The 120,660-nt window shown below is 29.9% G+C and overlaps 3 protein-coding genes and 1 long non-coding RNA gene across 5 annotated transcripts; all 4 read left to right on the plus strand.

The window, feature by feature from the left end:
• Positions 1 to 9,121: 9,121 nt before the first annotated feature.
• LOC121128407 (uncharacterized) lies at positions 9,122 to 9,496 on the plus strand. Its single transcript, XM_040723984.1, has one exon. It carries the CDS (start codon positions 9,122 to 9,124, stop codon positions 9,494 to 9,496), a length of 375 nt encoding a protein of 124 aa, XP_040579918.1.
• A 1,876-nt stretch (positions 9,497 to 11,372) lies between these two features.
• On the plus strand, positions 11,373 to 12,129 carry LOC121128453 (uncharacterized). Its single transcript, XR_011783338.1, has 2 exons — positions 11,373 to 11,733; positions 11,794 to 12,129. It is a non-coding gene; the product is annotated as an uncharacterized lncRNA (long non-coding RNA).
• Positions 12,130 to 18,311: 6,182 nt separating this feature from the next.
• LOC121127917 (uncharacterized) lies at positions 18,312 to 83,645 on the plus strand. Its single transcript, XM_040723496.2, has 8 exons — positions 18,312 to 18,515; positions 18,570 to 18,919; positions 41,583 to 42,035; positions 51,363 to 51,469; positions 54,225 to 54,342; positions 74,632 to 74,915; positions 82,577 to 82,727; positions 83,604 to 83,645. Exons 2-6 carry the CDS (start codon positions 18,824 to 18,826, stop codon positions 74,701 to 74,703), a joined length of 846 nt encoding a protein of 281 aa, XP_040579430.1. The 5' UTR covers positions 18,312 to 18,515; positions 18,570 to 18,823; the 3' UTR covers positions 74,704 to 74,915; positions 82,577 to 82,727; positions 83,604 to 83,645.
• A 10-nt stretch (positions 83,646 to 83,655) lies between these two features.
• On the plus strand, positions 83,656 to 104,633 carry LOC121127916 (uncharacterized). 2 transcript variants are annotated; one of them, XM_040723494.2, is made up of 9 exons: positions 83,656 to 84,888; positions 93,371 to 94,266; positions 94,637 to 95,947; positions 96,248 to 96,280; positions 100,202 to 100,332; positions 102,976 to 103,146; positions 103,203 to 103,301; positions 103,384 to 103,676; positions 103,835 to 104,633. In XM_040723494.2, exons 1-9 carry the CDS (start codon positions 84,737 to 84,739, stop codon positions 103,866 to 103,868), a joined length of 3,120 nt encoding a protein of 1,039 aa, XP_040579428.1. In that variant the 5' UTR covers positions 83,656 to 84,736; the 3' UTR covers positions 103,869 to 104,633. The 2 variants fall into 2 exon arrangements, with proteins under 2 accessions (XP_040579428.1, XP_040579429.1); XM_040723495.2 differs by lacking the exon at positions 96,248 to 96,280.
• The last annotated feature ends 16,027 nt before the right edge of the window (positions 104,634 to 120,660 follow it).

Below are 120,660 nucleotides of genomic sequence, written 5' to 3' on the forward strand. Positions count from 1 at the left end.
ATCAGAAATATCTCAGTAGTATATTTAATAAAACCATCAGACGAATTATTTATATTGATTAAGAAAGCCTGCAAAATTTTATGTATCTATTATTCAATCCGTTGAACATAAAAAATACTTTTAAATCCTTCAATGCCACAAAATCTCTTTGTTGAAAACTTCATTCATCACTTAAAAATGAATTTAATTGTTTGGTTGACCGTCAATGTGCAATGAGAATAGTCGTCCGTTGGAAAAAGTTAAAAAAAGGTTTATTTAAGTTATTTAATATCATGAGCAAAAATTTACTCAAGAGATTAATAATTTAATTCATGAAAACTGAAAGAGACATGCAAAAAACATAAAAAAAAAAAAAAAAAAAAACTACTTTGGATAAAGAAGATGATATCTGAGAAGAAATGAGCTTAATTTAGATTTGAAATATATACTTTTTTCACGATAATGGATGGTATTATTGATTAATAATTAATGAATTTAAGTCCGTAGCATAAGGTCTAGATGTAGAGTATTTTTCATAATGATAACTAATTTATATTTCATTTTATTAAAATGTAGATGAAGTGAGTGATATTCCAAATTATTTATACTAATACGTAGCTTTAGGAGTGGTCCCCACCATTGTTATATTTTGGTTTAAGTCGATGCATATATAGTAGTCCTTGGCTTAAGCTACACAGACTCGTTGTTAAAAATGAGTCTTCAGTTTATATTTAAGAAAAAATAAAATATTGTCTACACTATGGAAATATGAAATTGTATAACGATTTAATAACATATTTTTGATATATATTAGTATATGATTGATAGTAAACTGGATATTAGAGGAATATATTTTTGATAGAAACGTTAGGTTTAAGTTCTTTTATTTGTTGGTCCCATTTTCACATGAAAATACAAAGTAATAGTTCACTATTTTCCTTAATATGAATGAATAAAGACTATGTAAAATTTTTGACGCAACTTTTGTAACGAATATTATTCACGAAACCAAAGGTGTTTTTTTTAATATTTAGATTTGCTTAAAACACTAGAAAGCGAGAGGGGCTTTTTCTTATTGGTAATTCTTTGTTTCCCAAAACTGTCGTCATTATTATTTAATTCTTGAAGACTGAGCTTCTAAGTATAAAGTAATAACTACTGTGTGTGCTCATAAGAGAAACATTGAGGGTTTGCATGGTTCAAAAGAAATGTTTGAATATAACTTTTGGCTTTTTGTTGCACGTTTCCTCTTGTTGTAACATGTCTTCTCTTACCCTGTATCATGTCTCGTCCCGGTGTATCAAGTCTCCTCCTTTGCGTTAGTTTCGAAAAACACCAATAAGTTTTTAATAATTATTTTATTCTCTGTACATTAATTTCATATATCTATTAGAACGTAAAATATATTGACACCGATTTATGAATAAATAGGGTGTCGTGAAGGAGTACGTAGAAAAAAGGTATATTCTCGAGATAAGAGCAATTCGGTACTATAAGATAAAATGATTACGTACATATATAATAGGATAAAAGTAAGTACATTTATAAAACAAGAAAATCTAAAACCGGGATAATCATCCCACCCATCTAATCAGGGTAAAAAATAAAATACATAATATCAGCCTCCAATAAAGACTACTTTCAGGGGAGGAGTTGATTAAGATGTATTTTCCACACATCATCTTGACATTTGACACACCATAGAGTTGCTCCCAATGGTTTAACTAGAGTTCCCGGAACCCACTTTGGTTTCCCCCTTCCGGAACATCGGACACAAACTTTTATGTTAAGGAAGAATTTCTCTTGTCAGAGACACGGATGATTCTTGGAATTAGGCAACAATCCATGTAATGAACGCGTAAGTAAAAGTTTTGCATGTGTTTTTCCACATTCCAACAGTATTGTCCTATACTCAAATAGTAGCTCTTCAATTGACAATGATTGATTTTTTCGGAGGAGGTTCTTGACAACAACTACGACTTTCTCAGCCAGACCATTTGACTGAGGGTGATACGGAGGTAACAAAACTAAGGTTACCCCCATTCAGAGAATTTTGTCTTGAATCCCTCACTTGCAAATTGATAACAATTATCCGTGTGGACTTCCCGTGGAAATCCAAGGGGATAAAACCAATGAAATATTTGTCTTAATGCTGCTATGGTCGACGTGTCCTTCATTACTTTCGAGCTATTCTCCTTACCTGTAGAGCAAGAGTGAAATAAATTTTCTATGTCTATGTCAATTCTGGTCCATCTTAACTATTGCTCGGTGGTTGAGGTGCAGTTCACCAAAGAAGGTCTTTTGAAACATTAGACCTTCAGCCTGAGGCCTCAGAAAAGAAGGTCATTTCGTAATGAAAACTCATTCTTCTTATGGGTAAACGCCTTCTCAGTCTCATCATTCTCATTTCCAGTTCTGGCAGCTTCAATTGCTTTGAGTAGTTCCCTGTCCTTAGGGTCATTACCGAAGATAGACGACTCTTCTGTTTCTCACTATGAAAGGGATTGGACCATCAACATATCCGTGGGATCTTATTCTGGCATGACGTCGTAAACAGGAAGTCTTGAAAAAGCACCAGCCGTAAGATTATGCGTTCCCTTGATATGTTCTGTTGAATAGTCAAACACAGAGAGCAGCATAAGGTATCGAGACAAACTCGTAGATATAACTCCTGGCAACTCGTTTCCCGGGTTGAAAATGTATACCAGGGGTTTATGATTCGTTCGTATGTAAAAAGGACAACCCATCAGTTACCATTCCAACATCTTTAGGCCGTACACCATTCCTGTCGCTTCCTTATAAATCTGAGAGTAGTTGATTTAAGCTGCTGTCAGTTTCTTTCAAGCAAAAGCCACCGGACAATCCACTTTCCCAATAAATTGTGAAAGGACAGCCGCCAATTCATCAGATGAGACATCAGTGAAAAGTGTGAGTGGACATAAAGGATCATAATGTGTTAGGATGGGAGCATTAGCTAAAGCTTTTTTAGTTTTCTGAAAACTAACCTTGCACTTCTCTGACCAAGATAAAGTAAATAATCAAATAGCTAATACCAGAGGCGTCACTAGGAATTTTCAAGATGGGATGAGGAAAAATTTGGGGTGGCACATTAAGGTTAGTTCATAACAAGGAAGTGGTTCCATTCGTGAGGAGCAAGCAAATTTCAAGTATTCAGTATCTTTAAGATCTTCTTCATCCTCAAAATAAGGAGGGCAATAGAGGAAACCAGAAGGATATAATTTTTTTTCGTCAAAATGCTTTTAACACATGGTAGCATAAGAAAATTTGAACAAAAATTTAGTCCTCAATAATTTGCAAATGAACACTCCTCCCCATAAATAAGACCTTTTTCCACTGAATAAAGAAAGGCAAAATAAATTAAAATATGGGATATTCAATTTCGTAGCTTTTGGTAGTGGACCAACTGTGATCACTAATTAGTCATCAACAAAAATACAATTAAAAAATAATATATTTTGTCAGAAGACAATGAAAATATAATTTAATACGAAATAAAAGTTCATGGAAATTAATTTTTTGATTACAACATTTATTGAAAGGTGCTGTGAGAAACAAATTGTGCTTCTCATTGTTTCTATTTCGATTTGAATAAGATATTTAACACAAACTCGTAAAGACTTTTTAGATAAATTTTCATAGCTCAATAGTTTAGCCTCAATACCATTATTTAATTAAATATTCTGGATTATATTTTTGAGGCCTCTTTGAAGATATTTTGGTATATTTGAGTAGGCCCTTGAGGATCTATTAATTGTCCTCGGCTGTATATAGACACCTGTAACCTTCGGTGGAACCCAAATGTAATGTTTGGATGACTCCTTAGGAACCTATGAAACGTCGGTGGGTTTTTGAGCCTTTATATTGTTTTTCAACCACTGGCGGATCCCATTGTCTGGGGTATATTTATGGTTATTTGATGTAGTTCTTAGGGTTCTACGAAGTGTAGGCGGTGGATTTTGGACCCCAATAACGCCCTATGTCCCCTCGGGAGACTAATTGTCCGAGGTATAATGAGGGTTATTCAGAGTGGTACTCAGACGTCTACGAAGTGTCGGAGGTGTATTTTGAACCCCAATATTGATTTGCTGCTCCTATCGAAACCCTAATGTCTGGGGTATATTTATGGTTATTTGGCGGAGTTCTAAGGGGTCTACGAAGTGTAGGCGGTAAAAATGTATAAATGGAATTCAGAGATTAGTAATGGCTCTCAGGCAAATGAGGGAAAAAAATAAGTGAAAACAACAAAATTCATCAAGCTCAGAGAGGCAGGCTAAGGGTAGTAAAAAAAAATAAAACTATTTCCTTACTAAATTAACCCGAGGTAGAATAAGGAGTGATTACGAATGGAATTTTGTGTGTGAGAAATATAGAGTATGGTACGCCAGTGCAGTTACAACTAACTCAACATGGATAGTCTTCGAGGGGTGTTACAATATTGACCTTGAAAGATTTTGATGCTTATTATTTAGAAAGAGGGGAGGATGGTAATTTGGTCACAGTACCATTAAACTCAATATACATAATGGGCACTTACATACCGTCGATTGATACAAAGTTCTTAGCAAAAACTTAAGAGATATTAACTTAATACCACAAAAAGAAACTATAATTGTGGCGGGAGATTTTAATATGGCTGAAAAAAAAGTGTAGGGATTTCACATCCATATTGAGTTACAAAAACAGTGGGTATCTAAGTGAATGGGAAAATATAAACAAAATGATGGATATAGCAGATATAACGAATAACTAAAATACAACATTTGAAAGAGACAACGCAAAAAAACTCAACAAAAAGTTGAATAGATCACATTTATATATCAGAGCCAATGTTGCGATTAAATATATAAATGGATAGAATATCGTCAAACGGACTGTCGGACCATTTCTCTCTCCAAGCCATGTTTAAGGAGGAGAACTACACAAAGAAGCCTAATAGATAGAAGCTAAATAAGGAACTCTAAGAAGAAGATGATGTCCTAAGAAATCTGAAGAAAAGTGTAGAAATGATGGAACAGGACTTGGAAGCTGGATGGAATATAAGGATGCGTTTGTTGTTTTAGTAGTTTTCTAAACCAGTTAGAACGTCATTCTCTCTAGCACTGGGTACGTAGGCTGCTATATATAATAATGAAAATGCGAATATTTCTCTTTAAAAATGTTTTTATTGTTTTTCAAAATATTCTCCAGTATGATTTATAAACTTTTGCATGCGCTAAAACCAATTTTCCAAGCTCTTTTTCCAATCTGATTGAGACACCTCAAAACCATGGTTTTTAAACGCTTTAACAGCATCTTCTGGCGACGAAAATCATTGACCACGCATTTTTTTCTTGATGTGTGGGAATAAAATTAAGTCAAAGGGTGCCAAGTCAGAGATGTACGGCGAATGAACCATCAATTCGACGTTTTGGCAGGTCAAAAATACACTGGTTTGAGCCGATGTGTGAGAGCTCGCATTGTCATGGTGAACAATGATTCGTTTTCTCTAATTCGTTTGTGATGTACCACTCAATATTTACCGTTCTACGATGCTCAAGTGGAACAGTCGCCACATAACCAGTTTTGCCGAAGATACAAGTGACCGTTTGCTTCGAAGTACTTCTTCCATGAACAACTTTCGTTGGATTTGGGTCGTCTTCGAAGACCCACATGGCCGATTGTTGTTTTGTTTCGGGATCATACGTTTAGATCTATGATTTGTTACCTGTGACGACCTTATAAACGTTTTTTGAAGAACCGTGAACGTATTTTTCAACATTTCCTTGCACCAATCGACACGAGCCTTCTATTTAGTGATTGTCAAATTATGTGGGATCCAACGGGAACAAACCTTTTTTACGGCCAGTTGTACATGCAATATGGAATGTATACTGGTGGAAGAAATGCCCAACTATGCTTCTATCTCACGGTATGTCACATGACGATCTTACCTTACCACTTCATGCAAGGCATTAATATTTCCTGGCACAATGGCCATTTTTGGGCGATGTTCTCGGAATTCGTCTTTTAGCGAGCGTCGGTCACGATTGAATTCATTAAACTAGTTTTTCACAGTGTTATAGGATGGTGCTTTATCACCATACAAAGATTTAAGTTCATTATTGCACTCTTGTCGTGATAATCCACGTCGAAATTTGTGAAAAATGATCACACGAAAATGTTCACAACTTAATTCCATTTTTTGCCAAATTAATTTTTTTAAGTAACTGTAAACTACACAAATACGTACGCCAAAACATTCTGAGTACTATTATGCTGCAAAAATGTCAAACTTACCAAAAGAAATGTCAAATTGCACTGGCAACACTGAGTTTAGCCTAAGCCAGAAATATATGTAACAGCCTACATACTGGGAGTGGGGAATGATTTTTAATATGGGATTGACCATGAGATTGTATATTTAATGTACTGTTTATTGGAGTGTTATAATGTAATATAGTTTTGTAAATAATATAATAACCAGTTGCCATCAATATTGGATTGTTCTAAACATAACATGGCGCAGTGGGTAAGATTTGAAGATTGAGTTAACTGAAGAATTCAAGAATCCCTACGAAGGGTGAATTAGAAGAAGACAATTGAGGTTTGATAGAGAAGGTAAAAATGTTAGAAGGAAATCTAACATCGGTTGATGAAAATAAGAAGGATGATCTGAGAATAAGAATGATGATGATCCTGATGGAAGAGCAAAAGCGAGTTTGTGAAGATTCTATCAGAAGAGATGACCAGCACCGTGAAATGGTAGAAAGAATGTTTAAAGCATTTAATTGTAAAAATTCTGACAAAATAGAAGAAATACCTTTGGAGGAAGAAAGTGTCACAAAAATAAATTAAGAAATGAAAATTCTTTTAAAATCTCCACCTCAGCTTGAAAAAAAGATGGAATATAAAGGATTTGTAAATTGGAAGACTTTATGGGATAATGATGTGTTGGCTCATGGACTTGGAGATCAGAATGATACAAAGAAAAAGGCAGTTTTTAAATCATTGTGTTGTCCTGAAATGCTAGACAAGATAGAGCATGCCATGCCAATCGAAATGGATGGAGAAAATATTTTATAAGGGATCATGGATCTTATTGAAAATTACATAAAGTAGCAAATTAATGTAGCACTGGAACAGGTCAAGTTATTGGGAAAAAAGCAGAGTGAAAATGAGTGCTTTGATTCATTTTATAGGGGTTTATGTTGCCAAGCCAAAAATGCTGGATTAAGGGAGATGACATTTGAAGACTGGATATCAATACTAATTATAATTAGAATAAATAGTGAAGAAATAAAAAAAAATATCTTTGGTCAAAATCACATAAGTTTTCACTTTTAGAGGTTATATCCATTTGCCGTAGCGAAAAAAAGGGCAAAATTCAGGAAAAAGCTTGTGGAAGAAAATCAAGTTCGATATCAAGTTTAAAAACTAATAATACAAAGGAGCAGATAAGAGAAACTCAACGATGATCTTATTGTGGAAGAAAGTATCATAGAAATGGAGAAAAATATCCGAAGAAGAGACGAAGAAATACGGATTGCAATGATTAGAATGGGCCAATCAGAAAAAGAAGAGAAGATTAGTTTGATCCATTAGTATAAAATTTTCGTGAGGAGTCTTTAAAAGATCAATAGTATATCAACTTATTAAATGTAATTGAAAATAATGTCATTCGAGATGGAGTAAACCTTACACGAAAATTTTACCTGAATTTACCACTGAGGGAGCCTTGTTTTATATAAAAATCGTTTGATAATTCCACAAGTTAAATGGAAAGAGATTTTGGAAAAGCTTCATTATGTACATCATGGAATAGGACAGACAAAGATAATGAAAATGGAAATTCAAGAAATGGTACAGTCAAGTAGGAAATGTATAGAAAGGTTACCATCTTTACCACAGGAATAACTTTTGTGTGATCTGACTCCAATAAGACCGTTTGAAATTGCATCTGCTGACCTGTTTGAGAGTAAAGTGTTGTGGAAGATATTTTCGGAGAATGGAATTCCTACAAAGTTGAGGACGGATCTAGGTCCACAGTTTAATTCTAAGGAATTGAAGGAGTTTTTGTAGAGATGGAACAGAACATGCAGACCATCCTCTCCTCATTATCCTCAAAGTAACGACCACGCTGAAAGTATAGTCAAGTCAATGCAGGCACTTTTAAAAAAAGTAAATGGAAATGATTGCTCAGAAGAGGTTTTTCTTGGATTATTCGAGTTTAGAAATACCAGGAAGATTGATGGAAAATCACCTAATAAAATATTATTTGGTCATCAAATACAATCTAGCATTACACAACATTGGACAAGTTATGATACAATAGTCCCGACTCAATCAGTGGATGAGGAGAGACGTACAGAAAAGGAAATAAATTATTACAATTTAATTACAAGTGACTAACCTAAGTTAGATGTGGGAACTAATGTAATTGTACAAGATTATAGAATTAGAAGATGGTCAGAAGATGTAGGTGAAGTTCTAAAAAAGGAGTCAATAGAAGCTACCGGCTCCGATCAGAGTACGGGAAAATATTGTGGAGAAACCGGAAATTTTTGAGAGTGAAATATGGAGTCCGTGAACCTAAGAAGATGATTGACATTCCTAAATGCAAAGAATAACGAAGATCGCTGAGAGTTTAAAAGAATTTGAACTAAGAAGGGAGATGTTAGGGTTTAAAAAGTTTGCTAAACCAGTTAGAACGTCGCTCTCTCTAGCACTTGGTAGAAAGAGAGGAAAATATTTATTAATATGGGATTGGCCAAATTCCTGGGTGATTTATATAATGAATATTTTTTAGAAAATTAACCTGAACAAAGAGTAAAAAAGGGAGTCATAAGTCTTTTTCCTAAGAAAAGAAACTTAAAAAATAGAAAACTGGAGGCCGGTAACTCCATAAAAAATAATATAAAATTTAAGGTGGATGTCTTACGGCACGTATGAAACCAATAATGGAAGCTGTACTCCCAGATACTCTGTTTGGCTTTCTAAAGGGTAGGCAAACGGAAGATGTAATAATGTCTCTCCAATCAATTACTTAATGAATGCTCTAAATAGAGAACCCAAGGTTTTACTTTTCTCTTTTTGAATTTTAAAAAAGCTTTCAATTCTATAAAACATTCCTTTTTTTAGTGAGATGGAAAATAAAGGATTTCCACAATTACATTCCAAAGCAATTAAAAATATAATATTCAACCCAACATCAATAATTGATATCGAAGGAGACTCCAAGGTAGAATTGCAAAGAGGAATGCGTCAAGGGGATTCCATAAGTCCTAGTCTCTTTTCGTTGGCAGTGAGAACCCTACAAAGAAAAATGAGAACAGCATTAAAGGGAATGGTATTGGGAAACAGGAAGTTAATGAACCTGTTTTTTGCAGACGATTGGACGGTTATACTAAGAAGAGGCAAATCCGAGGAAGAAAGTGCTACCCTGGATACGCTCCTGAAAGAATATGGAAGAAAGTCGAGATTAGTAATCAAAGATGAAAAAGTTATTGACAAACTCTAAGGAAAAAATAAACAAAATTAGCAATAGTTATCTCGTTCAAAAAGCATTGATCCTTGGTAATGTGTTTTCAATGTATAACTGGAGATCCCAGAACATACATTGGATAGATGAGAGAATATCTCACTCAATAATAGAAATCCAGAAGCATAAGCTTGGGGTTTTAAAATGTTAGAATATGACAATAATATCAGGAATTCGATGCAACCCTTTTGACAAATTGAAGGCCCAAGATTGGAAAAGAAAGAGCATAACATTTGTTAGAACTCCTAAATCAATCAGTGATTGGAGACTCTTCTTACCAAGGGCTAAATCAAGGACCGCACGTTATTGATGTATTAAAGGAAATTTAATACTGAAATTGAAGGATAAATACTTGTTTAAATCAATAAATAACAAAACTATATGTTTAATCTTCCAGAATCCAGTAGCTCAAACTTAGGAATACAACGTTAAGAGACATTTTGAAACAAATCATGGTTAAAGGTATGGCAAGTACAACATAGAGGAGAAAATACAGCTTGCAGAAAAGGTGACCAAAAACTTACAAGGGCAGCAGCAAGTGTTTACCCAATCTTCTGCGGGTGGCATTGCCAATACTATAGTGAACCTTGAGATTGCAAAGATTCTCTCCAAACACCAAAAGCCATTTTCTGATGGTCAAATAGTAAGAGTGCTTACAGAAATATGCAGAAGTTATGTGCTGACAAATGCTAAAAAGTGTTTCAGATATATCTCTTTCACGCCGCACTATAGTCAGACGAGTAGAAAATATGGGCTCAGACATAGCATAACAATTAAAGATGAAGCTAAGTGATATTGAATGCTATTTACTTGTATTAGAGGACGATGTCACGAAGAAGACTCACATACTTATAAGTAATTTTTAAACTACCACTTTTACCACGGAATGTAGGCAGGGTCCCTAGAGGTTGAGTTAGACATAGATGAGATGGAGTGAAAGGCTCCCAATCTTGGGAATCAGATCTCAATAAAGTAAGTGGTAGTTGATTTATCGACTAATCTATGCCCGTCAATACAGTTTACATCTCGTCATATGTCGAGAGTACTCTTCCAAGAATAACCTTAAGAGGCTTCTTAACTGAGGAAATAAGTCACTATAGAATCCTCCTTGAAACTGGCTTCTTGGTGTGATGAAATTCCATTCAATAGAATGAGTGGAACAGAAGTGGAGTTCATTTTTCGTCCAATTTTGATCAAATCAAAATAATTCACAAGAAAAACAACACATGTATTGGAACATTGCATGAGATGCCATCTGAAACCTTGATTAGGGCAAAAAAAAAAAAAAAAAAAATGGGGCGGAAAATTTCCCTGTCGCACTCTGTTTTTCCACGGATCAAATCCATCTTTGGCAATTCTACTTGGGTGCTCCAACAAGATGGAGCAACTGCGTACACCACAAAGAAAACCTCAGGATTGGCTCTTTACCAACATGGACTTCTGACCACTGCAAAGCCCAGACCTAACCCCCTAGACTATTCCATCTATGCACCCGTGGGGTCCAAGCCCTGAAGAAGACACCACAATAGCACCGTACCTTGAATACCTCTATCAACCAGCCTTGGGACTCTATGAGCCCCGAGTACATCCAGAGGGTCTGCAGCAGCTTTCACCACCACCTGGGGCTCGCCATCAATTATAAAGGTGGATTAATAGTTAATAAACTTGTTTCCTAATTCACCCAGGATCCTGCCTTAGACTTTAATACATTGTGTGTTAAAATGGTAAGATAATAACGGTTGGCTCTGTACAAGGATTGAGAATGAAATCTTCACCCTCTTTGGGTAGCCCTAGAACAAAATATCATCGTTAAATCATTTTTTTAAATCCCACATTATGTACAAACAATCACATTCAGTTTGTTGCTTAGCAATAAAAACAACACAACAACAGAATGACCACCATGAAGCAAATAAGACAATAAAACCCCACCAAATTGTAAATCAACTCATTTGGAATTTTTCAGTCTATTTAGCGTATTCCTTTTCTTGGTTATAACAAAATGAATCAAGGTTTTACTAAGATATACTTTGAAACAGGAGCGGTGGGTATATCTGTTTACAAAACGTATGAAGCTATCACACTAATGGTGTGTGCAATCCTATGTCAGGATTCAACAAAATGCTTGTCCTTCAACTATAAAAGGAACGAGTGTGAATTGATTGATAAATACACCATTTATGACAATAGTACTAACATGATTTACATAAGAGAACGTAAGCGAACTTCAATAATGAGTTATTAATTATTATTAAATCATTTATATTTCTTTGAAGCCTGTGTTTATTGGAATCAGAATACAGAATCATCCTTAATCAATACAAAACAGACGATGACATTGGAACATTGTATATTAGAATGCAGAAATCATACAAATTGTAATCATGTTGTACTAAATCTTAGAAATAATATTTGCCACATGAAAGGAAGAATACATTCTTTTTCTGAAAATAATGATGTCATCACTGCAAAGCAATGTCTGGAAGTATTGAAGAAAGTTAGAAATGTAATTAAATTGATATGAACCATTTTGTATTCAACCATTGTTTTATGTAAACAAATACAAAAAGTTTGATGATTATTTTAATATGAAATACATTAAATTAATAATATTGGGGTATTTTATTTGAGCTACATTGTGATACGTTGCTAATTATATTTCTGACCTCAAAGAAACAATACGTTGCAAGCTGCATCTGTTGTATTCAATTGATAGCTTCGTATGTACAAGTATCGACTTTATAATAAAGTTTTATTATTTTCAAAAATTTGAATTTTTATAGCCAAAAAAAGCTATATCCGTTCCTAGAAAATGTTTATTGCGGCATTCAAAAGCAACACAAGCAGACATTTTCACACATAAAAGTTATTCTTATTAATAATCAATTACTTCCATTCTTTTAAAATAGGGTTTTAGAGATATGTTTACTTGAATTAGCTGAGGTTTCAGCTGTTGAATGTCCAGACTCTCCTTTTCTAAGACACTGCATTATACATAATATTAAGTTAAAACAAAACAGACATGCCTACATTCTTATTAATTATTAGTGATGTGTCACGAGCAAGACTCGTAAATTGAGAAAAACTCGAGTTTTATGAAGTAAACAAAAAAGACAAAAAAACTCGGCTCGTGTGTCTAAAATGTAAAATTTACTCGAAACTCATCAAAAATGATGTTTTTTGCACTTTTTTATTGGGAAAATTAAAGAATGCAAATCCCAAGACATATTTTTTATTTATTTGGATTCAAAAAGTTTCGTGTCCAGAAAATGAAAAAAAGCTGATTCTTCCGAGATTGATAAGAATTGCAATCGGATAATTAGTGGCGCGTGGACAAAACATCGTCTGTCAAAACGTGGAATGGACAAAATGTCGAATAGACTAAACATCGAATAGACAAAACGTCTACCAGTTAAAATGTAGACTGACAGAAGGTCGACCGTAGAATAATTCATACATTTCCCACCCAAAACATAGTTCAGAAGCACCATTCCTATATAAACTACCATAAGGGGCCCTCCCAATCCCCTTTATACATGTTAGGGCTATTTTCAGCCACCGCCATGTCTCGAAATGGGATGAAACATACTGCCACTATTTAAACAACCATTAAGAGCCCCTCACAATCCATGTACGTTTCAAATGTTTGAATTGTTTTCGGGTATGGTCTGGCCCCAAAATGCGATGAAACCCACTGCCACTATTAAAATTTATACCACCTCCATTTACACTCCGAAAGGGCCCCCGACATTTGAGGCTGTTTCGTATTTCATCTCATTTTGAGGCCGGCTGTACCCGAAATAGCCCCAATTTTCTAGGTATAAATGGGGGTTTGTAAGGGTCCCTTACTGTTTATTTAGGGTAAAAGTTGGTTAGAAGATGCAAGGGTACCAACGTATTTTATTCCTTTTTTTAATATAATCTCTTTCAACCAATCAAATTCGTTCTTTTTCAACGATTCCAACAACCCTAGTCATTAGACACTACCACGGCGTCATCGAGCTATAAAATACAAATTTATTTCAATTTTAGACCAAATATATAAAAAGGCCAAATCTAATTTTTCCTGGCCAAACTGATTAAAATACCTAATCTAGCAACCCTGTTAGAGTCTTAAAAATTACAAGATACCATCAAATACTTTTCAATGTTTGTACGTATTATGAGTGTTCTACTCGTTTTGATGATATTGCGACAATTTTGCTAAAAAATAATACTTGAAGTGAGAATGAGGATTGGGCCACACCTAAACATTAGGTGAGCCATAATGCCACCTGTGATACAAAGGTTGGACATCACTGTACTAGATAATCAAATTGCTTGCAATGAAATTGTATCTTAATCTAATCCTTAATGATCAAATTGCTTGCAATAAATTGTTTAATGTTCAAATTACCTACAATCATTTTACCTGCCAATGTAAATTAACGTAACATGACCACTCGACTAGTTCAAATTTTACCTTTTTTTAAAAACCTTTTAATATTGAACCTTTTCCCGTTCTCCAAGGTCTATAGAAACTAAACATTCCAGTCATTTGGATTTTGGACTGTGGCTTCCCCATGGACCTTAAAAATTTATTGTTGATGGCTCTAAAAAAAACGTGATTGTTTTTATTCTTTTGACTATAGATTTGAATGGGTATCAAAGCAAAGCCAATAAACAGTGCTTTAATTTGTATAAATATGTTATTAACCCTTTATCTGTGCCCATGGGTAAATTTTGCCCCAGATATTAAAAAAAAAATTTTTTTAATATTTTTTTCCCTGCCTTTGTAGTTTTTTCCTAAGTTATTATTATCAAAAAATAATAATAATATTATTACAAAAATTATATTTCTTCCTTGTCAAAGCTAATAATTCTATACTAAAAAACAATACAATGTAACACACTAGAAATACATTGATTTTTAATGGTTTGAGTTAGATTTCTTGAAATGAACGACATGAAATTTTTTTTTATGTGTATCATCAAAGATAAATAAAATGATCCTATAAAAAATCTTACATTTAAGTAAAATTTCAATTACTTATTTGAATCAAATATTGATAACAGCTCTCTTATACTATGTATCATTTCAAAGATAATATAATTTTCTAATAAAACCAATATAGCCCAACAGATTCGAATAGACATACTTTGAGTTATAATTTAATAACGCACAAAAGTTTGCTTAAAAAGTAGTATTTTTAATGAACACTTATGATAAAAAAAAAAAAAAAAAATCAAAGTCATACTCAGCCCAATCAAAGATATCCTCAAAAATCATTCCCATCTTTCAAGTATGTCGAATCATCAAACCTTTTAGGGGTCAACATATCCGTATTGATTCAGGCTCACACATTGGAAGAAAACTATAAAATAGTCATTTCCACCCTCGAAGGTGGGATTAGAGTATACAACTCCTTGATGCTATATAGGCTCAAGGGCTTAAAATATGGGACAAACTTATCCTCCCACATGTAATACATATTTTAGGATATGTATAGTTTGATCGGGGAATCAACGATCAAATCGTTTCAAAGAAAAATTCTTTTGTTTGAAGCTGCTGCATCAGGATATATATTTCAAAAAATAAGATGGTTGAGTAAAAAAAGTACTGGGGACTAGAATCGATAGACGTCAAATCTATGTGGAAATACTTAAATCTGAGCTGACTAAAGAGGTACATTAGGAGTCAATACTAATGACTCCTATGCTTTCACTATCTACAAGGGGGAAGTATTTCGCAACAGGATATTCGCAGGCCCAACAGAGCTCATTAACGTCATCGAAAAAGTAGGTTTTCATTGGGCAAAAAATATCAAGATAATGGGGTCAATATTTGGGACACTTCTTCCCCTAATGGGATCAAATGAAACCTTTAATTTCAACCCATGTTTCTGCTGGGGTAACTTTTTAAAGATTGCAATATTACTTCACTTTTGCAATATTCTAATTTTATTTTATAATGTTTCTATTTCATTTTACATATTTTGTTTCTGCTTTGTTTTAAGTTCAGTTTTTTTATTAGAGTACTGTTTGATTTTTATCTTTTAAGTGTTATGAACTTTAAATAATTAAAACATATATTTATAACAAAAAGAAACAAATAAACAAGACAATTTATCATAGACCAGTATATATTTTTTTGGGGATTATTTCAAAAAAAAAAAAACGGAAGAAAAAGTTAAAAAATCAGTTGATAAATAACAAGTATTTATCTTTATTGTATCACACAACCTTTCCTCAAAAATTAACAAAAAAAAAAGGCCCAAAATCAGTTGGGAGTTAGCCAATTCTTCCCAACTATGGAATCAATATAATATAATGTTTGAGTATTGATAACAGCTTAAGAGGAGCTAATTTTAGGTCAACTAATCAACATTCAGAACTCTGAGTAGAAGAAAAAAGCTGTTACATCTACAGTTGACAAGATACTGTATATTTTTGTGTTGGTTGAGGATATGCCGTGATAGGGACGTTTAATAAAATAATTTTATTATGAGTTTAAATATTTTGTTTTTGAAAATAAGTGAAGAAACTTAACTTAACTTTGAAGCAACATAATTTTTTTCTAAAGAAGGTATAGACTTGATTTTTAATCTTAAAACGTCAGTTTACATAGTTTATATGGTTAAAAAAAGGACGAAAATAAAGTAATTTTTTCCGTCCATGTCAAAGTCTTGAACCACTGTGATTGGCCCATGGTAACACCTACAACTGTTGATATTCATTCCTAATTTTCCATCAAAAACACATTTGGTACATTTAGCATGAGTTGTTAAAGGGATTAATAAATAGGACTAAATTTCATATTTCATTGTGGTTTAGTATGACAAAATATTTCTATTTTCGTCATTTGCAAGGAAATTTACGAATTAAGCATATAAAATATATTCGTAAATATAAGTTTTGAACAACATGAAAAAAATAGTACAAAATACAAAAAAAATGCATTTCGACGTGAATAAAAAAAAGTATATTCACTAACTCATGCAATAGCTTTTAATCATTTGATAGGGTAGGATTTCCAAGCAATATTTTTGGCGAAAAAAAATTATCAAAGTAAATCCTTATACATTAGATTTAAAAATTCCTATAAAGAGCTTTCAACAGAAACATGAATTGCGAAAATTGATGAATCATTATTTGTATATTCTATTACTTAATTAATTGTAGTATATGTATGCAATGAGAGCATAAAATAAGACTTCCATTATTTTTACTGAAATGCTACAAATATTCTCACCCTATTCCTTTATTATAATTCTTTTCAAATTATGTTAAAAGGAAGTTTTGATAAAATCTCTGTGGAGTGTAGGATTTTCAACTATATAAAGAATATAAGTAAATCCCATAATTTCATATTTGTTACTACTTGTTAAATTGGGGATACACACCCTTTTGCCATCACCCTCACAGATTTTGATAATTTTTGGTCAAGATGTCTATCCCATCAAAGAAACAAACTGCCCAAAATTTTAGACTTCTATAGGGTCAAGGGCCTATTTGGGAGTAACTCATAGTTTGGCTTCTTTCGAAAGACCTTCGAACTTGAGTAAACCATAACGCAATTTGGAAGAGAATATTTTTTTTTTTTTGCCTTTAAAATACTTTTTATAGTATGAACTCATATTTTATAAAAAATGACGTACCTCCAAAAAATAATATGAAAATATGATTGCAAGATATACAAAATGGTGCCCCAGCCATGCTTCAAAATTAATTTCCACTTTTTTGGTAAGAACGTTAACCTACTCATATTCTATATTAATTAGAAAAATATTAGAATAGTATCTCAATGGAATCAGCTTCATTCAGGCTTACAACTGAAAAGGGTAATAATAGCCATACTAATACATTTCGTCTTTTTATTTAAAAAATATGTTACTATAATAATATTTTTTTTATTAAATAAGGATAAATTGTTCGACCATTATGAGGAAAATAGTGTTGATTAAGTGGAATTTTGGTGAAACATTTTATAACAAAGCAAAAAAGATGGCAATGCATAATTTCAATACAAAGTAATTTTTTGAATAAAAAATCTGAAATGCTGTATGATTTATTTGTTGTAATTGGAGAATTTTTTATTTAAAATTACAGTTTTGTAATAATGGATGGATTTTGTTAAAGGTTTTTATTGGAAACACGTAGTTCCTGGGTGTATCGTCAGGAACTACGTGAATGTGGTTACAGAAAGCCATCATTCGTCAGATGATTCGTCGATGCTGTTAGTATAATACACGTTTAAAATTTAAAACCATTTTTATTTTCAGCCCATATTTAATAATATTTGACATATCTTGAAACGTAATACATTCTAAACTTGAGATCATTATATTTCTTATTGCATCTTTGAACACGCGAGGAAATCACTCACGTGATCCTTTGTATTATTGCTCCAACATTTTTACACCATTTTTTTTAATATTTTTTGAACCACATATTGCCCCACCCATAGAATCACTACAATAGATTAGAATTGATAGAACATGTTAAATATTTCTCATTGGATGCTATATTTTACTTATAGATTGTCAGTTCTATAATAAATGTTCTACCATTTAAATCTTTTTCAATAAAAAGCGGTTGTTTGAGCTATTATACAATAATTCAAAGTCATTTAAAGCCACATAAATTAGTTCCTACTTCAAGTTTTTTATTTATATTACAATACCTATGTGTAATAGGTATAATAACGTGACTAAATGTAATTTTTTCACGTAATTAATACGTTTGGTCATTTGATTTCTCTAAAATATGATACCTACATTTGAAATCCATTGATTATTTTTGATTGGGTAAGAATAGTTTCTACTTGACATTGTAAAAAAAAACAAAGGACGATATAGTTTCATAGAAGGAAGAGTAATAATAATAAAAAAAAGACAAAACCCAGGCTCTATGTAACTAAACATGTACTAATACTCTTATTATAGACTACTAACAACAAGCACCGAAAAACAAAGTATTTAATCACTTTTCTCATTCCAACGCCGACAAATAAGTATAGGTAAAAATATAATAATAAATACATAGTTACGATTTTTTCCTCTTTATTCCCCAGAGAGTAAGACATTGAAAGGCATACATTGAAGAAGGAGAAGTAAAACTCTTTTTTATAAGGCTACACGATATAATGGAATACGCACTTTGTTAAACCAACCAAAAAATATATATAGTATTATTATTAGTTTTAATTTAAGTGAGTTGATTATACTAAATAATCCTAAAAGTGATCTTCGTTCTAATAAAATTATCAATTTTGAACTTTGTGTGTGTATATATACACATATCATATCCCTTCTATCAAAGAATAGTATGCCAGCCGTAGAAGGAGAAGAAGATGGAGACGAAGGACTCAAAAGCGAAAAATCTTCCTCTTCTTCTTTGTCATCTGTGTCTCTTTTGGATCAGGTAACTGATTTCATTTCATTTTGTTTTTTAATCCACTTAATTATTTGTAATTTCAACAAAACCAGCTAATTATATGCTCAATCAGGAGTGCTGGAACGATCCATAAAGAGGATAAACTATTTAAAAAGATGTGACAAGTTGATGCCACTATAATAAAGCAAACTTTCCTTGATATTTTTTCCCCATTCCATGTTCTGGCCCTTATGGTCTCAGTGATCGACAAAGCCCTTATGATTAGTCACATTACAGAAATTATCTTTCAAATTTTCTAGAATCTTTTTCAGTATTTTTATATTTTATTTATTCATATATAGAACCTACATATCGTTTGTTCCATAGAAATCTGAACACTTACTAATTCAATTATTAATCAAGGTGAAGCATTGAAATTCATTCATATTTCGATATATTAAAGCATATATAATTAATTACAAAGCAAAACAAATCAGAACAGAACTCTCTAGCTTGCGTACAAGTTGAGAAAATCACTCTTGAATGTGATAGACACATTTCCAATTCCCCACTCCAAGCAGTTGGACATCTCCAGGACCACCGTCAGCAAGTCCGAAATATTGGAGAGGAAGAAGTGCTCTGTCAAAAAGGCTAAGCTGGATCCCGAGGATTTAAAGCCCAGGCAATAACCTCAAGTCCTTGACGGTCCATGCAAGAGATCTCGGGGTTTTACACGAGACTGTCGAGGGAACTATCCTTGTGAGGGTGGAGAGGCCATTTTTGACACTAGCAATGAAATAAACCCATCTCCTTGGTGAAATACTTTTTGAATGAGTTTTTTGAAATCTTTTTGATAGTTTTGGAGCCCCTTCAGCCCTGATTCCAAGTCCTTGGACTACATCTTCTCGTTGTATTTTGAGGAGAAGAACTGCAGTGTCCGTTATTCAAGCGCCTAGGCCCTCAAAACTACTATCATCCAGCACTGGGACACCATATCAGAGGACTACATCCGCAGGGGGTGCCAGGCATTCCGTTGCCGTCTGGAACACATCAGTGCTGTTAAGAGCGTCTACATTAATGATTAAAAGAGCTCAGATACGCAATTATTTATAATATTAATTTTATTGAAATCCTACTGTTAATTAATAAATTATTTCTTGCTGAAGTTTAAAATTCAAAATGTTCAGATTTTAAGGTCTGACAATTATTAGGCGTTTAGAGCACATGGTATAAAATTTATAATAGTCAGAAATAAATCTTGAGACATTATGAGGATGCGGAAATATATGTGATGTCATTTTTTAATATATATTTCTGAATTTTTGTTGAAAATAATATATTTTCCACTTTTTGGAGAAAACATTAAATTTTACACTGCATATTATATTTTGTAAATTTTTAATTTTCTGCAAATGGGCAGGAAACAACCTAGCCCACTTCATCCTCTCCTCTTACAATTGGCTTTTGTTTATATTGTGTTTAAAGAATTAATAACTTTGTACCGGTATTTTGTTTGAGTTTTATTGAAACACTTTTTTTATAAAACATAAAACCAATTAATTATATTGTCGTTGCTATACTCAAACTTTGGTCCATTGTGACAGAAGATGTTCAGACCTTGTTCTCTAAAAAAAATTACATCTATCATATTTGCGAACTTTACTAACAATATAGAACCTATGAACATTCTTCTTTCCTGAAAGTTTTATAAATTTAATATCTGAAAATCAGTACATAAAATCCTATAAAATTAGACTGACATTGTTTCATATGGGACAATTTGGAATATGTTAAGTGGACATTTGAGGCATTTGTGCGATTCTTTGATTTACCTTTTTACTCATTTTTTTTTTTACAGTGGGAGCAAACAAAATTGTCACGCTCCAAAAAGTATATGACAACCCAGATTGTTTATTCAAAAGCTTTGGTCAGAACTAAAGTCTTGAACTAGAGTCTCTGAATCTAACTCTTAACCTCTCAAAATGAATTTTTTGAAAATCAAACATAGGACAAGGATGGATAAGACTAAAAGGCATAGGATAGTAGATCTTGCCCACGCCCAAGTGGGCAAAAAGAGGATTGCAGATATTGTGGAGGTGAAAAGGATAACAGGATTATGATGGAATCTCTGGCTACAGGATGGCGGGACCACAAGAGCAAGGACACCCAAAAGTAGCTAGTGTAGAATCTCTAGGATTTAGGGCCAGCATCAATGTTTCCTCTGTCCTCATCAGATTGTTCGACATTGGACCATGGAATATGGGGTTTCATGGAGGATCAAGTGTAACAATTTTGCTCGCACACGCTGTATTCTTGCCTCACTCGAAGATTAAACAAAAAGTCATATTTACCCACAAATATATTTAGATACGTATTATGTGTCTGTAAATATATAAAATTGTACTTTGTTACATAATCAAATTATAAGCTGTATCTATGAACAAATAGTATTACACACATACATATTCTGCTGACGACTTATAATCAGGAAGGACATACATATTATATATAATATACGGATCTTTTGAGTCTGGAATATGTAAGTGTAACTAGACAGCTTGTTTGACAAGGGGAGTGTCAATGCTCTCCACCTCCTTCTTTCCCCTTCCTTATTCTGATACGATTAATACTGTCACTAACCACACTATTTTCTCATTATATTGTAAATACTTTTAGTTGATTCAACCCACATATAAGTATGTAAGGTTTAAATCTTGTTCTATTCAACCCCACAACTTAAAATCCCTCAAATATATCTTTATACAGGAATTCTAGACCAAGCCTTACTTTCAACCCAAAATCATGTCCGACATTGGCTTTTACCGAGTGTTCTACAGATGGATCTGGAACACGTATAAACCGAAAATAGTTATGATAATTCAAGAGTATCCTCAGGGGGTGGTTGGAGGGACAGTAGCCCCCTCCCAATTAAGGAATGTTAGCTTTTTTACCGGAAAATGTATCATTTGATTTTTTTTTTTCAAAAAATTTAATTTTTCTAATTTTTTCCCACAGAATTTAATTTTCTGTAAATAACTCTAGATTTTTGGAATATTTCTTAAAAAAATTTAATATTTGACTTTTTTTTTGGAAAAACTTAATTATTTGAGGACAGTTTTGATGTGGATTTTGAAATAAAATAAAAAATTATTAATTGGAATTTAATTTTTGAAATGTTTACCAAAAAATTTAATATTTTGAGAGTAGCTATGGATTTTTGAAATTTTTCTCCAAAAAATTAATTTTTTTGTGAATAGCTATTGATTTAAAAAAAAAAAATCAAAAAATTTATTATTTGTAATTTATTTCCAAAAAATTGTAATTTTTGGATTTTTTTTAAAATTCCAAAACCAAGCCCCTCCCCACCAAAAAAAATAGGAAATATGATCATCCAGATGCTCTTGCAGTATAACAGATATCGTTCAGTCGTCAGTTTAAAACATTATAGTCAACTTTTGTTTTTTTAGGTTTGCTTACAAAAAGAAAAAAGTGAAGGAAAGACTTATAAAATGTAATAAATGGAACAAAATTTAAAACAAAATTTTGTTAAACTACTCAAAACTATCACCATGATCACCACTACTTAGATCACCATCTTGAAAGTGAAAATGAGTCATATTTTTGAATGGCACTACCGACAAACAATTTTTGAAATAGTTCCTTCTTATATGTTAGGTGAAAAGGATCCGGCAGACCGTCCAATCCTTCTACTGTGTGTCTCTATTTTTCTGCCTGTCTGTCTTTTTGTCTCTCATCTCCTTCTTCATCTTTTTTCTATTTTCTTCTGAGATTGCTGACCAGTTAGCCGACAAAATAAGTAAATGCCACCAAGCTGGCAAAAGACCACACCAAGGTCTTGGAAGACCTTGGGTTTTATACCATAACATATATTAGTTTTAGAAAAAGTAATAAAATCTTATAAAAAGACAGTTTTGAATAGGTCTTTTTGATGAAATCTTTAAGTTCCGATTATTTTTGAATAGCTTAGAGTCTAAGCCTTTGATTGATGTACATGTTTTAAACAAAATCATGTATACATATATCGTGATGAAGGCAAGAAGAGCCATAATAGGCAATTTTATCCTCACCGGAAGAACCACTTCGGAAATCATGAAGGCCTTAAAGATCAGCAAGGCCACAGTACATCGGATCTGTAATCGTTGGGCTGACGGGGACAACCTTAAGGACAAAGCCAAAGGTGGAAGCCCCACCAAAGTGAAGCCTGAAGACATCATGGAGGCATTTAAGGTCAACCCAACGGAGAAAATGTCAGAGTACGACGAGAAGAAGAAGGTGCATCGGTATACTGTTGGCAAGAGGAAGGTCATTTAGCAGAATTGAGTGTCCACTCCTGTCCCAACGTCAAAAATAACTCCGTCTTCAGTGATGTCAACAACTCTTGAATGATCTGAAGCACAACAGCAACTGTGTAATTTTTTTCTCTGATGAAAATACCTATACCGTTGACTCCGTCTACATCAAGCAAAACGATTGGGTGGTATTCATTGGCAGGGCTGACAACAGCTTCAGGACAGTCACCAAGACCAAACATCCGGCCTCTGTGATGATGTTAGGGATTGGGACATCAATTGGAGAAAAAAACGCATTTAATTTGGGTTCCTGTTGGATACCGGTTACCTGCAGCCGACTAGTTGAAAGTCTCATAGATCACCATTATCATGAAGAAGTCCAACAAGGCCCCTAAGTATTTTAGCAGGATGGAGTTCCGCCTCATACTGCTAATATTGTACAAGAGTGGGTGGGTAGCAACGTGAGCTTCTGGTACAATAACCTTTAGCCCATTAAGAGCCCAGATCTGAAAACACTGGTTACTCTATTTGTTGGCAAATTGAGAAGAAGTCTGCCACCCGAATTTTGATGCTCTGAAAACCCCCTTTAACCAGCAGTGGAGGATCATGAAAAAGGTCTACGTTTCTTATGTGTGATGGGGTTCTGGAGGTGGTTAGAGGCTGTCATTAAGGCTGATGGTGGCCAGATTCATAATTCATATGCATTTATATAGTAAAAAATATTATAGAATATAATTTTCTATGTACAACATCATCCTGATCAATTATGAGTATTTTAATGGCTACTCAGTCTCTGTACTTTTTCTACACCCGGTACATTGTGAATAACCTAATTCTGAACAAATTTTAGTACAACAATATTTGATCAAATATCTCAAGAGCAATAAGAAATAGAAACTTGAAATTTTATTTATTAAACCATCTTAAAATTAAGTTCTACTTTTTTCATTAGGAATACCGTTAGCTACCACAATAGGCTCTAAACGGGTGAATACATTCCAGATGTAGACCTGATCTATTTTAACCCTGGATGCAATTATGAAGGCCTTCAGTTAATCCATTGGATTCAGATCTGGGGCTGATGTGGCCACATGGATGCAAGTCAAAAATTACATAAATTCGACTCGACTCAAAATTCGAACTTTAAGCCTTAAAGTTAACTCAGATGCCTCAAATCTGCACCTAACTGCATATCCAGTGGTGTTGGAGCATCTAAACTGATTAGAAATGTTCCTGGGATTCATTCTTGCTTAGAGTATAATAAGAATGTTGTTTCGTTTTGTTTGTTCCATGATTAAAATCAAAACAAAATATTAAAAAGTTACTCACTAACTTTTCTGCATAAGATCATAAAACCTCGGTAGAAATTTCAAACTTGTAACTCTACTCCTTACTCTCAATTTCAAACGATTTTTCTTTTGCAGATTTGGGTTTCACCTTAAAGAGTTTTATTACATTTTTGCTACAAATCATATCTTCATATTTTTGAAATGGGTATTTTTTAATCACTTAGTGTATTTTGGTAGTAATAGTACTTATTATTAAGAACTATTATTATTACTAGTTATTAAGGTCCTATTTTAATTTATTTTCAAACTTCTTTTCACTCTTAAAGAAAGAGCATGACGATATGGTATCAAAAATCGATTATCAGGATACAAAACTTTCAGCTTCAGAAAATAATAATTCATATTTCAAATTGAATTGTTGTTTTAAAACGTAAACCCTAGTTTTGGTATAGTGTATTGGTGTTTTATAGTATAATAACACAAATTATGTTGATAATATATATAATGTTAATTTATGCATAACTTGGATTCAATTAGAAAATACATCTAAAAAGGATCAAAAGAGTATTTTTGTAGATATTGTTGGTAAATTTGTAAGAAATCGGATTAAAAAGACATCAATCAGCAAAAGTTTTAACATTAGTTGATGCAAGAAGCGTATAGGACTCCGATTTCATTAAATGAGAAGCTGGTAATGTTTTCTCCGAGTCGTAAAAATCACTTTAAACGAGAAGCAGTTATAATTAAAGTTTTAGTAGTGCTTTACGGGGCAGGCCTTGCAATTCCAACATACCTATGGGCTGGATAAACTCATAGGGAGGATGGCTCTCGCTGAGTTCGTATAAAACTTGTGTATCAATAAAATTTTCATAAAAGTAGCGTCTCTGACCTACCTTGTCTCTAAATATATTGCATAGTCCATACTGGAGAAAAGAAAGAATGAGCGAGGGTCGAAACACGCCAGATAAAAAGATGTTTACCTGTTTTTATGTTGACGCGTGTGCAAAATTGTTTCTTATTCATTTTTTAAATACTGCTATGTACCTTCTAATTTATTCAATATCCCGATATTTTCGGTGAAATTTTAAATAATGTAATGATTACGATCTTGGACAGAATAAATCAATATTAACTCTAAGAAAAAGTTTTAAGCCTCTTTATTTTGTATTTGTACAGTAATGGGTGGATTGCAGAGTAATATGCCATACATAACTGTTACAAAAAAAATAACTAAATATTAATTGATATTTTTGATTACTCATTCAACATAGTCAACTTGTTTATACACTAGCTCAAGTAAACAATTTTAAAACAATGCAGACAATACACACACCATAGTTTTGGGAAGTTTGACACATTCCACCACATTAACCGAATGAGGATCTTACAAATTTGAGCATAAGTGGGGGTTAACCTTCGATTCTAACTGTTGTGTATTTTAATTAAACGACTGATAAATATAAACCCGTTTTTACCTGATGTATAAATGCAATACTTTTACTAATCTATCTTTTATTGATTTATCTTGATGTGTGTATGTACACGTATGTGTTAAAACAGTGTCTTTTAGAGCTCAAGTGAATATAGTCACCTTTTATCTTTATTCCTTGTCATTTTTTTTAAAAATTTTTAACAATTTCGAAGACACTAGATCATCTTTACTCCTCACTGCCACCTCATCTAGGTGACGAATCTTAATAGTATTATTATTCTAATTAAGTTAATTGTAATACACCACACTAAACATGACGAAACTTGAGAAAAAAACAATCCAAATTCCTTATGGATGATACGATTCATCGAAGTCCTTGACACAGCGGTCTCCCCGGGCATTTTTGTCATCCATCTATCAAGCTCTCTTTAAATTTTAGATTTAACTTTACTGACGTTCCTTGAATTACAAGCCGATCTTGGACGTCAAATTATTGACGTTTCATCAATGCTTCTGGCCTTTTGAATCTTCATGGTATTAAATTTTAAGAAATTGAGGCTCATTGAATACCTTTGAGTCTGGAATATTTAAAGGAGTGATTTAGCAGTATGATATAAATTTACAACTGCTCTTCTTAGGTGGTACGTCTCGTCTTATAAAATTTCATAAAATAATCAAATTGCCAACTGGAAGTTTTGGCGCACAAATATTAATCGTATAGGCATGAAGTTTAAGACTTTTGGACACTCCAACGTATGTAAGGTGTAAATAGTTGAATATTGAGTAGATTTTTATACAAAAGAAATAAAATAATAAGGCAGTTATTGGACATCATGTATAAAGTAGAGGGAGAACGGGGCTAGTTGGTGCACTGAGTAAGTTGGGATTTTTCCATTTGTAGACAGCTTCTACATATTACTTTCCAGCACTTTTTTGAAATAACCACCTATCAGCGTTATATTAATTACGGCTCTTTGAGGGTAGAATCCTGAGCTTGCCATATTTTATAAATTTACAGCCTTGGAGTAACTTTTTTTATGTTCAAAATATTATTGTAAAATTCAAGTATTAGTTTCCGTTCTTAATCCTATTTATTTTTTGAAAATATGACTATTTGTCGTTAATTAAAATGTTGAATGTTGTTAATCGATTAGTCAATGAAATATAATTTTTTGAAGATAAAAAGTAGCTTCGAGGCAAGTTGGGTAAACAAAACAAAAAAAAAAAAAAATAAGGAAAGAAACAGTTATGAAAGAAAAGCCAAAAAGCTTCAAGAAGAAAGTAGAATTTTGATTAATGATATAACGTAAACCAAGGCAATGTAGAGGTGTAAAGTCATGGACTTAGTAGTAAAGATGTGATTTATAAATGCCCCCAAGTTTAAAATAACTATAAAAAGGCTAAAAACTTTAATCAGTTGTATTTTATATGTTTTTTTTTCATAGCTTGTGATTAATGTATTATATTTTCCTGTCAATGCTTTGGTTATCGATTCATTAAAGATCAAAAATTCCTCAAAATGTTGGTTTCTTCATCTCTTAGATCTCAAAACTCAGAGTTGCATTGAGTTACGTATCCAATATTTCATTTTTGAAAAGGATTTCTATTTATATTACCAAATTTGAGTCAAATCTGATTTCATGTGAAAAATTATCATTTTCTCTACCGATAGCATTTACTACATAGATATTCAAATCGGATTAATTTTTTTATAAATTACTGCATTTTTCATGCATCCATCAGATGAGTGGTTTACAAACTACAATCCGTAATGAAAGGGTCTTCAAGACGATTTTTAATCAAATTCATTAAGAAAAGGACCTCAAAACTCTCGGCCATATTAAGTTAAGTAGTTAGGTTATTTGACTTACTAAATAGTATTTCATGCATAAAAATACTATTATTAATCGATATAACCACTACGGTCACAAATTTGTCTAAAAGTTACATATTCTTTTAAACTTTGTAAAAAATAACTTCTTAATATCACATTTACAATTTAAGTTATATACCTTAAAGTGAACTTCGCACCAACTAGCCCGCTCTGCCTACATTCACATATTGATTTCACAGCTCAAATACTTAATTTTTGATATTGTAAAATTTCTTTCAGCAATATTACAGTACAACCCTTATTAAAAATGGTATAATTTTGCTATTTCTTTTTATTGATTGCTTCTCGGTTGCTACACATATACGTTTACGTGATACACACCCATTTCTGAATTTTTAATGTATATATACCTACATATAAACAAACATTGGCATATTTACGTAATACCCATGTAAATAGATTTTTGTGGTTCATTGATTCTATTTGGTCTTAACTTATGTATAATGGACTTTATTCCTTAGTGAGCATGTTTATTCATTATGTTGCTGAAAATCAACCATAGGGGTACGTACACCTTACCTATATTAATATTTATAACAATCAATATCTAATGAGAAAGGTCAGTTAGTAATTGTAATTTCCTCATTACTGTTTATTCTAGTTTGAGCTTGAGTCAATTGAGTCGAGTTAAACCGAACCGACTCGATAAATTAGAAAAGAAAGAAAATAAAGAAAAAAAACATTAAGTAGCAACGCATGTCAACTGCCAATTTAATAATTTATATAAAATGATATACTTTCATAATATTACTACTTTTCTTGTTCTATTTCGGCGAATTTTTTTTTTGCTTATGTACACCAATGTACTGATATTTTTTAATAACTGTGAGATTGTGCAATTCTTTACAAAATAAAAGTGGAATACCATGTGCATCATTGAAAACTAGACATTTTGATTCCAGAATTTTAACAAGTTTAATTTCTGACACTAGGGGAGCTAAAATAAATAAAGCTTGGCTTTTGTGTTGTCATTTCTAAGCTTCAATTGACTTTAATAATTGCCTTGATACAATATTGGAAGGTTTGTTAGCTGGTAATAATGCAAGTGGGGTTCATGGAGATCCCATTCTCATCAGCAGAAGCTTTGTGTTCTTCGAGATGCCTTTGTCCAGAAGCCCCTGGCCTCTTCATGTGGTCAGAAGGAAAAGACGAGTGGGTTGGTATCTGTCGTATATGGTGGCCAAATTGTTTTCGGCCAGAATGGCATGTTGGTCTCCCAAAAATACTGTTTAACTTTAACTGTGTGTGCCAGTGTACCATCTTGTTGAAGCTTGTCTCGATGCTAATAACGTCATTAATAGCCTTGTTAAGATTTTAAATAGTCTGCCTGCTTGCCTAAGTCAAGCCTCGGATATCTGTTGTTGTGTGTTCTTCAAGAAGTAGAGTAGCAATCAAGGGAGACTACATGGTGAATTTTCCCCCATAAAAAAAATATAACCCTGAAGACACCCATGGCAATCTCATTTCTTTTGTCTCATGGTGAGGCCATTTTTCGATTGATTGTGCTAATGTTTTTTTAGAGTGAGGGATTAGAAGTTACACATTAAAAATTATGGTTGTTTAGAAAATAAAAAAAGAAAACCAGGACCAAGACACTTCCAACATTTGAAAAAAATAATGTCAACTCTATAAGATATGAAGTCGACTCGCTATATTTCGAATTTGAAAATTTATTCGAGTCAAACCAAGTTGATAATTGTTCGAATCCACACAAAACTGGTTGATTCGATTTCTTAATTCTTCTCCAGTTTATGACATGATTTTTTTTTCCATTTTAGGCTATACATATCCTTTTTATTTATACATTTCAATTCAAAAGAATGGACTTCTAAGCCATTATTGTCTTTAATTAGACATATTTTTTACAATATCAAGAAAATAATAAATCCTTTGAAATTACTTATTTTCTTTTTTTAAAGAAACAAACAAATAAATGAAAGAAGGAAGGAAACCAATGTCATGATGTTTTGTATTTTTACATGTTCTTTTTATAAAAAAAAATATATATCCATATGTACTCGTATTATATAGATATATTGTCATTCAACCTTCTGAATCATGCAACAAATTTTATTATTGTTATTATATAGTATTACTTTTTTTTTACTGATATATAGCTCCAAATAAATTTATTTATAATGTTTGAACAATACATATATTAAACGTTTCATTATAATTAAAAATAATGAAAAAATGTTCTGTTAATATATTAGGGGTGTCATATGTTGCATTTTAAAATAAAATACATTAGAAAAAAATACAAAATGGGAAAAAATATTTACAAATATTTTAAAAATCCTTTTGGATTAAAATATTTTTACGTAAAATATTTAAATAAACCTTCCTATTTATATAAATGACTATAATACTAGAACTAACGTTATAATAACATTGGTTTTCGACAAATGTAATAACCTAAATCCTTTGGTTTGAACCACAAAATGTATTTGTGTGTGCAACTTTTTTCCAATATTAAAAATGGATCTGTATCATTTTGAATGGCTCCACTAAGGCTACGAAATGTTCTTATACATTGTAATTCCTGTAAATTTAGAATGCTGTATGACGGAGTAGGATACGAAAATCTTTGGAAAAGTCCACAAGATCAATTATTATAAACTTATTTTTAGAAAAAAATCTTGACAAATAAGTATGACAATAATACAAACACCTGATAAAGAGCATTTTCACTGACGTCTTAAATTATATCAAAAGTGAAGGAGACGCCATTTTGGGGACTCAAAGTTGACATTTTTGCTACATAAAATGGACAAATTTCCAATAAATATTAATGAAACTTCATCAAATGGATTTAAATATAAAATAAAACTTAACATCTGCATTGAATACTATTTGATATAAATGATAAACAATGATATTTTAGTTAAATCAAAGTAATGATTGTAAAAGTGTAGTAAAACGACTAGATTTGTACTTTTATTATTCATCGATTAGGGATGATAAAAGTTCAACTATTATAGAAACATATCGTATAATTTCCATTGAAATAGTTGAAAAAAGCTAAACAATTAAAATAGGCATTAGGCCCATATATTTTTGAAAGACAGAAAGGCTTAAGACCTTAAGATTTATTAGTCCCATTTTGACATTCAATAATGACTATTTTCCTTAAAATTAACGAAAAAAGGGTGCTTTGAATGATATTTTCTTCTCGTAAACGACATATAATCGGCATTTAACTGTAAATTACGTACAGTTTGCAATACTCTAGCATTTTAAAGCTATTGTTTGTTGATATATTTGCCTGGAAGTCCATATAAAAATACAAATAGTTCAAAAAGAGGAGTTTCGCTGAGGAATATGGAATACGTACCATGATCCAGGTCAACTATGTTAGTTACTTCGATTTCTTGAGCTTTCTTTAATGACGATATATTATAATTCTAAAGTTTTCATAGTGACAAGCTATACATATATCCTCTTATAAATTATAAAATATTGATATTAGCTTTCTATCAAGAAAATCTATTTGTAACTAGCTCAATTTAAAATGAAAATTAATTGTTGCAATTGTGTATAGTTATATATTATATGGCTAGAATTAAAGGATTTTTTTTACTTACATTAGTAAACTGTAGCTACTAATTAAAGTAAAACTTCCAAATGGTATGACTGATTTAATATAACTTAATTGGGCTGACATTTTATACACAATCTCATTTTTATCATTCGATATCTTAAGTTGAATTTAATTCATCGTTTTGACTTTTAGATTATTACTTTTACATCTAAAAACTGCTTCAAAACTAACTGAATGTAATTATGTTAAAACTATAATTTTTTTGAAGTTTTAATGATTTCAGCATAATTCTAGAATATTCTAGAGCTTATAGCATTTTTAGATGAATAATTTTTTATTAATTTATGAATAAAACTATATGATTTCTTAAAGTAAGTTAATTAAGTTAAGTAATTATTTCATAACTCAGAGCAGACTCTCTCTCCCCCCCCTGAAATTCCAGAAATTTATATCTCAGGAAATTGATTTTCGTTGCTAATAAGTTAAAATAAGGGACTTGTTGGGTTTATAATTCTATACATGTATTTCCGGAATGAAAGTGAATCATATTTTGTTTCGCTTTTTGTAGATTATCTTCATTTATTTAAAATGTTAACACAACATCAATTGGAGCTTTTGGAGTTCTCTACCAAAATTTTACTTGTTAAAATTTTTTTTCAAATATTTTCACGTCATTCTTTGATCATTTTATATTTTTAGACGTTTAAAACAATCTCTAAAAATTTAGAATCACGAAAGGAAATGTAAAATCGTTTTATCGCCAATATGTATCATTAAATATTAATTTCAAATCAAAAACACATATCTGCACATCCCGATAAATAAGATAGTTATGCTAAAAAATCTTCTATTTGGGATATTTTTATGAACAAATAACTTCTTAGCTTTTAATTTATCATGGCTATAATACAATATGATCTTTATTGTATCTTCTTCTAGCCTATTTTTTCAAAAATTAAAAAGATGGTCACAAATCAATTGGTAGTTAGTTAATTATTCCCAACTACGGTACTATTCTTCATTTAATAGTAATAAAGATTTGCTCTCTTATGTTTAACCAATGAATACTTACCTTAACGGAAGAGAAAGCGTGGTGGAGGATATACGTTATGTGGTATTCTTATGTTTTTACTTTAATGATAGGTATATTATTGTAAATAAGAGAAGATTGTAGTGAATTTATTCAATATTAATAATTCCATTGTAGAATACAATTAGACTACCTAAATTTATATAAAAGTTTTAGAACATAATCTATATTCCTAATGAAATGAATCGGTATTATAATCCCTACCATTTAATTTTTTAAATCCTTATTTACAAGTAGTTTTTATTTTAATATAAGTTATTATATATTTCTTTTATTACTATCATTTACTTTAAAAACTAGTTCTTTGGCCATGCACTTTAAAATTTGACAAAAATATAAAACAACCAAACTGATGCTCTTTGTTACATTCAACTTCAATTTTTTTTTTGCAAATATAGGTCTACCTTATTAGTTTTAAAATATAATAGTTAGTGAAAATATTCTTTTGGATATTATTGTTGAAGATATATTTTTTTTAATTTATGAAAATTTTGAATAACAAAACGTACACCCTGAGAAAAGTAATCAATATATTTAATTTTTTAAGACTTCAATGCTTTCTAATATTCTGGAACAAAGCAAATACACTTATAAATAAACCTTTGACCAATGAGAGTAGTCAACAAAAATCTTACGTTTTTACTAAATATTAAATATTTAGAAATATATAATTGTAATAAGTTGTAAAACGTAATAAAATAATCAATTATCAAATATATTATAAGGCTAAACAATTTAAAATAAAAATATAAACTTAAATCAATGAAGCATATAAATGAATACATATTTGCATTACACCATTATTTACAATTGATAAATAAGAAAATAATTTTGATTGTTAATGTCTTATAAAAAGCTTTACAATTGTCAAGGAATCTAATCTATTGTTTAGTATGAATAAATACTTAAATAATCGTTTTGTTACATTGTACGCATTTAGTGTAAACTGTATTTCATTTAGTGAATATTGATGTGGATATCCTAAATCCTAAGAATCGAGCTATAATCAAAGAGAATGACAAGTGATTTAGTAATTTAGAAAATTACTTCCGACTCACTAACTTTTAAGATATGTCAAACTAAATTAATATTTTTTAATATAACTCTACTAAATTTATCATATCACCGATAAGTTATTAACATATTAATAACATAAAAGTTCCCATGAACTATTTATACATATATGTAAGTAATAAAAGAGTTGAATATATTTTGCGACTTTCGTGATAAATATATCTACAAAAGTGGGCCACATTAAATTCATACAGGATCGTCTTTTACTTTTTTTCTAATGACAGAAGAGACTCGCAAGTAATAATGGAATCGGAAGCGAGGATGAAATGTCTAGAATTGCATAGATAATACAGCCTTATAAATGGACTCAGTATAATAGATATGAGCTTTTTGTTTGTTATGTACATCAATGACATTTAAGGACTCAAATCAATGAAAAAGTTTTCTAAGAATATTAAAAGACAAAGTAGAGTAGACTTTGGAAAATCTTTCAACAGAAGATGCAAATGAAGTCTTTTTGTTCTTTACTGTACATTTCATTCCAGTATTACTCATCTTGATTAAACATATCCCCAGTTAGTACAGAAGTATTATATTACACATAATATAGAGGGACGGAGGTGTATTTGATCGAATGGATGATAAAGTAATAGATTTGGACGTTAAAGGAAATCTGCACCATAACTGATACTTCCATTAAATGAGATTATATCCATCGAATAAGGCACAAGAACCTTTTCTAAAGAGACGAAACCCCTGAACATGATGTATATCCCAATGTCATAAATACATATTTGTTCAATGGAACTATGAGTGGACTCAGATCTATATGTCCGGGTGTTCTCCAAAAAAAAAAAGATGCTTCCAAACCATCCTTATTGTCTTTGAAGTAATTAATTTGATGACTTAAGTTTGTCACACGAACTATTTTCACATAAGAGTGCAAAATCATTTTATTTCTTCCTACTTCACCGAATTAAGTAGTTTGTATGTAAGAGGGTTCGTGACTTTTCTCATTCTCTCTTGCTTAGATATTATTGATTTCCGAACTTTATGGAGACAGTGTACTATATGGAGACAGTTTTATTTCTATATTTTTTCTGTCCGTTTTCGGACTATATGGATACAACAGATTATTTAAATAGAACAACTAGTTCGAACTCATAGTCATATTAGCTTGCTCGATGAATTTATGGGTTCTACTGACGTTTTCGCCTTTTAACGTGTTTGCCCTGAGCATATAAAGGGAGACATAAGGTAGAAGGAGAGAAGTGAGGAGTTGGATCTGCATGGAAAGACATTTCATTCATGCCATGGTCATTTGGATGGATCTATCCTCAGGAACAATCTAATATATGGATCTGCATCCATCCATCCTACCCGTTCCCAAAAATATATAATTCACACGTCTTCTGATACTCATTTCAAGGGATCTCGACTCTTAAGGCGGTATCCTTTGAACAAGTGTTGCACTCGGTCAGTGGATCTTGTACCCTTTAATGGAAGAATCGTTGATTGTGCAAGTTCCTCTTCATATCAAGGTCTGTGATAGTGACTTCTGATCTCGTTAATCACTGTCCCTATATATAAATTCCTCCAGATCCTCTACGGAATCATTAATACTTCTAATATAAGAACTAAGGAGTTCCATTAAACGACAAAAAGACCCAATGAGAAATAGAGAGAGGTCTCATCCTCCATCCACAGCTCCTTCTTTTAAATTATTGAAATTCAACTCCGCTTCGTCTCCTACTCTAAGAAATCTATTCCATTAAGAGTCCTTCAGTGTCCTTGATGTATATAACGCAGAAATTACTCATCTCTATCACATTTATATCAATTCCATTTATAAGTTGGATTTTTTTATATACAGCCTAAATGGGTAATTATAAAGGCTGGAAACTTCAATCTCACGCCTGCTTTCTTTATTACTACTGAGTCTCTTTTGTAACTGGAAAACAAGTGCAAGATAATTCTAGACTCGTAAAGATAATGTGCTTCTCTTTTATCAATATTTTGGTCTACAATACTTATTCTATTCTGATATTACAAATAAATAGTTATTTAGAACTGGAGAGTTCCACAATAAGAAATAATTACCAAACGAATTACCCAGTTATGAACAAAGAGTTTCATTTCTCATCCACAGCTCCTTCGTTGCAACTCTTGAATCCTGTTCCTTCCAAGGTCGACTTTTTTTTTTCGTCTCTTATTTTGAGAAAAATATTTTATTGTTAAGAATCCTTCAGTTTCCTTGATGTATATAATGCAGAAATGCTTTAAAAAAAAGTAGAAGTCAATCTTAGACTCTCAATGAATATGCACCCTTTTTTCTCGATACTTTTGTCTGTAATACAAATTATATTTTGCTACTATCTGTATAAATAGATTTTGTGAATTGTTAAGTGATAAAAAATTATAAGTGACCTCTTAACTTCTGTAGACTTGCAATTTTGAAACTTAGTAAGTCTTAATCATCTTAAAAAAATTGAATTGCTTATCACCCTATTGTAATATTACACCCATGAAGATTCAGGATCTCCAAACCAATTAAGATTATTAATAAATGTTTCCCATAACAGTTCTTATATATAATTATTAGTTATTTTAAAAATACACATTAATTACATTGATACAACAAATGTTTAAAATTAATAGCTAACTATTTATTTTTTATCTTACTTTTCTTTGATTTATACCTATATATATTTGAAAATGTATTATTTTTTTAAGATCTGAGCAAAACACTTTTTTAGAGTTAATCCTTTATTAACAAAATTAAAATTCAAGATTTAGAAGATAACTTAGTAACTTTTCTGGAACTTGCACTATGAGAACTAGATTTTTTTTTTACACAAGAGTATGCTACTATTAGCCTCATTTATGAGATTTTTGCTAGATATATTAAAATATTTAACTACAACATGAGCAGTATAACTATAGTATTTGTATTTTAAAAGAAATCAGGTTAGATCGTTGCTATTCTGTTCACCCTATGAGCAAGGCAAGTTATATGCAACATGATTGGAAAATGCTGTTTAAGTTTTTCGGTTCCTTTAATACAATATTAAGTTCCATTCGTCATGAAAATCTATAGTATTTTGCCTCTGAAATAAGAGACAATAACGTTGCTGATACTTTTTAGAGTAACAATTGTAATAATTGGTACCTTCCAAATTAATAAAATAAGGACGACATACAAAAAAATCAACATCTAAAGAACCAACCAACACTGCAGTCATATACCGCTGTCGAGTGTTAGTAGTTTCGTCCAATGCAAGAAATATATCCTTCCCCTAAAGTTTTTAAAATCTTGATCAACGTAATTTACTTTGAGACTCCATTGACTTGGTGATGGAGAAGCGAGAGGGAATTACTTTTCCAGTGTAAATTTCCATAAACTTAATTTTTTGGATGATTAACGATATGGAGTGGAATATTGTATTTTGGTTATATCTTCTGTAAAATTGTAATGTTCATAATTGGAATTGATTATATGACTTGTATACAGTTCCAAATTCCTTTCGTGAATCAAACTTATTACATTCAGATATATTGGTTTATTTAACTTGTCCTCACACGTATTAAAAATTGGCGACCCCTACTACTACAAATTGGTGACCCCTACTAGAACAAAATAATGCCCTTTGACGACGAAACAGGATCGACTTACACTTCCTCCACCTACTGGAAAAAAACGATGCCTTCTAACGACGAAACCCTGTTGGAACAAAACGGATGCCCTTTGGACTTAAGAATGCTGCAAAAACCTTTCAAAGATTCATCGATAACATACTCCGCGGCCTCCCCTTCGTGTACACATACATTGTCAACCTACTTATTGCTGTATATATAAAAGAATTACGATAAAAGTTCGAATATGAACATAAATAAATACAAGATCAAACTTATTATATTCAAATATATTGGTTTATTTAACTCGTCCTCACTCCTACTACAAATTGTGATCCCTACTACTACAAGATTACAAACTATCAAATTAACATAAGATCTATTTTTTACTAGCTAAGTAAATAATTTCATTTATGTTTATATGAAACTCGAGTAAATATGTGGCATGAATAAAAATTTCAATAACGTTTTTTATAATTTTGTTAGTCTCAACGTTGACAATGGAAATTGTTTATGGTGTACTTGATAATATTGATTCTGATTCTTGGCAATAACAATTTTGCAATTAAGAAGAACTAAATTATTAATGGTATCACCACAAGTTATGTAACAAAAACGTGTCGATGACTTACGATTCGATATATAAACTGTAGACAGCAGTTTCTTGTACATAAGATCAACTCTCTCCATACCTTTGTTCAGAGCATTACTATTGTACATGAATTACTAGATATATGGATTAGTGGAAAAAATATGTTAACTCTTTAGTAGTTTTTCATAAGTACATTGAATGATGACATAAATAAATAGTTGTATTTGAATTTTTAAACAGGAATTGAGCTACAAGTTTTACATTGGAATATTTTGGATTTAAAAAAATAATGTAAATATTTATAAACAATATAAATATAACTGACTATAATTATCCGTATAAATCTTCTAAATTCATTTTATACTAAATTTTATAACAGTATTTCTTATAGATGCTAGAAAAGATGTTCAAAGCATCTTTTCATCGATTTCCTAGCAAAAATGGAGATCTTTGTAAGTAGTAATTTATATAATATATATAGTTGTAGTTTTATATAATAATATTAAAAAAAAACATTATTATACAATAACTATCAAACACAACCAACAAGAAATTTTAACAATATATTTCAGTTTTTAAAAATTGTATTATAAAAGTATAACAAATAACCATCACTATGTTAAAGAGAAATTTCCTTATTGGGTTAGATTTTGCGGTTTAAAAACAAATAATTAGAGACTATTTAGAACAGACTATGTAAATAGTAGGTTTATGGTTGAATTAATATAGTATTTACGTTTTTAAAAACACAATATGCTTCGTTTAATTGGACTCTATCCCGCTGTTACGATCCTTTATAATAGGTATCCGTATTTCTCAGTAGTAGGATTCTAAATTAACATCTAACTTTCTTGAAATATCTATGAAGCAAAGTCATTGTAAGTCTCTTAATAACTATTTGAAGTTTGAGCAAGCAATTAAATTGACCAGTCACAGTTCACTATTTTAGATGAAGATTTCAGAAACACTAAAGATGATTTGTAATAATCATCTTAAAACAATACTTCAAATTAAGGAGCTCACAAATACCATAATCTGACAGCCTTCAGCAATGTATTTTTTTTTCCTTAAGGTTTATTTCTATACTATTTGAAAAAGTTGAAATGTCAAATTTATATTATTAGGAGATTATCATTCAAGACGTTCCGACTCATAAAATATATTAATATAAGGTTAATACCAAGTCAATTATGGGATCAACAGTAACGGAAACGACGGAAGAAATTGACATATGAACGTTGCATTTTAAAAGGTATTGGGAGTCATGGCGAAAGGATGAAAGTAAGGTTTTGAATGACTAGGATAAGGAAAATTACTTAGGATGAGTCATTGATAGGCTTATCTCATTTATGGCGAGGGAAACCATCCCGCCGGACCACCGGTAAATCCCTATAACTTTATAAGGCTATATATGAATAGAATATGATATATCTTTGTACGCTTATACTGATAACTTTTCTCGAAAACAGCAACGCGTTTGATCATTTATAAAGATATCGTAGATATAATCCTATATGTTGACATTGCAGTATGTAAATTAGGAAAACTCGTTTACTAATTATCCTGAAATTTATCCACCAACATAGATTATTATATCCTTTCTTGATGAAACTTAAGGTCAAAAGGGCTCATCCAAATTAATGAGGAATCAGATTGGTGTTTTTCATCTTCCTCTCATTAAAGTCCTTCCCTATGGAGGGTGATATCCTCCACCCCTATAACTAAGGAAATATACTTGCTGTTTCGGAATAAAATTTGACATCTTGAGTTTCATATGACGACAATGAATTAGATACTTAACCACATCGTGATTTGACGAAGAAATACGGACTCTAGAATACTTACTGCTGTTCAGGAACTGATTCCTTTACTTTTTACGAGTCACACATATGTAATTAATGACATTATTAAAAGTCCTGAGTATCAGAACAGTAATAAAAAATATCCTTTGAACAACTTACTCAAAAGGCAAGCTTCAGAGGTTGTGTAGATAGTGATCATCCAGACGCATTTGGACACAAAATGCTGGTGCTGTATAGTCCATGTTTTGTCTGTCAAATGATTTAAAAGTTCAAATAAATAATGAAATTTATAATTTATGTTAGTTTATGCAAATCGAATGAAAAAGTGCCTAATTTATTCCAGAAGAATAATTAAAACACCCAAAACCCCAAAATTAATTATTAGTAAAACCCAAGTTAAAATTTTTCCGTGGTACCCTCTTAGGTTTGATAAAATTTTTTTAAGTTCTTCCGAATTATTCCTCAACGGGTATTGTGTACGGCGATACTCCCTCAGATATCCCTACTTCGAAGATGACCAAACAAATTTGTACTCATACGTGAACCACTTTAAGAGTGAAAATGCCAGGATACAAATTGCTAAAGTTTGGCAAATCAAATAATCAGTAACAGTAAACATTAAACAATCAACAAATTTCTACGTAACAATCCTGTCAATATGTAGCTAAATAAAGTTTATGATTAATAAACTTTTTGATTTTTTAGTTGATGTTTTTTCTTAATCACAAATAAAAAGTTTAATATATTAATCTTTGTAAATTAAACCCTGTTCAACCCTGTGGCAAAAAAGTAGGCCACTTATAACTTGCCTAAAGTTAAGATCGGTTAATCCATGTGCCAACTACAAAACAACTTTAAAATTACTTTACCATCAAATAAATTAGTATCCTGCGTAATATTCAATGCTTCAATAGAATGCTCATAAGTGTTCATTCGAATTGCGGCAATAAGTGTTCAATTGAATTGCCGCAATCCAAGACGAATTAACAGGCTAATGTTATCTCCCTTGATGTTACTACCTAAATAATTATTGAACAGATTAAATTCTCATAATTAACAAATTAAATCCGAGACAAATTAACTAGCTAATACAATCTTCCCTTCACTTCTTATTTTTAATAGTTGATAGAGCTAGAAAAAAAGCAAAAACTTTTGCCAGGCAGCAAAAACGGAGGAGGAAGATAGATATATTTCTTTTTGTATATATAAGACTAGTATGAGCCTGCTTGTTCTACGGACACATGGGATGGGGATGCATTTGGGCACACAATGGTGGTGGTCAAATAATTTAAAAAAACAACAACACAATGTTATTCGTAACTTATGTTTGTCTATTTGAATCGAATGTTAAAGTACATAATTTATTCCAAAACAATAATTAAAAAACCCAATAACGAAAAAAAATTGCAACAATCCAAGACTAATTAATTGGCTAATAGGATCTTCCCTTCACTTCTTATTTTTATAGTAGATATAGCTAGAAGAAAAGAAAAACTGTTGCTACGCAGCAAAATCGGAGGAGGAAGATAGATATGTTTATTTTTGTATAAAATACACCGGGTTTCTTTATAAACTCGGGTTTAGTAGCCCGAGCTAAAAGCACCAAATGGATTAAATTAGTTTCTATACATTTTTAATCGTTCTTTTGATTTATATCATTAAATGAAATAAGGGAATTTAATAGATATTTGTTTTATTGATATCTACATTATTGTCTAATATATTTAATTGAATTTATTTGGCAGAATTTGGAGATATAGAGAGGAAAGAGTGTTCAAGTAAAATCATCAAATTTTATTGTTTTAGATTAAAATCAATATCTTATAAATTTATACTACGTAGATCAATATTAGATACTTTCATGTTTTAAAGTATAAATAAAATGAAAAGGTATATGCATACATATTAAATATAATTCTTAATGTTGTAATTAGTGGAGTTGAATAATTGAACTTGACTGATAATGTTAGTGTATTTATTAATTATTGTAGTAAAAATAATATGCATTAGAACATATTTAAAATATGTTCCCTAATACGTGTGCAAAAGTACACATTATACATATATTATCAATATTGTTTAACTCAATCATTTTCTAATTAACTTTTTTTCAGGACAATTCCAACTCATTTCATGATGAAAATGTTTGCCAGTACGTCAATTCTCGACTCGGATACAAAAAAATCATTTTAAATGATATAAACATTCTAGATATGGTGTTTGATGACGATCTTGGAAAATTTAATTCTAGGGCTGAGGGTGATAGTGGCATATCTACCGCTGAAGGAAGTTTCAACTCTTCAAATGGAGAGGTTATTCATTTATATTCAATCGGTACAAATACAGACCTTGATAATCAAGTTGAAAAATGGACATCGACTGCGGATATGTCAGTTATCGTTCCTTTGGAGGACTTGATACCTTTCAAGAGTACTCTACCTCTCGACCCCATCCCTGATGTGGGGGAAGAGGAAGAAAAAATAAATGAAATCCAAGAGGACTCAGAGTTCCATCTCCCCCATTTGAACTCCTTAAATTCGGATCGAACTGGTACAACAGATGATCTGGTAAGGATGCATCTTTTTTCATTTGTATATACAGATTTCATATTACAAAATAGTGAATAATTACTCATCCTTTCAGTCTTTAATTAATTAGCATTATTATTTTCAATCAAAGGATCCATTTAAAATATTACAAAAAGCCAAAAAAAAAACCCGAAACCTTTTGTATAACTCGCAACCCTCTTCCAATCGTTCAATACTTATATAGCTTCTTCAACAAGATAACTCAGTAATTAGAAACGAAAGTCATTGTTTGAATTTGATTAAATAAACGTGCAAGATTTTGTTTTAAAAGAATTGTTGCTACATAAAAAAGAAGAAGCAAGTTGACTGCATTAATTTTATGAATGAGTCATGTTATCCAATAGGGGAAAATGTTATAATTAGAAAGTTTTATTGGCTATTGTTTCATATAAACTCAACCTGGTCAATGTTTTATTTAGTTAATTACTTTTAAAAGTTGACTCAATATCTCCGGAAATGAGTAGATTACCAACTTTTGTCACAATGATTTGTTTGACTTTGTATTTTTCCTATGACCTCCGTAAGGTACCTTAAATAACTTTGCATTTAGCTAGGTACCAGATATTATACAAATGATATTGGTGGAAGGAAAAATGCAATAAGAAATATAACAATGCTAATTTTAGAATATATTATGTTTCAAGTTATATCAAAAATTGTTGAATATGGGCTGAAGATGAAAATGGTTTGAAATCTTAACCTTTTCTTATAACTTCTAACAACTTCAAAGATTATACTTATCTTTAATTCTGTGTACATTCACTGTTGCGAATTAGAGGTGTCTGTAATCACATGCTCGTAGTTAAATCCATTGGGCATTAGGATGCCTCAATGACCTGTCCCTACCCTCCTGGTATACCGAGTGGAGACCCAAAACATGCAGTAGCATCTAATTACGATTTTATACCGTTTTTCTTTTAATTAGAAGATTTCATTATGTAATCAAACAACAATAATGGAACGACGTAGCTCAATGGACAACACCTTCGGGGAAATTCTTCTCATGGACTCAATGTGCGTAGGTTCGCACCTAACAACCTAAAACATCAAAAAGGGACATTACATCCCCATACAACCAAGAAGAACCAAAAAATTTGTAGCAACAATATGGCTGACTTCTGACCTTCATCCATGTGTCCCTCCTCCAGCCCTGACCTCGACCTTCTGGACTATGCAGTTAAATGTATCTTGGAGCTGCTACTCTTATCATCCTAATTTGGATTTGATGTTAGCTGTCATCGACGCGGTACGCCATGGATATGATGCTCATCGTTAAGAGCTACCAATATGTTTGCCAGCGTGTCGAGTTTTTTATTGCCTGTGAAGGAGGATATATTAAATAAAAAATATAGTTAAATATATTTTAAACATATCACAAATTGGTTAGAGTTGTCTTTTCTTGTTTCCATCAAAATAATGTTTTTGCTTTTGCATGTTTTAGGCTCACATTCTATAAATTAAATTCAAATGATGCCTTTTTGAGTTAAACATGTTAACTTATGATGGGGAAAAGTCTTTATACTGTCATTAGAAAGGACCCACCTCTGTCCGGTGGTATATTCCCAAAGAGAACATGTTTTAACATAAAGGGATAGTTATGGATGGCACCATAATTACGCAACTTGTGATTGCTATTGTTTTTCAAAACAGTGGGGGCCAATGATCTCTGCTCTGACTTATATGTATGGCCAATGATCCCTGTTCCGGCTCATATGCCGGTATGTAACAGGGTAAAATAAATCATAAAAAGACAAATGTATTTAATGTTTTTACTCTCTCTGTTGCCAGTCCCTCAATTTGCTTTCTATAATTCCTCTTCTCTTTTTTTTAACCGATATATGAACTTACGGAATATCGATAGTCTGTTGTTACACATTTTTTTATTTTTGTGTATGTGTACGTTGAATACATATATACCATTTTATATATATACAATATTATCGTACACTCTGTTTCTTGGAATACTCGTCCCCTAATATTTACTAATAATTATTGAACAAGAACATTATTAGAGTCAGTTAATATTACAAATTCGTGAGCTTCATTGTTTGCCGGCAATGCATATCTTTATTGCCGGCTCTTTATTAATAGTTATCTATTTGTTTGCTGGTTTGTTGACATTGTGTTATTGTTTACTGGGCGTGTGTGTCTTTGAACGTGGTGTATGTGGATTTTAATGAATGAATGATTTTAACAAAAGAGTCGAATTAATATTAGAATGACTTTGCATTTTCTCCTTAACTCTTAATGAAGTGATTTGCACAACGTAAGAAAAATTGTCTACCCCTTTTACTTGATTACACTAAGTATAAATAAAATCAATTCATTCATATTGATTCTCTGCTTCTATTATTCTTGGGATGAAAATAGTAGAAAGTGTTTTCCTCTTATAATTTTTTTGAATATAACTGCAACCTTTTATTATTTTTACTTTAGAATATGTAGACAATTAATTTTTTTATAAATGTGAATATAATGTACTTTGAGCTTTTACTTTCTCTCTCTCTCTCTCTCTTTCTAAGAGAAGGAAAAACAAACGACAAAAAATTTGTATTCATGTTATTTTTTGCCTTATTTGAATCTATAAATAAATTGATTTATATGTGCTTTGCAAATGTCCAATGAGACGAATTCTCGTCGATGACCCTATACCAACATTGCATTTATTAGGAGTACAAACTTTATAGTTAGTTATTTCGCTAATACTGATTTTTTATAGACATGAAAGGACTAAAGATTTGCATTTTATTCATTTCTCATAAAAATGCATTTAAAGTCTTATTAAAGTGTTATTTAGTCATATTTATAGTAGCTATTTTTTGTAACAATTTCATGACGACGTTTTTCTTTTAAAATCCTATCATTTTCTTCATTAACAAATGCACATTAAATAATAATCAGTTTCCTGATATTAAATCGAATGAGAAAAACGTTATACTCTGTTTTCATATATGTCCTCCTCAGGAAAAGCATTAAATTTAAACCTTGAAAAAGGTGTTGTATTCATAATTGTACGTTTTATTAATACATGTTGTAAAAACATAAAGTTAAGTGACTCATTTTTTGCAAGTGGAACGGAGAGTGTTAATAAAAAATATTTAATTTTTTCTTCTCTTAAAATTGTTCCAAACTCTAATATGCCCTTACTTTATGGAGCCATATAAAAACAGCAAACAAATAGGGCTTGAACATTCACCACTACAAATCATTGCAAAGACCTGGTATGAACTTTGAATTATCTTTGTCCTTAGAGTCAGATTTGAACTCAAGAACTATGACTTCTTCAAAGAATGAGCAATCCGACGTTGCTGTGAGTGAGGAATCTGGGATTGTAATCCATGATGAAGATGATGACACTACTCCTGAGAATAGTGAGCTTCAGTCCTCATGGTCTCGACGTAGTCGCAGTCGAAGAAAAAGAAATGAGGTAAGGGAAGTTCTACAATGCAAAGGATAAATGTAAGAGTTATTTGAAGTTTTTTACGACTATATTCATACTAGAGCTCTGAAATTAGTACCTTGATAAATTTAAAAAGTCTGTAAATAATGTTTTTTGAGCAAGGGCTAAAAGAAACTAACTAATGTGGTTGATATTCAATTTGCTCTTATATTGGTTTCGAGCAGGTTAATGAACGGAATCTCAAATTGAACAACTTTCTATGGAACGTGCGTTCAAAAATGAAAGTATTTTTTAACGTTGAACTGTAAAAATGAGATTTAAAAATCAAAGTTTATAAATTATATTAATACTTTTTGATGGTTCATATCGAACATGGCCCTGTGCTGCCACCATGGCCTCAAGACTGGCTCTGAAGGCTGTACACGCCTTGACGATGTATCCCTTGTACATGAACGCCCACTGCCTCTTGGAAGAGGGCACAGGAATTACTTACGACATAGCCCAAAATACCATGGTCAAGAGCCTTTCATGTCTGGTGAGGAGGGATACCACTAATCGTTTTTCCAGAAATTGGGAAAAAAATAACCTCGAGCCATTACTACATGGTCATGGTTTTGTTCCCTGGGGCGGAGTCCTCCTGGAATATTTAGTTTCCTCTGGGTTTTTGGACTTCACCCAAGGCAAGAACATCTCCTTGAAGACGCCATGGTACTCCTAGTCCCCGATTTTCAATCTTTTCGGGAACCAATACGGGAGCATTTTATTTCCGTCTGATGCTACGATTCCCAACATCATTACGGGGCTGGTGACCAGCAGAACCTCATCGACCACAAAGGTAAAGTAGCAATTGCTTTTGGAGTTTCTTGACTTGCCCACAGCGCAGTTTTTCTTGGTCTTGTTGCTGTGGTGTGCGTGAATCAAATTGACTATACCTTATGAATTTTTTTAGTCAATTGTAACTCATTTCAACGCTAATATTAACAAAATCCTCGTGTTAAAAAATCTTGAGAGCTAGTTGTCAAATGAGGCTTCTGTGACTTTATCCAAGTGGAAGTGGAGATTTGCTGTTGAATAGTTATAAATTGGCTACTATGTTAAGGCGGCTTCCCAAATCTAGCGTATGTACAAGTCTTAGATGTGGTAACCCCTGTATTCATTAAGATATGTCATAAGATTTTTGTAATGACAAAATTTAACAAAATATTTATTGTAAATATTGTACAAAAGGTTGTTTTTATTTGTTTCTAAGGGAACATAAAAAATGTCATTTTTATATTTTTGACAATCACAATAATAATATATATATACATTAGGACGAACCCTAGTTTATTAATGCTTTAAATAACTACAGAATTTAGAAAAACTTGTTGGCAGACAACATAATAATTAGTCCTCTTTCAACCATGATGAATATACATACTAAGACAAACTCGCCAATCCCCTTCCTAATTCGTTTTTATATTTTATCGATCTTGTTTTATGAAAAAATCATTTTATTAGCAAAAAACAATCTTGGCCCCAGAGCCCAGGAATCAGGTATGATCAGAATAAAACTTAGTCTTAGGTATGTAACCTAGAATTCCGAACAACTTTTATTTTGGGTCTAAAGTATGTCTCTTTCTCCGTTTTTGAAATAAATACTCTGGTTATGCATTTTTAACATATAACTATAGGTTTATATGATAGTAGGTATGCAATACTGACTTATAGAATGGGGACCCAAAACGTGCAGTAGTATTGAATAAGATTTTATCCCCCTTTTTTTAATTACAAAAGCTTCACTACGCAACTAGACTACACCTGAAACAAAAATAAACAAGTTTTATTTTAATCCCAAGTCTCCAAGTGTAAAAATGTTGGAGCAACAAGAAAAAAAAAGGCAAATAGTGTGACATCTCTTACGCTCCGGAGTAAATGCCAAGAAGGCTGAATAGGCTGTTGGCGTCTCCATCCGGACTTCATATAACAACAAACAGTCCATTACAGCCCCCTGCAACCAAGAAGAACCAAAACTTCTGCAGCAACAATATGCCTGACTTCTTGTCTGCCGCACCTCTGATCCAAATTTGGATTCCTAACTGCAACTATGACAGCATGGTACGCCGTGAACACAACTTGAATCGTCAAGAGCTGCCAATATGCTTGCCAACGTGTAGAGGCTTTTATTTTTTGTCGAGAAGGACATATGAGTTAAACAATATTGCTAAATAAAGGTACAGGGTAAGGCAGCAAAACGTGGACTCGAGAGAGGAATTTAGAAATACACCATTAATTTTAAATCTTTAATAATAGGCTAAAAAATGTTAACAAAACATGTAGACAAGGTTTTACAAAACTTTTTTTACTCAATATGTCCACCTTCAGCATCAATCACAGCCTTTATACGTCGCCTGAAGACCATGCAGGGGATGATGACAAACTCCTCTGACAAGTTGTATCATGCAGCAACTATGAAGGACTACAGTGAGTCCACGTTAGGGTGTGAGATCCTGTTGGTTTCCCTCTCCAAAGTACCCCAAATAAAATTCCAGTGGGTTCAAATCTGGTGAGGAAGGGGACATATCTCTTGGAATGAGAACTTGATTACTATCCTTCAACTTTTCCTCGAAAAAGAAAAGAAAAAGACCCGGAGTTATATAAAAGCTAGCGATTACATCAACTCTCTTAAACTGTAGAACAATTTTTTGTTGAATAGTAATTTTATTTTTTCAGCTTACCTACTTTAGGGGAAGGCATATACCTTACACTTTAATGTAAAAAAATAGAAATAAGGAACCTTTACATTGAACATGTTTTTGATGTTAAAAAACTAATAAAGTTAAATTTTTCATAAAAAAAAAGCATCAAAATTGTCTTTAATAAAAAAGTCGATGTTAGAAAAATTGAAAAATACGTATATCAAAAAAAGTAATTCAAAATTTAAAAAAAACTAAACTAAACATAAATGTTTCCTCGATAGTAAAAAAGGAACTCCACATTTTACCTTGCTACGCTCATAGTATAACCGGTTATATTAATAAAAAGATTTAATTCGAGTTCAGTATATCAAGATTCAGATCACAAATAACGGACATTGGACCATGGATAACTTGTGGCCATTGAAGTATTTTTGTTGAGCCCTCAGAAAGTATTTTTAATATAAATAAGTTGTTTTTATGTACATATATAATTTACTTGCAGTCCACAGTCGTTTTGAAATATTAGAATATGTGTGGTCCCAATACTTAATATTTTGCCAATGTAAGGGCGTTATATTTAGTGGGGGGAGGGGGTCTTGGTTTTGGAATTTTAACAATTTTGCTCCGCAATATAATTTGGTACAATGACCTCAATTTTTTCTAGTATAAAACCTAAATTATTTCCTTTTTTCCTCCTTGGGACGCCCCTACGATGTCTGGTACAAGATATTTCAGCACAATGTATATCAGTCCACATTTTTTCTACTACAACACAAGGCAGGATTGACGTAAAGAATACAAATTTAATTTATCCTTGGGTTGAGTGTCCCATATACAGTGCTCCATATGTATTCGTTCTTATATTTGTAAGATTTATACTTATTACGTCACAAATTGGGAATACTTTTCAATCTTTTTCCCCATGAAAACAATATCTCTCAAACATCTTGTTTTTAGATATCTTGGTCATAACTTGGTCAACATCAGCTAACAAAAAATGCAAAAATATTTTTTTTAAAGTAGTAAAAAAACAACATTCTAGCTTATATTTTCTTCATGATCCATTAACAAGTAAACTTTTTAGGCTTAAATTTTTCTCACATTTACAACGATATTTAAAACTACACTCTAATCAATATTTGAAATATTTTTAAGCAAAACCTATTTATCTCATTCTAAAATTACATTTGACAAACAGTATCATTTAACAACATCTCTTTGGTCAATGATCATGCCTCTTTCTCTTCGTATTTGTTTAGTTTGTCACACAACAACGACTGCATTGCATGACCCTGTGTTTACTTGTTTGTATAGTACTAATGAATTTACCATATCATGTTATAAATTACAAATAATTAATAGGATGAGGGGTTGTCTCTTGTCGTGCTTTTTTTGAAATGGTAGATCTGGATGTTGTTTACCTCGAAAAATAAAAAAATTACTTCAACAATTTCGAAATTTCTGCTTTTGGGGCGTGAATTTTTGAAAAAAAATAATGTCTTAATTAGTTTATCATATTGAATCACAATTGTAAAAATCATACTTTCTTGTAAATTAAAAATTGACAACTTTACTTCTAAAAAGGTTCATTTAATAAAAGTTACTTTAAAAAAATCTAACTTTTATAAATATTAAAGTTGTTTATACATAGTATTTGAAATACTGCAATTATTAAAAATTACATGGTAGTGTTGGGGTTTGGTCTGAAAATTCTAGACAGGTTTGATACCTTTATAGTTTTTTGTAAGACCGAACTAAAGTAGTTCTGTCTAAATAGAGTTAGAATGGTCTGTGACAAATCTAAAAGGTAAAAAATGGTATATGTGTACAATGTTTATTTGATTATTAGACTCTTACAATTGTCCTTAGTAAACCGTTTTTACTTTAGGCTATAAAGATGTGCAGGGAAAAGTGAAAACAGGTAAATTCATTATATTACGTAATTTTGTTCGTTCTTTTGAGTTATAGGAAATTATGATGCCTTACTTTTAATTATTACCATTGGAAGTTTCATAGTGTTTGACTCGAACGTATTTTCTATATTTTTAATTTCAAATTTATATCAGTATATGTATTACATAATTCTGCTAACTTGGTTAGTAGGTACCTTCATGTTAAACATTATTGACAATTCTAATAACTTTATTGCAATCAGGTATATCATCAAATAATCAAACGGACCAATCAACTGAGATAACATTATACTATCACATTGTTTGTACATTATAAGTATTTATATTTGATTTTACAAAATATAAAGTTTATTATGTGGAAAATAGGTTTTAATTGTCTATAAATAGAAAAACGGTATGCTTATTAAAATTTTATAATTAGTACATATAAAACTTGGCAAGAAAATACTTATTAATTATATTTGATAGAGGCTACAATAATAAGAGTGTATTGAAAATGTTCTATTTACCAACTGTCAAAATAATAGAAATATAATGAATAGATTAGAAATGATTAAATTTTGGAATTTTGATCAAATAGTCCATTTTTATACTAAACGACCAACGCTACTATTGTATAAAAATGAGCCATGTGGTTAAAATATATAGAAATACATTATTAGGGGTAAACAGTGTCATTAGTTTTGATATCAAATTCATAAAGTATTTTTGAGACATACCTATAGGCTTTGTCAAGTTCGTATAAAATTGTTAATTGATAAGCAGAATTTGTTATATTTATGAATTATGAGAGTATTTGAAAATCTTTTGGTTGTATCTTAAATATCGAAGGTCCGCAAATTACATGACACATTTTTCAAAACTACGCAAGTTTTATTGAAAATACACGCAACCTTTTTCATGTATATATGCAATGAATACTTGCGTTATTTATATACTTTATATGTAATGCATCAGTTGAAATTTATAATGTACTAAATAATTCTAATCAAGTAGTAATCAACATCAAAATAGTACAAAACTACACTAGCAATATATTAACCATCTAAAATATATTCCAATATTGTATTTTGCTCATCACAAATTCTTTAACTCATTTTTTGGTTGTAACATAATATTTACTTATACAAGTAACAACCGTTAAAAGATCCGGACTTGTACAATGTTAATTGTAATACACAGCAATTACATCATCATTATTTATGTTTTTTGAATTTAAATCTTGAAAAATAATTGATAGAATAAAAAATATAATTATATTTGGAATTTGATTGACTTTGCTGATATATCTATGACCCACTTACTCTTCTTACAGATTAGGGATCTTCATATATACCTCATACCTCCGGAAGCATGGCAAAATGGTCGAAGTCTTGCTCAGATAGATGTCGTGAACAATAGTATCTCAATGGGATTTATTCGGTAAGCTTATAGCTTTATCATTTTTTTTTTTTAAATAAACATAGTCGAGGAAAGTATACTTTTCAAAAGTGGGTTATTATTTATTCAGATTAGGTTGCAGATTATATGTATTGAGAGCATTAAACATATCTTGTGTATAAGTTATTTTATATAATTTATTAACTCTACTTTTGACTCAATTCATAATATTTTGGATAGAGATAAAATATGGTATTTTTGATGATATATTCGTAAAGAGATTACTATATCTAATTCCACTCTGTTTCAAATATCCAGAAGCAAATAACATGTCATACAACTGTCAGCAGTTTAAAAATGGGAATATACAAATAAAACTTATATAATATATAGTCTACAGAATATCCAGTAGTTGAAAGAATTAACATAATTTAATATTAACTAACCTTTACTGTAAAACATGTGAGATAACATGTTTTTACAAAAAGGGTATTATAGTCAGCGTTAGCTTTAGCGTGAGCGAGGCCTGGTCTAAAAATAAATGTGCAGAGCCGTTTTCTTTCTTTCCATTTTTTAAATATCAATGTTGCTCTTAAAATAATATTTTCACTGTTTTAGAAAATAAAATTTATTTTCTCTCAAAACATCTTATTTAGACGAAAAAAAGTATTTTTGAACTAATTTTGTTATAAATTGTGTCCATATTTCGTTTAATGACATTTTTTTAATTTTTGAAATGACCTTTACTTGTAACAAGATATTTAAGCCAATACTTTGAAGTTTGTTTTGGAATCTCTAAAGGTAATGAAATTACGTCATAAATTTTTTGCCATAAAAGACAATGTTTAGTGATTTCACTCAAAAAATTGAAATTAGAAAGTAATCAACTTGTGCTAATTATTTAAACTTTATGTCATATATTTATTGACTCTGCTGTAAAATAGTTTTTTGAGTTTGGAACATGATTTATTTTCCTTTTGAAATTGTGGTTAATGAAATGCTTGTTATTTTTTATCGAAATTAATCAGTAATGGCTCTTCTGTGCTATCTTTTTAGTCGAAAAAATATCGATATTTGCGTAACGGAACCGATAAAAAACTCTTGGTACCATAAAAATATGATACCTTTATTAATGAAATCATTTTAAATTATACTTTTTACCACGTATTAATTCTTAAATATATAAGCAATATTGATATTTTTTTCAAGAACAGGTTCCTTAAGGAATCAAAAATTATATTTTACCAAAACTAAAAATATATCTTTTTATTTAATATAAATAAATCCAACGAGTATTACAATTATATCATGATCTATGTGCATATATTTAATTTTCCTCCACTTTGGAAGAAATGGTACATTATATGCAACTTTAGCTTATGAACTAAATTTAAATGTGAAAGTATATACCTCTCAACACAGGTCTTTATAAATTCTAAATATATATAATTCTTTAGTTTAGAGGATGTCCAATTTTGAGTTTTGTTACTGATGTCTCATTATAAGTATTCTAAGGAGATCAAAAATATAATCGAAACATCAAATATTTTCACATAGTTATTGACAAATTATATTATTTCCGGGAAAATATTTTTCATAAAAGTTTGTATCGACCAAAGGCAATGTTGTAATGATATTATAACTTCATATTTTATGCAGTAGATTTATTTCTAAAACATAAAGATTGATACATGTACCTATGTGAAAATTATGCTATAAACAATTTGTTTCAAATATATTTGTAAACAATGTACATACATAAATGTAATGTATTATAAAATAGTTATTGGAAAGGAAAATGTCTATATTTATTTCGCTTTCACTTATCGACCTTTAAAAGCTCTTCAAATATTCGCAACTTTGTTTTTATGATTGTAGTAAAAGTGAAATAAATTATTCTTTCATTTTTAATAACTTTTTGAACGGTCAATTTTTTAAAACAAACTCATTAATGGATTATATAGCATTAACAAAATATCATAGGCCTCCATGCAAAATTTAATTTCTCTGGAAGTAACCAGTTCGGAGTTTCGACAATTCGTTTAAGATCTATAATTTATATAAGAGCTATAAGAAAAGCTATATATGGATCCATTTTGAAAGATTATTTTATTTAATATCTATCTATCCAAAAACCAATCTAACACTGTCAGCTATACTTTAAAACATAAGTCAGTTTTTTAAATTATTATTATTATACGATCTTATCAATTTAATGGTCCATTGGTTCACAAATAATTTTTTGTTATATAGTTTACCTAACTTATAAAAGAAAAAAGTATAAAAATGGAAATTATAATAATCGAAAAGTAGTAAAAATATAAATAATGGAAAAATAACTTAATGACTTTTGTTCTTTTGAAGGCCATTGATGGGAAGTTTATTTGAACTCCTACTTTAACATATAATATACAGCTAGTTGTATGATGATGATTTGTGTATATTTGAAACAAATTGAACATGTTCAATGAACCAATATTGGACATGCAAATAAGTTCATGCATTCCTTAAAATGGGACTCAAATAAAGTAAACAATAGCTGGTTATGTCTTATTAGCTCTCAACGCATTTTTGTACTTATACTTAAGTTGCTGACAAAAAAAGGCATATGCTCTTTATCCTTCACGAATTATATTTGATGATGGTTAGTTTTGGAGGGAATCGTGATTTCACATTAATTAGTTATACTGCTCTCCTACATATACAGTTAAAAAGATTTTAACTTCAAAGAGGAAAAAATACAATTGATATAATTCCAATATATCTTTACAAAATTAATATTTCTATTTATTTATAGGGTTTCTGAAGATACTACTTTGGTTGATTTACGACCAGAAATAATATCTCAACTCGAGGATGATGTTTTCTCTCAAGACTATGTTTTTGTTAGAGGAGTTGGGAGACACTTTACTGAGGTAAGAAAACATCTTTTTTTAAGGATTTTTTTTTTGGATTGCTCTCTTATAAATGTGCTTCTTAATGGATAATAATAATGAAAAAAATAATAATATTTGTTTAGCCTCTTTATGTTTAAATGACTATTTGGATTTTTTCTTAAATTGGACAAAAACTTTGTTAATTATATTCTTCGTAGCAGAATAATATAAGACTTTAATTCAGCCTTTCTCTATTCTTATTGAACTGGAAAAATAATCATGTATTATCATTATTATTATTGTAATAACATCAATAAAATTTACAAAAATAAAGCGTGCCCTTATTCCTATGATTGTACTATTTGGCTTGAAGGATTTCAAAAAATCCTTCCCAAAATAAAAATATGGATACATAATTTAAAATAAAGTGGTCTACTGATTGTTTTGAGTACTTTTTATCACTTTTATGGCACCACATCATTACCTAAGAAAGAAAGTAAATGTTGAATGGTTGCATGACTAGACCAAAATAAAAAAAGGTTTTTTATTGTACTTTCATATATTGCAAGAATATGATTACTAATATATTTACTACGAAAATGGAAAAAATATAGTCAAAAATATTTCTTGCCAAACACATATTAGTCACTTTATTTTTATTATTTAAATGAGAGTTTATTATTAGCTTCATATTTCAATAGTTGTAAGTACATATATGTAATCGATGAACAATAAGGATATTTTCGTATAATATGTGAGAATTATGTATGGAAGCATTGACATGATATAGGTAAATATTAATCATATATGTTTGTATACATATTAAATATGCGTGCTGAGAGTGATTTGATAATAGCTTATATGGATAGATTATAAATGAAAGATTCATCCTTTTTATTTTTATTTAAGATACCTAAAACAATATAACATACTTTTATTATGGTATACATATGTTAAATATAGGTAGATAACAAATAAAATCAATATACACATAATATATTTTATGTACCAGGTGTTTGAAAAGTGTTCATGGAGTGTTATTAAAAATTTAAGAGGTTATGTTGATAATTTTTTATAAACGTCCGGGTCGAATTTTTCGGACATTTTCCTGGGATTTATCAATGGTATATGCTCTTATATTATTTTGCCTCCTAATATCAAAATCAACAGTCAAGGTATTTTCATTACTGAAGAAAATTAAGCTGTTTCCATAATGTTTATGATGATTCAGGATGCGTTGACAGCGCCGCTGGAGCTGTTTTAGACTTGACTAAATAAAGATCGTTTTTGAGCTCTTATGGCCTTTACACCAGCACTTGTTAAGGCTTTTGATACTGTGGCCAACTCAGTAACTTTCATTTTTGGATTCAAGACCTTCTAATGGCTAATGGTTGACTGAGGGCATTTGTATGATTTTGGTGTTACCAGCATAGACTTGAACCGCAAATTCCTTTACTTTGGATTCCTTTTTTCCACTTAAACACATTTAATCTTATGTAAACAGCTAATCTCACTTATAAAACTATCGTACCCTAAAGTTCGAACTGTATGCTGACAAAAAACCCTACAAGACTTCTTACAATTTCAATAGCATTCTAATACTTTTTGAACACCCAGTACAATATTCTTGAATATCAGTTTATGTATTCTTCTTTACACAAAGTTAGTTGCTGTGTAAATGTGTTTGAATAATTTTGCATTACTTATTATTTTCACATACTACTTTTTACACTCTTTCAAAAAAAAAATGCGTTCATCCACCTATCTACCTGCGTAAATACTAACATAGGTACATTAATGTATATGTGTGTATATAAAGTATAATTATTCCACTAAAAAGCTTTTCACTTACTTTTTATACAGGATTTTTTTCCTCCAAGACTATAATTACTATTTATTATTATTACCCAAATAAAATTTACCTTCAACCAGAGAAACTAAATTTATGTTCATACGTTTTTCCGTAGTCTACGTAGAAGAATACATTTAGTCAGACGGGGTTTCAGCTAAAAAAACAATGGGATTAGCAGTTTTCCTAAAACCCGCTAATAAATAGCTATTAAGAGAATTTTATTTTTTGAGTGAAATGCAATGCATTTAAGCATGATATATACTTATATAGGTATATACAAGTGTTCTTTTTTTTTGTTCTTCTCTCGATTTCTAATGAAGCAAAAAAGTTGTGCACATAAAATAATAATAAAAAAAATTCAAAGTGTACGTTTCCAATCGCAAATATTATTTATAGTTAATCATTGCATGGTTTAATTACTAAGATTTCTCTTTTTAGGAAAAAGAAAAGTAAAACTAAAAATAATATGTAGGGGATTGTGTAAACAACTGTCACAGTTGTTGACCCTGTTTTTAATCCTTTGATATCTTTTTCATCTATTAAGAAAGAATTAGGAGAAAACCCCGTACATTCAAATTCCGCCCATTTTGACTGGATTGATTTGTGTCAATTCATACATGTGCTTCTTGTGGACAGGAAATTTATCTATTTTAAGAATACGTACAAAGTCTACAACTACAAACATACTTAATATTATGTAATATAATATAATCATACATATTGTATTCTTTTAGTGCACGGTTCATTCCTCCTTTGGCAGTGGGCCGATATTATTTACTCGAGAAATAAATAGACCTGGATTGCTTTTTTTCTTCTTCTTCTTGATATATAAAAAAAGTAAGAGGGGGATTCCCCCTTCTTACTACTAAAACATTAATATTCAACTCTTATTATTTAGAGCACTTACTTCTTCATTTCTTATTTCAAGCTCCCTTTTGACGAAAGTTTTTGTTTATAAATTGATTATAAGAGAAATTGCGCTCCCTTTTTTCATAAACCTCCATACTCAAATCAATTTTTTCCTTGTTGCTTTCACTCAAATAATTACTATGTTTTTTTGTACCCTTCTGTATGCTCTTATTGTACGTATTTTCTATGTACATTGCACATGCTATGACTTCAATCTACTCAAGATAAGTCATACTGAACTATATAATATGAAGATGACCATTTTCTCATCAAACTTTCTTATTTGTTTGTACTCTTGCAATGATTTGAATGTATTTATGTTGTATGTATGTCAGAGCCTACTATTAAATGTCTATATGTCTTGCAACCCGTACAACATTTAAGAAGAAGTAGAAAAAAGGGAAAAGGGAGGGAAGAAGGAAGGAAGGGGAAGGAACCAGTGTATTGTATATTTTATTTGAGAATTAAATATTGCTTTCTTCCGATATCAGACACTCTTTTATAAATATATACACACATTGAAACATATCAACGTCTTGTATTATTATAGATATCCTCCAACAAATGTGCTGTGCTTCATCTCTTCTACCTAATTGAGTGAATCCCTAATACATCTACGTTTAATATTCTATATTAATCATTACTTAATAAATCATTCCCATTGGCACTTTAAATGAAGAAAAAAAGAAAATCCAAGGAAAAAATAACTACTACTAATAAGTGACTTACTTTGATGTTGATTGTTCATATCGACAAACATGAAAGATAGATTCAACATCTCATTTTGTAACATTCAAAGACAAAAATTAAAGTGTTTGGGTCTACCTGGGTCACATATACATCAAGTTTTTCTCCATGATTAAATAATAACAACAATTATAAGGGCTCATGATAATAGCGAATTTCTATACAACATGATACGTATCTCTTGCTCCAGTAAATCTTAATCCATTGATGTTCACATAACAAAATGACTTTGTACCATTGTTTTTCGGGCTGGCCCGGATATCTTTAGTTTATTAAAATAGCCAGGACTCTGTTTCACTGCCACTTCAATATGTTTAAATGCACTGTTCCGCATAATAAATTGGTGATATGTGTTCATGAAACAGGTGAGATTTGCCCGGCCATATTTGGAAAAACATGTACCAATGACGAAAACTCATCTTCTTTGGATCATCATCTTGAACAAAGTAAGAATAAAATTGACAAATACACTTTTTATTCTATAAACCTAAAATATTTTCGGGGAATATATAACATATTTTAATATCTGATATTATATGTACGGAAATATGTAATTAACAAAACTTTGGTGAAAATTAACAGTACTCAGATATAGATCTAAAAAATAAAAATTGTTTTCACACTCTGACTTCATCAACGTAGAAAATTAATTAATTAAAATTGATAATATTTATGCAAATATATTTTTCACAAAATATAGCTCTCATTGAATGCACAAACACCCTCCAATCTCTTCTGGAAGTCCTCGCTGAGAGCCTTGATATAAATCTCAAACATCATAGCCCATTGCTCATTGACTGTGCTTTAGGGCATCAATGTATAAGGGGGTCGCAGCAACTTTCTTTCAATTTTGTTAATGCTTCAAAAAGGCACATTGTTCTCCAAGTACTTCTGGTCCACTTATAAGGTTAAAGCTGGGGCACCATACTGCTGCATGACTTTCCACCTGTTTTTTTTTAAGGTTCTGTAATTATAATCCTGGATACATTGAATTTATTTGAATGCCCTGAATACCCTTCAGAGGCGCAGTCCCGATAGCCGCATTCACAAAATTGAGCTCCAATTAAGCTTCGTACCAAACATAGGATCTATGGCTATCCATGTCTTTCCCGGCTTTCACCCTCTTTGTGATATTGTAAACGCCCCCCTTGATTATTTCTATCTACCAAATGTTTCAATAAGGATACTTTTGTTGTGGTTTTCGGACATCTTTGATCTGATGAATTCTTTTTAATACAAATACCTGCTTAAATTTTTCCTCTTCAGTTAATTTTATTGAAGTTTCAAGAATAAAATCTTGTAAACTTTACAAAAACTATTTTTACGAGATAAAATGTTTTTCGTGCAGAATGCCATAGTTATTATGAATCTTTACTTTTGTGGTTCTTTATCCAGAGGTTATAAAGTATTTCAGAGGTAGTCTAAAACACAGTATTGTAACAAATTTTCTCTCTGATATTACCTGCCTTGAAATTTTGAATATGCTTCAATTTGGTTAATGAGTCAAAAAGACTAAGGAACTTCATATCAAATTCTGAAAAATATTTATTATCCTATTAGTTATCCCTAACACACTTTTTTCAAAATAAAATCATCACCTTCTTAATAATAAATGCAACCATTAACTATAATTTCTATACATAAATGAACATGAAATAAAGAAGCATATCAATGATGTTTATAAAAATATTTATGGAATATTATTTTAAGAAACATGAGTAGGACATAGGTTTATGTATACACCGTGTATGGACATGTTGTTTACATAAATATATTTATTCTATCATAAAAATTGAAATGGACGGTAATAATAGATTTTTGTTTGTTTGATTAACAATTAAAAGTAAACTTTATGTAAAATAAATGAAATAACAAAATTTAGACCTTCAGTCAATTTCTCAGAATATTTTGTCCTCTTGTCTTCCATATTCCATATATATGTATGCTCATACATTCATTAAAATGATTCAGAATGTATATAATAATTGCAAATCCTACAATGAATAAAAAAAAACAATTGCTATGTTTAAGTTGGTTCTTAGTTGTTTTAAAATCAAAATATATTTTCTGCAAATATAAAGACATAAAAAATACATATATTTCGCAAAATTGACAATGGATGTCCTTAATTGCTACATAAAAGCTTTTTTCAGTTTTTTTTATTGCTTATGAAATATTAAAACTAATTTATAATATAAATTTCGAAATCTGAAATATCTTGTATGTAGAATTCAATGACTATATAAACAAGCTTTCTTTTAAACAATCAATGAAATACCATTTAAAACTTCAAAAATTATAAATATTTTTATTAGTAAATAATTAAGAAAGAAACTTTAAAGTAGTTTTATTTTCTTGCAAACATTTGAATTTAATTCAATACTTGTGTTTATATTGTATGTGGGGTAATCAGATTATAATAAATTAATAAAAAAGTATAACTTAAGCTCAAAATTTCATCATATTTATATTTTTTCTTTGAAGCACAGTAATTATAATTTTGGCAATAAAAAAAAACTCATTTTAAGTGTAATTGATTGATATTTCATCTTAAAAATAATAAAAAGGTTGTTTTACAGCAATAATATTGATTTGATTTTTGTTTACAATAGAAACAGAAATCCTTCTTGTTGTTGTTATAAATAGAGTAATATTTCAGTAAAATGTAAATTTACATTGTATTTTAGTCAGTTTTTCATTCTTGTTCCTTATATGTGTTCTGAATGTTGATTATTTGAGTCCAGATTAACTCTTCCTTGGCTATGAACCAATGTTTACTATTAATTGAAGAAAAAAGGAAATATGAATTTTCTAACAAAATCTAAGGACCTTAAAATTATTTAGTCACATGATAGAAGCATTCTATTTTAAGGGTATTATTTCAAATTTTAGTCAGTTCTTGGTAATAGGTGCATGATATATTTTTATTACAAGTAAAAAAAATAGATTATAAATTTGATACCTGATTCTGTGTTTTTGGACTTGATGCATTAATCCCATACCTTCTTTGATGAAAATAATCAAAAACATACACATCTGATAATTCATGTTACAAAATGTACAAGTAGACAGTGTGTATCTTTTGAGGAATGGAAAAAGGTCCTATAACTTTGTCTATATATTAAATACGTTGATATAATGGTACATACAAATCTTTGAAATAAATCTCTTCTTAAGTAATAACACAATCTATTTCCACTTAAATTTCTTGAACAAGATTAAATCAATATTTATGAATTCCCCGGAGTAACATTTTTCAATGCCAAACTCGGCTCCTTGGTTACTTCCAAACAATGGTTACGAATATTTCAACATTTTCTATAACTTTTACCTCGATATGGATCAAGTAAATATCAGTTCTTGCATCAATTCATAATCTTGCTACAATATGGTTATTATCATTATGATATGAATAGGAATCCTGTAATAGTGCTTATTGATAACGACAGTTCAGATAGTTTTATACGTTACAGTTTGGCTAAAATAAATGATTGTCGTTTGACCTAATACTCTCTCCATCTCCATAGTCTCGACGTTGCAAACGTGTTTAACTTCTAAAGTTTTTGATTAAATGAAAACTTATATTCTATTAGGAATTGTATATTTTTAAAGGTCTCTGCTGCAAAGCCATTTCGGGACTTGATTTTTTTATATTTTCATTCATGGTTGAAGATGTCCTTTAATGGCAACCATCATCATTTGACTGTGTGTGGGTTATCTACTATTTGTTATATGTTCCATCCAAAAATATTATCAAATATACAACCAGATTTTAAATACATTGGCAAAGTCTAAACGTTATTCAAGAGATAATTTATAAATATTTTCAATGAAATAGGTCAAATACTAGAGTATGATATTACAGGAACCAGTTGTTCTTCGTGGAGGGTTAAAAAAAAAAGAACATGTCAAATGATAATCATAAAAAAGTCATATACGATTCTCAGACAGTTAGTTAATTTTCAATTTTGATGGTTTTATCGAACAAGTTTTTTAAAGTTAAGCGGCTCACAATAAGATATTTAACACAATTGATATGTAATGTTTACTATAAAGTGGCAGTCTCTGGGAAAGAAAATTTGCAGAAAAGGCATGCTTGGATCGACGATGTAACTGCTTGTGGCCTTGATAGAAAATAAACTGCTGAAATTTTGACTAAGCAGCAAAAACTACTAAGAAATATAATTTGAAGATTAATAAAATCAAAAGTTACTTGTTAGAAGATTCGATAAAATTGTTTGGATCCCATATTTCAAATAAAATACTGAAATCTAATCCAGAGTGCCTACACCCGCTCGTAGAAATGACGGAACCCTTGAACCAAAGGTCTCTGGAAATAATTATTGGAGCGTTTTACGGATTTTCTTTTGAAGAAGTTAAAAATAAAATTTCTGCTATTTATACTATAGGCTCATTGATATCTTTGGTTATGGAAAGGATGCCTCTCACAACGCTTATTGAGCTAAGATACCTATCACATTTTTTTTTAAATATCACTGTTTCCATGTGAAAAAGGATATTCTTTTGTTGAGAAAGAAGTTTATACGGCAGTAGACAAATGCGTTAGTGCAAATATTACCTACTTAATTATTATTTTCAATTAATAACTTATCAAGATGCTTTATCACATATCACATGTGTTGAGCCAGAAGCACACGATCAAAATTAAAAACGAGAAAATAATATATATTGTATGATATAATATAAATAGGCATTTCTTTTTATATATATATATATATATTACATCGGTCAATAAGTCAAGGGCCTAACTACGAGATGGTGCCACTAACAAAATATTTTTCGAAAGTTCAAATATTCAAAAGGTTACTGTCAAAATTTCATGAAGTTTGGTTTGTTATTTATTGAGTTACAGTTGTTTAAGTTAGGCTATTTTTGTTATTCTTAAAAACAATGGATTCAAAGCAATTTCGTTTGTTGATATATTATTGCTTTTTGGTGGGAAAAACCACCGTTCAAGCTCAAGATTGGCTTGAAAATTGTTATCCGGACTCTTCCCCATGAAAAACAACCATCAAATGATGGTTTGCCGTTTTCAAACGTGGTCGTACGGATACCAATGATGCTGAACGCCCTGATCGGCATAATGAGGCGGTTATTCCGGAAAACATAAAAAAAATCCTGAAAATCATTATGGGCAATCGCTAAGTGAAGTTACAAGAGATAGCTGACACTCTGAAGTTATCAAATGGTAGTATTTATACCATCATACACGATCATTTGGGTATGAAAAAGCTTTTTTCCAATAGGGTACCACGTTTGCTCACACCAGAGCAAAAGCAACAACAAGAAGATGATTCAAAGAGCTGCTTGGAGATGTTCAAAATAAGAAGGAATTTTGCGTCCGTACATCATAATGGATGAAACATGGATTCACAACTTCATCTCAGAATCAAAACGGCAGTCTGCTGAGTGGTGTGCAGACGGAGAAAACCGTCCAAAGACTCAAACATCGGCTGGGAAGGTCATGTGCTCTGTATTTTGGGATTTGGATGGAATTTTATTCATTGACTACTTAAAACATGGAAAAACAATCAACATAGTCTATTATATTGGTTTGTTGTATCGCTTGAAGGCCAAAATTAACCAGAAAATACCTCATTTGAAGAAAAAAAGGTACTCTGTCACCAAGATAATGCACCGTGTCACAAGTTAATAAAAACAGCCGCAAAAACGGGTCAAATTGGTTTCGAATTGCTACCGCGCCCACCGTATTGTCCAGATTTGGCCCCCCCAGTGACTACAGGCTCTTCGCAGAACTCGAAAAGATGCTTCGTGGAAAGAGGTTTGCTCAGGTGAGGAAGTGATTATCGTAACTGAAGCTTATTTTGAAGTTCTCGATAAATCGTTCTACACACGTGGTATCGAAAAGCTAGAGAAACTTTTGAATGATTGTATGATTCTAAAAGAGGATTACATTGATGTATAAAAATGGATTTTGCCTTAAAAAAAAATTGTTTTCCTATCTAGGCCTGGGACTTATTAACCGATGTGTTGTAATAGGTTGGCTGAAAAGTTCGTAGGTATGCACATGGATGGTTCCACTAGAATTAAATCAAATGATTTTTTGTTAGATCTAACCTTCAAACGATATATGTATAAGTTTTTCAGCTGTTGGAATTTGGTTCGTGTGATAAAGCATTACAAATTAAGGAACTTTTGTAATAAAAAAAAATTATCAATAGGAATTTTGTTTGTTAATATAGCAATTTCTTTGTTAGAATGATATTGTTAAAGCTAAGGCACGGCTTGATAAACATTAGTACTTTGACATACGAAAACTGTGTTCAAAGTAAGTGCAATAAAAACTAACAGCATATTCATGATTCGTAATAAATTTGAGCGGAATTCAACAGTTATAAATTCGAACTGTTTTTAGACAATATATGACTATGAATGAAACTGGATTGCTTCTAAAGACATGCTCTATAATTATGGTGAGGATAATGTTATAAAAATGATCAAAAATATATAAACCTGAATCAATCAAATATATATTGTGTAGTTTTTAAGATATAATAAAGAAAACCCTCAAACCTTTATGGGATATATAATTTGCAACAAAATTTTGAATACAACCTTTCTTAAGGTATACTACACACACACTTCACTAAATACCTATTCATATTTTCAAATTAGATCATGTTTTGGTTCTTACTTGATAATTTGAGATAATTTTTGAGAAAAAACGAATATAGAAATAAAATTAGTATTAGATTTTTCTATGTGATTTGATATAAAATTTCAAACCGTTTTATAAAGAATCTTGATCATATATATAAATAATAATATTTCTATTTTATATATCTAAACATGACAGTAATTCTCAAATGTTTGAAAAACGCTCTACGTGGACGTGAATTGATTTGAAAAGCTGTAAAATATTGGAAAAAAATATTTTTTCATGGCGTTCCTTCAAAATTATGTAGTTGAATTGTGACATATGATTTTATTTAATTAAGAGACTATAGAGAGACCATCTTTCAACAATACTTGAACATAATTGCTCTAATTTACTTCAAGTAATGAGTATTTTAGTTCTTATGATGTTGTAAGAAAATAATTATACTTGTTCGGTACTGCGTATTACGTGTAAATATTTCGATGTTTTTCTATATTTTTATTTTTCAAATATTGGTTTGTGATACCAAATGTCTAATATATAATATTATTATTATCAAATAAACTTTCAAGGTTCATTCATGCCAAATAAAAAATCCTATTATACCTATTTATCATTTTGGATTACATTTCTTATTGAATTCTTCAAAATATTACATTTTATTTATACTCCATTCATTTCCAAGTTTGATTTGTTGAACATGTCATACCTGTATTGTTTGTTTATAATTTGTCAAGAAAGTATTCTGCATGAATAGTTGTTTCTACTTGATTCTTTATATCATTAATAAGGATTTCAATTTTTCTTTGATACATCCTTCTTGTCTTTTTTGCCTTTACTGTTGAGTTGAGGTCTTCGTTACTTCTTTTACTTCTCACGACTTAACGTATGACTTGATATTTTGGGAAGTTGAACCGGTTAAAAGACAAAAAAACAAAGTTGTCCTGAAGAATGGCTCCAGTGATAAAAGGCTCCGTGGAATTGCTTCGATACTGGATATACTAAACAAAAGTACCATTCATGTTGCATTGGCGTGATTAGTATAGACGTACACTGATATCACTTAGAGTGATGCAGTTAGTTCTGCGGCTAGTTAAGTATAACACAAATACAAAATTTTAGCAAATTTGGTTAACATTTACCTCCAGCACAATTGCAATTTCTAAACACGCATGAAGCAATTTTTTTTTTTGTTGTGCTTTATTTTAAAAATATGTATTAAAAAGATAAAACATTTCTATGAAAAATGAAAGATTATTGTGTTTTACAATTTTTTTATGACTTTAGTTTCCTTGATTGTAGAGAGTAATATGTTATTGCACATAGACTATTTATTAAATAAAGAAAACATGATTAAATTTCAGTTGAGAAATGAAGAAAAAAATCTTTAATTTTTTTATCTCAATAATGATCATCTTCATATGATAATATAAATTAAATTAGATATATATCATTTGTCTATTTTTAAATACCAACTACTTGTATCATTCTTTCTGTTTCTTTGATTTGGAAGAAAACTTATTATTTTCTACAATCAAGGAAACTAGAGTCACAAAAAACAATATTCTTTTATTGTTCATAAAAATACTTTATTTCAATATATCTTTTCAAAATAAAGCAAAACATTTATTTTTGTGTCATACGTATTTCGAAATTGCAATTGTGCTAGGGGTATATTTTAACCAAATTTTCTTAAATTTTGTATTTGTGTTCTACTTACCTAGTTGCACAACAAAATTAGGTTTCGCTGATTCTGAAAATGATTTCTAATTTCAGGGGCAAAAGCATCACCCTAATATCGCCCATTGCCTTTATATCTCTTATATCTAAAATTTTTGTTATTGCGAATATCCTATCTTCTTGCTAAGAATTTGAAAGTAAAAATATTAAAACAGGTTCATATTGATAATGCCACACACCTTTCCTTCCAAGTTTCATTGGTATACTTTTTACTTTTTCAAAAGTGCATCCCTCTTTTCATGCCCTGAATTAAGTGTATTTCATGTAATGACTTTCTGTTGTGAGCTATATCGAATGCAAAATAATGCATATTTTAATTTTATGAAGATCTTGATCTACAATTCTTAAAATCCTGAAGTCTGGTGTTAACACTTTATAATCTCTTAAAACGTTTGTAGGAGTGAAAATTAAAATAGAAACGCCATATCTAATAAATCTGTTACTGTTTGGTTTAAAATATATTACTAATCAAAAATTCATCAAACCTTATTTTGAATAGTTAAACACCAAAACTTGATTGGAGAGTGTAACTATCATATTTTTTTGTGTTTCCATTTCTCTTCTTATTTAAGGTACTGAAAACAATCCATTTTTTTGTGCCTTAATATTTCCAAACTTTCTTTCAATTTTCCAATTTAAAAAAAAACTTCAGGACTTTCTGATAATTCAATTTTTAATGCATCCCGAGAATGGATAAGTAATCTGTATCCATTAGTATGTCTACATGAAAGCCACAATAACTCTCACTCTAACGATTATTGAATAGATATTCAAGCTGCAGATAGTTTCCAAGTGTTGTGTGTTGTTGTATGAAATACCATTACCCTAACTTTTTCTGTATATTTATAATCACTCAATAAATTAAAATTAGTCTTTGCTATTCTCTGTCTGAATACATCGATTATTTGGTATGGTAGTGCAGAAAACTAAATAATTTTACTCTTCCAATTCCTAAAATAAATATGGGTTATCTTTCTTCCAATAAATTAGGACTTTTAAGAGCTTCCATGAGTTTTCTGTTCCAGTGCAATGCCATAATGGACAGGGGTTTGCAGAACTTTATAAATGTTTTGCAATATTACTAACTGTTACAATAAGTATTTTTAGCCTTAAACATAACTTCAATAAATTTTCTTTGCGTCAGCATTACTTGCTTTGATCTATGCTGACGTTAGTTTTGTCAAGGATATGACAGATAAATATTATTCGTGACGACTCAATTAACCACGTAAGGATTTTTGAGAACATAATGTTGCCAGAAAGGTAATCTTTCATATTTAAACATTCAAAAATGTATTCACCTTTAGTATTGGGTGTGCATGGAAGATAACTATTCGACTGAGTTTCTATCTGAAAATTTCAAGATGAGTTTCGAGAAAATATAGAATATTGACATGAATATTCCCAATTATATTATGAAATTTAATATATGTAAATGAAAAAATATGTAAAAGTATATTTAGAACGACCATCTAGAATTATATTTTATTGATACCTAGTTAGACATTTAAAATGCAATGTGTTTTTTTTTTAAATTTTATTAAGTACTTACTAGCTACATAGTCATGTGTATGTATAAATGACTAAATACATCTAATTATTATAATCTTGCATATCTTTAAGTGAAAAATTAGCTGCACTCTATGTACACTTGTACAAAAATTAAATTTACTTTGTAGATATGAGTTTAATTCGTTATTTCGACTGAGTAAATAAAGAAACGAGTTTTTAGTCGATATATAAGTTAGTAACCATAAAATTGATCGGAGATTCTAAAAGTTAGTGTGCTCATGAAAAACAGAGAGTAACACCAAGGATTTGTTCGAAAGGGATATCTTCTGTATTATGAAAACAAAATTTGTCTGTTCGTAGACGCCTAATAACTCCAAGCAATGTTGGGTACTACTACTAATATAATATATACAATACAAAGTGTTTTAAAATAATGCAACATTATTTTGTTTTTGATGTGTTTATTTACTACAGTTGACATATCAACCTTTTTCTATGAACAGCAACAGACAGCATTTTTGATACTATATATATTAATACTTTGAAGATCGATTGAAGCATTTCAAAATCGTCAAATAAAATTTTTAATTAAAAAAACAAAAAAGACATACGTTATTACTTATTTATGTATGTGTTTTATTTATTATATTTGTATTTGTTACAATGCTCAAAAAGGACATGGTTATTCAATGTTATTACGTCTAAAATATGTTTTTTTTAAATATTATTTTATACTGTCCAGTTCACTGTTTTGAGGCAAAAAATGGACAAAGATACATATGCAGAATATTTAATTTATATATCTATTATATACTTATTTTTATTAAATATTTTGTTGAAGTAGAAATTAGACCGGATAATCAGATACTCTTATCATAAAAATCAATTTACAATTCACAATTGTTTTTCATTGTCTTAGAATTAGTTGGATCACTAGATAATCAATCTTTTTCAAAATAGCATATACCAAAAAGATTTATTCATGTCAGTTCAATGATTACAGATTTAATTAAGAATGCACTTCTTTCCCAAAATTAATCCCTGTAATAGCTTAAATGACATTTAAAAACATATACATACTTGTGTTATATATAACTTCTAAGATTCTTATATACCCTTTAATTTTATCTATTTTAAATTACGATTAAATTAAATTAATTTAAATAAAGTATTAAATGTTATATTTGATATATTTTGATATTTTATTGGTTAGAATTCAAAATACGTTTTCTTTTTACTTTTGTATTTATAAATATTAAAATAATTTTTGTTCGATTTGTTCACTCAATTACCCATTTTACCCCAAAATACTGATGTCAAATAGAAATTGAGCCTTTGCACATCTCCTTTGAAACTCTTTATATTCAACTACAGCACCGCAATTTTTAATGATAAATTATAATTTGACACTATCAATTAATTTTATTTTGAATGAATAGTTGAACAAGCAAATCTTTGAATTAACTAAATGGTCATTCTACGTCAAAACGCCCAATGTAGATAACCAATTAGCTACTATTTAAACTATATATTGTAACTCAAAAAGTATTCAAAATATACAAGAACTTTTTTTTATTCAAAGAAGAAGTATAGGTAATAGTTTTAGAACATAGTCGTAATGTCACTTCAAAAAAGGTAAATAAGCTCAACCCTCACTTCAACATCAATAAAAGGTGTAATTCTTATCAAATTAATTATGTTCAAAATTCGTGTTAATTCCAAAGCTATATATTTCATGCTTATAAAATGATTTACTTAAGACGAAAAACAGTTCAAAAAATATCTTGCAGTAATTTCCAACAAAAATTATAAGGCTAATTGTAGGCAAAGCAGAGTGGAAAAGAAGAATTAGATTTTTGTAAGTTGTATATACTTAGCTACAATTCTATGAAAAAGTCAGCTTGGTAATATTACCGGTCGGGCACTTTTTATATGTTTAAACTTTAAATATAAGCCATATTTTTATAATGCAATAAATAATATTTTAGATTAAAAAGAAGCGAATAGATTCCTGCACTTTTGCATTCTTTAGATGAGGGAACATGCAAAATTTTATCAAGTTAAATCCCCATTTAAGATAAGCTTGTTGGCTACATTTAATCATAAAACGACTTTTTTGACCATCATTGGTTTTTTCCCACATTATTTTTTTATAGTTGTCAAAGTGTTCTAAGTCAGCCAAACCGTCCGATAATATCGTACATTCTTCTTGTTCTCTCTTTAAACCATAAATATAATCTACTTTATCCATATTTAATCTATTTGTTTACTTATTTTTAATGTTGCACATGTTAGTATCGTTATTTTTTTATTTAGGAGTGGAGGGGTCTACCCAGTTTAGGTCTCACAATAGCTTGTGCACGAAATCAACCCATTACACTCATTTTTAAATTATATATTGTAGCTCAAAAAGTGTTCACAATATACAATTCTGGGCAAAAGTATCCGGAGATATTTTTTAAACTAGTGCATTTATCTTGCTACTCTCTAACTTCAACTGAAAATACTGTCTATAGACAGCAACTTTTGTTTTTATACTTAATCCGTTCAGTTTCACCATGAAGCAATAAGAGGACAAACTTAAAATCATTGCAGAATTGTTTGAGGCCGGCAACGATGCTAAGGCATTAATCATCAAATAGACCAGGAAATCCTGAATGGCTACTCATGCTCGGAGGAGGTCTATCAGTAGGAGGATGGGGACCATGCCCATAAAGGAAAACTTTGCTTGAAGTCCTTCATCAGTTCAAATGTTACCTTCTTACCACGAAGAGGAAGGAAATATTGTTACAAAGAGGCAAGAAATTCCGTTAAATTTGTAAATCAAATCCAGTTATCATAAAGCTATTCAGTGATTAGTCAAACTTCAAATGGGACGTTACCTACAACCCAAAGACTGACCACTGGGTGGCAGAGAACAGAGGTAATGTTCCTCCTGTTTTGAAGACCAAGTTTCCATCCAAGAGAATGGTGTTTGTCTTGATCACAAGTGCTGGGAATGTCATGCAGGATCTCATTTTTGACCACGGTCCCAAGTTGACCTCCTCAGTATACTTGGAACATCTTAAAAATCTTGTGATGCCATAGCTGGAAGCCATATACCCTCCAGATACAAAGTTAATGTGAATTCAAGACTCAACGCCTTGTCACGTTGCCCATGTGTCTTGAATTACATTGACAGTCAGTTCCACGTCGTTATCAAGCCAATGAATGACCTTCCAGCAGCCCTGACCTTAACCTATGTGATTTCTAGTCAAGGTGAGAGCTGAGAAGAAAGGTAAACGAATATCCTTATAGCTCCTTGAGATCCCTGAAGCTCTCTGTAAAGAGGAAAATGTGATAAATGCGTGCTCAGCTTTTATGTCCCCTTTACGGTAGATGATCAATGCCAAGGGAGCTCACATAAAAAATCTAATTTTTCAATTGATGTTTCATATTTAATAAATTCTTATTAATTATAAGATTGGAATCGTATAAAATATTTTGTTAATTTATTTATTAATATTCCGTTTGCTAGAACACCTTCATAAAAGATGTAAAATGGAACAAAAATCCTTGGAGATCCATATTTTTGAATTAAACAAAAGATAGGTATCTAATATAAGCAGAAGTTTGGAATTCATTATTTTTCCCGTCTAAGAAATTATATATCTCGAGTTGAGAACGAAATACAAATAAAAACATTCTTATATAAGTATAATTAATTTTCCTTTAAATTTGGTGTTTGTCTTAACTGTGAAAACGACTCTAAACAATAATAGTCCTAAATTACTACAAACCCAGATATTTCAAAAACCAGATGCCTGATAGATAACCATATATATCCATTTTGAATTATGCACTAAAAGATGAATTCTATTATTGGCATCAATTTTTTAGTACACATTTTGAATCTGTAATATAATCTCTTGTGTAATTTAATAAAACTATTAATATGGTTCTCCAATGTAAAAAAAGGGTTACTTTCAAACTTTTGTCAATATGATTTTTGATTAATTAGTAAAATTTTGTGATAATTTGAATAGTTTGGGACTGACAGGGTGCGTAAACTATCTATCTCGTATCTTTGACACTCTCTGGGGCAAACATGGGCAGTTACATAGATGATTTATTTTTCTTAAATAGCTTGTTCAACTTTGCATCAGTAGAAAAAATCTGATCTGCACCGGGAGTGACAACATATCAATTACTCGAACTTTAGGACTCAGTGAGACTTTCGTATGGAAGGTTAGGGGAGAATTTGAGGCCTTTAAATCTGATTTTGTGGCAACAGCAATGTGGACTGAGTGTTGAATAGCTCCTAAATTTTTTTAATGACTTCATCTTGCTGGACTTTTGCCCTCCAAACTTGCCAGATCTGAATCCGATGTATTTTTGTGTGTGGGATCCAATCAAACGACACCCCCCCCCAATCCCAAAGGTGAACTTATAAGTTGGATTTGAGTTCCAGGATTTGCCAAAGAACCAATTGACGAAGGCCTGCTCGAGCTTTCGGCTTCGTATGGAGACTTTAAGTGAGACAAGAGATGATTTCATTAAATAAAATAAATCAAAATTTATCAAGATTTCAAAATCCGGTTGTATTTTTTAATCTGATAATTGGTTGGATACAAAGTTGAGTTTGAAAAAATAAAATCCTTTTCGCGGGACAGATAGCTTGTGTGTATATAAGTGCTTGTCATCCATAAAGATAACATTATTTTTTTGAGAAATTTAGACAAATTGGACTTGTTTGCATTTTATTTCTGGGTGAAATTTTTTTACTTCTTGATCTCATTATGTATAACAACAATTATTCTGTTTTACTACTATCAATATGTAACAACAAATTCTCTCACCAGCTAAAACATACATTTATGATTGTTATTTATTTCTTATTTCTATTTTAACATCCAATAGTTCCCTTAACATCGATAAATAATGGGTTTCATTTTTATAAAACTTGGTTTGTTAGGACCCCAAAATGGCCGAGATTAACAATGCTGAGGTCATGTAAAAACACTATAGAGTTTGATTTCATTTTATGTACATTATAGAATGCTCCTCTTACAGTATTTTTTGTCAAACTGAAATGTATATAATATTTCCAACATTTGCAAATGTAATTTTGGTTTAATACTAGCTTTAAATTTGACCTATGACAATTGTATAACATTTATTAAATTAAATAGTAATTAAATTTTACCTTTCTATTTAAGCAAATTTTAAGAAAGAGTTTTTGTGTTTTGTTTTGGAGTAAGTGCAATTTGAATTCATCTTAATCCTATACAAAAAAACTCTAACCGAGAAAAACCTATTTTATTGTATTTTTTCCTTTCAAATTTGTGAAATACGACTTTTTAAATTTGTATTTTTTCTACTTAAATTGCTAAAGAACTATTTTTGCATTTCTTAGGGTAGATAAAAAATGTATTCTTTCAATTTATACAACTATATAATAAAATTTGAATTTTTTTTTGACAAAGTAAAATTTGTTACTCTACGTTGAAATTATGTTAATATACAAATACAATTACTAAAAATATGACTCTTAATGAAGAAATATATTATATGTATGCCATGGGGAGATTTACTCCATAATACGCCTTCTTACTAAATAAAATACTATTTATTAAGTTTAAAAAATTAAGAAACATATTTCTTCTTTTTATTCATATTTATCTTGTATTATTAGTTTATGTTGGAGTAGAGGTTCTCAAGATTGATTATCAGTATTTCTCAGAAAGACATTGCCCCTTGATAACATCTTAGATATAACTATATTACAGATTACTCTAATTATCTTTTAAAAATATAAAGAAGACGAGTCAAAAATTTATTCTATTTGAAAAAAACATGCTCAGAGATATAAATACTTCAGATGACTTAAAACTGATTAATTATAATATTTATTCGGAGTTTTCCAATTAAAAATAAACATTACTAATAAATATTATCAGATTCAGAGTTGATGGGGTGTTAATTTGCATTTTTGATTGCAATTGGATGTCAAATGATCTTGTTGTATTAACAACATCTTGAACTTTATATGCGAAAAGCTTATATCACAAATAAATTGAATTGTTCTGTTGTTACTTTATATTGTCAACAAATAAATTGTACTCAATATATTGAAATGATAATATACCTACATATATTTATTATAGGAAAATTATTTACTGAATTCCAATAGAATAAAGTTGTATTTTATAATTTTTAGATAATTAAAATAGTTCATACAACATACATATAAAAAAACATCTTAATATGTGTATACAAACTAGTATATCTATAGTTTTTGATTTTTAACAATGCTAATATATTCTATAACATAAATTATTATTTTATTCCATGAAAGAAAGATAAGTTATTTATTTTTACAAACGAGTCCTCTATCTTGTATATAAAAAAAGTAGAACTTATTTTTAGGGTACAAAAATATGTTAATTTTTTCTCTAACAAGTTCTTAAAAATTACTATTATAATATATGTAACTAACAATATATCAACAAAGCATACTAAATTATTGTTTCGAGTTACTTTATTGTCTTAGACATTTTATTGTTGTTACACATACTCACATAAAAAGAAAATAAATCTTTTTGTATTTCTCAAATTTTCTTAAAAAATTAAGACAAGCTGTCACTTAAAAAATCAACGTAAGAGTAATGTAAACATTTTTTACCTCTTTGGTATTTGACTTAGAAAATCTCTCTGGATAGTAATAAAATAATAATATCTACTTTGAATACCTTAGTGTTAAATTTTTTATACAAAATTACATAATTCAGATTCTTGTGACTGTTTTTTCTCTATTTGAAAATCTTCTTAAAGACAAATAATCATCAATGTGTATTCGTAATTTCCTATTTACTATTTAGTAGTTACATTTTTTGAAATAATACTATCAAGGGTAAATAGAACCATTTTTTATATTTATAATTGTTAGAACTGGAATATCCATCATGGATGCGACTGGACAAATCTACTGTTGAAAAAATTGCGTTATCTACAATATTAGAAGACCATAATAATGGAAATTTTGATGAAGGTATAGCAACGGGAGACTCTGGAATATCTTTATTTGATAATAATCGAATAAAAACACCCTATGATCTCAACAGTCTTTATCAAAAATCCTTCCAAGAAAGAAGTGCGAGGGAAGAGGTACTTCAAAATGGCTTTACTCCGGAAATGGCTCGTGACTTTAAGAGTATGTCTCTTGATCCCTTGGTAAGTAAAAAAATACATATTTAACATTATCAAGTTCATATTATTGAGGGCAATCCAATATTTAAAAAAACAACAAAAAAACAATATATCTATGTATATAATTTCAATATTCTTTTAGTTTAGCATATTTTTTTGTTTGACTTATCCATACACAAAAAGAAGCTTTTGACTTATTTTAACGTTTCTTTCTTATTGATGGACAATATTTATCTTGAAAATAAGAAAAGCAAACACTATTATTATTTCGATGAAACGATTGAATTTGTATTCTGTACATCATAGTTAGAAATATTTCATGAATGTATTTATTCGCTTATGTATTATATATATAATAGTTAAAATTATCGTGAAATTGTTAGATTAAACTCTTTTATTATCAAGTATTTCTATTCTTAAATAAATTGGTAATGTTGTACATTCCAACTTGATTTAAAACAATTTTTACTAAATTCTGTATCAAATTTTATTTTATAGGTATAAATTTTATCCTATTTGCAAAATCTACGAACATTTATTTAGTCAAAACTTTTAATCGCTTATACATATATGCAGTAAAATATAATAACGGAAGAATATTATTTTTGATAGGCGCAACCTTTTATGAATAACATTTGGAGTTGACGATTGTTAGTAACTAGGACTACATGATTATTCATGAAGTCCTAGCTTAGTAATATGCTTTATTTTATAATTATTACTGTCAGAAAAAAACTAATGAGTATTGGACATATAAATGAATATAGCTACACATACGATATTTCTATTGAATTACTATGACGTCTTCAAAATAAATAATTATATCGTGATATTTAATCTGAATATGTTGATTTGAGAATGACCGAGGACCTTTTTTTTTTACTTATAACTGCATAATTATTTATCTTTAAATATTTAAAGCAACTAACAAAATATATTAGATAAAGAAAAGTATAATCACGAAATTTAAGAGTGAATACAATACAAAATATGTACATAAAAATGTTGCAGATCATATAAAATATAGTTTATCTAAAAAATGTTAAGAGGTGATTTATACATTGTAATAGTAATCAATAACTTTGAATATATTAAAAGTAGTTGCCAAGTTTGTTAAAATATTTTTTTGGAAGAAATTTTGAGATATCAACATTTAGGTCTTGGTCTAACCCTATTTTAATATTGCTATTTGAAGCGTAGAACCATTTAAATAAGATTCAAAATTAGTAGCAATTGATACAAATCATTGAAGTATTTGAAAAATATATTATATATTACTGTATTACAGTAAAATAAAAAAAAATATTTGGAAGCTATATTTATTTTAAGTGTTTTTTATCAAAGTTAAAATTTAAATTTACTAAGCAAGGTTGCAATATTTAGGATTACTATAATGTTCCGAAAATAAATAAAATTAAAGGTGTGTTACAATATCTATCCTGCGTGTACGCGTCTAAGTGAATGCATACTATGTTTGTTGTATATATATATACAAAGGATATTTTTGTGAAAGCAACTCCTCTCCTGATATAATTTATATATATATAAGCCTTTACAGTTACACGTACGATAGAACACTGCCTTCAGTCGGGTACATGAGGGATTAGATAAGTAATTTATGTAGAGGCAAATAGATTAAGTCCCGTTTAAAAATGCTTCAGTTTCAAAGTTATTGATTACTATGATTAGATTTATAAATTCTAAGCATTTTCGGAAAATTAAAAATAACCCTGAAAATTAACATGGTAACTTTGGAAATTTGAAGAATGTTTGAGAAGAGAAGAGCTTACTGGTTATGACGTTTCATTAGATAAGCTGCATGGAGATATGATGGAGAGAGAGAGACAGGAAATAAATAAACATGTACCTAGACAGGAATTACCCAGAAGCCGATCCAAAATTCTACTCTGAGTCCAACAAGGACTTATAATTACAAATTCCTATCAAATCATCAGGATTGTTTTATGTTTTTCATAATTGCACACATTTTATACTTGGATATACTCACTTCAAGAGTTAAAGAATAAGTGTTAAACCTTAGAAAGAATAAACTTTATAATTTTACCTAGAGATTAAAATTGGAGACGGTATAGTTGTAATGTATTTTATAGTCTATTTATTTGATGTTCTATTGTGTATTGCTGAATATATTATAAAGAAAATTGTTATTCTTAAAAAGATGTTTTTAAAAGCGCATTTGAAAAGTACTTTTTTTTGCAAAATTCTCTATTTGTAAAGGGATTAAGTTGAATGTCAAAAGTTTCATTTAAGTCTATTCCTCAAGTGATAAAGAACAATATAATCCTGATTTTTCATTTTAAATAAAAATAAATAATAGCCCAACGAATTACTTCAGATATCTAAACCATCAGAAACATTATAACACATACAATAAATTCTGACTTATTAAGATTATGCTTTTTTTTTAAACGTCCTATTTTTCATAATGATTTATTGGTTCCAGTAGATTTATATTCAACTTGTAATGTTTAGGAGAAAGTTAGTATAAAAAAAGATGCAATTTCATAATAGTTTCAATCTTATATAACATCACCATCAAGGAACTTTGAAATTGTATTTAATGATGCTTCAAATTCTGTGTATAAGAACTCTTAATACATTTCAAAACTGCTTTTGGTTATATATGATCAATCTTCAGATCACATCAGAATCTCCAAAATCATGTTGATGGATTACTTCGTTTAGTTTGAGAAGAGAAAGGGCTGGCAGGAAATATCATAGATATCGTGCTTAAAATATGCTCTTGCATCCAAAAATTAGGGCTGAGCCCCCCCTCCCACCTATTTAAAAAATGAAAAGCAAAATTTATGACAATTTTTTTAATATAACACTGCCTCTTTATGTTAGAATAACTCTTATTCAGTAGTTAGTTAAGATTATTTGATAATGCCTCATTCTAAATTATTGACTAAGCATGTATTTTAACTGAATGTTAGTAAACATGGTTAACTTCATCTTTTATTTTCAAATAAAATTAATATCCATCCTCATCTAAACATTATTATGTGGTCATATTGAACCAAGCGATGCAGAATATAAATAAAAGTTAATCGTCCATAACTGATTAAATGAATTTATTGATACAGCTCGTTAAGTCCATGTCCCCCCAACAACCTTTTAAAAACGATACTGTATTATTCGAATTCAAGAAGTTTCTTGTTCTCACAAAGAAAAAATCGGCCTTACTCTATCCGGTTTAGAATATTCATATATCTTATGGGAATCATATATATACAAAATAAACTTCTGAATCTTCCTCCTCCTCCGTTTTTTTTCTGCCTAGCAACAGTATTTATTCTACTATTAATTTAATCTGTTCAATAAAGCTAAATAGTGATATTTTATAACTAATTTCACATATTACTTTGGTAATATTTTAGAACTAATTTGACATATTACTTAGGTAATATTTTGAAGTACCTATAACCCATCAGCATTGGATATTACGCAGGATACTATACTATTGGGCGATAAAGTAATTCTAAAGTTGTTAAGCAGTTGGTGCATATATTAAGTGATCTTTACTTTAGGCAAGTTAGGAGTAGGTCAGTTTATTAGCATAGGGTTGAACAAGGTTGAATTTAAATAGGTTATTATAATAAACTTTTTATTTGTGATAAAAAAGAAAAAAAAACATCAACAAAAAATATTATTAATCATAAATTTGGTTTTGCTACATACTGAGAGGATTGTTACGTACCTATCTGTTGATTGTTTACTGTTATTGATTATTTGGTATCATAGCAATTTGTTGGGTTGTCTTCAATGCATTTGTAATTGTGGGAGTAACAATACCTGTTTAGGTGTAATTCTGACGAACATAATTTTTTTTTTATCAAACTCAAAAGTTACCAATTTTTTTTTTTTTTTACGTTCTTGGGTTTTAAAATTATTGTTCTGGAATAAATTAATTACTTTTACATTCGAATCAAATAGACAGACATTAGTTATGAATAACATTATTTATTTGAATTTCAAATTATTTGACCTCCAGCATTTTGTGTCCAAATGCGTCCCCTCCCCATGTGTCCGTGGAACGGACTGGCTCATAATAGTCTTATTATACATAAAAGTATTTTTTTAAATTATATTATTTAGTTAGGAATTTCAATTTAAGAATTATCTAAAATTTTCTAGTGAAATTTCATTTCAAGAAATATTATTAAACATTATATTTTAAAATTCCTTCACCTAATTAAGGCTTAAAAACATAAATATATATAAATTCTATTTAAAAACTTTTGCATGTCAACAACTCAACAACCAAATATGGAGAATATATTTACTGAATAAGAATTAAAGTAAAAAATATATTCATCAATTTTCATACCTATTCCAGTAAACATAAAAACAAATAAACAAACTATTAAAAACATTAAATTATCAACATGTAGTAGTACTCGTAAGAGAAAAATCGTTTTTTGGCTCACAACTAGTTAATTTCTTCAATATATTTTTGCACAGTTTTATAATTTTCCCCAAAGTCATAAATGTCTAGTTGAGTTTGATGGAGGATATCTAATAATATTAGAGGCCCATCAATCTCCTTAGGAATATTCATTTCTAACACTCCGTATCTTGCAAGCACCGAAATTAAAATTGCACAAATATCCTTTGCAACTATGAGTAATATTTCTTCGGTTATTAAATTGATATATTTAAGAACGCATTTCCCGATATATTGAGTTTTAGGTGTATGACCTTTATTTTTCGATCCCACACAGAAGAGAATTATCGCCGTAATTATACTATATTATTGTCCTCTAGACTACTAAAGTTTAACTTAATAAAGGATCTCATAATATGTAACCGAGAACATTCCTAAAAAGCGGTACATTGTGGACTTATGGCATGTCTTCTTAAGTAACGTCTCATATTATGTATTTTAGCTGATATTTTTGTTGTTAAGTTTCTTCCATTCTAAAGACACTGGGTCACATAAGTTCTTACAAAAAAGTTTATTTCTATTATTCTTACAAATAATATCCTATTTTGTTTCATCCCCGTCAGTGAAATTTACTTTTTCAGATAACCATATTTGTAGCAGCAAGTGGGGAGGAAAAGTCTTTGATAAATCCATTTATAAGAAATGCTCTAAGCATAATATATTCCTAGTACGTACTTAACGTTATCAAATGGCTCCACTTCATGTTAGGGTTATTTGTTATATCAACCATAACTTTTGAATACATTTTGTAATTAAGTCCACTCAAAAGTTTGAGTGAATCCCTTGCCCAATTGATCTTTCAGTCTTTTTAATGCGGAAGTATTATTTAGAGGAAATAGATTGCCCAACAAAAAAAATTCATCAATTATGCCACCCTCCGCCAGTAATGATACAGATATAGACTTATACAAAATATCCAGAATGATGACACTGTTGTAAGATTTATTCATGTTTGCACCAGCTGACTTTAGTTTTTAGTTCCAGCTAATTCAATTCTGTTAGAAAAAAGATAACCCATTTTATGCCCAAAACATTTATTATTTCTTCGATATAACAATATAATATTTCCCACCCTTTTCTCGGATGCCATATGGACATCTGGATAAATTGAAAACTCACACATTGAAGTCTGTCAAATTGGTATTCACTATTTAATTGAAATACAAACTAGTTACTCACATCATTACGCAATAATAGTAAGCTCCTCTTTATTTTAAAAATTACCTCGATCCGGGGGGGCGAGTTGGGGTATTTCGTTTCCCTGATCCTGATCTAGAGCACTTATCTATAATATTGCCAGTATCTATAACAATTTAGTAAAACACAACTTCTTTTTATTAATTTAATAATTTTAAATATATAGAAATGCGATGAGGATTAATATTAGGAAAAAACTATATTGATGAAATCCTTACTTATTGATCAATGACTGATAAAAATTATATTTTATAACTTTTCATACAAATTTAAATTATAATAGAAATTATCTATGTAATAGATGTAGTCAGAGTAAATCGATTATTTTAGTAGATTTTTTCCCTATTTTTCTTCTTCCATTAATGTGCATTTCCTTGACAAACAAAGCAGTGCTTTCATGATAGTGGGACTCGATGTTTTCCACATTTTTAACATCGAAATCATTGGAGCGGTATCGACAAACCAAAATTGCGCGTAATTGGCTGTTACAGTATCAGAACCATAAACAATATTCAGATTTTCATCTGCCTAGCTTGTGTTTTCGCCTTTATCTAAGAAAAAATGTAAAATATGGCTTATTTTCTCTTTGCTGGTGTCTATCTTTTACACGTGCTCAAGCAATACTGAGTCAAACACTCATAATTATCTTCAAGTGTTTTTAATACAAAATCTTATTTTTTAACACCATCTGGCGTTAACCAGTCGCATTTATACAACACGAGATACACTTTACCAAAGCCGTCTATGGAAAAATTATGGATTTTTTACTATTTCTATTATTTTCATCACTTGTCAACGATACTCGGGTTTTTACACACATTTTTTTTTTTTTTGCAATACACACATGAGGTGTAGTCAAGCAATGTTTTCCTTCCTTATCACTGCTATATGACAACCTAAACATTTCAACCTAAGCATGTACGACACTTTCATTTTCCACCACAATCTTTATGTCTTCTCCATCGACTAATATTTATTCATTACCATTAGTTTCAATACACACCTGAGATGTATCAAAGCAATTTATTTCGTCTTTCTCATTGCCATCTGCCAGTGTTTGTATTTCTACTGTAGATGGTGCATCTATAAGTATTTTTGTTTAAACTGTTCACACAACAATGTGTAAACGTCGTTGTCTGATTCTTCGACTTTAGAATTTATTTAAAAAAATATATTTTTAAGTTAAATGGAAAACCGGCTTCGTGTGAATACAAGCCTCAAATAGATAGTTTTGTTGCATCTTCCTCAGAAATCGTTGCCATGTGGAATACACCTAAGATAAGATTGAATTTTATTTTGAACTACGTTATAAGGAGTTTGGACACCTTTGCATAAGATTGAACTTTGTTTCTTGAAATTACGTTTAGAATTTAGGTTAGGATTTGTGCATGGTTTTTAATAAAGATTTATACTTTTAAAACTTTTTTTTTTACATGTTTTTTTTTAATGCCAAAAGTACCAATTTCGTGGAAATTGCATATTTCACAAAATTTAAGTGTACATTATACATGACACATAGGTATATATTTACATTTCAATTTCTTCCAATACTTTATTATTACTAAAAATTTATTTTGCCTTACACATAATATATTTGCTTTTCAAGGGTGGTGGGTTTTTTTACTTGGCTTTCTATGATTTTTCATCTAAAAAAAGTATAACCTTCATGGAAAACAAGTTTTTCAAATTTATGAGGCTATGGACATATACATTAATTGTATATTTATTTACTAAAATGACAAATTACTTACAAGGGATTCAAATGTTAGAAAAGTGTAATACAAATGTTATGTATATTCCATAGCTATATATGTTGCTATAAATTGATTTATGTACGCATAGACTCTCTCCATTTTATTTCAATTGTCCCTGGAACATTGTAATAAAGGATATTATTTACTTTTTATTTGTTTAATGATAATGTTTTATGTATGTCATTTGTAGGTCAAAGTTTTGTTTTTCATATTTTACTATAATTTATAAATATATTTGTTGTATAAACCCCCATTTTATCTCGTAGGTTCGAGCAAAACAAGAGCAAGAGCTGAGGGTTAGGAACTTTTTACCTCCGGAAGCGCATGAGCCGGAAATATTTCTTTTAGAAAAAAATCGTCCTGACAATAATGAACTTCGAGTATCTAACGGGACAGAAGAAAGTCTTTCATCGACAAGTAAGTGAAGCATGGTCTAATGTATAATAATAAGATATTTATTTTTATTGTATCATTAAATATTAAATTCCCTTCCCGAGTACAATAAAGTATTTTTTTCTTTACTTTTTCACTATCCTAAACAGAAAATAAACTATGATTTATGAAAGCAATAGCCCCCCTCCACCCAAAAAAGCAATTGTTTACTAAGTAAAAAAAAACTAATTTATTGATCATATGAAGAAGACGACCATAGATATATCCATTTTTAGCACTAATAGTTTTTTATTATTATTGTCAATTTATCTACAACAAAGCCTGTTGTTGCTACAAGTTAGTAGTATGTAGAGAAAATAGATGTACTTTTTATTTTATCTTTTTAAAAGAGTTAATGACTTCAAAATTACTCTCGTGCTTTTCCATCAATGACAAAAAACTAAATTAAAAGGTAAAAAAAATGACCAATTTATTGATATTACTCTATATGGTCAAAAATTCTTCATTTTATAGTGGTAATAATAATAATGTCTAACATAAAATTTTCACAATCAATAAAACAATGGCTGTGCATGTGTCTATCAATATTTATTAATGACTTCAATATATAAATATAAAGGGGAAAAACCAAGTCATATCCAAGGGAAGGAACATGATTTATTTAGTTTTATACATAGATATTGTACAGTATAATAATATTGGCAAAAAATAGAAAAGAGCAATAATCACTATGTGTAATGACTCATTTGCCATTTATGACTTGTTTCATTAATGACATATATATGTACAAACTTATCAATTATAAAAAAATGACAGTATGTGTATATAGTATACATATGTACATATCTATTTACAGTATATTCAAAGATTTACTCATAATTTTATTATTTTCTAACTCAGTACTTTCAGCACAATCGAATTATGTTTCCGGAGATCCTGACGGTAAGTTCATATCACTGTTCATTTGCATGATATTATCACATTTCCATGGGTTGATATTGTTGGCTATGGTAACATTTTGTTGTTTTTCATTACACTAATTTGACTAAAAGGTTTTCTTTTGTTAATTTTTGATAAATTATAATCAAGGGTATGTATAAAAGTATGAGATATAAAACCTTTAATTTTGAAAGTATTGAATGTATATTTTTTAGGTTTTAAACACATGACTTATTTATTGATATCTTCTCTATATACGTATTTAATTTTAAATAAAATAAAGCAAGATATCAATTGATTTAAAAATGTGTTTATTCATACACATATCAATAGTGGAAGTTATATTTGTTTCAAATAAATACATTCATAAGTAATGTTGTCTCTGAATGTGTGTTTGTGTGTGTGTATGTATATAAAGAACATGGACATAAATGAAGAATGAAGTGTCAATATGCCTTTGTAATGTTTGAAAAGAGGAATAACATATTCCATATAACACATTTTCAACCTTCAGAATATAGCATTACCTACATTGTATGTCCATATTTCTTTGAAAAAAAGCTCCAACCATAAATGTGATTTTATGGCATTCAAAAATAATGGTTCAGGAGTAATCATGCTATTACTCCTGTTTGACCGTTCGAGCAAATACTTTATTTTGTATTTGTTCCTTCAACGTCTCTAGAGACGACACTCACTAAATATTTGCGAAGTACATAGTTTCTTATTTGTTTAGATTGTTGTAAATGATTATATCAAATACATAATAAAAATCCTATTCAGGGCTTACAGTAAATGTTTTTCAAACCACCTTCACCTTACGACGTCCATGAGAAGACCGTTATATATTTATATATATTGTAACGCGCCTACGTATATTGTTGTATTTTCTTTTAAGAATTCCCCCTCCCCCCTCTTTTCTTTTTCTTTTTTTCTTCATGTTCTTTCCGGACATACATAAAAGCAAAACAATATCCAATCAAAATAAAGATTTTTTTTTTTCGTCAGTTTATGTATTTTCCTCTGCAGTCTACCTTAAGTCTTTTTGTGATTAACTTTGCTTTGTTGTGAACTCTTTTGTAATTACTTCAAAAATGGAATGCTTACCCAAAACTCCATCAAAGACCATCAGTTTAAAAAATAGAACTCTTTATAGGGAGCCTTACTCTGATGAAGATATAAAAAAAAAAACTAAAGACTCGGGGATTTCTGGTAGTTCTGAGAGCACGCCAAAAAAGAAAAATGGGTAATTGAGTATTTTTTGAATACATTTGAGTGAGCAGAATACAAAGTGTTTGTGCAGTTCGTTTAGGTATCCGAAATTACGGGAAATACGTGTCTTATGTTATTAGCATTATTCCATAAAAAAATATTTGTTAAGTCAATAATTGCAACTTTAAATTATAACTTTTTTATATGTTATCGGTTTCTGACAATTGAAAAAGTTGACTTTCTTTGCTTTATTAAAAATAACAGCTAACAATAAGTATAGAATTAATTGTAGCTACATTTTTTTGTAAGTATCATGTAACATTCCTTAAAACATCGTACCATTTTGTAACAAAATTAAAATAATAATATATTAAAATTGATAAAAACAATCATGGGCTTTATTTCATATTATAAAAACATATTTGTCGAACTCTTTCTATTGATTGCTAGACAAACAATATGTTTTATTAATACATAGGTATAATGATCATGCTGATAATATCAACTAATCCTTGAACTTGATTTCATGATTGATGACCCGCCCATTTTTGCATGACAAGGCCCTCTTTTTGATCACTTAATTGATCATAGTTACAAATGTATTTACCCCCTCTGATGAATGATCGTAACTATTTAAAAAACAAAGGTGTTTGTTCATACGTAACAATAATGTTTGCTCTAGAACACCTTCAATGAAAGTAATAATGGATCATCACTCACATGAGTAGTATAACTATGTAATTAGATATCATTTCATATCAGAGTAATTTATTACTTGCAATATGACAAAATTATTTTCCATTTGCAAAATTATAAATACGCATGTATATGACTGAGAATTAGAGTCCCATTCACACTCCATTTAACAAGAGATCAACCTCCATGAGTTGCATTTTAGATGAAATACTTTGAATAAAATAACAACATACATAGGGAAGGATGGGAACTATTGCAGCACTTTTTGTTAGTTGCTCAATTACTCTGAGCTGGTTCTACTCAGACTCACCAAATTTTAACAAAACATACTTACATTTGTCTGCTATTGTTTGAATAAATTAAAAAGTTATACCCGTCAATAGCTTTTACATAAATTGTATTTAAATGCAACTCGTTCAAATGTTGCAACACTTAAAAATATCAAATTTGAGTTAAAAATTTAAATAATTAGACTAAACAATATTTTTTGATGAATTAATAACAAGACTTTCAAAAAAGTGAATTATTACAATTTTAATGGATTATAGCAAATTAATACGTAATAATATCTATAAGTATATAGATCGGAGAGTTTCACTTTCAAAAAGCTATTCAGAGCACAGCTTTAGCTACAAAACATGCTTGGTGTGAAGTGTCATCATATAATAATAAAAAGAATTAACAACCAAGGAAAATTCCAGCACTTGTTGCAACTGACTCCTCTATACTGAGCCTTACAATATCTACATTTTATCCTCAATTAATGAGTTTATGATTTTGATAAAATTTTATCAAACTGATAGCAAAATATTCCAATATTCAAATCATATCCGATAGAAGTTAAAATGAAAATCTGACTCTATTATTACAAAAACAATTATCCTATAAAAGCTTCTTTTACCCATCAAAACAGTTTTTATCTCAAATCTAAAAAAAATTATCTAAAATTATTGATTCCCCCCTCCCCAAAATCTCCATTATACAGGGTGTTGTACATAACTTAATTTATTAAAATTTGTGGCAATGAGTCAGTAGAAATAGTTCGGGTTTGTGGCAGTTTGATTCCAGGGGGAAGATTTTAAGGAAAATAGACAGTTGTTATCATACGTTGGAGTAGTAAGGAACGTGCTTTTGCCTTCCAAAATGAATATTGTTTAAAAATGATTTTGACATAATATTTTATTAAATTAAACTAATTGTAATTGAGCCCCTGATCTTTTATTGGTACAATTTATGAAAACCAGACAATTGCTTCATTTACTAATATTAAAAATAACAAAAACGATTGTTTCAATATATTTTTATAATTTGAAATTTGCAAATCCACAAATAATAATGGTGAGGAAATAAAAGTAAACACATCGGACCTTATAACATACAAAAATTCCAAGTTTTTAAAATCAACGGGTATTAATATACCAATGTTCAATATATGGACACTCAGGAACGTTATTCATGTGAGGATCTCTTTATTTTATGTGTTTGGTAGTGCCCTCTATACAGATGAAGAATAATCAATCACTATATTTATGATGAACTGGTTAATAATAAAGGTTATTAGAATATACCTTTTGAGCAGTAAAAAATATTCCTCAACTTATTTGATATGATTTTCAAAACTGTGTAAAACAAAATTTTAAATGTGTACTATTATTGTAAAACAAAAAAACACTTTTTTGACTTAACACACTTGTTTTAATGTCTTTTGAAAAAAGGAAGTTATTTTGACTCACCCATTATTGTATGTACAAATTGTAATGTAACTCTAATGGTTGTAGGTTTTGATAATCTAGAAAAGAGGGTGTTAAAGTATTACCAGTCTCTCCTTTGTTACGTTGATACACTTGTCCTCAAAATTATTCATACCCTTGTTAATTTTTATGACGGAATTAATGTTTTTCTGTCAAGTTTTTTTATAAATTATATGTGCCCAAGAAGTGAAATGAATGAAAACTATACACAAATTAAGGAACTTTAGATTTTATTGATGGATAACTAAAAAATACTATGTTCATAATTATTCATATCCTATCCCCCATATAACATAATATTCAATAGCATAGCCTTTATTATTTATGACTGTTTCTAGACGATTTTTGTACGATTCCTTGGACAGTTTTCCTTGGAAATGCCCTCAAGCAATGTTAGGTTGGTCGGTTTCCTAGACATCTCTCTTGTCTTCAAGTCTCACCAAAAGTTCTCCATAGGATTCAGGTCTAGACTTTGACTCGGCTATTCTAGAATGTTGATATTGTTATCCTTGAACCATTTCTTACTTACTTTAGAATTGAGTTTTGGATAATTATCCTGCTGGTACGTCCAGTAATGTCAAAGCAGGAGTGTCTCAGCCTACTCCTTCAAGTTTTCATCAAGGATCTTGATGTAATCCTCCTTCTTCATGGTTCGTTGGAGCTTGATGAGGCTCCCTGTGCCACTGGAAGAGAAGCATCATCATTGATTGCATTATGCTTCCACCACCATGCTTCATCGTGGGGACAGTGTTCTTTGTCTTATTGCTTCTCCTTTCTTCCTCCAGACATACTAAATATCCATATGGCCAATTAGCTTAACTTTATCTCATTAGACTACAAGACGGTTGACCAACAGCTTGGATCTTGGTTCAGATAACCTCTAGCAAAGGCCATGCGAGCGTTTACATGTTTTTTCCTGAGCAGTGGTGTCTTCAGTGGCCTACGTCCATGGATACCCTCTCTGTACAAGACTCGCTCAATGTTGGACCATGACACATTCGTCCCTGCCTGGTAATGCGATTCTATTATAGTTATAGTTGTTGTCCGGTGTTTCTTTTTGACCTTTTGGCATAATTTTTAGGCAATTTGGAGGGACACCTTACTCTTCCTGCTACGCCTGCTGAGGTTTTAAATTGTGTTGAACCTCTTGTGCTTGTTAATTATGATCTGGACGGTCGCCAACAAGGACATCATACTGCTTTGAAATTGCCTTGTAAACTTTTCTTTCATACTGTAGGCATTCACAAGCCGCTGACGCAGGTCCTCACAGAGCTTTTTTATCTTTATCATGATGAACGAAAATTGAGTGTAACGAAGCAACTATTACTATTTATACTCTACTGGAAAGATGCTATTTCTTATCTTGTTTAACATTTGGTCGTCAGAAGAGATATTTAATCTATTAAGATATCTTGAAAGAACTTTAAGACAAAGATCAAAACGTTTGACAATGGCATTATTGCCATGGGATTGAATAATATTGATCATCGCATTTTTTAGTTATCCAGCAATAAAATACCCCTGAAATCAAAAGTTCCTTGAATTGGGTATTGATGGTATTCTTTAACTTGTTGGTACATATAATTCATAAATAAACTTGACAAAAGTGCATAAGTTACATCGAAAAATGAAAAATCACAAAAATTATAGGGATATAAATAATTTTGAGGATAAGTGTATATTTATATATGTTTATGTGAAAATGTGACAGTCCACTTATATTGTACGTATATACATATCATGTGCGTCCTAGGAGGTGGCCTGGAGAATCTGTAGCCCCCTCCCCCCCTGCCCTCCTAAATTAAAGCATTTTTCCTTTTTACAAGAAAATATAATATTTGAATTTTTATCCAAAAAATGTATTATTTGAACTTTTATCCAAAAAATGTAATATTGGAATTTTTATCCAAAAAATGTAATATTTGAACTTTTATCAAAAAATGTAATATTTGAATTTTTATCCAAAAATTAAATTTTTTAAGAAATGATGTGGATTTTTGGATTTTTTAAAAATATTTAACATTTGAAATTTAATCTTTTTCCAAAAATTGAATTTTTCTATTTTTTTGCATATGTAAGTAACCTGAATTTATGCATACAAGTCATCAGAAGAAATACATAACTCTTAGAAAGTCCTTCTTGCTATTTTATCCTTCAAAATGCATCATTATTTTACAAATAGATATAAAGATACAACAGAATGATATCTGTATTATATCTCTCAACCTTTCCTATAAAAATAGAAATAATACAGTCACTAGAATAATTGTAGCTTTGCCAATAACGCCCTTCTTTATACAACTGATGTAGTGTAATATAGAATTTATAAATAGAGAATTGGTGTTAGCTTAACAAGAAATAATTTGTCTTTTACGAATGAAAATTCAGAATACTGATAAATGTAAATAGCTTACAATTTTTTACAGAATATTTAGATTTTGTATGTAGCAGAGGAGTCCCCATCAGGTGGACTGGATAGGCTGTAGCATTTCTACTAGAAAATTTGATATTTCAGTTTAAATCAAATTTTTCAATTTTTAATTCAAAAATTTATTTCTTCAAATTTAAAAAAAAAATAAAATCATTTTTTGTGAAATGATTCGTATTTTTGTACATTTTCCTATAAAAAATTTAATATTTGAAACTAAATTTTGAAATTTTATTCGTAAAAAATTTTTTTTTTTAGTTTTTTTCCCAAAAAATCTTATTTAAAAAAAAAAAAAATTAATTTTAATTTGTACTTATACCATTTAGACTTATTTTCGGTATAGCATACTATATGGCTCAGCACAAAAATTCATTTTATATGTATGTAACGACTAGTTATAATTATGTCAATGTTGTTTGTTTTTTGATTAACAGACTCTGTCATGAAATATACGCAAATAAAAAATCATAGTCAACTTGAGTGGCATCAAATGCACCCATGACGAAATTAAATGGGAATTATTTTTATTCTGTATTTAAATTATTATTTAATCTGAAGTAGTACTATCTAATTTGGAAATAACAGTCTTCTTTTTTAAAATATTCTCGATTACTCCTGTTTATAATTATATTCATTATCTCTGATACAATGCCAAATAGTTTATGATGCTGGAATTTCAAATTTTTGTAAATAATTATCGTAATGTATAATTAGTAACAAATAAAAATCACAAGAATAATATGAAAATCTAATTATCTATTTAGTTTCTCCAATTCAAAATTTGCCTTAAAGCCAGTTTACATTCTAGACAAACCATGTATACCCATTTATGTATATAAAATATTCATTGTTTCATCACGTGTGTACTCATTCTTTCTCTATAGGAACTTAAGCCATACTTTTATACCATATTATTTTGATCAGTTGATACAAATACATAAATATATACATTTATTTGAACTAATATATTCATTGATATATTTAGGAATACCTCCGTTGTAGGTTTAAAATTCAATTTGAAAGCTGGTCACGATTTCAAAAAATATATTTTTCTAGTTTCTTTACGTCCCATGATTGTTTCGAATTGAAACAAAGATGAAAATAAAAAAATAAAGAGTAAAAAAAATTTTGTCTAGTTTTTCTTAATTTATTTTTATCCTATAAGTCACTACATAATATGGACACAGAGATAGCATATGATGATTTAAACTATTTTTATTTATTTCTGTGATTTGAAAAACACTGATGTGATAGCTTGTATTGAATTCAGGATTGCCATTTGAGACTATTTTTATTCTATAAATTTGAGTACAGAGGGAAGGATTTAAAAAAATTTGCCTGTCAAAATTAATCCAAGCTATCTCTGTTTAAACTTCGTATAACGTCAATGCCATTGAAAAAAATATATGATATCATGTTATAAACAATTTATCTTTAAAATCGGTCTAAATTTTTTCTGAGCATCCACTAACTTAAGAGAAAATCTTTAAGATTTATTAAGGACTTTTTTATAGCTTATTTATGCATGGATCATTTTTGGATTATTGATTTTCAGGATGAGTTTCAATAATATTAATTTTTTAATGTAATTTGAGCAAAGAAAAATCACGGCTCATCACTTATAATATTTATATTATAAGCTTATATAAAAAAAAATATAAAAAACTTACAATTATTTTATTACGTACATCAGAATTTGATTAATTCAAAATAAAATCCAAATCCTTAGATCCGTCGAAAATCCATATAAATACAGTCATCGGATAAAAGGAATATTAGCGATGAATTATCTTTTTTTACGACAGGGTATATACTAACTTTACATTAATTTAACACCTTGAAATATTCAGTACTGGAGGGATACGAACTGATTTGCAATTTAATCAACTTTCTACAACCTACTTATAAGTAATCAGTGACCAATTAAAAGATTTTTTACACAATTTTGAAAATCATAGCAGATAAGTGACATTGATCATAAATAGAATAACTCAAACTTTGGAATTTAAATACCCTAGGAGTTTTTCATTTTTGGTTTCTCTTTAATTAAGTTTGAATACAGAGGTTAAGACTGTTTAAGCAAAAAGATGTCAAATTTAAATAGCATCATTTTTTATAAAAGGTTGTAGATGATTAATTGATCAAAATATTAGTTTTTGATGATTCTGCAACGGTTTTTAAAATATAGGGCTTCCAGAATAAATCCGGTCCCAATTAACTGATTAAGACAAAGAGAACTAATTTTGAATTCTTGCATACAACCAAATCTGATTTCACTCTAATAAGCTCTTTAAAATTATTATAATTGGAGATATTTACGTTGAAATATTTTTTTAAATAATAAAAATTATTCAAATGAATTGAAAAAATCACTTTTTGTATATTAGAAATTGAAGCAATTAATTGACTCATATAGATTGCATCAATAAAAACTTAACAGCTACATTAAAATTAGTTTAATTGTTAAATAGTCTGTCAAACCCTCCAACGTATGATAGCAATTTACTTTATTTGAAGAAAACTTAAGAATTTTACCCTTAGAATGAAACCACAACCACCCTGCTACTATTTTTACAGCCTGATAGTCACGCATTAAAAAAAAAGTAAATTATGTTGCCATGTCTGTATATGTTGATACTTATATGACTCGAGCTGTTTTTTGTTTTTTTTAAATTTATGTGTGTGTTTTCTTTAGAATGTAGCGGTTTTCAATTAAGGGGTGTACTTTAATTTTTAAAGAAGCCAAGGCAGGAAAAATAATAATTATAAATATAAACACCGTTTAGAGAAATAAAAGGACAATGTTGAAGAGCCTGCTTTTTCACACATTGAATATCAAATTTATATTATAAAAGAACGATACTATTTTTGGTGGATTTTTGGAAAAAAAGTAAAAAAAAAGCAAGTTCCCAGAAAACATTCCGTACAGAACAATTTTAATGGTCAATGCTTTCTGAAAATTGTTTTTAACCCTAATAAATCCAATTATAAATTGAATTATTAGTTCAGATAATTTTACGCATTGAAAATTGGATATATTACGTAATAAAATATAAATATAACAAGTAAAGTTAATAAAATATATAATTATTAAAAAATGGATTTTATAGGTAATACGGAAGGCTAAGAGTATGTCCCACAAACTATATTTAATAGCCATGAATGTAAGAACCTTGATATATATTTCAATAAATTGATTTATATATTTGAAAATTTTATATACTGTATATATGTTTTTCAAACTATCATGGGAATATAAAGCTAAAGGTATAATTCTTTTAAACAATGTTTTTAGTACTTATAGATTATAATAATATTTTAGCCATAAAAATGAATTTGCTTGAGTCACGACATTTATACAATACTTATCTATGTAAGTATACGTTTGTATCAAATCACACAAAAATAAACGGATATAAATATACTACAAACATATTTAAATGGACAATGTATATATATAAGTCATATTTAATATGCCATTATCTTATTTGAGATGAAAAAAAAAGTAGTAGGTTTAATTCGTATGTCGATCAGTTATTTGTGTGAACAAAAAAGAAAACATTCACAAACACTTATATGTATATCTGCTTACTGATGATTATTGTTAAACTTCCTTTCAAAAGTAATTGTTTCTTTCATAGATGTTCCAAAATCCCTCATAAATCATCTCCAAGTCATTATAAGATTGATCTTCAAAGCCTTTTAATCAATAATGAGGATCCTTTTAAAACCTCTGAAGAAGACAATGATGAGGATGGAAATAATTCTGATAGTCAAAATCAAAGACTTAATTTCAAGAAGCGCAAGTTATATCGAAAGAGCCGTCCCAAAAAGACGCCTTTAAGTAGTAAATTATCCTTTTCTACGGATAAGTTAGCATCATCTTCATCAGATGAGGGAAAGACTCAAAGAATTTCATTTTCTTTACCTGCAACTCCTAGCCTTTTTAGACCTCTTGTTGCTACTTCTAATTTGATTGCAGTTAGGGATAGAAATGTAAGTCTAAGTAGCTCAGGCAGTTGTTTTAGACGCAGTTTATCCTCAGGTAAACTTATACCCAACATTTGCCCTGTATTAGCTTTCCAAGAAAATAAGCAGTCACTGACTAAAAAGTTGAAAAATAAAGCCAAAAAAGTTTCTACTTCCGAAAGTCAAAAATTAAGTGTAACTACTGAAACTACCAAGAAACAAAAAATAAAACCAATACTTAACAGTGTAAAAATAGTTTCTAATGTAAAAGTCACAACAAAAGCAGCAATTAAGTCAAGTGTTGCTTCGATCTCAAAGAAAAGAAAAGAATCACGAAGAAACGATAAATCATCTAAAAGTCCTATTGAGAGGGGAAAAGACACAGCTTTGCAACAAAAAATAAGTAATGATGTCAAAAAGAAGAAATTAAATAAAGATGCCATCAATGCTACAGTCGAACCTAGCCCTGAGGAGGACTTAAAGTCATCAGAAAATAGTGTGCCAATCATTCAGAAACCAGAGTGTAACCAAGAAGATAAATCTCAGAATGATGACAATGATGGGGAAGGTCAGTCTATCAGTGAATAGTAGGATTCATTGAAATTTTTATATTTTGATCAAATGCAGAGGAGCAATATCATTAGGCCCGAGCTTTCTCGATAGAATTTTTCAATATTTGCATTTGAAATATTTAATGCATCCACATTCTATGAACTAAATGATTTAGACGATGATAATCTAAGAAAATAATGTTCATCAAATAAATTATATAATTTTTTTCTTTTGTATAATTGCTCCTTCATGCAAAAAAAAAAAAAAAAAAAATCGAAAATTTCGTATTATATCAAAATATTTAAGCAATTAGTTCTTATTAGATATATATTAAAATATATGAATTTAAATCCTCCTTTTATTATTCTAAGCATTTTTTGTTTTAGAATCTGTTTGTCATGATATAAATCATTTAAACCTATCCCTTCGTCGCAATTCACGTCCTGATTATGCAAGATCATATATTCTATCTCGAAGCTTACCAAATAAAGAAGTTCCTAATCATTCTTCAGATACAAAAGTAGAAGAACAATGCTCGAAAGAATCAGAAAAGTTTGAAAATTCAATGTTAAGAGCATCACAAGATTACGATTTCAATGTGAAGAGTGGTATTCAACTTGAAGAAAGTAAAGTAGTGAAAGATTCACCAAATCAAAATAAAATGTATCTAAAGAATCTCTCAAAAATGGCTACTAAAAAGAATTCAAAAGAAAAAAAGATATGTTTTCATCGTGAACCTCCTCATATCAGTGCTGCAAAGAAATTTTTGAGACTAAGAAAAAATAAAATTAAATCTTGTAGGGGTTCAGGTTCGCTAAAAGAATACTCTAAATATGTAAAAGGTGGAGGTATTGTTCCTCAATCAATATTAGATCCCGAGATGGGTGTTGATTCCGAAGTATATGCTATAATGATGGATGAAAAACATCGTAAAGAGGAAATTGAAAACCTTAAAGTCTTAAACGATATATTTGGAGATGATGGACAAGGAAAATTTTCCCTTGATCCCATTCCTAGTTCAAGTCCATCAATTGAAGATGCTACTCTTAGTTCACAAATAGCCTACATTACACAAAAAATAAATGATATCAATCTAAAAGATAAGCCAACAGACTTGAAAACATTTAAAATATCTGATACACCGTTTGACCCATCTTTGATGTTTGATTCCTCAACACTTTCAACAGTTTCAATAGCCCCAGCAGTGGATTCAACTGCTGGACGAGCTTCTAGTATTGTAACCACGGCTGAAAGTGGCTACGGATCCAGAATTATGACTGAAGAGTCTTCCACAGCCCAAATAAGTGGATCTGTTACTCCTTCAATAGCCATGGATAGCTCACGAACTTTGGGTGATATCTCCTTGTCTGAGGGAATTCTTGATAGAAAGAATAATGTAAATGATGTATTTGAAAATAAGGAGGATTTGTCCATTGAGGTCCCACCAGAAGACTATTCCGAAAGTGTTAACCTTTTGGATAACATGTTTAACATTAAAAATACCAACGGTGAATCCTTTATTCCAAAACCACCTTCTCCCATTTACCCAGAATCCGATGCATTCAATGATGTGAACTACATGACTGGAATTAACTCGTTGGACTTATTTATTGATCCATTAGAAGTTTTTAGCTCTGATCGACATCCAGCTTTGAAAAAAATAATGGCGAACCTCAAGAAAACAAAAGAGGAAAAAGGTTAGGAGTAAATTACATACATAAACTATATAAATGCATAGAATAACTTACATTACACAAGAATATCTTAACTCTCGATAAAGCTCGGTTCATGTTCCTTATTAACTTAAATATATATTATTATGTACATTGTACATACAGATACCTTTTTTCAATTCTATGTGGATTTACTTAGTATAATTTATATTATCATTTATAAACAAAATAAGAAATGTTTAAATTTTCTTAGTAATTCTTTTAAATAAATCTACACTTTTTATTTAGTATACATGAATAAAATTGTTTGTTTGTTTGTTTTAGTCGCTATCCTACAGAAAGAGCGGGAAAAGGCCGGTAATTAATCTCTACAGTATCTTTGGGAATTCATTTAGAAACGGATAATAAAAACCTTTTAAAAAATCCATTTCTAATGACAATTTTGCTTTAATTCCTATATGAGTAACATACTTATAATGTATAAATAGAGATGCTAATCCAACTTTGTGTTTTCTTCTATTTTCTTTTTAAAAATATTTCATTTACTCTTCTTCTACGATATTATCGAATTGATCAACGCTCACTCACTCATTCTCAAACATACATATGCACTTATGTAACTACATATTTCAACATATAATTTCAATGCATTAAAGTTAGAAAGTTTGAAGAAGAGCAAAGGAGAGCTGGTAATGTTTCATAAAAATAATTTTTCCCATTATGTCATATGAATCCTTTTAATTCTTCCCACTCTCTGTAAATACATAGAACATAAATCTTAATCAAAATACATATTTAAAATACAAACCCAGGTCAATATTTTTAATTTTTTATAAGCACAAATTGTATGTAAGTCCAAATTAAATTAAAACAGAATTCAATGTCAGATAACAGCCGTATAAAATATGTACTGTATTCGATGTCCCATAAAAAGTGTTTAATTGTTAATTAGTACAAAACATATGAATATATGCAAAATTTCTCAGAACTAATTATATATATGTATAATGGTTAACACTTGCCACTAAATTCAATTCATATTCAGACTATTTTTTGCTCTTTTTTTGTTAATTTTTTCTGTACATATATTTAGGTATATTTGGAGGCGTCTTTTCTTCCATATATTTACACTTTTTTATGATATAATCTACAAAAATTGTGCTGTTGATTAAATTCAAATTAAGCAAACACCTTTGGCAACACTCAATTTATAGGGATATTAGTTCACGAGACCTTATACATACATATAACTAATGTATTATAATTATTCTAGGACTGAAAAACAAATAGTTGTTGCATATATATATATTTTTTATTCCATTTCTTAATCATATTAAAGAGGAAGCTCTTCAGGAAGAAAGAAGAAAAGCTGGTAATAAGATTTCAAAAAGATTTTTTTTATTAAATTTGCTAATAAGTTAATACGATACAATTGTTTATAAATCATCCCCCATTTTGAAATATGAAACTATTTTACGCAGTTCAGTTCATAACATATTTGTTTTTATCATAAAAATATTATTCAATTAATATATTGTGGAAGAAAATTCAGGTCTTGGAACACTTGTCTCTTAAAATTCACATTTATTATTTTTATTTAATCCATAAAACACGAAAATGACTATTCAAACCTTCTTCTGCTAAAAGTTTAACTTTAGAGCTTTTAAAAAAAAATCACGTTTTTAGAGTACAGTTACGATTTGAGTCATATTTTCACGTGAAATGTGTAAGGAACGAAAACTAAAGGTAATAAAGATTGACAAAAATCATTCCAAAAACAAAAGATAAATTATTTACCAAGCTATCTTTCTTGATACAGTTCCTACAAAATGTATCTCATTACACAAAAGTAAAGTAATATGAAGGATTTTATTTCAAAGCTGATATTTTTCCATTTATTTTATTTTATCACTAAAACTAAAGAATCAACCTCATATTATGACTTAAAAAGATTAGTCGTAAAAAAAGGGTAAATTTTGATAAATTATTTCCTGTTTTATTTTTAACTTTATGATGTAATATTGAACAAATTATTAAAAAAAAATATTGGACTGAAAAAGTTTTGAAATGAAATATAAATAAGTAAAGAAGATGACTAAATCTGTAATAATACTTATTAAATACATTGGATATAAAGCATATTTAAAGTTGAGTTAATCTCCTTATCTCTGAAATATTAATTATTTGTTACAAATCATCGAGTTGGTTACATTCAATTTGGGAGCATAAACATGGAACCTTTTATTGCTTATTTATTTAATTTTCTACAATAAAATTAATAATCCAACTGAAAAAATCCATAAAAATTTAATCTTTTTTACAATTGGTCTTTTTAAATTATTATTTAAGGTTATTTCTTTGATTTTACCTTAATTATAAAGCAATTAGGAAAAAAATATTAATTTCCAAATAAGATCCTTCATTTGACTTGATTTTTGTACATTAATTAGTCACATTTTGTAGGAACTGTATACTCGATAAAAAAAAAAAAAATTATTCTTGTATGCTGAAATATTTTTATTAATTATTATTAACTTTTACTTTCACGTATATAGTTTGAATTTTGGTTCTGAATCATAATTATTCCTTAAAAACGTGATTTTTTTAAAAAAAGGCTCTGAAATCCAAACCATTTTAGATCTTGAAGATTTGAACGGTCATTTTTGTATTTTATGACTTGAATAACAATAATAAGTGAGTTTTATTTGGGGGAAAATAATGTTATTGGATTGTGTTATCATATAATTAGTGCACATACAAAAATCTTTAATTTGTTGATACTCAGGTATTGATTCAACTTTTGCTATCTATTATTATCTTTTCAATTAAATGGAAAATAGCCGAACTTCAACGGATAGAGGGTAATTCTTTCCACAGACTTTCTATTTCTAATGAATGATAAAAAAACAATATTTTACACCTTTGCTTCTTTAGAGTAATTTGCATTCAAAAAGTTCAAGTGATTTTTTAAATATGTAGATATTAAAGAAATTAAATGCATGATATACAGATACACTAATATAAATATTTACAGAATATAGTATTCAATTGGTATTCATTTATTTGACACTAAATAACGCATACATTTAAAAAATAATTTGAAAAGTCATAATTTCCAAACAAAAGAAGCTCTAACAAACATGCTTATATTTTTCAATAAATCACTCTGTTACATAAATATATGTTCCCAAATATACTCTTTTTTCCAAAATATTCTGGAACCCCCATTCATTAGCCCCATGTACATATACAAGGCTGGTCTGAAAAGTTTCTAACCTCAACGTGAAGATGACATCACTCGTAAATAAAATCTAGTCAAATTTATCTAGCAAATATTGACAGTTACCCAAAAAAATTTCACCCATTTTGGACGTGTAGTTAAATTTTTCAACATAATCTCTTTATAACTCTATACAATTATTCCAAAGAAAGTAACAAAAGAGAAGGGTTACAGAGATGGAAGCATCCTGTGGAAAAGTGTTTAGAGTTACAAGGAGACAAAAAGATTAAAAAAAAAAAAAATCTTATTTTTTTTTCTAACAAAAACACTCATCAACTCACTCAAACGATTGTTACATAACAACTGCTCGTCTTAAATGGCTGAAACTTTGGTGAGTAACTGTCAACAGATGCTATCATTTAATATTGATGCCATCTTCACCTTGAGGTCGAAAACTTTTTAGACCATCCTCGTATTCAATATATGTAGGAAAAGTTAAAATATATAGGGTAATTAATTTATATAAGTTATAAGTAGACTAATAATAATTGTTCAAAAGATGTGTGATGGGAAGAGATGGAAATTTGATAAACACTGATTAATGAACTTACAACAACAAAAAATAACAAAGTTAATCATAAAATAGCCAAACGTTTTTGTGACAACCCTTGTTAATATATTTAAATTAGACTTAAATGTTTATTTCAAGACATAGAAACATTATATATATGTATATATAATTTATCATTATGTTTACGATTGATCAGATTTATATTCATAACTACATATGAACATACCAACATGTATAATATTTTCATATGTATATTTATAGACACAAATGTAAGCATTCATGCTGCTGGCTTCGATATTCACTCTTTTTGTTGCATATCTAAGTCCATACATAAATGCTTATACATATACCTATGTAAGTTGATATATATTGATATACGTAAGGTCGCAAATTAGTTATTATACATACATAGCTTAGATGAATAAATAATTACTGATTTTGTATTCTTTCTCCCCTTATTAAAACATGATTCATGGTGGAATCCTAGCGGAGCGAAATAACCTTCAAAATGCACTGCTCCGTCTCAAAAAACAACGGAAACAAGAGGAAAATATGCGGGATGCTCTTTTAAATAAAGCCAAAGAACTTCGATCTCGAGCAGAAAGTCATAAAGAAAAGGTTTGTCATTTCTTTTACATATTATAAAATTACATTACATAAAATATTGTACACACCTGGTGTAGTCCTCTATCCCGCCTTTTCTGGAATTGACAAAGTTAGGAAGATGTTGTTATTTACGTATGTACCTAAGTACATAGTCGTAAACCTTAGGCCTAGGTATTAATTATTGAAAAAAGCTAAATTAACATTGTATACTTGTAATTTAATCTCTATATAATTATTAGTTTCGTAATTGGAGTAATACATTTATTGTATTGTTTTTACTACTGAGGGGTTGAAGATTAATTTATGCCTTATTATTATTCCTCGCTTCCGTTAAGGTTATTCTTTAAGGATATATATATATATTATGTATGTATCCACCTACCTATGTATTGTATATTTATACGCATACCATATAGTAAAAGTCGAGGCTTTTTTTCAGTAGAGCGTAAAATTGACTTTCCCCCCTTTATAAAAAGATAATTCCAGTTCATTTATTAGATATATAAAAATAAAATATAAACATTTTCTTTACTCTCTTTCTCTACTAACTAAAAGGCCATCGTAGAACTATAAATATATCGAAATACCGTAGGCCATTAATAAAACAATAATTGATAGTAAATATAAAAGTATATGTAAGGTAGAATATTCTATTTTCAAATAAAAAAAAACCCATTATCATCTTCATTTTAACATACATATAGGTTATACTTTTTTTAGGAACTACGTATGCATATATACACCAATTGTAGGTTTTACATTAATGTATAATATGTATTTATAGTCTTGTAAGTTATAGAAATTATTTTTACAACTATGTACATGACATATGAATGTTGCTACTCTTCGATATTCTTTTTCCCTGATGGAGAGGAACCAAGGAAAAGCGTACATATAATGTGCATAGTTTAATGAATAATAAAAAAAAGACACAATAGAAATAATCAATTGAGTCAACAAATGAATGATAGTACTAATGCATTGCAGAAAATATATCTATCTCATGAATAAGCACACATATTTATGCAAAAATTAAATACTTACATATAGATAAATACATAGTTGGAATCCATTCCAGTAAGATATTTCAATTAAAGTAGGAGGGCTTGAATTTAACTCGAGTTTACTTCTAAACCTTCATTAGTGAATCTGGTAAAATGTTATCCTAAATATTTATTCCATTTTACACTGTATATATATATGAAAATACCTAAAAACATTGTTTTAAAATATTTATTCTGAAGAATGTTTCAGGAGCCTACTAAAAAGTTCCAGCGATAAAATCCTTTTTAAAGAGGTTAAAATTAGTTATATTGAGTTTGGGGTACAGAAAGTACCTGTTTAGTAAGGAAGAGTTAATTATTTAGAAATATATAAATATTTATTAACAATTAGTTCTTATGGTTCTGCAGTGAGACGCAGAGTTCTTCTGAATTCCCTCTATAATACATCTTAGTTAACAATCACATAAATGATTAATTCCAGCACTATACCACTGTTTTATTTATTTATAATTTTTACTTGAAGGCTTTCATAAAAGAAAGTAAAGGGAGAACAATAAATTATTTTTGTATAAATGATTTTTTCTATTTTAAAAACACATCGTTTTTCAAAATGTTACTGCAATCAGACGTGTTTTTGCCTCATGTTACAAGTAGTTACACTAATTCAATACTTTGTATTATTATTATTATTTAATAAACCATATTTGGGACACATTTTAGAAAGGACAAGCTGCTACTAAGGTATGACTAAACTTAAATTGTGTATCCTTTCTACGTACATATTATTTTTTTATTAGCTTTCTTGCATGTTTATAAATTTGTACATACTTAATTATATTTAATGGGATACTTATGCAGTTGACCTGTGCTGTACTATCCTACAATTTTCATCCCAACAAATGTCTTTTTTTCATTTTGTCCTTTGTCAGTTACATATTATCATATTAAAAAACAAGGTTCATTCGTAGAAAAGGATGTACAATTCAGTGAACCCTCACTCGGTCGTGGTTCCTTATTCACACTTTTATTTTTTGAATATAAATACTCATTATTCGAGGTTTTTTTCATTATATAATATTATCAATGGCTGTATTATATATTAGTAACATTAATAATAAAAACTTTTTTTGTCTGATAATCATGTTTGTTAAATCTTCAACACAGCAAACAATTAATGTTAATATGTATTTATAATTTAAGAAATTATTTAGTTACAAGTACGTTATAAATATGCTACATAATAAGAAAGATATACCATAAATGAATAATTAAAATATACTTACATTGTTCTAACAACTTATAAGCCATTCATAAGTACTTATAATGGAGGCTTCAACCATTCTCGGCATGTACCCTTCTGTATCAACCACGAATAACAGAGGCTCACTGTATTTATTCCGTTTCGTTATAACCTTTATTTAAGTACATATAATTGTACTCCATAGGTATATTATACATAGGAAAGTTATTTTGCATGAGATACCTATTTACATTTTTGCCCATGTTTAGCTTAGATTGACATTTTTATTCACCTTCATAATTGAGGAGTCATATCTTCTCCAGTTCAATTATTATTAAATCATAATAATAACCTTTCCTTCCTTTTCTTTATTATATATGCCTAAATACGTGTTTCTATCTATATTTCTAGCTTGCTGTTCTATGGATAGATAAATTTAATGAGGAAAAATTGAAAACTACCCCATTAGATGAAGTAATAAATGCTCTCCGTAAAGAACTTGACGAGGAAAATAAAAAACGTATGGACACTTTTGATCTTAAAATGAAGCCTATCATTATTAAAGATGGACCTTCACGAAAAGTATTTATAAATATATTCATATAACATGCAGATATCATTTTTTTTGTTAACAATAGGCAAATTATAAAATAGCGGCTGCTAAACTTCACTACGAAATATATGAAATGAGCGTCCGACTACGTCATACAGCACTACGGGCTGAACAAGAGGAACAAGTAAGAATTATAATTTAATATTATTATGTAGAGGAACTGTTTTCAAATAGTTTGTTTTTTCATCATTTTTTCTTTTTTAAAGATCCGAGAACTATGTGAGGCAGAAGTGAAAAGACTAAGAGAGGAGATTTCTGAAAAAAAATTAGCCATTACAACTGTCACAAAAGGAATACCTTCTAATAGAATTGAAGTTCGACCCGAATTTCAGCTTCCACAAGTGACGGATCCTTACCTTTTACTGCAATCCTATCATCGAATACCTACCTTCTCCATGATATCAACGCGATCATCCTTCAACAAGCACCATAATATGACAACATCTTCCAAAAATACATTTAAACCTTTGCCTTCCACTTCCTCATCTGGCTCAAAATAGTGATGTTTATACTACTCTTTTTAATCAATTACAATATAAATACCTCAATATACTTGCAAAGGATAAAAAATGAATTTCCTCTCATAAAAGAAAAGAAAAACAGACTCTACTGAAGATATTATAAGTATCACTATTTTAACATAAATTTCTATTGAAGCGTCCCTACCTCCAATAATGGTCAACACGGATAAAAAAAATTGATGGAAGTCGATAAATCTGTAAATTGAACTGGATGTAGTTTACTCAAAACATGAAGGCTATCCCACTGAATAAAAAGACTTATACAATTTGACTATATACATATTGAATATATGTATAAATTTATAAGATAGAGTTGTTGATCGACTCGTTTGAAAGGTTTTTGTTCTTCAAATTCCTTGACTTCAATGAATTTGTATTTAACTATACCATAAAGTATAGAACATTATACATAATACTGGATGAACCCATCCAATCATAACTATTCTTATTAATCTATTAATGGATTTTCATTTTATTACGTAATTATAATCTAACCACTGTTGAGTGTTAACTACTTTATTATTATTATAAATATTATTATTAGTTTATAATACTTTTTAAACTCCTTCATTTCATTTTTATTATGTAATAAATTGGCAAAATGATTTATTTTAAAAAATCACGCTATTTAAAACAGTTTATATTTATTTTTAAATAAGAGTTTGATTAATTAATGTGAGATAAAAACAAACCTTACCATTATCATTCTAATACATCATTTTTAATTATTTGTCAGCTGCCTCTTTCTTTTTATTAGTTGTCGTCTTTGAACAATAATTAGCTGAACTAGAATAATATATAAATTGTATCTAAATATCTAATAATATATAATGTGGGTGTTATTTTTTTAATGGCAAATTTTATAGAATATTCGAAGGTTTAAGAGCTGTTTGATAAATTAAAAAATATTTCAACTCTTTAGTTGTTTCAATGCATATTTTTTCATTCATTCTCTAGGTTTTGTAGTAAATACCTTTCATTTTTTATCCCAATTGACACATTTTCACGTTTGAAGTAGGTACTTATGTGCATATCCTATGTTAATTCCCTTTCCTTAAGGGTGTATGACTATTTTCATGTGTATTTGGTAGATGTGTACTTTATAAAATACATAGGTAGCTATAAGTATAATTTACTTTCTTAGTATTCATCCCCATCGTATCTCAATATATTTAAAATAGTCGAATCATAATAAAAAAAAAACCTGAAAGAAAAGAAACTTCATGTATTACACAACCTCAGTGAGTGGAGTTGTCATATACTAAGTAAGTCAAGTGTATACATATAACTTTGTAATATAAATTCAATTTATATACATATAACATATTTAGAAAATCAAAGAAAAATCTATCAAATAAACGTTTAAATCTGTTTCTAATTTCTTGTAAAAAATCATTTTTTTATTCATAAATTATTATTATGTAAAAGTATATATTTCTAAAAAAGGAGGTTAGTTTAGGAATTACTTAACTACCTATTTTGTAGTAAACAAACAAATATGTACAATGGGAGAAGAGCAAACAAAAAAAGTAGAAAAAGTTTTTCGGAAAAAGGTGATGCATACAAATATTTGTATTGGTTAACTAGGAAAAAAAAAACATTATTTGAAAGTTCTATTAGGTTGAATATTCCAGTGATAAAAGTAGAGTTTCTATAGAGGTGTAAATATAGATTTGGCCACTCTAAAAGGTAAAGTATTTTATAGAAGTTACTTTATACAAAGAAAAAAACATATTTTATCTGACTATCTTAATTTTTTAATTTTATGTAGGTTATACAAATTTTACTGTTTATACAGAGGAGGAATCAAAAATTAGAATCCACTTCGAAGGAGGCTAGCCTCAGTTCTAAAAGTCTGACAATTTTGTACTTGATGCCATTAAAAGAACTGACGAAAAGCTACAATTTAATTTTTTGTTTTGTGCAAACAAAAATTTCTGAGCAACAAGCACAACGGCAGAGGGTGCGATCTCCTTTGCGCACAAGTCGAGCTCTGACCAGAAGATCTTCACAGTGGACGCTGTTCTGAACAGGAAAAATAATCGCTTCTTGGCTGAATCAAGAGCTCAGACAAGGGAACCTTCAGGACAAACTTTCCGTTCAGGTCATGGTACTCGGTGCCGTGGCATCATACAGCAGCAAGATCCCTCCTATATCTTCAAGGCCAACGAGGAAGTAAACACGGACGTTTAGACCAAGGTCTTCATGTGTCTTGCCAAAGTTGAAGAGCACTTTCGCCTGGGACAATTATGTAAGTTCAAGACAGCGCCCCAGTACACAAGTCCAAGAAGGTGCAGCATTTCTGTAGGGAGAACATGGCTGGCTTCTGGCCTTTTTCCTCACCCCCTGGAATTCGTTGTTTAGTGTGTCTTGGAGGGAAAGACAAAAAGACTTCCCACCCAAATATCGATGCCCTGAAGACTGTGATCACAGAGGAGTGGAACAACGTGACCTCGGACTTCATCTGACCTGCTGTGCTTCTCTTCGTCCCCGTATTGAAGCTATCATTCTGAATAGAGGGGAACATATTTAATAAAAAGCGTAGAAAATTGTTAATTTAACGACTTTTGCTTCAGAAGTTTGCCATAAAAGTTGCACAGAATAAAAAATATGTAGAAGTGAAAACGACTTTTGAAATTTTCTAATTTTTTAGTCCTCATCCTGTACATTTACATAGATTAATGTGAATATGAAACTTATTTGGGTTTCACAATCTCAAATTTCCATGATGAGGTAACGATGAAATGATATTTTAAAAGAAAAATAAAGATTGATTTTTTTTTGATGATTTTTTGGGATCATGTATTCATTTTATTTATTCATCACAACTAGGCCCCTTATCGTCAAATTGGATCATGCAACACTTTTTTTAACGATATATTGATATATTCTCATTATATATGTACGTATATATAATTGAGCTTCGTAAACTCAAATTATGAGCTATTTAAGTTAAATTAGTATGCCCAAGATAGCATTAAATATTGATATCCATTAATTTTGACCCTCATGTGCCCAAAGTAACGTATTTGTATTGCAAATTCTTAAGTTTTTATCCTTCATATTTCCTTATCTACATGATACTATTGTGTTTGTGATGTTGATAAAGTATTTGCAATTTTTACAAATATTTATATCCTGAAAAATAATTAATTTAATGTTTTCTATCTGTTTGATCATAAACAAAACATTCAAGTAAAAGTATAACTACCAGTTGTAAAAATGTATTGATTGTCTCATAATTATTCATTATTATTGAAAATCATGTGGACTCATTATTAAACTAAATTGTATTTAATTTAATATTAATTAACAATGGTCATTCACATTTAGTATCATAAATGATTTAGAACCATTTCTTTACTTCATTTATATTTTTGTCAGAAGTATGTATATTTTTAGATTATTTATACAGTATCATGCAATATCAAGTTCATTATTTTCTAAGGGGGGTACTTATTATCAAATAAGTTTAAAAATATTTTTATAGGAAGATGTGTTTCAAGGGATCTAGATCAGGGGTAGGTGGACTAGGATATTATACATATATAATATGTGGAACTCAAAAGTTTGCTGGCCACTGGTGAGAATTAATGCCCCTTTCTTTTCATATCATGTCCCTGTTTTTCCTAATACAAAAATATTTACTTAATTAAACTATATGAACACATTTTTATGAAAACACACGGTGTTTGATGTTAAAACAGACGAATTTATATCCAACTTGAAGGGAATATCTTCTTTTCTCAGTAACAATATGTTTTTAGCATTGAAGGGTATGGCTTGTTTGGCCAGCTTTCATATACTTTGTATTAGTCAAACTGATACCAGTAGGATTGGATGGTAAACATGGACAAAATAATTGTATATTGTTGAACATATACATAAGTAGTTATTTGATAACTTCAAATAAGTTCTGCAAATAATTATTTTATAGAATAAAAGGTTTTTGCATTTTGGAGATTTTTGAAGCAAAATTGTACATCACCTCCTCCCTCACGTCATTATTATAAATAAATTACGCATAAAAAAGAGATTTACAAGAAAATATCTTAAGTACGCAATATTATTTTATCCTTTGTCTTTTCACTACTTCTGGTAATTATTATTATGGATGCACTTTATTAATACAATTTAGGATAAGTATAATTTTGGTGAACGTTGTATTGATTCAATTACTCTGTTATTTTTCATTCCTATCATGCTTACAAAAAATTTAACGGATCATTTTATTTTTGCCCAACCCTCAGACCAGCATCCGGCGATTCTTCCATCCTCCAAAAACTTTTAGAACATCAGAACAAAATCAATCAACCTATGCCGATTTTGCTATAACGGCAGACAGATCCAGACTATTTGATACAGATAAATTTGCAATTCTTCGGTGGAAGGCATGAATTTGCTTACCAAGAAATGTCTTCTTTACTCAAAAAGAAGAACATGTCGTTATTATTAAAGGTAGACTGACAGCATTTGTTCAAATATAATTTTTCTCAAAAGTTAAAAAAGATCAAAGCTTGAAACCAATCAATGGTTGTTTTATTTTAAAGCCAGTCTTGACAGTCTACCTTTTAAGAGCCCAACCATATATACATTGGCCATGTTTTACTGAAAAGTGGAAAAGCTGAAGATCAATAAATAGAAATACTTTCAATTATAGACGAACATGAAAGCTTGGAGTCATTAATTACAGTTGTATATGATGGTTGCAATACAAACGTTGGGACTTTGTGTGAAATCATTAGAAGATTGAGCTCTCGATTGGAAGCCCAGTACAATGGTTTATATGCCTTTGTACATATGAACAAATTACCCTTCAGATAAATTTTTAAATAGTTAGATGCACCACAGAAAGGACCAGGAACTTATGAGGGACCAATAGGAAATCTACAATGATGTATCAAAAAGACCAATAGTTGAATTCAATCCATTTCCAGGAAAAGTAATTTTAATTTCCACAGATTTACTGAAAAATTTAAGTTCCAATCAGCTATACCTTTATGAAATCGCTTTAGTTATTCAATCCTGAAAAATTTCATCAAATTCTTTTTCACCAGACAAGTCATCTAAAAAAACTAAAAAAAAAAATCGCTTTAGAAACTAAAGCCTATAGAATTTTAAGATTTTACATATCTGAATCAAATCCCACTAATAAAATTTTGAAAATTGTAAGATTTATTTTAAATTTCTATGCTCCGATATGGGTTAAGATAAAATTCAATCCAACATGTAGTGAATGTGCTAGGCATTTTCAATATGCAATAACCTGATTGAAAGATATAGACAAGGATCTTGTTCTGATTGTCCAAAAAGTTCTTAGAAGAAATAATTTTTTTGCACATCATGAAAATATATTAATAACTGGTTTGGTTGATAGCGATTCCAAAATTAGAAAAAAATGAATTGGAAAATGTTTTAACTGCAAATATGACATACGAACCACAAAGACAATTTAAAGTTCCTGATTTAATAAACTTTCAATCTGATCATTTTTTCAATATGATTGACTGGTCACAAACAAGTATTTCTGATTCTTCCATTTTACAATATTGGCACGTTGAAGATGGATATATTTTGTCAACTCTAGAATAAAAAAAAACCGAAGAATCAATATGAGGTATAAAATGCTGATCTATGAATTTATTGTAAAAAATAATTGTTTTCTTAAAAATGTTTATATATTGTTTAAAATTGTTAGTTATTAAAAAGGAAAAAAAAAAAAAAAAAAGGAACTATTATTTCAGTTATAGATATCAATTTCATTTATTTGCAAGAGTTCCTTTTATCAATATGCAACTATCGAGAAAAGAGGAATGATGTATCTCACTTTTTTATTCATATGATAACCCCTAATGTACGTGTATGCTATCCATATACTCGAAAACAGCGGTATGAATTGAGGAATATATATGACATCCTAGGAACACTACACTAAAAATAGATTACTTTTTCTTTGCTCCAAGTGTCATAACATATTCAAGGTGTCGTTAAATACATTTATTTCCCATCTGAAACCATCTTTTGTTGCTCAAAATTTTACCTTGATAACAGATAGTCATATACACAATATACCAGGTGCGGGAAATTTTATTTATACTTTGAATTTAGAACTTTATTATGATGTATTTCAGCAACAAAACAAAATAACTAATATTACGTTCTGGCTACCCTATCATTGATCCTAGCCCCCCTTGGCAGCAATGATGGCTTTCGGGCGGCTACAAAAGGCCTTGTACTCCTTACAGATGTAGTTCTCAGACATGGCATCCCAGAGCTAGTTGACGGTGTCCTTGAGTTTGTTGATATTTGGGTGACGGACGGCGCAGGCCTTGGACTCAATATTCACCCAAAAAGCGAAGTCCAATGGGTCGGTATCTGGTAAGTAGGGGGGGGGCATACTTTCTTTGGCCAGAAAGGCAAGTTTTCCTCTAACCACATCTTGGCCTTTTAGGACGTGTGTACAGATGCACCATACTGCTGGAACGTAACGTTCATGTCTGGGTACATGTTGGATGGACTGCTATGCAATCTCCTTTGGTTTCTAGTCAGCGTCCAAAAGTGTAGGGACTGAAATTCGTTGGTCACGTTCAGATGAAATTTTCTCAGCTTTTCTAAGACACTTAGGAAGATCTAGTTTTCTTTGTTTATTTCATTTTCTATTTATTTTTATAATTTGACCGCATTCTGCATTCACAAAAACCTTGATTTATGTAGCAAAAGGGATGTGTAAAGATTTTTTGCCACACCCGTTACATACACATGTCTTTATATACTTAGAGAAAGTTTATCAGAAAAATGGTAAGAAAAAAAAATAATAAAAGATATACTTTGATGCTTTTTCATTTTTCTAGATATTATCTAAGTCCAGAAAAAAACTAACGTGAAAAACATACTAACAGCATAACTTAGTTACAAAATACATCTATAAAAACCTATCAATAAACGTAGTATATTTATAAATAAATAAAAAGAAACCTTTCGTGTGTAAGTATGCATCATGCTTTATTGGTCGAAAAATATAGACATAGATATTTTGAGGGCCTTTTTATTTATTTATCCTCAAATATAACGAATTTCTTGCTTTTTTTTGCTTCATATGTTAATATGTAAATTTATCAAGGCAGATATGTACAAGGTGCGATAACATAACTTCCTTTTTCCAAAAAAACAATAAAACAATTTATATAAATCAAAAAAAAAAAAAAAATCATAATCCTCATATACATTTAAAGTTTAGTTTTGTATTACACAATTTGGAAAAATATATCCGACAGTTTACCTTCATACATTGTACAATCCGAACTTTGGTATTTTTATATCCGCTCCCATTTTTCATAAAGAGGTTCTAATGGGATAATTTGTATTCAATTATATGTATAGTTTAATTGACACCTTGCTTTATTTTATTGTTGTGGACGATTAGTTGATCAAATAATTGTTTATGGGCGATTCCACAAAGGTCTTATAAATCTTGGTTTTTCCAAAATACATTAAGTCCCAATTACTTGCACTAGCTTAGAATTACTGTATGACACTGGATCTGAAGGCACCATTTCACCTCTTTAGACTCATTATCGGGCAATAAATTTGCGTTCAAATAATTTTTGCAAAATGAATTTAAAATTCGTTTTTATGTATTCAAAATTGAAGCAATTTCCTGATTGTCATAGCTTGCACCAATAACAACTCATGAGCTGAATAGCAATTTTTTTAATTTTGTAAAATAATTATTTAATACTATATTGTCAATATTTATTTTTGAGGGCAAACGCACGTTCTTCACTATTCCAATATATGATAGCAACTGACTTTTGCGAGTATTTCAAAGGAAACTTTTCAATATCGCTTCTAAAATGAAACCACGACCACATCACTACTGCTGCTACCTCTTAATTGCCACACATTATATATATAAAAAAGAAGTTTTGTTGCTGAACCCTTTATAAACAAACGAGTATATTCAGGGTTTGGATAATACGAGGGGTGTCTGAAAAGTTTCCGACCTAGCAAAGATACAAGATATTTTTTCTGAATTTTATTCTTGTTTCTTCTACATAGTCTGTTAGTAACTTTTTACACTTCTCCTATCGATGCTTCCATCTTTGTAATTACTCCAAATAGTACAGGGCGTTTTCTTTTGCAGAATAATTTTTCACGGAAGTGATTTCCTCTTCATTTGACAAAAATAATTGCAATACACTATTTGTACTAGTTTTGTGTTTCAGGTGTATGATGATGTATATAAGTTTTATCTTAACCTAGGATTAATTGTAGCTAAACTGCGCCAACAGAGCAATACCTAACAACCTTGCGTCCAAATTGGCTGAGATTTTGGTGAGTAACTATCAATAGATTTAGCTAGCTTTTATTTACGAGTGCTGTCATCTTCACGTTGAGGTCTGAAACTTTTCCGAACACCCTCGTTCAAACCTACTCCTCAGTTCATAACATAGCTATGATCCAAAAATATTTTAATCAATTATGGAGGAAAGAAAACCAACGTTTTAATACAATACGGATGATATTTGTGTGGGTTGTTTTTTCTTTACTAAATGGCATGAAAGTTCATTCATTCATCCTTGAATAAATAAAATATTGAGATGTGTATGATCATTGTAGTAGTATAGAATATTGCAGAGTATCGTTTAGCTGGAAGCAGTTGTATGAAATTCTAATATGTAGACATGTAGGTACATACTACATAGAACCCAACTTTAATACAATTATAATGCTTAAAGCTATTGAAATTCTAGCATGGGAAAGTATCTATTTAACTGTTTTGTATAATCTTTCAGGGGCTATGTTCAATCTCTTCACTATAAATGCGAGTGTTTTATTATATATATATATATACTAGTAATTATGGAAATTTTATACATTATTACATTAACTTCGAGTGATTTTTGTCTTAATAAAATAGTAATCAAGTTACTAATATTCCTTCTGAAATAAAACCACTACCAGCAAGTATTTTCTTGATAATGTTATCAAAATCTTCTTGTTTCTTTTTTTGCATTAAATGAATTATATTTGTTCTTAAACAAATAAGTAATAAGTAAGGTGTTGTTTATTTACAAACAAAATCAAGTAAAAAAAAAATCATTTTTTGGATTGGATCTTTTAATATAAATTTATAAAATGAACTTAAAATTATGCAGAAAATAAATCTATTTTCATGTTTATTTATGATTTTTATCTTCCTAAAATTGACTAAAAGCGTAAAAATACAAAAAAAAAAACAACAACATGGAAAACTAGATTTGATACTGAAAGATTCATAAAAATCTTAAACCAGGCTGTTAAATTTAGATATGGTATCTTATATATCTTGTTGTTGGCTTGTATAATCTATGGATTTCCCAACAACCGGATTATCAAACTCACTTATATATCACCCAACTTATCTTTCTCAGTTTCTATTTTCCTTTTCATTTAATACAGGTGTGCACATATTCGTGTTTATTGAGTTGAAACCGGTTCATACTTCGAGGCAAGAGTCTTGACTAGTTATAAAAAAAAAACTCCAGCAAAATCTAAATAGCAACAGTGAAACAACAGCAAATAATATGGAGAGACGTCGAGTCGCAATTTTAAAACTTTCCGCGCCGGGAAAAACTCCCAATGAAATTGCCAAGGTTCTGAACTGCAGCCGCACCACCGTTTATAGCGTGGTAGCCAAAGGGACTCCTGAGACGACCACAAGATCTAAGTCAAGGCCTCGAAGGTCGGACGAAATGGTTGCTGCCGTGAAAAAGTCTGAATGAAATGTGATCTCCTCTTCTTGGAGGACCATGAGAGGCTTAACTCCGGGACGTACTGCCAATAATTGAAGGACAAAGTGTTCCCTTGGGCCAGGCCTACTTACGGGGACAGGTGGTGGTGGCAGCAGGACGGTGCCAGCTCCCACACTAGCAACTTTACCCAAGAGCTCCTTCAGATCGAGACTCCAGCCTTCTTCGATCAGAATTCTTGGCCGCCTCACTCCCCTGATTGTTCGCCACTTGACTTTGCAGTGTTTGGACATTTAAAGGGGATGCTGTTGGGAGTCCAATACAAGTCCAAAGACCAGCTTAAGTCTACCCTCAAGACTGCCTGAGCCAACCTCGACCAGAGCTTCATCGCCATTTCATGTAGCAAGTACCGGTCTAAACTGGAGTTGGTAGTGGAGAACATGGGCGGCCATATTGAATAGACATGTGTCTAGGCTCTCATCTTTCATATCAAATAAATTAATTCGTCGACCACAGAATGATCTAACTATTTTGAAAAATTTCAGAGTATTCAGTTTTAGACGCGCACACATGTATTATTTTATACTGGTTAGTAGGTTAAAATATTTATAGGATGCTATATTTACTCTTACCGAGTAGTCCATTTAAATCTGAACAATTTGAATTTTAAACTTCAACAATATTTAATTTATTAATTAACTATAGAATTTACACCAAATTAATACTATGAATAGATGTATGTCTGAGCTCTCTTAACCATTAATGTAGCCGCCTTTAGCGACAGTGATGGCTTCCATGAGGCGGTGGAAAGGATGACAGCTGTTGCGTCTGTAGTCGTCTGTCATAGCTAAAGCTAGGCTATTTGGTCAGTTCTATTACTGTTTTGAGATTAGAAAAGGAAAACAGTTGGTAGAATTTCTTTTTTTATCTTATTTATTTATTCTTTCTCAAATTATTGTTAAGCTAACATCTCAAAGAATGTATTGTTTTCCGAGTACCTTTGAGTTTGTACAATAAAATTAGGGAAATGCCGAAAAAACATTATCAATACGCCGGGATTGAAATTAATGGAGGGCATGAAAATTGAAGCTACTGAAGGACGACAGCGAAATTTTTTGTCGAATATGTCGATGTAAGTACTCTTACAGCCCCCCCCCCTCCAGAGTCAAACGAAACTTAATGTCCTCGTTCCACATCAAGAATATGAATGCATACGATCAACATTTGACTCAAGATGATTCTGACAACTTTAACATCGACCTCTTAAAGATGTTAGGTTCCTGAAATATACCTTTTTTGACCGTGGAAACCCCCATTTTCTCAAAGTTTATGAAAATATGCCAGCAGAACCCTTCCTAGTAGAAGGGCTTTTCATAGAATAATGGAGGTTGTCCGCAAGGATGTAATCTCCAAAATTAAAGGGAATATTGGAGATAAGAATATTTTCATAGCAGTTGATACAACCAGGAACGATTAATGACAGCTATATTGATGGATCCTTTGGATGGCCATTTTTTTTGGTCGTCCTTATCTAATCAACATGAATGAAATAAAAGTTGCTAATGTCGTTTATGTTGCAAATTTTGTCGTTAATAGTATTCAACTAACACTTGGTTTGGACTTTTTTTTTAAAATAAGTTAAAAGTTTTCATAACGGATGAAGCGTCCTACTGTAAAAAAGCGGGGGAAGACCTCAAAAGAAGCTACTCCCATTTGAAACATATTATTTGTGTAGCTCATGGACTCCATAACATGGCTGAACTTGCACTTAAAGAATTTCCAAAGACAAATGAGCTCATTTCAGAAATTAAAAAAAATGTTTTTGAATGCGGGATTAAGAAATAAAAATTTCACTGCTTCTTTCCAAAGTCCCTTACCTCCAGCTCCTATCGTCACACACTAGGGAACTTGGTTGAAAGCAGTTGATTACTATTTCAATAACTTCGAAGTAATCAGGGAATATTTAAACACCAACAGTCGTTAAAGCTAAGGAGATTATAGATAATGAGTTTATTTATGAAGAATTGTCAATAACCAATAATAATCTGAACCCCATTACCAAGGCCATTACTGTGTTATAAGGAAAACTCTCTTTACTTGTTAGCTTGACTATTCTGGAACATTTACGCGTCGATATCAAGCTAAAGCCATTCAAGACCAAATTAAATACATTTTTAGATTAAAATCTAGCGTACAACGATTTGCGAGACCTGGCAAATTCTGAGGAGACAATTTACAGAAACATACCTATTGCAAGTTGTGTCTTAGAGAGGATGATCAGCATATTGAGAGCCATTCATACAAAAAATAAGTTCCTGTTTATCAGTAAAATGTGTCAGGAACAAGCTCATTATAAAATGGAATGTTGAAATATTAGATTCGTAAGAGTAAGTATTTATCAAATAAGTTTTTTAAGAATAATTTACATTTATTCCTAAATACAGTAATATGGTCAAGAACAACAGCATGAATGGTGTCAAAGTGAGCTTTAGCTTCAAATGGCGTACAAATAGTTTGTCTAATATCCTTTTCTTCATGTAACGAAAAGGGTAAGTTATTATTGATGTATTTAAACATTCAAACATTAATTAAATATATACTTCTTGAAATTTAGGATTAACATATGGTTAAATGTTCATAATCTCCGAGGTAAGGTGTTAGATAACTACAGTAATATGGTCAAGAACTACTACAACATGAATGGTGTCAAAGGGAATCTTAGCTTCAAATGGCGTACAAATAGTTTGTCTAACATAAGTTTCTTCGAATTAAGAATTGGGTATGCTCCATGGGTTCCAACATGTTGAAGTATAATTTATTAAAGATAAGTATAAGTTGTTTTAAATACTGAACATATTAATTCACTTTTTCTTTTCTTAGTTTTACAAATTAATTAGATGACGAAAAATGAGGTTTCTACATGGAATTTGAAGTATGATAGGAAAAAGACAGATTTTATTTCTACTCATAAATAGTAATTTTTTCTGAATAAAAATGTCTCATTATTTTCATATATTTATAATTTTCATTTGTCCCAAATAGTTTGTTGAATCCATTTGTAATATTTAGTGTTAATAACTTCAATTTCGTATCTTTTGTTCCTAATAATTTGTTGAATCCGTTTGTAATATTTAGTGTCGTTTGTTATTATTAATTTGTTTCATTATCTGTGAATAGCTACTATTACACCTTATAATTAATATTTTTCGTTATAATTAATCATTTTTTATTTATGTTTTATTTTATTTTACCCATACTTCTTTAACTTAATATTACAAATATACCTTATTGTTCTTTTTTTTTAAATTTACTAGTAATTAATCAAAAAACCATTTATTGCTAAACTTCAAATAAAATGGTTCTTGGACTTTATGGAGACAGTGGAGAATATGGGGACAGTTTTATATCTATATTTTTTCGGAAGACGGCAGATTTTTTAAATAGAACAACTATTTCGGAACTCATAGTCATATTAGCTTCCTAGATAAATTTATGGGTTCTAGTGACGTTTTCGCCTTATAACATGTTTCCTTGAGAATATATAAAGGGGAACTTAAAGCAGAACGAGGAAGGAGAGAGAAGTGAGGAGTTGAAACTGCATGGAAATATATTTCATTCATGGTCATTTGGATGGAGCTCTCCTTTAGAACAATCAAATATATGGTTCTGCATCCATCCATAATTCCCGTTCTTATGAATATCCTTTTCACACGTCTTCTGATACTCACTTTAAGGGATCTCGACTCTTAAATCGAGATCCCTTGAACAAGGGTTTCACTCAGTCAGTGGATCTTGTGCTGATTGAGCAAGTGTCTCTTCATGTCAAGGTATGTGATAGTGACTTTTGATCTCGTTAATCATTGTTCCTATATATAAATTCCTCCAGATCCTCTACGGAATCATTATATACTTCTAATATAAGAACTAATGAGTTCTATTAAACGACAGAAAGACTCTATGAGAAATAGAGAGAGTTGTCATCCTCCATCCACAGCTCCTTCTTAGAAATTATAGAAATTCAACTCTGCTTCATCTCCTACTCTAAGAAAACTATTCCATTAAGAGTCCTTTAGTGTCCTTGATGTATATAACGGAGAAATTACTCATCTCTATCACATTTATATCAATTCCATTTATAAGTTTAATTTTTTTATATACAGCCTAAACGGATAATTATAAAGCCTGGACACTTCAATCTCACACCTGAGTCTCTTTTGTCATTGGAAAACAAGTGCAGCATAATTATAGACTCGTAAAGATAATTTGCTTCTCTTTTCTGGATATTTAGGTCTATAATGCATATTCTATTCTGATATTACATATATATAATAATTTAGAACTGGAGAGTTCCGCAATAAGAAATAATTCCCAAATGAATTACCCAGTGACGAACCAAGAGTTTCATTTCTCATCCACAGCTCCTTCGTTGAAACTCTGGAATCCTGTTGCTTCCAAAGTTGAGTTTTTCCCCGTCTCATATTCTGAGACAAATATTTAATTGTTAAGAATCCTTCAGTTTCCTGGATGTATATGACGTAGAAATCCATTGAAAAAAAGTAGAAGTCAATTTTAGACTCACAATGAATATGCACCCTTTTTTCTCGATACTTTTGTCTACAATACATATTATATTTTGCTACTATCTGTATAGATAGATTTTGTGAATTGTTAAGTGATTATGTGATAATAAATTATAAGTGACATCTTAACTTCTTGCAATTTTGGAACTTAGTTAGTCTTAATCATCTTAAAAAAACTAAATTGCTTATCACCATATTGGAATATTAACCCCATGAAGATTTAAGATCTCCACACTAATAAAGATTATTAATAAATGTTTCCCATTACAGTTCTTATATTTAATTATTAGTTATTTTAAAATTACTCATTAATGACATTAATACAGATAATCTAATAATCCAATATAATTAATATAATCATCATTAAAACAGACGTTCCAAATTAAAAGCTAACTATTTATATTTTATCCTGTTTTTCTTTGATTCATACTTATATTATCATGAAAATGTATTATTATTCTAAGATGTGAATAATAACAATTTTTTTAGAGTAAATCATTTATTTAACCAAACAAAATGAAAGTTCAAAATTTAGAAGATAATTTAGTAATTTTTATTAAAAACTTGCATCATAAGAATTTGGCCTTTCTTTACCAGAGTTTATGCTACTAGTAGCCTCATTTATGATATTTTTGCTAGATATATTAAAATATTTAAATCCAACATTAGCAATATAATTAGCAAAATGATTTTGTTTTTTATACTTCAACCGAATAAGATGATAGGAATATTTCGTTTCTAATAAATTGACATTAGCTTTGTAAAGCATCGTCTTTTATTGGTCGACGTCAATAAAATTTATCGAGTTTGTTCGCTGAGAATATCATATTGTAAAGCTGACTAGCATGTAGTGAAGTTCAATATAATAATAAATCTGAAGCTATATTATCACTTTCTAGATAAGTTTCGATAAGATCCCGATCTTCGCTAGAAAATTCACACACCATGAGTTATTGATTTCACAAAAATCAAAAAGGTTCATAACAGAACAGGCTATGTATCCAGATATTTAAAACAATAGACTGACTTGAGATTCTTTTCTTCCATATTAAATTCAGAATTAGAAAAACTGAAAGTAAGTATATGAATTTGGAACAATTGGATCAGTCCTTACAAATTATATGATGTTTTTATTATCACATTCATGCTTATTATTTGATTTTCATTTAATATTCTTAAGTTTCTAATTTTTATCTTAACGTATGTACAAGGAGTAACCGTTTTTCGGTAATGTGATTTTCTGTTATGTATTGATGAAAAAGATAAATTTCAAAAGTTTTAGTCTTCCAATGCCATTTTTGTAGTATCTAGTCATTTGAAAATAACTTATTTTTAATAGAAACTATATATTTGTAAAGGGATTGAGAAGTTTCAATTTTAAAGTTATGGTGCTGAATTTCAAAAATTTCATTAAGATTCCTTTGTATAATACAATAAATTCTGGCACGTTTAAAATTAACTACTCCATTAAAGGAAGTGGTATTTCATAATTAGAAGAAAATTGCTAACATTTTACAAAAATGTCAGCAATAATTTTAATATAATAAATAAACAGAATAATTTTATGGATACAATAACAACAACCAGTTAAGCTGTTTAAATAATTGTTTAATTATAAGCACGAAAAACACTCGTATATAATATATAAAGCTCATAATGTCCTTCCAAAACGATTCTCTCAATTTAATTGATTTAGGACGTCTTCCTTCACAATTTTGTGACCCTCCTCTCTTTAAAACACCTACGACTACAGCTCCTGTTCTTCATGATATTATACCCCTATAGAGTTCACGACTGGGAAGAAAGGATTCATGATGATTCATGAATTATTGAATTAGTAAGTGTTTATATATTGATGGACCACCCAGTACATTTTTTATTTATAGAATCAAATTCATTCTATAAAGATCAAGTAATATTTTTCAATTCAATATTACGCAGATGATAACAGCGAATATTTGAAGCATACTCAATATTTCTCAATTCCATTAAAGTTTGGATACTTTTTTCTTTCTTTCTGGGGTCTGCAGAGGAGAGCGGCTACATGTTGAGTTTCCAAAAGTACGGAAAGTTGTCTTCCAGGAAGACCTGGATCTTAGGGGTGCGATGAGTCGGAGCTCCATCTTGAGCAGGCAAACAAAGTTGTCGCCGAACTTTTCTCTAGCCCAAGGTAGCACTCTCTTATCCAGAAGTTCGATGTAAGTTGCTCCTTCCTGTCCACAAAAATGACAGGGCGGACTTCGCCTGTGGTGGCCACTTGATTGTTCATTGAAGCTAAGACATATTATGGATGTTCAGTTGTGGGTTAACGGTTGTTCTACTTATTCACAGTGGCATCAATGGTGAAAAAATTTCCATCAGAAAAGAGAAAAACTTTGCCCGAATTTTTATTGGCCTTGAGAAAATATAGAATCGTCTTTTCTCATTCCAACTGTCTCAGCTTTTTCTGTTCAGAGATAAAATATCTTGCTATCCTCTTACATGATTTTGCATCAATGTTATTCCAGATTGAAAGTAATAAAAAGTGGACCGCTAGATAAAACCAACCCTGTATAATCTTTTTACTGTTTATCATAAAATTAAATTCGTTTTATTTCCGGGGTTTCTTTTTTACCCAGTTCACTAACAGTTTTGTGAAAAGGATATTTACT

The sequence above is a fragment of the Lepeophtheirus salmonis genome, chromosome 13 (genome assembly GCF_016086655.4).
Source record: "Lepeophtheirus salmonis chromosome 13, UVic_Lsal_1.4, whole genome shotgun sequence".
NCBI classification, from domain to species: domain Eukaryota; kingdom Metazoa; phylum Arthropoda; class Copepoda; order Siphonostomatoida; family Caligidae; genus Lepeophtheirus; species Lepeophtheirus salmonis.

Coding starts and splice junctions, on each gene's coding strand:
- LOC121128407 (XM_040723984.1), top strand. CDS start 9,122: ATGGAAAATAAAGGATTTCCACAATTACATTCCAAAGCAATTAAAAAT.
- LOC121127916 (XM_040723494.2), top strand. CDS start 84,737: ATGGAATGCTTACCCAAAACTCCATCAAAGACCATCAGTTTAAAAAAT. Junction 84,889..93,370: donor ACGCCAAAAAAGAAAAATGG/GTAATTGAGTAT, acceptor TTTCTTTCATAG/ATGTTCCAAAATCCCTCATA. Junction 103,677..103,834: donor TCCTCATCTGGCTCAAAATA/GTGATGTTTATA, acceptor TTTCTATTGAAG/CGTCCCTACCTCCAATAATG.
- LOC121127917 (XM_040723496.2), top strand. CDS start 18,824: ATGCCAGCCGTAGAAGGAGAAGAAGATGGAGACGAAGGACTCAAAAGC. Junction 18,920..41,582: donor CTGTGTCTCTTTTGGATCAG/GTAACTGATTTC, acceptor ACTTTTTTTCAG/GACAATTCCAACTCATTTCA. Junction 54,343..74,631: donor TTGGGAGACACTTTACTGAG/GTAAGAAAACAT, acceptor TATAATTGTTAG/AACTGGAATATCCATCATGG.